Source organism: Nesoenas mayeri (genome assembly GCF_963082525.1).
Source record: "Nesoenas mayeri genome assembly, chromosome: 3".
In the NCBI taxonomy this organism is placed as follows: Eukaryota; Metazoa; Chordata; class Aves; order Columbiformes; family Columbidae; genus Nesoenas; species Nesoenas mayeri.
This window is the reverse complement of record NC_137544.1, coordinates 64,035,764-64,157,659: the sequence shown is the minus strand read 5'-3', so window position 1 is coordinate 64,157,659 and position 121,896 is coordinate 64,035,764. Positions and strand designations below refer to the sequence as shown.

The window sequence follows — 121,896 nt, the reverse complement described above, 5'->3', positions numbered from 1 at the left end:
CGGGGGTTAAGCGCGGCGGCGGCGCCGCCCGGGGCGCGGGGCGTGAGGCGGGGGAGCGGTTCGGCGGGGAGGGAGGATGAGGAGCTGCTGCCGGGGCGCTGGTGTCTGTCGGGGACCGGCCCAGCCCCGGACTGACTCCGGCTCGGGAAAATCTCCTTCGGTGGAGTCGTGACAAGGGGAGAAGGGCCCGCGGGGAGCCCTGCGCTGCAAGGTCTGCGCGGAGCGGCGGCCGCTTCCCGCTGAATTGCGGCTTCAGGAAGAAGAGATCTGGAAGTGTTTCTCGGAAGCTGGAGTTGCAGACTGGTTTCTTTCTTGCCTTTTTTTTTTTTTTTAATGGGTTGTAACGCATGTCTCTGGAGGGAACGTTTTAGGAATGGTCATTTTTAGCAGTGAAATCTGCAGCGCAAAGAAGGATTATAACAAATCTCTATGAATGGTAGACTCGATTGCTAAACTTTGCCTTGACCAACTTCTGACCCTCGGAGAGATCTCTCAGGGTGTGCGTGGGAAGGAGGAAAAAAACCCCACAACTCCCACTTGAAAATAAACTTGAAAAAAGAAAGACTAGTTTTTTTGGACAGCCTAACTGCTTTTTAATTTTTTTTTTTGTCTTGTTTTGTGGTAAGTTGTTTTAAAAAGGATTGTCCTACACAGTTGTTTTGTAACTGGTGGAGGAAGGAAGGATCCCTCTCAAGCATTTCTGATCTGACAGCTTTGGTTTCTGAAGAGTTAACTGGTGGTTGCATGATACACCTATTGCTAGTCTGGTAGTGGACTTTTCGTCTTTTTGCTGTTTTTATTAACTGGGGCTGGTGGAGAGGGTTATCTTGGTCAGAAGAATATCTGCACATACATATATTGTATATATTTTTGGTGGGGTTCTCCCCACATTTTACTTTCTCTTCATGACTCCTGGAGGTGGTAGTGGGCCCATGAAAGACTGTGAATACAGTCAGATCAGCACACACAGCTCTTCGTCTCCCATGGAGTCTCCCCATAAGAAAAAGAAATCAGTTCCCAAGAGAAAATGGGAGGTTTTTCCTGGAAGAAACAAATTCTTCTGCAATGGGAGGATCATGATGGCTCGACAGACTGGAGTCTTCTACCTGACTCTCGTTCTCATCTTGGTCACCAGTGGACTCTTCTTTGCATTTGAGTAAGTGACATTGAAGTCTTCATATCTTCCTTCTCTTCCTCTAGTTATTTATTTTCTGGCTGAAAGCAGGGTAAACATGTTTATCCAGATATCATCAGGAATTCTGACTGAATTCAGCTAATAATGGTTTATATAATTGAAAATATGATCTAATAAGATGCTGAGGGACATATGATCCTGTTTTGGTTATCGTACTGATGAAAAACCGATGTTCGAGAATTAAGGTTGTAATGCTTGTATACTGCAGGTTTTGAGCTCTTGCTGATGTTGGAAGAGGAGTGTAAAACAGCAGGTTTGGGATGGTCAGGAAATGATGTAGCTTCTTGTCTGTCAGTTACTCTGCTGAGAATCAAAACAGGCAGGTGCAAAAATACTGATCTTTTGTTGCAGAACTGAATGCAAGAAAAGCAGTGTCTTTCAGTAGTTCATTAATTGGGCCTATTTTTTTTTCTCTTGAGGTCATTTGATATCTCATAGATAAGAATTCCAAGTTAGTTTTAAAAAACAAAAAAACAACCCTCTACAATTTTGCATGTACCTAGCTTTCCACCACTAGGTAACAGCATGACTTTGTGATGGTAACTTGTATGTGAGTTTAGTCTTAGTTTAAGCTATGTTTGTTTTGGAGTTTGGAATTTTCTTTAAGCAAGCTTCTGATATCCTCCTAGGGCTTTTCTTCTCTGTTGCTCTGAATCTTCAGGAGTCCTTTTCATCTATATAAAATGAAAACAAAGAGACAGCAAATGAGATGTGCTGATTTTTGCACTTATGTTGGAGTGGTTACATTAGCTATGCGTGGCAATAAAGAATTAGGCACATGATATGAACAATACAGTTTGACTTTTGTTTCCTTATTTTCTTTAAAGCACTGAGTACAAAGGTGCTCACGCTGCCAAAACACTAGCTATAGTAATAACTGAATACTTTGAAAAGAGTTAATGCTAATTTACCTGTTTTAAACTATTGTAGCTTGATTTTGTGGTTAGTGTCAGGAAAAAATTCTTCAAAATACATATACAGCTCTGAGTATTTTCTTGAATGGGAACTATTACATATAAGTAAGCTTCAGCACTGCCTCCAGAAATTCTGTTCACTTTGAGTGACACAGTTGAACAACAGAGGTCATTCATTACTTGGCATCTTCAAGAAAGAAGATAGTGACATTAGCAAACCCCAAATTGTGACAGTGAAATGTAGACCATCTTAACATACTGGTAGCAGTAAAGAAGGTAAAAATGCTCACCAGGTAACCAGTGGCTAAATATATATGTGAGCTCAGCAGATACATTGTCTTTAGTGGGCTCCACATTACTTCAGGGGGATTTATTAGTTGTAAATCATATTCAGACACTGTGAAGCTGCTTGAACATCCTTTGAGTAGCTGAAATAGTAGTATTGCATCAGGACTGGGTGCTCATCTCTTTTATTTGCCATGATTTGGCCTGGTTTTGGAAGACTTTTCTGTGTGGGCTGACACTCGCATCTGTGTGCGGTCTCATCATCTTCAGCAGCACTTCTGAAGGCAAGTGCTGACTTCCCGCCAATACCAGAATGTAGATGTCGGATCGAAAAAGCAATGTTTTATAATCATGATTGTAAAACTTATTTAGAAAGCCACCACTTACAGTTTATTTATACGTTTTAATACTGTGATCCTTCAGAGATAAATATTCCCTGCAGCTGCATGATTCAGAACTGCTGAAGCAGGATGAGCTGCCCAAGCTGTTCATCACCTTCTGATTTCATTACTACTCTGAGTTATGTGCTCTACGAAAGTCGAAAGCTGCAACTTCTGTCGTGTTTTTGAGCTTATTTGCAGTGTAACTGCATGTGATGGACAACATTTTTAGTCAATCTACAGCACCTTGATATATAATTGGTGCCTATTCTAACCGGAAGTCTTGAAGCAGGGAAAAATCTTGGGCTTTATATAACTGTATAAATTCTGTGTGTGTGCGCACTGGTCTTGAGTCATTCTTGTATCACTTGCACTCTCCTTTTAAGGAAAATCAAAGTAGGGGGTGGCAATGACATTTCATTTTTATAATAATAAGGTAGATTTTGGTCTTTAAAAAGCACTTGCACTGGAAAATTATTACTCATCCTCTGAAGTCTAATTAAAAAACAAACCTGAAGACTACGGAAATGGTGTCTGTGATGTTTGAACTGCAGAAGGTTGTTATTGTTACAAAGAAAAGAGGAGAACCTCTGATTGAAAAGTGTTACTTTGAAGCAGTTTCTAATTGCATTTTTTCCTGGTAATCTGAAGTTAGTATTTATTGATCAGTTGATAACACCTTGAGTTGTTATAGTGTCACTTCCATTATTTGGCTGATTATGTTCCTCATTAACCAGCTCTTTACAGAATATGACAGAAACGTGTTTCAATCCTTTGAGTACAAATGGAGTAAAGTGATTTCTAAATGGGCATGTGCCTCTTGTGTCTGAACTGTAAGGTCAAACTGTTGTTGAAGAGGAAGATGCTCTGTTTTCTTGGAATTGTTTAGTCTTTTTGCTACAATTGAAATAAGTGATTTTGTTTCCTTTGGTTTTGAAATCTGGAAAATAGGTACTCATGCTCCAAGTCATTCCCTGGTTACAGGCAGTGGAGAGGAGGGTGAGTAGGAAAGAGATGACATTAACAGCTGATTCCTGGGAAAGCATCCTGCTAACACAAACGCTTGTCCTTTATCCTTTTGGCTTTATTCCTCTAATGTAATTTTCCCCCTGTCCCCACACCTCTTCATTTTATTTTACTCGACACCCACTCATCCAGAACTGTATCTCACATGCTTTGGTTTAGTCTCCAGGGGAGAAATACATTTCTCTGAATCAACAAATCCTAGCTCTCCAAAAGCGAACGTATGTCATATGCCTTGACCTGTGTAGCTTTTGACATTGAACCCTGCCTCTTTATATTTATGCTTCTGCACGTTTTCCTACCTACTTTTTCCGGCTCCTGCTTTAAGCTGGTTTTATTCCTTTCTCTCAGTTTACTTTTATCTCTCGCATATTCCAAGTACATCACCACTTCTTCCTTTTATCATTTTACTGTTCTTTTTCAAAGAGGTAAACCAGAATTTGCTTAAATGAAAAACAACAACAAACCGTAAGCTTCCAAGCAGGTGAAATATTTAAAATTCCTGCCTTCCACCCATTCTAAAGGAAGAGAATGCAGACAACAAGCAGTTTTATTTCTGTAACTTGCACATTAAATGTAACATGAGTTATCGCAAGCCCTTTTGGGTCCCAAGAGGGATGCTGTGCTTGAGGTATTCCTAAAAATTATGCCTATTTAAAAATGCTCAAGATGAGGCACCACAAATTACTTAAATTGTCTTTAAAATTTTGGTATGTTATTTTATATTGAAAATATATTTCCTAACTCTAACCTCATGATATTTAGCTGTTTTTCTTTTTTCTTGCAAATTTGGCTTTGTGTTGAACTTTTTTTTCTTTCTTTTTTTCTCTCTCTCCTTTGCCTTGCCCTATTACACAGGCATACATATTTTTTAAAACTATTCAGTGCTCATGTAGAAGTAGCTGCATGAAAAGCCTGGAAAACAAATTCCTTTTCCCAGAGCAAAGATAGCATCCATAATTGAAGGGCAGATCTCAGTGCTGTACCTAGCCAGTTCAACCACTGTATTTACATATGTGCAAAGTCTTTTATTGGTACAATAGAGGCAAAACTAGGGCACTGCTTTTATTTAGCTAGATACATGTACCCAAAAGAGAAAAGAACAGTTTATGCTTATGGTCAGGGAACATGTCTACACCTGATCTCCTTCAGTCTAGCCAGGCAAATTAAACGTCCTGTGAAAGGTGGGTTTAAGTGAAGATGCCAACTGAACTGAGTTGACTCAGGCACAGTCATGTTTTCTTCTGTCAACTCAGTTGCAGGGTGAGTAGCTCTGGAAGAAGGTTGGAGCAGATGGTAGGATGCCGGAAGGGCTGAAGCAGTACAGCTCTTTTCTCTGTAAATGTGAGTCAGAGCCCTGTCACTTCTGATACCATTTGACACTTGCACTGATTCAATGAACTAGAGATTTTTATTTTTTTTTTTTGAGCCAGTTAAATCTTGATTTTTGTGAGCATTTGTCTAACTGTGCTGTCTTTCCAAAAATGGATGTTGGAAAAGTATTTAAACTGAGACTGTTCATGTGCATATGCATGTACAAATCATTGCTTTCCATCGGCTCTTGCAGTTGCTGGCAACCTGCTCCATGCCTCCCACTTTGAAAACCAGTGTGACTGGAGGACATCCATGAGTCACGCTTCCTAGTGCAGTGTAGATTGTTCAATATTGAATTTCTGTAGCTCTGTGGCAAAGTGGTGTAACTTGCTGCTCACTGTGACAAACCTCTGTGTAAACACTGATGTTAGTAAGCTGAACGTTTTCATTGTGGTATTGACAACCATCTTCATCTTACAGCAAATATTTTCTGGTCTTGCAAGAGGTGTATTCTTAGTGCAAGGTCGTGTTCCAAGTACATAGAATTAATCTTAATTCATCTGCCAATCTCCTGTATCTTTCTTGCTCTGCTCTTAAGATGAGTAGGTTACTTGCATCTCTTGATGACCATGCCCTTAAACTACGAGTTCCTTAAAAGGAAGTGCCACCAATCTGACTTCAGCTGTTAAAGGCTGGTATAAATTTGTAGCGTATTTCCTGCTGAAGATGTCAAAATGGATTTTAATGCAAAAATCATGGCATATAAACTAAAATGATTGTTCAACAGATAACTGCATCTTTTTCTACATGGAAGGCAGTAGGTGCCTAATATTGCACACTGAATGCAGTGATGAGGAAGTGTTTTTTCCCCCAGTTTTCTTTGTTTTTTAAAAAAGCCCTGTCATTAAAACTAAATCGGAGCAATATTCCAGTTTCTCATTTTGCCATATTACACTTCTATGATAACTCAGTGAAAAAGACATGGAATACAGTCAGTCACATCTTTTGGGGTTACTTTTTGTACTGAGTTTATATATAAATATATACCAAATGATATGGCAAATTCTGGAGGGATGGTATGCATTCCAACTAGATGCTGTATATTCTTTGCAATTAAGTTACCCTGATAATGTTAACTGTCAGAATCAAATATCTTTCAGGTACAAAGTATATCTAATACTTTTTTTTTGTGACAAGGGATTTTTGTTTCCTTGGTCATTAAAAGGTTTACTTAATTCATCTCTTCTAAGTTTCCCAGTGATCCATGCAAGTATGTCTGCTGAAGTTTCTCACTGGTCAAAAGGGAATAGATTTTACTACCCTGTCTTGAATCACAGAATGTTAGGGATTGGAAGGGACCTCGAAAGATCGTCTAATCCAATCCCCCTGCTGGAGCAGGAACACCTAGATGAGGTTAAACAGGAATGTGTCCAGGTGGGTTTGGAATGTCTCCAGAGAAGGAGACTCCACAACCTTCCTGGGCAGCCTGTTCCAGTGCTCTGGCACCATCACTGTGAAGAACTTTCTTCTCATATTTAAGTGGAACCTCTTGTGTTCCAGTTTGTACCCATTACCCCTTGTCCTATCATTGGTTGTCACTGAGAAAAGCGTGGCTCCATCCTCGTGACACTCACCCTTTAGATGTTCATAAATATTAATGAGGTCACCCCTCAGTCTCCTTTTCTCCAAGCTAAAGAGACCCAGCTCCCTCAGCCTTTCCTCATAAGGGAGGTGCTCCACTCCCTTAATCATCTTTGTTGCCCTGCACTGGACTCTCCACCTCCCTTCTAATACACCCCAGGATGCCATTGGCCTTTCTGGCCACAAGAGCATGGTGCTGGCTCGTGGTCATCCTGCTGTCCACCAGGACCCGCAGGTCCCTTTCCCTTATGCTGCTCTCTAATAGGTTGTTCCCCAACTTATACTGGAACCTAGGGTTGTTGCTGCCCAGATATAAGACTCTGCACTTGTCCCTGTTATATTTAATTAAATTTTTCGCTGCTCAACTCTCCAGCCTGTCCAGATCTCACTGGATGGCAGCACAGCCTTCTGGCGTGTCAGCCACTCCTCCCAGTTTGGTGTCATCAGCAAACTCGCTGATGGTGCACTCTATTCCCTCATCTGAGTCGCTGATGAATATATTGAATAGTACTGGTCCCAGTACCGACCCTTGAGGGACTCCACTAGATACAGACCTCCAACTAGACTCTGCCCCGTTGACCACAACTCTCTGGCTTCCTTCCTTCAGCCAGTTCCCAGTCCACCTCACTACCTGCTCATCCAGACCACACTTCCCTAGTTTAGCAGCAAGGATGCTGTGGGAGACTGTGTCAAATGCTTTACTGAAATCAAGATAGGCCACATCCACTGCTTTGCCATCATCTGTCCACCTGGTTATTCCTCATAAAAGGCTATGAGGTTGGCAAAGCATGACTTCCCCTTGGTGAAGCCATGTTGACTGTCCCTAATGACCCTCTTATCCTTGATATGCCTTGAGATGGCACCCAGGATAAGTTGTTCCATCACCTTTCCAGGAATGGAGGTGAGGCTGATCAGTCTATAGTTATCCAGGTCTTCCTCCTTTCTCTTTTTGAAGACTGGAGTGACATTTGCTTTCCTCCAGCCCTCAGGCACCTCTCCCACAACTTTATTGAGCAGGTATATCAGTTTAAACTTTTAGACTTGATTTGAATGAATTATATGATATAAATTGAAATCCTTTTACCCAGAAACATACTAATAGCATTTGATAGTAGGTTGTGCATCTTGACTTTTCAAGGGTAGGCATATTTATTTGGAAATGGATAATGATTAAATGCTTCGTTTTTCAGAGTAAAATTCTGTGATGACAACAGAAGGGTTTTGGAAGTCATACCCTCTTTAGTTCCCCTGAAACTGCAGAGGCTTTTTATGGTTTTGTAATGCTAACCCCTTTTCCAAAATAACTGTTAAACAGCTTCTATTTGTATGAGTTGGGGTTTTTGGTTTGGAGGTGCAGGGTTTTTTTTTGTCTGTTTTCTATTCAGCTTAGTTGATGGTCTTTATCTACTGTTTCATGTAGAAAACAAGTTTTGAACATAATTTTTCATCTTTTAATTTACTCCTTTCTCACCTATAGTTCTACTTGTATTTCCACCTTTTCTTTTCGGAGGTGGAAGGAAATGAAAATAGGGAGTATAACAGTGTGAGAAGTGATGTTGGCTTCTCAGATACCACGTCCACTCAGGACCTGTAGGGAATCCCTGTGTAGCTGTGGACCGTCGGCACATGTGCCTGTTCAGAGTGAAATGTGAATGTTTGTGGTTGTCTTTGCCTGATGCCACCTCAGCCCCTTGGAGAAAGAGGGGAAATTTCATCACAGCCTGCTGAGAGAGTGATTTTCTGCTTTCACCATAGCTCAGCACGGTTGTTGCAGATAGGTGTAAATTCTCCCTTAGGATATTTGATATCCCTTCTAGAATGTGGGGGAAAAAAGGTAATTTCAAAAGTTTGGTTGAATAGACTAGGCTATTTTGGTTGGGACCTACAACGATCATCTAGTCCAACTGTCTCACCACTTCAGGGCTGACCAGAAGTTACAGCATGTTATTAAGGGCACTGTCCAAATGCCTCTTAAACACTGGCTGGCTTGGGGCATCCACCACCCCTCTAGGAAGCCTGTTCCAGTGTTTGACCACCATCTTGCTAAAGAAATGCTTCCTAAGGGATGGAAAAAATATTTGCTTACAAACATCTGGGCTTATTTGTAGATTCAGTAGAAGCTGAAATGCTGAAATTTGATCTGGACATTAAAAATATAAATTCCTTTTTAACAACAGTTATACCTTTTAGGCAGTTAAAAATAACAACACAAAGCCTTTTATATTGCCTTTTTAAATGGGAAGAGTATCTCCATTTAGTGCAGCATTAAACTGTTAGTTGTAACATTCAAGTGTGAACTAATTATTGGAAAGTGAAGATGACGGCAGAAGAGGAGAAAGCTGAGAATATTTTTAACTTTCTAAGCTGTGTGATTGTTTCAAAATAGCTCAGTCAAAAACCCCATTGGCTTAAAATACTGGGACACTTTGAAAAATTGCTTGAACTATTATAATAACTTTATCTAGGAAATTTTTGTCATCCTGACTGATGATCCTTTAAGTGAGGCTGCTGTAGCTGATGATCACTTAAGTTTCAGGCTGCCAGTAAACGCTTGTACATGTCAATGCTGCTTGTCTTTCCTTTGGCAAAGCTGATGGAAAAGGGGAAAAACCCCCTGAAGTTAGCTGGAGCTACTGGTGTTTGTTAAACTTTATGTAATTACAGACTATTTTTTTCAGAACTTAATATAAAACCTGTAAAGTGGTTAAACTTTTTCCAAAGTAAAGCAACATACTAAAATGAAGAAATCAAGATAAAGTCTATGTATAGTAACCAAAAATAAAATTCTGTTCATATTTCTCACATTGCAGAAGTATTAAATGTTACTGACATAAAATGTACTTAGGGAAGGAGGCTGAAGTCTTTTGGAGTTTGTTTTGTGTAACACACACCCTGTCCCTTAACCCTGTTGTACATATTCATAGTAGAACTCCTGTCAGTACTGCAGTTACCAGGCAAAGGGAGCTTTGTATTTGCAAAGCCCAACCATGGGATTTCTGCAGTGTGCATTAGTGGAGATCTTACTCAACTACATTCCAGAACATTAACTACGAAGCTGACAATGTGCTGTAGTGCTATATGATTATTCAGCTTCTATATCCCCCATCACTTCATTTTCATCAGTGTCCGTAGGGTTTATTCAAGTTACTGTAGCTAATGAGGTCTTACATAATGAGCTTGGCTAATGAGATCACAGCTGGTTTTGTTTTATGTTTTTCCACTCCTGCTGTCCCCTTAAGTTGCTTACTGTGATAAATACTGGCAGCGTGCATTTATTGTGGTGAATACGCAGTCAGGTCAGCTTCTTCTTTAAGTTTTACTCTTATTTAGAAAAAAAATTACAAGACAGAGATTAAATAGAATACTGAAAATTAAATTGATAACTGAGAACCTGAACTCAGAAGTTAAGATATACATAACATCAGCTGTTTGTGAAGTACATGTTATAGTTTAAGTGCAAGTTAACACTTACATGGTCTGTATTGAGAATATATGAAATAAATTTGTGGGTTTTAGTGTACGTTTCTTATACATATGATCGATATATATATATATTAGTTCTTAAGAGCAGGGAGCATACATACTAGAATTTATTATTATTTTAACATAAACCCTCAGTATATTACTAGAAGTCTTGAATGTAGATTAAAAAAACATTGGCAGAGATCAGAAGCTTTTTTTCCACTGCTAGGAAAAGGAGCACTAATGCAAAACTTATGTTTTTGATTGTGATAAATGTTGTGTACCCTCTTTTTTGAGCTGTCTGGAAATCAGGAAATTGCAGTCCTGGTCTTGTGTATTCAGTGCACTTGTTAGGTATCCCACTGGCCATGTTTCAGGGTAGAAACAAATGTCAGACTAGCCTGTACTGAAATTTTGCTGGCATGCTTTTTTGTGCTCATTGTATGGGTTTTCATGGCACAAATATCTATGCATGTTCCATAGTAAATACTGTTATATTGGCAAAAAAAGGACTTCATAGTGTTGAATTAGAATGTGGAAGAGTTATAATTTTGCCTAGTTTGGAACTCTGTAAAGCAGTTAAAAGCACTATGAAGAAAAGTAAAGGCTAGAATAGCGGTGACATATCTCTCATCAGTATTGCAACTCTGTAATAAACTTGCTTCTTGTGAATGTGTTTTCTTTAGAGCTGAAGATCATAATGCTCCTGTATAGTGAAAAAATACAATGTTTGAGATACTTTTATTGTTCAACATGATTTGAACTGCTTCCAGGGCTGGACAGGCATCAAGTAAGCAAACAGCCACGTAAACTTTGTCATTAGTCTGAGTAGACTGGTACATGAAATGTGTTGTATGCTGTGGTGTAAAAGACTGGAGTGCACTGTGTAAAGGCTATAATCACTTCTGGTTTGTGTCAGTGAATTAGCCTGGAGAAGGCTCAAGGGGCATTTTATTAAAGTAACTACTTGACTGGGGAGGCAAGACAAGGTGCAATGGACACTTTTCTCAGCTTTCTTTCACTTATCTGCTGTTCCTCACCAAGCTTTGCCCTATACTATCCATCTGGCTTTTGTTGAATTATATTTAGCATTTTCTTATCATGTTTAAATGAAGTCAATTTAATCCAGAAGAATGTTTCTGTATACAGTTGTCCCAGTAGTATGATGTGTTCATCAGTTTGTCTGTCTCTCACTTAAATTTTGTGAACTTTTCTTTCCTTCCATCTAATCTTCCTAGCCATTTGTTTACTTTCAATAGACTAAGAGCACTGTTCTTGTAGAAGGGATGGGGAAGCAATAATGAAGAAGTTGAAGGACTTAGTTTTCTTGTTTCCATAGTCATAAGGGATGAGAATACAGTTTTTTCCTGTGATCTGCATTTTATTTGCCTGTATCATTGTGCAGGTATGTAAAATCATGGGTTCTGTCTCCCAATACTTGATGCAGATCAAAATGTTGTTTGGATTCTGCAGGTTGAGCTTCCTCCTTGAGCCTCCTATGTGACAATATTAGCTTCAGACCAACTCTTGCAGCTTAGTAGATAGTCCAGCTTCTGGACTCCTAGACATAAAGGTTGAAATGGTTTGTCAGAAAAGCCCCTAAAGCTGGATTTTTTTATCTTTGAGGAAGAGAAATACCCTGGATATGTCAGATTAATCCAAACTTCATTTAACATTGATTTGCATAAGAAATAAAAGTGTAAATAATTCCAGTAGGACAGGTGTCCAGTTTTGGATTACAAATTGAAAATAGAAGAGGAAAAAGCTTAAATGAAATAGCATATTTTATCTAAGTGAAATATATCTGGATCTCTATGTTGCTATAGTATCTACCGCTGCTGAGTTCCTCTGAGGCTGGTGGAAGCCAAAGGGGCATTTCCCCATACCACATATTCAAAGCACTGTGAAAACAAATCTTATGGACTAGATGACTTTTAAAGATCCCTCCCAATCCAAACTATTCTATGAATCCCTTCTCCCAGTCCTCAGATGTTACCACTTTTGACTGGCTCTCTTGTTTTCCCTACCCAATGGTGAACCACTTGAGGGAGTTCCCTTCCTGCAGAAAGCTTATCCTTCCCTTCTGCCCACACAAGGGAAAACTTTCTGCTGTTTCAGATCCCTGAGCTGAATCCCTGAAAATTCAGAAAAATGTTATTACTGGTTCAAGGGAGGAAGTGGGGAAGCGAGAGGGAGGAGACTGTCAGATCATCTCAGCTATGATTTGAAATTGTACCTGAGCTTGAGGAAACTTGTTGATGTGTGGTCTTGGTTCATTGTTTGGCATCTGTGAGGGCACAAACAGAATATCATTGGGCTTACTGGATTACTCTTTAGTTGCTTAATGAGAAACTAAAGAGTTTTGACTTCTTAACCATATTTTATTTCTGAAGTAAATGGATTGTAGGTTACAGAACTTAAACTGCAGCATCTTTCAAATAACACATTACTAAGTGCTCTTTAGCTGTTTGTCTTTGTTTTTTTCTGTAGTTTTTTTAAGAAAGATACTATACGCAATTCTGTAACATAACACGGGTCAGTAACTGAAGCATCCATGCGTGTGTAGTCTCTGTTACCCATATCCAGACTGCAGAGCCAATGTGTTTTATTGTGTTTGATAGCAGAGCCCATGGAAAAGCTGCATGAACCTTCTTCACTGTAGCTGGTATAAAAACAGCAGAGTTAGCTCAAAATATGCTAAACTGAAGCAGGAAAGGAGTTTTCTTAATCCTTGTCATTTCTCCTGTGCTTCATCTGAGAGAGCAAACAACACAGGGAAATTGCCTGTTTCTTCACAGTCCCATTCAGGTACTTACTTGGGTGTTTTTTTGTTTTGTTGGTTTGTTTGGCATTGTAAATGTTTTATGTTTAAACTTAGGAGGATGAAGGAAGATTCATAAAGCAGTTAATGGAAAGCTGAACAGCCTGCATGCAAGAGGCAGTTGGAATGGATGTCTCTATTCACAGTGTGATAAAAGAATTGGCCTTTAAAATGATTTTGTGAAATAAGCCACCTAAAGCTAATCAGAGCAGAAGGAACTGTCTGTAGAGCCGAAGATGGGGAAGAAGTTGCGGACTGAATTCTGACAGAGATTAATCTAATTCAATATAAGACCTTGAAAGGATAATAATTCTTTTACATCACACTAAGCTCAGAAGGCTCTCTTCTCTTCACCTTGCGTTGCAGGGTCTTTGAGACTTCTCGTCACTGATGTGAGTCTTCATTGCCAGAGTAAAATATGTTTGTTTGTTTGTTTGTTTTTCTCTAATGTAATGAACCCCAGACATTTTTAGGATCAGGCTCCACTGTGCACTGTTTTTTAATGCTAGTCCTTGCAAGTCAGAATCTCATTTCCAGTACCTGAGTATATCAAAAGAAGGGTGTTGGGGACAGAAGGACATTTCAGAGGAGAGCTCATAAAGTTTGGATGGGATAACGTAATCTTGCTTTTTTGCTCAGCTCATACTCAAGAGGTGTTTTGGAAACAGGCAATTGGCTATGAATGTGAAAAGCAAAACAGATATGGGAAAAACAGCTGATATGCTTGGATCCCAGTACATGAGACTGTTGTAGGCTGACATCCAGCTCGATTGAAAGGTAAACATGCCCTTCCCAATGCACATACCTTTCTATTATTGCATCCTAGAAAACTTTAACCAACAGTTAAAGTTGGTAAATGGTAGTCTGGAGTTGCAGTGTTACCCAATGGTTGACTGTTCTTGGCAAAAGTAAGTTTATTTTCTGTTCAGAAACATTTTTTTTTAAGTAGTTGTTGGCACTAACCCTTGCTGTTGCAACAAAGGCATGGCCTTTGTGAAAGGAGCACATAGGTTTATAGGTTTTTAGTTCAATATAAAAGCAGCGACATTTGTTGCAAAGGTAATTCACTGTTATTGAAATAACACTGTCACTGAAATAAGATTTTAATTTGAGCTTTATTACAGGTGTTCTTTTTGACTGCAAACTAAAGGTCAAAGATTTAGGGAGCATGCAACTTGTCACTGAAGTTGATCCGTACAAATAGGAGAGTTGCATGTTATTCATTCAGAATGAGTGCAGCCCTAGGCCAGCCATGTTTGCCTTCATATTCTGAATGATGAAAAGACTGACAGTTTTGGAAGATTGTTCAATGTATGCAGAAGAGTTGGGGGCAAGGGACGAATGAGGCGTGGGGAGGAACTGAAGTATCTGCTGTAGTATTTGCTTCTGGAAATTAATTTCAGTTACTTGAGGGACAGCTGTTTTGCATCCATGTTTAGTTAGTACCTATAAGTAACCCTGTAATAACATCTGATATACCTACTGCATTTTTAAGTTATTATTGTATCCAGTACTGTAGGCAGAGTTGGACAGCACAGCAAGATACTTAGGTTACACTACACTCTACGTTACCTATGCATGTTGTGTCCTACCAATATTTCTTTCACTTCAGAGGCTGAAAGTGAAAAATAAACATATGAAAAAAATAGTTGTGAATAGGTGTGAGATGTTGAAATGGCTGGAAGTCCTAATTCATCAGCGCAGAATTAAGAACTCTGGGAATGACAGCATGGTGCATAAATCTTCATTATATGAGTCCTTTGGAGTTTGGTTATTTATATATTTTTTTTAAGAGCAGATCAGAACAGGGAGCTGTTAAGGACAGTAATACCAGTAGCTCTAAGGTTATAAAATCTTTGTGTGTGGTGTTTTCTGTTGGTTGGTTGGTTTGTTTTTTTTTCAGTCCAGAAGTAGCTATTTGCTTACTGTTTCTGATTTCTCTTGTGCTAATTTTTCATGACAGGGAGGCTCTGTGGCTCTGGCCAAACTTGTTCTTTTTTACTTCCAGTGCCACGATGATGCGGTAAAGACCCAGGAGACAGGCTTGCAGATTACATATAGAGGAGATAGTGGGTTGTTCTGAATTTTTGTTATAAATAGGCAGGAGTCTGCAAGTATGACAGTCTTTCAAAGATGTATGTTGTATTGTCTTCATAGAAGTCCAATATTGACATTTGCCCAAGCACAAGTCTTTTGTCTGTGCTAAGAACTTGACTTTTATCAAGTAAAATCTCTGAAACCTCTGCCTTTGCCAGGCATGCCTCTCTGAGGGCATAGCAGAACAGTTTCACTGAAATCACAATTTTGAGCAATACCAGCCTACCGAGGAGTTGAGTAACACAACTCCTCCTGGGAGCTAAGCTCTGCTCTGTGAGGCTGCATTCACCTGTGGCTACAGGCAGCAGAAATGAAGAAACAGTGTACCGGCCTCATTCACTGCACATCTTCCAGTTTCTACAGTCTCCAGTTCTGTGTATTATTATTTTTATTAGACAGAAGTCATTTTCACTTAAACCCTGATTTATCTCCAGAGCAGTTCCACCCACAGCTTTAAGTGAAGCAGGACTTCTCAGGGGCTATGTGGCTTGAAACCAAAAGCTCTGTCATAAGGCATATGATGGAGGAAGGAGAGCCTGACAGAAGGGTGTCAAATTTAATTTCTATAGGCATGCTGATATTTTATTTCATTTTGGCAGTCTTGAATGTAGCAATCTTGCAGTTTGTTTTAGCATAGTTTTTCTGTGTGTAATTATTAGACCAATAAGTTCCCAACCAGGCACTATTTCTATTCTTTTCCACACACTCCCTTCCAAATCAAGGTCATCCCTTTTTTCCTTTTTCCTTGTATGTGCTTACTCTTTACCATTATGTTCTGTGGACTGATGCTTCTTCCTTCAACACTTTTCAGAGAGCTATAAGGGGCAGCACTGCCTCTTTCTTCTGCTCAAGACAGCTTTTGAACTTGTTGCGGGGATGGGAGATGTAAAGGCAAAGCGCTTAATTCATTTTGTAGTAGTGGAGTAGTCTTGCCCTGTTCTTATTTTCCCAAGTCTTGCAGATAAGTCTCAAAGTTGTGCGGGAGAAGAATGGACTCCAACAACTCTATGAGAGTTAGAAACTGAAGCTGCTTAATGCAAAGTTTGATCAGGTTGTATAGTCTTTAACTGCTAATTTTGTAGTTACATTATTCATACTTGGATATTACGCGCTGCTTACATTTCTCTAGCTAATACATGATTGGTTGCTATCTTAGACACTCATCACCTCCTGTGTCTTGCCACAAACTACTTTAATTCCTCATTCTCCTCTTGCTACATCAACTTTCTTCCCCATTCTCTGTGGTCAAGGACTTTTCAATGACCCTTCACTTGTGCCTTAGATCAGCTCGATGCAGTCTTGCTCACTGCACGGATATCCTTTTGTTTCCAGAAACGATTCCACAAAGTTGATTTTGTTTTTCTATGCTACTCTAATTGAGGAGGGAAGCACTACAGATGTGAGGATACTACAAAAGAAGAGGTGCTGTGTGCTTTTTACAGAGGGAGGTATTTGTTTGCCACTATTGAGTTAACTTTCACAGTGCTCATGCTGTGGGTGACTGGCAGAAATAGGGGAAGGTTCAGAGATGCTCTTTGCAGGCAACAAAGTACAACTGAGAATGAGTTACCAGGCCTTGACAGAAATATTTCTGCATGGGGGGGTGCTACTGTTCTGCACAAGAGGGTCTTGACATAAAATCTGTCTTTAACATTGTATATAATACGCTGTATAGAATACTTGCTTAAGTATGTCTAAATGTTGCTTGCGTAGGAATTACTGTAAGAAGGAACAATTTATAACCCTAAATACTTGTTTTGCTTTTCAGTTAAGTTTCTAAGCAAGTTGTGTATGGGGAGCTACTTGATTTGAGTACATGTCAATAGTCAAACTTGTGGAGTAGCAAAGTAACTGGTGAAACTGCCTTGCTCCTGGTGAAACAGAAATTCACAGCAAATTTAGATTGGTGGAGTCCATGGTATAATAGTATTTAATGCAGACAGTTTTCATTTTGTGATCACTTTATCCATGCGCTTTCTTTACATTTGCAAAAGAACAATCTTTTAATGCTTAAGGCACTACTCTTTACAAGGTAATGTACCACAGGTACTTTGGTATTTAGGCATACCAGCCCTATATTGACTGTTTTTATTTTTGTACTGTAGAGCTTCAGAACCTACTTTATTATTTGTGATTACTTCTGACTTAATTTTTGTGTTCTAATTCTGACTGATGGCTTTCATTTTTGCTTTTTATATGTTAGCATTAAATATTAAATATTTTCTGGTTTGAAGGTGCAGAAAACTTACCGCTCCTTCAGCTTTGGTCAGACATTATAGCTCTAAATTTATTTTCAGTTTGTAAGATGACTCCACCTTCTGATAGCTGTATTGACTGAAGTGGAGTAAAGTTCATTTGCCTGTGGAGGAAACAGAAGAGATCAGATTGGTTTTCCAGTAACAGTGTTGGTCTAGTTTGTGTGAAATAAGGTATAAATAACTCAAACTAGTGTTTAACTATATGTGATAGTTATAAAAGACTTAGGTGTTGATCAGACTACAGGCAACTCAGGGGCCTGTGCATGTATGTGACAGATATGGTGAGTGATAATTTTTACTTCAGTACAGATTTTCCTCAGCTGTGTTGTTCAGCAGGCACAAAAACTAGTTAACACTAAGCAGCTGGCAGAAAAGAGAAGCAAAACTTTGTTATTTATTATTACACTATGGCTTGGGGTAAAATTTTTGCAATAAGATGGACACTGTCTGCTTCCTCAGCTAGTTATCAAGGCTCCCTGCCATCTCAAGTTTATTTTCCTTGCACAAAGCCTGGGAAAAAAGATGAACCTTGTTCTGAAGGTCAGTGTGTCCAGCTGTCTTTCTGAGCAACAGGAGTGAATGCATTTCAGAACTACTGACCCTTCATATATAATACTGTGCCACTGGCTGCCCTCATTTAAAGCAAGAACCCTCAGGACACTGGGTAGAATTCAGCAGTTGTGGAAATGAATGAGAAGGGTGTCTCCCTAAGGCAGCTGAATGTAATCTACTCCTGTTTTGGCAGGTTCTACTGGAATTTTATTTAACCAAAAAATCATCCACAAACCAACCTCCTTCTTTATTTGATGAAAACAGTTTTAAAGGGACTGTGTTATTCTTACGGAAAGTTATCAATTAAATTTTAGTACTATTTGTGACTTAGTTTGAGATGGGAGGCTGGCTTTTGGGAGAGCTTCAGTAGTCATCTGCATCTGTTTCTTTTGATCTCATGTTGTGTTTGTGAACACAGCTGTGTCATGTGAACACAGCTATGTCACCAGTTCAATAAAGGTGTGGCTATGGAGTAGAATTTGACACATGGTGGAATCTTTCCAAAGGAGAAGATGGTCAGTGACAGGTGCAGCCCTGGTAATATATTTGCTCTTTTTGGTTGAGGACAAATGTGCTAGGTTCTTTCCCAAGAACTACCTGAAATGTAGTTGTGTTTTAGAAATGTGGTTTGTAGCACAATTCATACTATGAATTGGAGGCCAACTCCAAGGTCTTGTTTATTATAGCCAAAAATATATTTAGGAATGCACTGTATTTTGAGATGGTCTCTTCCCAATTTTTTTCTTTAGACTTTTTTTTTTTTTTCACATGCTCATGCTTTACGTTATTCTTCAGAAACTCTGTTTTCAGTTTGTACTTCACTAGTAGGACTAACCTAGTCAAATTAAACTCTTTAGAATAGTATATTTCTCTTTGTAGCATTGCTTGCTTAGGTGCAGGATAAAAATTCAGCAAATTATCTGTGCTCTATGTTGTGCAAAACAACAATAAAAAACTTTAAAGGGAAGTCTGTTGGGGACAAGTGGACTTCTCTTTCAGTGGTATTGGCATTACGAATCTATGCAGAAACCAGGTTAGATCAGATTATTCTTTCCAGACCTGAATAATGATTTCAATGAAGTGAAATCTTAGCATGTTTGGAAGAGATCACATACAATGCTTATGATGTGTACAGAAAAAAAAAAAAAAAAATTAAATGCTGTTACTGTGTGCTTGTTTTGACTGGGATAGAGTTAATTTTTTCCATAGCAGCTAGTATGAGGCTGCACTTGTATTTGTGCTGAAAACAGTGTTGATAACACAGGGATGTTTTAATTGTTCCTGAGCAGGACTTGCACAGGTCAAGGCCTTTTCTGCTTCTCATACGACCCCACCAGCGAGGAAGCTTGGGGTGCACAGGAAGTTGGGAGGAGACACAGCTGGGACAGCTAACCCCAACTGGCCAAATGGATATTCCACATCGTATGGCGTCATGTTCGTTATATAAAGCTCGGGGAAGCACGAAGGAAGGGGGATATTCAGAGTGGTGGTGTTTGTCTTCCCAAGTAACAGTTACATGTGATGGAGCCCAGCTTTCCTGGAGATGCTGAACAGCTGCCTGCTCATGGGCAGGAGTGAATGAATCCCTTGTTTTGCTTTGCTTGCGTGCATGGCTTTTGCTTTACCTATTACGCTGCCCACAAGTTTTCTTACTCTTGTGATTCTCTCCTCCATCCTGCTGGGACTCAGTGAGTGGCTGTGTGGGGCTTAATAGCTGACTGCGGTTAAACGATGACATACTATAGGTGTAAACTATTGCTGTAGATCAGAACTGACATGTGTTTAATTACTTGCACATATGTTTTTTATTTCTGTTGTTTTTTGCTGGAGACCTCTGTCTGCTTATAGTCCTGATTGTGTTTAGGATGATGTATAAGGGCAATGTAATGAAAGATGCTGTCTTCCCTTGAGTATTGCTTTCCTCAGAATAGATAAGTATGGTTGTTAAATTGAGAAATGTCTTGACTTTTTTAATTTCCATTTTCTGAACTTTTTCCTTTTATTTCTCCCAAAATTAGAGAACCTGTCAGTAAAACTATCAGTTTCTTCATCACAAGAACTTTGTCCTTCTCTTCCCCTTTCCTCTCAGGATCCCTGGTACCTCAAAAAAGGTTGGGATTTTATCCAGAGAGGATGATGCTGAGAGAGTTATGGTGATTGCCTTTGGATATGTAGAAGGATGATAGTAAATGCTCCTCCACATTGTTTGGGATGTGACAGGAAGTTCTAACTTTAAGTAGCAGCAGAAAGTATTCACGTTAGAGGTTAGTAGAGATTAGAGGAAAATAATCCTTTCCAAGCGTAAGGATGGATAAAGAGTGAAATGTCCTAGGAAGCTGGTAGAATTGTCATCAATAGAAGTTTTTTGCAAAGCAGGTGAGACAGAACTTTGTCTGAAGTGGTTCATGTATAGCTGGTCTTTTCTTGGAGTAGGGTGACTGCCAAAGATGGTTCCACTACCATTATTCAGGAATATACCTATGAAATGCTAGAAGGATATTAGCTGAAACAGCTGGTTTTTTATTGTCTTTATTAACAATGTAACACTATTGGAGGTGGGGAAAGGAAGGAGTCTATATAGAGTAGAGCACAATTATGTCAGTTACTTAATGCCTAGAGGTCATATCTACCATATCAAAAGTGCTTTTGAACTTTCAAGAAGGAGAGGGCTATGGGTCACTCATATCAACTGCATGAAGTTCAATAAGGGCAAGTGCCAGATTTTGCACCTGGGACATGGCAACCTTGGCTGTATATACAGACTAGGGGACGAGATGCTGGAAAGCAACTCTGTGGAGAGGGATCTGGGGGTTGAACGTGAACCAAGAGTGTGTCGTGGCAGCCAACAGGGCCAACCGTGTCCTGGGTGCATCCAGCACAGCATCACCAGCCGGACGAGGGAGGTAATTGTCTCGCTCTGCTCTGCACTGGTGTGGCCTCACCTGGAGCACTGTGTGCAGTTCTGGGCAACACAAGATAAAAAAAGATATTAAGCTACTGAAGAGTGTCCAGAAGAGGCCCATGAAGTTCGTGAAGGGTTTGGAGGGGAAGCCATATGAGGAGCGGCCAAAGTCACTAGGTTTGTTCAGCTTGGAGGAGACTGAGGGGAGACATCATCATGGTCTACAGCTTCCTCATGAGGGGAGGAGGAAGGAGAGGCACCGAACTCTTATTTTTAGTGACCAAAAACAGAACCCAAGGGAATGGCAGGAAGATGTGCCAGGGAAAGTTTAGGTTGGACATTAGGAAAAGGTTCTTCACGCAGGGGGTGGTGGAGCACTGGAACAGGCTCCCCAGGGAGAGGTTACAGCCCCAAGCCTGACAGTGTTCAAGAGGAGACTGGACAACACCCTCAGACACATGGTGTGAGCTGTGGGGTTGACATATGCAGGGACAGGAGTTGGACTCGATCCTTATGGGCCCTGTCCAACTCAGGACATTATGTGATTCTATATACAAGAGTTTTAAAAAGAACTCCCAATCTAGAGTTTAGAGTTGCCACATTAGATTATGCGGGAAGAAAACAATTTAAATGTTCACTGATGTCTTAGGAAAGGTGATTAATGAGATATGACATGAAAGATTTAGTAGGTTACCAAACTGACCAGATGGTGTTTTCCAGTCCTACTGCATTAAAAAACAAAACAAAACAAAACTGATTTTATTATAAGGCATGTTCTTTTTCTGTGTTCTCATTAATCGGTTGGTGATCAGCTGATGCCCACATGTTCTTTAGAGGTAGACTGGACCAAGTAAACAGGAGTGGTGTTTAGCTCCTGCCTACCTGATTTCTTGGATAGTGTATATATATAGTTTCTATGAACCCCTGGAGCTGTAGCATGTATATGTACCAGCTCTCTTGGCTATTGCTTGTAGCCATCTTCTGCCACTGGAGAAGCTTATACAGTCACCTTATTAGAAATGATGTGGCCCTCAAATATATTAAACTAAAATCAAAGGTAGGACGTGAAACTTGTAAAACTGTCAAAGTACTTGCGTGCTTCCTGTAGATACACTGAGCTCTGAATATGCGACTTTCTAAATTATGGTGTGTATTGTAACTTTCCAGTGAGTTTCAGTAACTGTAGTGAGAGATATATTAAAAATTAATTGCATGTGAAAATATGAATGTTTGTTTTGACCTCCATAAAAGAAATACTCATGGAATCCATTCTTACTGTCTGCTTTACTAAACATCTTAATTTTAATGAACTAGTACTTAAAATGTTTTTAATGTGTCTGAGCAGGTTTACCTGTCCGGTATTAGCCTTGGAATCAGAACAAGTAATGAAAAAACTCAATTTAACAAGTGAACTGTGAGAGTCAAAGGCAATTGATGAAGGCATTAGCAAATGAATTGCCAGAATGGTCCTGAATTGACTGGAAGGACAGCAAACTGGTCCACAATGGCAGGCAGAGGGGACCTTGCTCATCTCAAACTGTTTAAGTGTATCTGGGACAAGTTGTCAGAGTTTTTATGTGAAATAACCTCTTAAATTGATGTGGGAGCAATTTGACAGCAAGAGAACACTTTTGGATTTTGTGGCATGGCTGTAATTACCAGGCTTAGTCTGAGTGTCCTAGTAAGTAATTTGAATAGTTAACCACCTCTGTACCTGTCATTTTGCAGATATTTGAGATCTCGTTTGTCTGCTGTAGCTGGGTGTTCTTGCTCACTGCTGTTGATAGTCTCTTCAGTGGTTAATAAGCAAACAGCTAACCTGCTCTATTTAATTAGAGTTAACTTGTAAGCTGTTTACCAGCGTGTGGAATCCTGCCCTCCTGCCACTCAGCCAGACTTTTTATTGCTCCCTTTGTTAGCAAAGGAGAAAGCTGTGCTTAGCTTCAGAATATATTGCAAATAAGCTAGTTGGTACAGGCCATACTTGGCCATGAATTTTAATCCTTTATGAAGAGCATTGTGTCAGCTGTAGTGGTGATGGAGTTTCAGCTTCTGCATCTCTGTCTCTGACCCCAGCTGTGGTGGTTCAGTACAAAGCAGAGAGAAGAGGTCTCTTCGGATGAGTGGAGAGCCAACTGCTATAGTCTGTATGTGCTTCTACTACTTTATGGCTGTAATGTAGAGTTTTATATTGTGCTAAAAGAATAATATTTAATGGTAAAGGAACTAAATGGGAATTGAGGGGAACAGAAGTTTCAAACTGTAAAGCTTTTATTGTTGAATATTAAAAACTTGTGGGATTGGAATGGATCGTAACTGCCTGGTATCATATTCCCACTCTTTGCTAATGCACTAATTGTGCTTCTGCTGGAGTAGGGAAAAGGCTACTTGTAGATCATGCATTCAAATATATATATTCCTCCTCCTCCCCCTTCCCCCCCGCCCCCAACTTTGTTATTGCTTATTAAACATTTTGAGGCATTTTCTTAACTGTATGAGAATTCTAAATGAGTTACTTGTTTGACATAACATGGCTCCTAACACTGGGACTTTGCAACTAATTTTAATTTCATTTTTTTCTGGGGTAGTGGGTTCTCTTTTTTCTTTTTTTGTTTAGAGTGACATACTGTGTTAAAGACAAATTTAAGAGAACTAATGTTACCTGCTTTCTGTTTTCAGATTTGGCAGTGTAATTAATTGTAGCCTTTACTGAGGTAATGTGTAGAAACAGGAACATACTGCTGGGTGATGCTAGACAAATCAATTAATGCTTGGTGTTACCATGACCACCTTCAGCTGGGCCTTCCCGAAAGTTTATAATTTTTTCCTGAAAATTGTAATTCAAATTGATACTGTAATGACCACTTTGATGTATTTGAGAATCGGCAAATGAAAGATATAGTGCCATAGTACTCCAGCCATGTTTTTCTGCTTCAGTTTGCTGATATACTTTTTCTGAACCTTTAATATTAACTGAAAAAGAATGATTCTTATCACAAAGATCAGAAAATAATGTAATATGCAGAAGAAAAAATATGAACCTTTTTTCTTTATAAATTACTCATGGTGATTTGTTTCATAGTTGTGCTTGCATTAAGTTTGTTTGTGCTTACCAAGAACACGATATTCAATTTTTTTCTGTTAACTATTTGAAAATGTGTTAAAGTTTTTGACAAAAAGCACTTTAATTTTCTGTGAATATAGGGATATTTACTCATAGATTAAAAAATGAAAATATTTGTAAATATTAAGTATACTTGAAAAAATACTTATGAAGTACTTATTTAAAAATATATTTATAATATTTCATTTTGATTAGCAAAAAAATATGTACTAGACTTTATTCTGGGTAGGTGTTTTAAGGTACATAACTTCAGACTAGATGAAAACTCCCTATGTTAAAGAGACCTAGGTATCTCAGTGCCTTTAAACCAGTAGGTGGTTGTTTGTAAAAAAAAAAACAAAAAAAAAACCTGTTTCTTCATGTCTTTTGCTTTTTTTGTAATGCAAGATTTAAATAACCATCATAGCTCTGACTGGTATGTGATTTAGAGCACATTCTTTAGGATATACTTGAAGTCTGCTTTATTTATTCTCCTTTGTTAACTGCATTTTCACACAGATTTATGTTAAATTTAGTCCCTGTTCTATTTGTGTATTGTATGATTGGTAAAATTAATTGGAAAATCTGCTTCTTCCATGTAGTTTCATAATGACAGAATTATGTCTTTACATTTTTGATCTAAAATAACAGTCACCGGAGTACTTGTATCTTCCTGGTTTGACAGCCCTTAGCATAGTTGGATTTTATGTGTGAGATTTACCAACAGCACATAGTTTGATTCTGGAGAGTAAGTAGAACTAGAGTGTTTTGTGTTTTTTAAAGCATTGATTTAAAAAAGGATCCTTGTAATTACAGTTACCGTGTTCCTGTGAAAGAGAAAGTATAGCATCACTTCAATAATAGCCACTTTCATTTCCATTGAAAGATTAAAAAATATATTTCCATGACTGTTATCAATTGTAGAATTGCAAAGAGAATGATTAACTCCTTTGATACAAGACAAAGGTTATGAAAACAACAATATGTGGTTGTTGCTTTTTTTATGAATAATCATTGCAACTTTTAAGTTGTTAATTAGGTTTACACTGAGAAATTACTGGTGTATTGAAGGCAGAAATATGGACTTTTTGATGAGGAAGATCATGAATTCATCCCATGCTACCTATTCTTGCCTTCTTTTGAAATACTGTGTGGATATTTTCTAACTTCATATGTTTTGCTTTATCCTAAACTTCCGTATGTTACCAAAGATAGTTCTCTCAGTATATGAAAAGTGCAAATTGAAACACTTCTGATAATTTTTCTAACTTAGTAAAAATGGTGCTGCAGAGTCAGTGGATTTTTCTCTCCCTGCTTTTTTCAAGTTAATTAATGCATGTATAAAGTAAAACTTTCTTCCAGGTTTTTCTTTGGGGTCTGTTTTCTACTAATTTGTTGTCAATTTCATGCAGCAAAATGCCAGACACTTCAATTCAAGGATTTCTCTTGTGTAACTCTGTTTTCTTGTATGCACTTAAGAGTGATCTGGAAGACTTTGAAATGAAACCGAATGGGTACCTGCAGAGTATTCTGGAAGTCTGAATCAAACTTTGCTTTGAGTATCTTTTGCTATATGAATTGTTGTCATGTCTTGTACGTGTTGTGTTTGGAGTTTGAGGAGATCTTGTGCTTTGGATCTTGGCTAGCTGACCAAGATTATGTTGTACGGATATTATTTAAATAGATTTGGGTCTTCCTTTCTAGCAGATAATGAGGATCAAATTAAATCAGCTGTACCTTTGCCAATGTCCTAGTGTCTAACTACTGTGCCAGCGGAAAAATAGGTTGATGTCTCTGATTTATTTTTTAGTGCAAACTATTTATGATATAAGCAGGATACATGGAATTATTCTTCCATTTCCACTATGCTTTTTAAAAAAGTTTCTAGGAGGAGGCTACTTAAAAAAAAAAAAAATAAGAAAAAAAAAATCTCAGAACTGTTTTGTCTGCCTTACCAGCAGCTTGTCATGTTGCTATCCACACTATTTTCAGTTTTCGTGTATGGATAACATCATCCAAAGATTGGGCGGGGGAATAGAGATGGGTACAGGAACAGTTTTCTAAGCCTGGACAGAACAACCAAGGTACATTAATGAGTCAGAGGCAACTAGAAATATATATACTCATAGAAGATACAGAATAACGTAAAAGCCCACTGTCATATTTGTGTTGGCAATTCAGATACATCTGCCTGTGCAAATCTTGGCCTCCGGTGCCTAAACTGATGTCTCAGCTTTTTCCTCTGACATTTTCTTATGAGTATCTGACCGTCAACTCAGGCGTAGCATGATGAAAAGAAAGCACTGTCTCCTTTTCCTGCTTCCTCTTTGACTAGCAGTAGCAGTAAATGTATTTCCTACAGGTTTTTGGCTTATTGACATTGAGTGATGGCCACTGGACATCCAGTGTCACAAATGCACTTCTCCAAATTGCCGTGGCAAGTTGCAGTAACAGCAGGAGGTTTTGGTCTTGTCAATATGCAGGGAGAAATCCTCAGTTGCTTGAGCGTTTTGTACACACAGCCCCTCGCTGTTGTGCTGTTTGTACAGTGGATTACTTTTGGTGGCCTGCCAGGAGCCTGTTGGGATTTAGACATTTGTGGAGGAAGAAGGGTTTGCAAAATGCCTTCTGTAAACTCATAGAAAGGTATACAGGAAATACCTATATGGAAGATATTCTATATATTTGTAGAAATGCTAATTGATGATGCAGTGGTTTTGAGAGTGTGACCATAAGGCTGAACATGAAAGAAAACTAAGTTTGGGCTATTTTGACTGCTGTCTGTAGATCCTGACATCTGGCTGAGGAGTCCTGTCCTGAGTTAATCAGTAGCGCATGGTCGGGAGACTGAAGGACGGTAAAGCAGATCTAGTTAAAGATCGAGAAGTGGGTAAAGCAATTTTGTGGAGCCGTTGTAATTTTTGTCAGGTTTTGTAAATAGAGCGAGTTTCAGTGCTGCTTTTCAGAGAGCAGGGCTTATTCTGAATACTGTAATTATTTAAAACTGCTACTGGATAGTTTACGTGGGAAAGCAAATATTTTTCATTGTTATAGTCAGCAGAGATGTGAACAACTCCTGTTAAAGTCAAAATTACTCCAAATTATTTTTTGGGTGTGTCAACAATTTCTACAGAGTAAGTGAAGAGTGGCCTGTTTTGGCACAGTTTATTTTGTTTCCTAAATTTAGCCTTTTTATCACAATTGTTTTCTTCCTTCCTGGTAGTGCAAGGAATTATGTTAAATCAGACTTAACAGAAATGCAGCAGCAACTACAATCTTATTTCTGAAGTTTTGCAATGAACAGAATTATTTTCTATATTTAATCAACTCTAATTTTTTTTTACGTGTCAACATGTGTTTTTGTTGCTCATAATACACATACTCTAAAGAAGCATTTATTCCAAGGAGTTTTCTTTGGTGTGTGTTTGGGTTTTTTTGCTTGTTTTCTTTTGCTGGGGATTTTTGGGGGGTAGTCTGTTGGGGTTTTGTTCTGTTTTTTAAGCAAAGATGATAACTTGTCTTTGGCCTATTGAGTAACAGTAATTACTGTATATTTATAATGGAATTATTTGTAGAAGAGATTTGACAAAGTCTTAATAGTTAAGGGATGGTCTAGATGGATTATAGTAGTTTTCAGAGTTCATTTAATATACATGCTGGAAATGCATTTTTTTTTTTCTGTATAAGCAGATGTTTGCCTGCATGAAAGTTTCCTTTTTCATTAAGATCCTGTCTGGGAATGGTAAAATGGAAACAAATGCAATGATAGCCTTCTAATGATTTGTAAGTATGCAATTTGAACAGGACGTATGATGTACTTTGTGATTTAAACTCAGACTTAAATATTCATACCATTTTGAGATAGGATTATTTGCTCTGCCTTCTTTATTGACAGCTGCCTGGAGATACAGTTTAACCTAATTTTTGAGAGCTGTGTTGATTGTTCAGAAAATAAGCTTTTCTCTAAGTTACATTTATTCTTCCAGTTTTGTTAACAAGAAAGGCCAGTTGCAGGGTATAACAAACATAATGTTTGAAAGATTTGCAGTAGCCAGAGGAAAAACACTTGTGATGATGCTAGTGATTTAAAAATCGAAGGCTTTCTTATAGGAATTGACAGCATTTCCTATTTTATGTTTTTCCCTTTTGAGTTCAAAGCATCTAGACAAATCAGGATCTATTTTTTTCCTCCTGCATAAACTGTACCCTTTGGCTGGCTGTTCAACTGAACAAAAGAAAAGAATGTGTTTTTGTAAATAGTACTTGTGACTTCCAGCTTAAGTGTGGAAACAATCTTTGCTGCTGACTGATGAGTGAATATAGATACTAGAACTGAATAATTCTCAAGGTAGTTTTTAAAGATATTTCTGCTTTTTTTAGTATTAAAATGTACAGGTGAAAACATAGTATGACTATTGAGAATTACAATACAGTTTTGACTTTGGTTCCACCTTCCTAATTGCTTATAGAAGATACAGCATGGTAAAATTTGTATTGACTGCTGAAGATGTTTAAAGAGGTTAAGTTTGTAACCTTTCAATGTCCTTTTGTTGTATGGGAAAGAAACTTGGAAAAACTAGGATTTGCATATGAGAAACAATTATGCTGTCAAGGCAGTGGAGCAAACCAGACGTAATTTTGTTACAGATCCCAAGATACATTTTTCTCTTGAGTCTAGGACCCAAGTATTTTCATGCATTTTTGTTCAACAAGTGGACCTTTATAAGGGGGAAAGTAATGAAGCTTTCCTGCCGCCCCCCCCTGCCCATTATCTGTAAAATCCTTTTAAAATAACTGTATCTCCTCTCTGTGAAAATGCCATACCCTGAGTTCTTTGGAGAACACCCAACATCCTGTTATCCTCTGTCATTCTATGATTCCCATTTCCGTAGTATCTTCAGTACAAATGATAACTATTAGCAACAACTGCTGCTTTAGTGGAGTACTAATTTATTTGTCATCTCTACCTTTTCATTCTGATTAGAACAAACAAGCTTTTAGATATCCTTCATTCCTTTATACTTTGTCAAAATCAGGTGGAAGGCTTGTCCTGGTCTTTTGGAAGTTATGGAAAAAAACTGGAGAAGAATGAATAGATGGACAGTGTGACCACGTGTGCTCTGGTCCTTAGAATGTCCAAGATGAAAATAAAATGGTTGACCTTTGTTTCAGTTCTTCACCTTCTTTCTGTGGTAGAATGGTCACCAGAGGATTTTGAGTGATTTTTTTTTGTATATATGTGCAAGCTATACCACATGTTACCAAGTGAGGTGAAAATACAGATGTGATATCGACTGCAAAATGTAACTAATGTGCGTTTCCAAGTGTTCTGTAATTTCTCTCTCTTTAATTCTTTTAAATGGAGGCAGATAACGAATTGAAACTTTTAAAAATTATTTTTGAAAACTAGGAGCCCAGATATCATGCTCCCTCAATCTAGGCCTGTCATCCCAGCCTGAGTGGAAAGAATATGTGAACCACAATGTAATGTAATCCAAGTGCAAGACTGATACTGTCTCAAAGAGATGTTTTTCTTTTCCCCTTATGAAAATGATATGCCAAATGCCATGGTTTTGGTTTTTCATCATGTCTTTGTTCAAAAAAGCATGTCTTTTATTTATTTATTTATTTCTTCACTAGCAAAATAATTACTGAGATCCTTTGAGGAAACTGGTTAAAATCTCAGCAGTAGTTCATACATAATAGTTAATATCTGCTTCTTTTTCAAGAGGATCTATATATGCCTTTGGATATTGTTTTGTATATACTTTAAATTATTAGAAAATGTAAGAGAGAACGTTGTAATTGCCCGTCCTGCTTGGCCAAGGAATTCTGTGGCAGTTGCAAAGACTGGATCCATGAGAGACAGTAACTATTGCAGCTGTCTGGCACAGAGTGTTTTCTTGGAATTTATATTGTTACCTGTTTTTTCATTTATTTTTCTTATATCGGAGTTGTGCAGACAGGCAATACTTTCTCTGCAGCCTGCGCTTTCATGTGCGTTGGACTGAGACGTGTGCCCTCCAACTGCCATGGTTTTGGTTTGAGAGAATGACAAGAGCTCTCTGAACGTGTATGCACAAAGTACAGTTAAAATTTGATTTAAATAATAATTAAGCGGTATCATACAGATTTCTGTTGTTGTTTTCCCCGCTGCTTGAATTTAATGGTATTGAGTTCTGCAGAGGACAGAGGAATCGGCGAGTTTATTTTCAGCAAATACATACAAGTCATCCACTTGGCCTAAACAGGATGCTTGTACATATTTTTAGCGTAATTGACTATCCTTCTGGTAACTTCAGATATGTAAGATACTGGTTGTGTTATATTAGTAAGATTTTTATCTGAAAGAAATACTCTTTTAAATCATACTACTGTTATTTGCTTTTATACAGCAATAAAAAAAACCTGTTACTTCTTTCTCATAATAAAAGTGATCTAGATGGGATTAGTGTACCAGTAAACTCTGGCCCTTGGAGATATTTAGATACCTAGCTTCCTGCTGGAATCAGTGGAATTTCAGAGAGAGCGCTTATACATTTCTGAACCTGGCCACAAGTACTTAAAAAACATTTTAGGGCTAATAATAACTTTCTTTAAAGTGATCACTTTATTCTTTAGAAGTGTAAGTTTCTTTTGTAAGAGATAGTGATATAATGCAATATACCACAGAGAATACCATAAAAAAATGTATTTCAAAATTATTATATAGATTTGAATTCAGTTTGCTTGCTGCAAATACACTGTACTGTTCTGTTCTTTAAGAGTAACTTGGCTTTGCTTTAGGAACTTTGAAAGACAGTTACCGTTTTGGTAAATATCCATGGTTTGCATATTAGATTAAACTGCCTACTAACAGAAAATATTTTAATTGTGAACATAATTTAAAAAAAAAAAAAAACAACAAATCTGCTGATCCTTAATTTATTTGGCATTTTGTTTTAAAGAAGAGCAGTGTGTGTAAGGGAGATTAAAATGAAGGGGTAAATATGTTCAAGTACCTAGCAAATTGTATCTGAATGTATGGAATAAAGAAGGAGGATGTGTAGGGGATTAATTTTGCTTTTCTACCTTGTCAATGACACCTCCAAAGGTGGTCTTTACCTCTGGCAAAGAGGATAGTGAGGGGCTTTCAGGTTAGTGAATGTGGGCCTGATTTAATTAATCATAATTATGTGTTTATTGCATTATTTCCTCTGGGACAGTTCTTAATAGTGTTTGTAGCTAGAAGGGCCCATTAAATCATCTAGTCTGCCATCCTATACATACTACAGGTCCCTGTATTTCATCCAGTTCTTCTGATAATGAACCTTTTGTCTTACCTGACCAAAATGTAGTTTGTACTTGGCTAAAGTGCATTTGCCAGAAGGATATCCATTCTTCATTTTAAGACATCAACGGACAGAGAAGACACTACTACTTGTGCTAGTTTTGTTCTTATGTTTACTCCACTTCCTTGTTTGAAGAGGAAAAAAAAGTATTTCTGTATTATGACATTGATTTAAAATTGATCCTGACTTTCTTGGTTGGTAACATTTTACAGCTGTATCTGTAGAATAGAAACGTATGTACACACATACATAGGTCCATACTCTCAGTCTTTAGTCCTTTTAATACGTTTGTATTTTCAGGAATTCTGCTATGGCCTTTGGCATTTACATAGCATGTGTGGATATGGTACAAAAATCACAAAATTTGAATTAACATAAAATATTTTATTGTAGTTTTATCTAGTACAAACATTTTATAAAATTGTATAAAATGATAAAATAATTACATGATTGTTTCACCTTTCCATTAATTACCTTTGTCTCTGAAACCATTTGCAGAACAGAGCTTCTGTTAAACACTATTAGGACTGGATTGCATGGACATCTAACATTACATTTTAATAACCGGCATTTGTCTTTTAGCATGCGCTAGTTACATATAGAACTCTCCTAGCTCAATTTTTTCACAAAGTTCTAAAAAATATTTGTGTCTCAGGTGTATGTGTCCATAGTACTCGTCATTTCCAACACTGTATCTGTACTAAGAAAGCATTGCACTGGCCAAAGTCACGGGTTGCTCTGAAGCTTCCAATGAGAGGGTTCTTTCCTGTAAGGTTTTGGGTGATTGGAATCTACTTCATGTAAAACAAATTGAGCTTTAAATATGATGTTATTTTCTGTTCTCCTTCATTAGGTTGCCCTTTGGTGTGCTATTGCATTGTGGTGCAAAATCACCTTTAGTTTGTATGTTTTGGTATACATTACTCTAGTTTTCCTTTTTGTGCGGTCTGTTTTTGGTAGTGGTGTGTGTCCCCCGCTCCTCCCTGTGTAACAACATTTCAATGCTTCATATGTAATCCTCTTTTAGTATGCTGACCTACATTTTTCATCCAAGTATATATTTGAGAAGATTGGGACCACCAGCCATGTCATTGACTTTTAGAATTGAATTATAGACTACAGCTCAGCGTTGTGTTGAGAGCTGGACTATGTTCCTACCTTTCCCAGGTTTCTTATGGTGATTCACTTAAAATCAGGATTTCTGTAGGTAGTCAGTACTTGTATTTTTCTTTTGGTTTAACTTAAGAACCTGGAATTTGACTTGTGAAAGTGCTGTGAGCTCTCAAGTGCAATTGATTTCATGGTAACTTTGTATTAAGTAAATATGAAATACAACTCTTATATATATTAAAAAATATGAGAGGCTACCTAGTTTGGAAAACATACTGCTAGGTGTTTCAGTTTGCCATCCACAAATCTTGACCATTTCTTCCCTTTCTGTGCCTGAATTCTTCCATCTCAAATCTTGGGATAATGCTTTATAGATTTTTAGGGATGTATTGTGAGGACAGTGTTTTGTAAGACACTCGGTTGAGATAATGATGAGCTTTATGGAAACTGAGGAATCCGCCTGGGTAGAAATACTTGAGTAGTTCTCAGTACAGGATCCCTCAAGCTACTTTTGAAGTGCTGAGAAGAAAACCAAAAGATTGAGTAGTTGCTCAGTAAATGTGTTGATTCTTCTTTTTAACCGAATTGGGGAGCAGTCTTGTGAGAGGAGGTAGGATGTGATCCTAGAACTGAAAACTTGGCAATAATGCATACACACAGGGCAAGGGTAAATCAAGGCTCCCAGGCATCTTGCCTGTTGTTTCTGGCAGTGTCTTTGACATTTGCTGACTTTGGAGTGCTTGATTTTGCAGCTTGATTTATTTTTCTCTGGCTTTAGTTTCTGTTCATAACTGTATAACTCTAGGAGTAGCCTCCAGAACCTATGACATGAGTGAGATATGGTACAGAACAGCTTTTAAAAATTTATTTTGATAAGATCCATTGTTGGGTTGAAAAGAAAAGGGTCATGCCAGAAAAAAGGTCAGGCTTTTTTGGAGAGCAAACAGCCGATATGCCATTATATTTGTAAACTGTGTTTAATCATTGCTCCAGACAATCCATAATTTATCTGCCACTAAGGAAAAGGAATATGAAATTTCCTTCTCAGAATGAGCAATCTAGTGTGGGAGCTATTCATCAAAGTTTGAGTGTCAGAAAGGTCATGGGAAGAGATTTGTAAAATTTTTGTAATTCCAGAAATAACCCCTTTGGCATTCAAAAAGAAGCCAGGGTGTTTAGGAAAGAACCCGTAGTATATCTGATACCATTCTGTGGCAGGGCAGGTCAGCTCTGTGTGATGGATGTTCTGTTCAGCAGAGCTGTTATATTTTCACATACCCCCTCCCACCCTGTGGGAAGAAAGGGGGAGGTAATAGGAATCTATTTCGTGTGTGACAGGCAGAGTTCATTCCCTTTGCTGCTTATGCCTGTCTTATTTTGCTTTTGCTACTCTGCGTGAAATCCAACAGTATACTTTAGAGACCCTATATTAAACTTGCTGTTAATTAAGTTCTTCAGATAAATTTTCCCCAGCAGGAGATTTTTGAGTCGGGAGGATTTAAAATGTAGCTGTCATACAGAGGCTTCTGCTGTAACATGCTGTGCTCTCTGTGAAGGCTCTACATATCTAAAATGTCAGAATAGCAAGGTATTCATCAGCCTGTTTGTTAATAGTTTTTCTGTTTAGCAGGCAGATATATGATAATAAAATAATTCCCTTTTGTACCTCCAAATATTTTCTACCTCTATTCGTTTTTCTTATGCCCCCTAATTGTCCTTATTTCTAAACACATGCTCTATGTCAAAATGGTTTTCCTAGTATATTTTTTTCAAGCTCTGAATCTTAAACTGTTAATGTCCCATCATTGCAGGTAAGAAAAGGAAGTAGATTTCAGAGATTTTATTTTTCCTGGATTAAGTATGTCCAGTTGCAAAATATTCAGTTGCTCATTGTAGACATGTGTGACATGCCCTTTGAAAATTCTACTTTCAGACATATTGGTATGAATAGTCAATATTACTCCCTTTTTGCCCAGTCTTTTCTCCACTTCCCTGAGAATTTAACTAATCTCTGTGATCACTGTTAATGCAGATAATAGCAGAGAATATGATTGTTCTTTCGAAATGAATAGTAACAGGAGTAACTTTAGTTTTATTTAAAAGCAAAGTATGCCACATTTTTATATAGAAAAAGATATGGCATAATTGGAGCAAACTGATTTCAAGTTGAAGTGTTTGTGAACAAGAGTCACTTCAAAGGAAAAAGCTGCTTGCAAAAATTCCATGTATTTTTTCCTCTTCCTTTTTTTAATGTTTGTGTTGTACACAGGTCCATAGAGTAATATGTGCGCAGTGTCAGATAAAGGAACACTTGCTACAGAAGTGGTAGACCAATGAAAATCTTGTAGGGAAGTATTTGATTGCAATAGGGTGACACTGCGAGAAAAAAATCCTGAACAAATTACAGATCACCACTGTGTAGGTCTCTTCCTGCCAGTTTTTTTAATTACCTTTTGGATAAGACCTTGTTGATGGCTGATGTAACACAGTAGGCAGAGAGTGGAGGCAGCTCAGGAACATCTTAGGGTCCATTCTTACTGTTTTCACTGTTGGAAAAGAACCAGCATGTAATGAGGTTTGTAAGAACTTCTTATCCATAGTTGGAGGCTGTTAATATAGTTCATAGAAGATGAAGCTTTCAGAAAAGACAGTGGTTTTAAGAGCTAAAATTTTAGTTTCAAGCATTTTGAGAATAAAGATCACAACATAGTTGTGTTTTGGCAACCATTTGATGTCTGCATCCAGTTTCCGCTTTATGTGATATTCTTCTCTTTTTTCCCTTTCTATTTTCATGATGTACAGTGCAGCCTGGTAATTTTGTTCTGTCTATATAGTGCTTTGTTTCTGATATCTGATACTTTGGCAAGAATTTAGCAAAGCCTTAGCTGGAAAATTGCTTTTTTAGGAGAGTTGTGAATTTACAGTCATATGTTAATGCTGTGTAAATATACATAGAGGACAGCTTTAATTATAATGATGTTTTGAAGTGCCTTGACTCTACTGAAAGTGGCTTCAGAAAGGATGAAAACTGCAGTTTTGGGGCTGAAAGGAATTAGCAGAGCCCAGGAAGTGCTGTGTAATGGTTTTCTTGATGATTCACAGCACATTTATTTTTAGCAAAGAAAAAAGAAATAGTCTTTCACAACCTAGTGGTGTTTGGAAAAACTATGAGAGAAATCAAAATGTTTGTTCTGGAATGCATCACTCCTATTTCAAGTAAAAGATGTTTAAATTCACTAATCAGAATTTATTTTTATACATTTGGTCTTTTTAATAATTCAGTTCTAAATTTCACTTGACTCTCTTTTTTAAGATGGACTTACTTTATGTTATGGTGGAACATTTTATTTTTAATGGATTCTTTCAGGCCAAAGAATAATGTGACTTTCATGACCTGTGGAGTTGCACTGTCAGTTTTAGTTCTTCTTCCTTGCAACAGTGCCCCTATGCAGCAAAGTTGCTGTTTTTAAACAAACTGCAGCTTTGGAATAGTTCTAGTGAGAGGAAACAATTTTGGAAAGGGTTCTGGTGAGCTTTCCTTATCAGATGTCCTGAGAGGGAGGAGAATTCCAGCTTTGCTATGCTCAGGCCCAGTATATTTTTTTAATTCCTCAGAATGCCCATTAGTATGGCCATAGGAGGAAGTTAGGGCTGCACAACCCTCTGCCAGAAGGACTCCCACTGATGTTCAGATTTATAGCTGATAAATATTAGAAGTCACAAGTTTTATTTATATTGACTTTTCGTATATATTATTGTGTTTAATGCTTTTTTGACAGATTCCCTCTTGTAGAGGGTTAGGTCAGCTTTATATAGTTGGCTTAAAAAAAACCATTGACTATGGCACTGCTAGCACCAAATCTTTGCTTTGATTATTTTTTTTTCCCTTCTTCTTCAGATTTCTCAAATTCTGCTTCAATAGCTAATGCCTATGTCATCTGTCTTTGTTCCTCAGAGATGAAACTTTGAATTAGCTTTTGGATGGCTCCATAGTTAGATATAGTTACCTTGGAAACACTTAAAAATGTCTTGGGACTATGAGGGTCAGAATACATATGTGTGTATGTGTGTGTACACTCATGTATATAAACATGTATGCGTATGAATAATTGTGTGTGTATATATATATACATCTATACACATGTAGGTATAAGATTTGATTCTGAAAAATATGGATTTTGTACAATATACATGAAGGCATAAAGAAGTCTCACATTCCTTGGAGCCTGTCAGATTTACATATACAACTATTTTAGAGAAGTTTAGAGATGTTTTTAATTCATGTTTTGCATGAGGGGATGGGTTTTAGTGCAAAACATCTGTTCCCATTCTGTATTTTGCCAAAGCAGCTGGCCTATTATGGTGAGCAATCAAGATGCTTATAATTTCTTATACACAATTCAGGTATCTAATCACAGCTGTAAGTGCTGTAATCCTGGCCATTACCTTGGAAGCTTTAATAGAAGACCAATCTTAATGCTTCTGTAGCTAAGATGTTCTTCAAGGTTGGATGATATTTCAGTTAATATACTGTGTTGTGCTTTATTTGGTGTGCACTGTTACTGTGTCTGGTATGTGATTGCTGGCTTTTCTGATCCTTTGGTTGTAGTGTGATGTCATATAGTGTTGTGAGTGAAATTAGTGTTATAATTAACATTTTATCTGGGATTCTAGTAGTTGTATCTAGCAATAACATGAGTAAAAATAACATTTTGAAGTGGTTTTGAGGAAGCAAAATGAAATATTGAGGAGAAATTATTACAGCTTTAGAATAGTGGCTGCTATTATAGCTGGATTTCTTCAAATAGCAGTGGGACAGCACCAAGCAAATGCAGTACTAGGGGAAAACAAACCAACCAACAAACCCCACATCAAAACCAAAATCTTAAGTCCTATTTGAGTTTTGTGTTGGTTGTCTGCTGGGGATGAATTTCATGCTCAGTGAGAGAATATCAAAATGAGTGGTCGTAAAACCCCTTGCAAAGTTTTGGCAAAGTTTGAATATGAAAATAGGTATCAAAAGAATAGTAAACCAGCTAGGCTTGGGGGAAATATAAGGTCTTTGTTTGAAAGAGAAGGGCAGCAGTTTCTTCAGCAGAGAGAGTCTGTTGTTAGAACAGAGATCTTATTTCTAATCCACTCCCACAGCTGTGGGTATGGTCCTCTTCTCTCCCGTGCTCCAGTTCTGGTGCTTCGTGGGCTCGTCCCTGATCTCTTCCGGTTTACTAAAGCAGGAGAAAGTGCCCCTTGGTGGGTGAGGGAGCTGCTGGGGCTCCTGGGCAGCGCTGGTCCTGGGTGACCCACGGGATCTACAGCTGCGGGTGTGCAGGGAGAGCAAGACTGACTGACTCCTGTCATCACATGGGCTCATCTTTGTCTGTCACTTCTCTGCTTTTTCATACTACAGAGCAGTCATCTTCCAAATACACTCTACATTCAAGTTTTGATTTTGACCATTTCAAAACCACATTGCTAGTCTCGCCTACCAAAGCCACTTTGCAAGAGATCAGATGCATCTCTCCTTGACCTCTGGTCCCGTGGGCTTTTTTTTTTTTTTTTTTTAAAGACTAGCAGATTTTAGACCTCACCTCTTAAACTTATATCTTCCCTATTCCACTTTTCAGTGACTTAAAATTCTTTTTACTGGAGTGGGACTTCATATTTTGCATAAAACCTTATCAATATGCTTATTGTAACTTCGAAATCCCCTGAATGAGTTTCTAACAAGCTTCAGAAATCCTTTCTTGTGAAGCTTTCCATACAAAATGTTAACATAATTTTCTGCCTCAACTCCTGTTTGATCTTTTTTTTTAATCATATGCTCCTGTTAGTCTAGGGATTAGTATTGGTTTCCTATAAATTAAACAATTTAGATAGGGAGTTCTTTTGGCTAAAAGTATGTAAATGTGCAGCTTTTACATTATTATTGAAATTTTTCTACAGATGAAATTCTATTTTTATACAAGTTAATCATTATTAAGAAGATTACTATTTAATATAAGTGGTTTTTTCTTTCCCCAGATTATCAGGAGTTCATCAAGAATACGTTTTTATTTCTTAGCCAAAGAGTGTGAATCTAAATAACTGTAATCGAGTCTAGACTTAGCCTGCCTCACTTTATTTACTACATGGCAGAGAAACTGACTTTTTAATTGTTGGTTTTGACATAATTGTACAGGATCCATCAGTTTCTGTAGTGTGTACGTTGGTTTATTATTGTGTGTGTCTTGGTTTACATTCTGTATGGCTCAGTTCATATTGTGCATATGTATTATGAATCACTTAGTAATCTGAGAAAATATTTTTCTGTCAATTTTTTTTCTTCTGCATAAAATTAGATTCAGATAGCTATTTCCATTGGTGCTAATTTATATGTCTATTTAAATCAACTTTGCTTCATAACAGTCCTTTTAATAAATTAGGGTTCTTTAGTGTAACAGTAATCTAGGATCAGTAATCTGCTTTTAAAAAGCGTACTAATTTGAGACAATCATTGAAGCAGCCTGTGAAATAGAGGGTCAGCACATTACATTGGCTTTTTGACTTATACATGGAAAATTTAAACTGCAAAAGCAACTATGCTCAAAATGTGGTTGCGTTGGCAAAAGTAATGGATTATGCTCTTTGAAAATTTCTTACTTTCATTGTATTCTCCTCTAAGAGGTAAACTTTGTCTTTTAATTTTAATGGGTCATTCTGCTATTTTGAGCTCCTGTTATGATTTCGGTGAGGTAGAGATTTTTGGCAAGCCTAAGCAGAATAAGCCTTGGGGATACTGTGCAGGTCTTTGCAAAGAGTGTGGAATCTTGAACTAGGCAACATGAACTGTAAATCCGGATAGGGCAAGGAGCAGGAATTTCTTTGGTAGTTTTTATGGTGAAGGAATCAAAGTTAATATATTTGTCACTTCATTGTAGTTGATTTTACACTTTTACGTAATTATCATTAGTTCACTTCAGTTGATGAGTAAATGTGGAAAGAATAATTGCGGGAGATGAGACTTTTGTTGTCTCATTACCCTTGTGTGTGCATTAGACGCTAGCCAGTACTGTTTTTAGTCATGAGCAGCCTTTGTTTCAGCTCTAAGTCCTTGTTCTCTGTCCAGTGCTGGGTTATTGAGCTTCTGAATATTAAAAATCTTGTGGACAGAAATAAAAACAAGAGCCTCTTTGCTTGTACCCTTGCATTTTGAATATCTGCAGTTTATAGGCCTGTCTTTGTATTCCATGAAGAATATTAAAATCAGCAGTTACTTTGATGGTATTGATGCTTACCCTCAATGTTTATGAAGTTCTTGTATTTGAGAGAACCTTTCAATTAAATACCTCATCTTTTGTTAGGTGTGTGCTGAGTGGTCTGACCATCTCTCAGCAAAGAAGGAAGGAAAACATGGTTTTTACTGATTGTGTTACTTGAAATAAGAGGGATGTGTTCCTTTTTCCTGCTTCCTCAAATACATCATTTGCATTTTGATATCTCTGTGGCTGAACTTTATGAACTCTCAATCTAAAGAATGAAAATAGCACTTTTCTGTTACCAAAAGAATGGCAATCACACCATTCTTTGCAGAGTAGAATATGACCACGGTATTATGCTAGCTTGCTTGCTCCAAGGTATAAATGATTAAACACACTGGCAAACACACACACCTGAGAACAAACACAGATGCAAGACATTAAGATACAGCAAAAGTAACTGCAACATTTGCTTTTATAAATTTATATCTACTTTTTAGTTCTGGTTCTGTTAAAATCAGTGTTACCTGAGTTATAACTTCAGAATCTTCTTTCTCCAGACTTTGGGAAATGGGCTGCGTTTCTGAAAATATATTTCTTATCTCCTGAGGCAAAAGATTCACTTTTTAGAAGCTATATATTAACCGTTCCAGGTACTAAAATTTGGTGAGGCCATGACTGAAATAATACTGTAGGTTTTCTCAATCAGATAGATAAAACTATCAAGTTAGTTTTCTTTTCCTGGTTTCAAAGTCGTACAAATACTGTTCTGAGGTTTAATTAATACTCAGACTCCGCCTGGTGCAAATCCCTTCCAACTATGTGAAATCTTGATGAGAAAATAGTGGTAAAAGAAGCATTTAATATGAAAAGTAAAAGGTGAAGTTCCATTTTCAAATTTTTTTACTGAAGTCCAGATAGACTAGATGCCTTTTTTTTTTTTTTCTCCTGATGTATTGTTTCTTGGAGACAGTGGCAAAGCATCTGTTTGGATGCTCACCTTATGTTATCTTTGATTTCTTTTTGGCATGAATGTACACTTCTAGTGTTTGTGGGGTTTTTTATTTGGGTTGTTGGGTTTTGTTTGTTGGGGTTTTTCTTTTTTTCAATTAAAAAGGAGTGAAAAAATTCTACACTTTTTTTTCCCAATTTCTTAATTCAAATGTTTATTTGAGCAGTTCTCATTTTAAGTAAACAATTCTTGGCTTGCACAATGTGAATGTCTTCTATATCTTCCCGCCGTGTTTCTGTTGACCTTCTATTCAGTCCCGGTAACTTTTTTGAAGTGTTTCTTTGAACAGCTAATTTTGAGCACCTTTTTCTCTCTGTGCTCCTAACCCCAGTCAGATAATGTTTGTGCTTTTTGACTTAAGAAATGACAAAGCCTCCTTCAGATCCAGGTTCTTGTGTTCTTCAGTTCTACTGTCTTTGCCCTTCTGAGTTGGGGTTCAGGGAGGTGAGGGGGGTTGGCGAGGGGTGGGGAAATACCTAATTGCTCGCTGTTTTATCCTTTAATCTAACTTCAATATTTAAAAAGCTGATTCACTTTAATACCAGTTTATTTTCTTTGACCTGTTTCTCTGTAAAGTTCTTCCTACTATCAAAAAACAGATTTTATAATAACATTACTTCCTTCTTCGAGCAGTGCTTTGTGACTGAAGAACTGTTTGTCTATCAGGAATGCTACTGTTGGGGGTTTTTTTAGTCTATTTCTGAAGAGTGCCTTTCCCACATGACAAAATTTTTGTTCCATTAACTTCTGTTCATCTCCCAGCCCAATTATTGCAAACCCCTAGTAGTACTGTAAATACAAAATTTTTAAACTATCATTTCCCGAAATGAGTCTGACCAAAGCTAATTCTGGTTTATCCAAGGAATCTGTATTTCTGATTGACAAGACATTACTAATGCACTTCAGTATCTAAAATAGCTTTACTGTTGTTTTACTTTCTTGAATACTATCTACCATTCAGCTTTGATGTGGATATTTCACTATCTTTTTCTGTAGCCTCTTTTAATGTGCTTAATTAAATGTCTTGAGCCAGTATTTGTATTCTTTCATGTTGTGTCTTCCAGGGTTCATGTATTCAAGTTCAAATGTTTGTTGTTGCTCTCTGACCTCTCCTTTAAGAGCCAATTCAGGTTCAGTTCCTTCATGAACTACTGCATTGAGTGCAGACATCCTTGTAGCTGTAGGATTCTTTAATCCTTTGCTTTGTCTGTGTACCCCCAACTTTTCTTGGGTGTGAAAACCAAAACTTCACTACGATTCTTTTGGAGTCCAAGAATCCAACATCTTCTGAGGTACTGGCTTCATGTGAAAACAGGTTTAAGTTTAAGCTTGTACATACAGGGAGTTTCCATACGTCCATATTTTCTAACGGCTCGCTTAGACATTTTTGCTTTGGTCTGCAGAATTACACATGAATTAGCTTAAAGTGGATTGGGTGATTTACCTATAGGGCATAAAGCTGTTCCAACTTGCCTTTAATTAAGGTGATGCAACACTGAGTATGGATGAGACCTGATTAAAAAGTGCAGTTGACAGTGTCTTTCCATTCTTTGTTGTTAGACCAAGCAAAAAAATGAGCACTGGAAAAATGGTTACTAAAGTCAAAATTTAAAAAGCTAGTCTGAGTGTTACCTGTATAACATATAGAATTCATAATCTGAATATCATTCTTTATATGAAACATATTTTTATATGCTTTATCAACAAGATGTCACTAGATGGTAATTTTCATTGTGTTGACCCAGTTTATTCAATATCATGTCACTTAATAAAATGGTCGAGGTAGTGTGCAGATAGTTGCCAGGGATACTTAAAAGAAAAAAAGAATCTTGGTAAAAAAATATTGTCTCTCTTGAATGTTTGCATTTCTTCAGGTATCTTACTGTCCTTGTTTTGAAGCTTGAGGCCATAAAAAGGCATGTATTTTAGTATGGCATTCATCATTCAATGCACTTTTTTTTTCTTTCCCTATTTCAGACTTTGCCATTGATTGCACAGTCAGAGAGTGAGCTGCAGGGCAGAGAGGGAAATGTACTTTTCTGTCGCTCAGAATTTGCTTTTGTTGGAGAACGAAGCAGTGCTGAAAGGAACAAAAATGAAGCATTCAGTGCTGCATTGAAAATGCCTTCCCTCCAAAATGATTGTTCTCTCTTCATTATAGGTTTATAACACTGTGGGATATAGTTCTTTCCTGACAGATTGAGATAGTTAAAACTGCTGAGTTACAATATCCTCCTGTATAAAGGGTCTCTCAGGTGCAGTAGTCTCTGTAGTTGTTTCTCTGAGGAGCAGAGGCAGTGGTCCCCAGGCTGGAGTCTGTAGGGTTGAAGCACAGAGGTATTTGTCAAATGCTGAGGTAGGCTTGTTGCCTAACTAGGAATAAAAGTTGTTTGCATGTTTATTTGTAAGAACTGATTATCAGGATGCTTCCCTGGACATCTGTGTTGTTGCTGTCTTCTAAAGGATCCATTTCCCGGTGAGCACCAGGCCCTGTTGTTAGGGCTGCTCTCCGTGTCTCATGGTGGGTGTGCTCGGTGGGTGGAAGGGCAGTGCTTGGGACCCTCCGGTGCTGGCCATGGGGATTGATCTGTTCACAGGGCAGGGCTGTGAACTAAGGAAAGCTGTTATCCAACACTTTGTTTTCGGGGAAGGCATTCTGGTGCTTCCCAGCTCAGATGGTCAGTAAGCTTCACTGCCAACTCCATTTGTGTTCCCCCTCCAGTGCTGCAGTGTTAAGCCTTTTCCAATTCAGAAGTGTTCGTGTCATCTTAAAGATGACACTGAGCATTTGGCTTTCGGATTAGGATCATGTGGTTCATTCTGTGTTTGCTGGAGTTGATTTACTCAACTGATAGAGGCATTGGGAACAAATACAGATTTGTCCAGTTTCTTAAGTAAAAATTTCTAATGGTAGATGCCAGAGAGGCTGACTTGGATGTACATTTCTTGCAAATAGAAGGTGAAAAATGCTTGATGTCTGTATTCAAGATCTAAAGCAAGAAAGGAAAAAATTAAGTAAGTTTGACAATGTAGGGAATTTTTTACCCCTGGAATCGTAGGATTATTTTAGAATTTACTTAGGCCTAGAAATCATCTAGTTATAGAAGGATTAGTGATAATAATGTACTGTAATGTGGAGAATATGTATCAATTCCAACAATTTAACTGTCATTCTGTCCCAAGAAGATTTCAGTTCTACTAAGTAAACTCATCTTGCAGCAGATATTTTTGCTCGACATAGGAGAAAATTGCAGAGAAAACAGATTTTATATTAAGTAGCGACAACTTCCATAGAACACCAACATTTTTTTTCATTATTTAGGAACCAGAGGACTACTGTATAACAAAATCAAGAACAAAAGAAAGTAAGGAGCAAAGTGAGACTTCCTGTGTTGTTATGAGTGGCGGCGGTAAAATTTGCTTTGTAAATGTAGTTCACATCTCTGCAGATGACCTGACCTATTTTAACTTAAATAATTATTTTTTAAGAGACTGGATGGAATTTGGCTTCTATTTGTAAAGTTTTGTCTGTAAAATTCTGTGGAGTTCAAGAGTAAAACTTTAAAAGGGCTAGGTATTTTTAGGTGCTTTGTATTGTTTCCTTAATCAGTTATTTCAATTATAACAGGTAGCAAGTATTTCTTAATAATGCCTATTCGTATTTACTATAAATGGCTGTTGCTTTTCTTTAAAACTTTTCATTAAATTATTTAATGTTTTTGCAGGTTCAATGTTTATGTAGAATACTCCAGGGATTACAGATGTAATTTATAATTTTACTGCATACTACTTACATTGTTAGGTTGGAGTCAGTCTTATGGTGTGCCTCAAGTTTAATGGCGGGGTCTGGTTTTCCTTAAAAAGCTTTCAGTGTTTTGTAGCTGTTGTAGCTATGTTTATGGTTTAAGGGTAAGATGACTTCAGATCTTTGAAGGCTGGTGATCAACTATTTATCAACAATCTAAAATAAGAGACAGACAAATCTAAACAATGACAACCAACAGTTTTAAGAACAACCAACCATCTCACTTCTCACTCTAGCACATTTTCCACTTTTCATGCTTTTTTCCTGGGGAGGGTGTCACCCTGGTCTCATTCCTTGTTCCCTGGGGGCTGCAGGAACGTTTGTGTCAGTGCTGAGTAGGGCTGGAAATGACCTGGCTGGCTGAGAGGAAGATGAGCTTCAATTGGCACCATCAACAAGAAGTTACTCACTCTCAGCATGTTGGGGGAGGAGATCACTTTGGTCTTGGTCTGGCTGGACCGCTACTGCTCACAGTGGCAAATAGTTAATATCTGCTTGCTGCAAGGCTCAGTTACTGTAATTCAGAAACTCTAGGGCTTTTTAAAAAGTATGATACTTCCATGTAACATGCACTTTTCTCAATGTCATTCACTTTACAGAAAAAAAGATAATTCAGGTATCTCAAGAAGCTTTTTTCCCCACAGAACTTTGAAGTGATTTCCTCAGAGTTATTATCTAAAGTTTGCTGACTGTATCTGGGAAGAAACTATTGCTCACATATCTGTCAATATCATGTTCCTGCTAAATGTTTTTGTAAACCAAACCTGAATGACATCATTTTATATAACAAGTTTTAAATTTAAAAAGGACAACACCCTGTCTCTTTATACATTTCTGTATATTTTCTTAATTTTTTGCAACCACAGTATTTTTAAAGAGATGACTAGTAATCAGCATAGTAACATATGGAGTTACTATTTTAAGCCCTCCTTTTTGTCCTATTGTATTGTGTAAGCCAAGCTGTGTATCCTGTTAGCAATTATTTGTATCTCAGTACTGCCTGGAGATTCCAGCTGATTTGTTTGCTGCTTAGACAGTGTTTTTGTACAGTAGAGTCCAAGACCATCATCAGTGTTCACTGGCAGCAAAGAACACCAATAAAAATAAATAACTGGAGGGGATTTTTATAATCATACAAAGTTTGGCACACCGCTACTGCTCACAGTGGCAAATAGTTAATATCTGCTTATTCTGACTTGATTGTGTCCTGGGTAGATGTATGCTCCAGAAAAAGGAGAGGGATAATAGAGAGGTGAATCGCCTTTGCTCAAAGTCACACAAAAGATTCCTGGCTGATCCAGGAAGACAACTTTACCAGCTCCTGGTCTCCCATCCTATCCACTGACCTGTTTCTGACCTCTGTTGTAATGGGCTTCTCTTGCATTGGTCTGTCTCCTTTTTGAGAGGAAAGAAAATATTATTTCATCGACCAAAAATGAAGTCCGAAGCACAGGTTCACTGTCCTTCAAGAGAGACAGAAGAAGCAAAGAAGGATTTTGTATTTAGTAACAGCTGGAGGACACAGTATTGTTTGTGCAATTCTCTTCAGGTCTCCAGAGATTCTTTCCTAAGCACAGAAAGGCTGAGGAAGTGGAGGCATTGGCATGGTGTCGAACCAGCTGCAAAGGGCTGGCTAACCTACAAGCATCTGAGTGCAGACTAGGTAAAAAAAAAAAAGGAACGTTGATTAATTGTTTTGAAAGAATATGTAGTTTTAGCTAATCTTAGCATTAATATTGTAATATCATATATAAAATAGAGATGGTTGCAATGTAGCACAGTAACATCTGGCGGTTTCATGACATATTTTCAAAATATTTTCAGTACTTCTTGCTGTAATCTTGACAGTTTCTTGTACCAGTTTGACTGTAATAGGCCACCTCTGGCCAGTCATGCTGTTGGGGCCTGCCTTTATACATCACTTAAACTTGTTGTCTTCATTAGCACAGGGGTTTTTGTTTTGTTTTGTTGGGTTTTTTTAACTTTAGTCTTTAGTGAAGGAGAAATACTCCTTCAAATTATGAATTTTTAAATTATGTTTATAGATTTACAGTTTAATTTAGCTCTTCAGTACTGTATGAGAAGCACCTTGGGAGGTTTTTGAGAAGAACAGTGTGCTACCTTTTCAAGCAGAACTGTAAGGAAAAACAAAGAAAAAAAAGTCCTGTGCTTTGGATATCTAATAGTCAGTGAAGAAATATTAATAGTAAAAATAAAATTATGAAGGATTTGCTGCTGTTCAGCTTTCTAAAAACCTCAATAATTTTTGTTACTTTTGACTCTTCTATTTTAAAATTGTTTCATTTATTGCTCTATTGTAGTTTTTAGTATAGTTGTCATTACCATGCTCTTCTGTGAATATTATTCTTTATGCACTGATGCTTTGGACTGTGACAATGGGGACTGGGCTTCAAGGAAACTCCTGTGTAAAAGCTAACAGTAAGAACACATATAATTCCATTTATAGATCTCCATTGTGTAAGGTGCTACCTTTTGTTTATCTTAATATCAAGGTAGGTGTTACAAGTTTTGGAACACCAAATTGTGGACTCATTCCTATGTCTGTTTTAATTATTTTTGTCATGTGTATGTATGCATATTTCCATAAAAGGGAGAGAACGAGCTAATAGAGTATCAATTAATAAAACTCTCTCAAAGATTAGATTTATATTGGCAGCAGGGTCCCATTATAATTGGTACTAATCATGTTCCTAAATGCTGATTTTTTTTCTGGGACCTTATCCTAGTGTAGGACAGGCTTGCAGAGCAAGTGTTTACTGGTTGGTTTTTTTTTAGGTTACAGATCAAAATGCAGCTTAAGAGGCTAGGAATAATTATCAGTGCTGTTGAGAAAGAGCAGAGTGTGTTCATATTCAAGGAGGGAGATTTGTGCTATCCTGAGGATGTTCACAGTGAGTCGATCATGCCTTCTGCGCAGTACATGAGCCTGAAATACAAACCTGGAACTTGTGGTTGGCAGGTGTGGACTATTACTTTTTAATGGCTTTTCACTGTTCTGACAGACTGAGAAATTGCAGAGAGCTCATATCTTAGTATTTCTTATTGTCTGTGAGGAGTTGGACACAAATAACAGGGCTCGTATGCATTCATGGCTATTAATTTTATTCAAATATAGTTGCGTTAAAAATCTTTTGGGGGAACGGATGCAGTTATACTAGCAACTGGGTATTTGCAGTTTGTAGCTTTTCCGAATAGAAAAACTGCACTCCCTACTCTTGCATATTTACTTCTATTCCCCGCCAGCCCCAGAATTTTCTGTGTTTCTTTTGAACAAGTTAATACGTGCTTAGTATGTATTTGGGGCATAGAGGATATTAATGTTGTTTTGAAATACAGGACAAAATGCAATGTTTAGAATTTTAATTAACATACATTTGAAATGTGAATTTCTCTCTAGAGTGTGTGTTAGGATCATGTCTGTTATTTATAAGCTGTGTAGTCTTCAGTCCTTTTTTTCATCCTTTCAGCAAAATCTTATTAGAATCTTCTGTCTGCTAATAAGCAGCTTTGACTTTATGAATGGAATGGAGTTGCATCTGACAAAGTGTCAAATATGAGAAAAGAATGGAAGTGGTCCAGCAGTGAGAATAATTTGGTTTATTACTTTAAGAAAGACTTTTAAAAATAAACAAGCATGAGTTGAGTACTCAGTTAATAAAGAAGTTCAGTCACCTGGCAGTGCTTCTGGACTTCAATTTGTGAACTTATTCACAGTGATATGATGAATTATTTTATGTATTATTCAGTCCAGTGAACCTTTGAGGGTTTGATCTTCTTCAAGCTAATGAAACAGTAGGTAATATGTTATGGTTTAATGAATGTGAAGAATTAAGCTTTGTTTTAGAGTGTAAGAGGGCAAAATAATTGGTCCTGGAGGAGTAAGTGCATATGATCTTATTTAAGCTTGTAATGTAAAGTTCAATGGACCTGAAATGAGATTGAAGATTGCTGTATTTAGATAGAAGATTGCTTGCATGATTGTTCATTCTTCTTTGCTTTTATTTCTTTCTTTTATTTCTTCAGACAAAGCAGAGTATTAAAATAAAGATATATGGACTTCAGTTGTAAAGTAGAGTAGTTTCTTATGCACTGAAAAGGATTTTTCTATACCTGCGAAGAAACAGAATCCTGTACTCCTGGACTGTCTTTTATTTGTCAATAGAAATCACTCTGCTGCAGTGTTGCATGTGTCTTCCTTTTGCTTTGCTTTATCACTTATTCACTGTGAGCATTAGTTTGTTTATAACTTGGAGCAAGGTGGACCAAGGTCTCTCCTTTCTGAACACATATAGACAGAAAATACTATAAATCTCCATTGCGGTGCAGCTTTACTTGGGAAAGCTATTGAAAAGTGAAGGACATACTTGACATCTGAACTTTGTCAGGTTTGTAAGAGCACGGAGGGGAAGGAGGAACACCACACTGGGCATTTGTCCTTTAGTGCAACTATTTGAAGTAACGCAACCAGCATGCTTCTTATAGTTATATGTAGCTCATGTCTTTGAATGTAGTATGTTCTGCAAACCTGAAAGGCAAGCTTCTCCATGGATAATGGACTTAATCAGAGGACAGGCTACAAGAAAAGAATAAAGACTGCAGAAATTTACCAGACTCTGAACTTCCTCCTGGTTAGAGTCTGTTCCTGTTGCCATGTGTGAAGCCACTGATTATTACAGGGTAGCAGCTTCTCTTCAGATTCCATTGCCAGTATCTTTAGACAAATCGGGACACTGTTGGGAGGTTGTGAAGGCTGCAGCTCCCCTCTGGTTCTGTAGCACAAGGACTGTGTGTGTGTTTGGTGCTGACTGAAGGGCCCAGGCAGCCTCTGTTCTCTGGTGGTCACAGTTGGGCCAGGACAGAACCTAGGGAACTTGGTAGGGGCTGGCCAAAGGCAGCAGCAAACCTGGTCAAAGACCAAACAGCAGAGCAAAAAGTGGGGCTTGTGATATCAGTGCTCGAAGTACTCAATGACATAGGTTACACATCACCAGTTTACATTTAGACATGGTACACTACAGAGGTATAGGGTGTAGCATGTTATGTTGTCTTACCCAGACAGCTGGTTTTTTTGTTTTGCTTTGTTTTTTTAATGGGGCTGTGGTCTTACAGCAGTGTCTCATTTGTTGCTGAAATCCTGGTTTTATTTTTGCTTCTGTGCAATTGTTTTATGTATTTATGTATTCAAAAGGTTTCAGTTTCTGTTTAACTTTGTGTTCCTAGTTTCCTATTTGTGCAAAAATGCCAAAAAGCGCAGACCAAGGGTTGGTGCAGTGTTTGCATGGTTGAGTGTGTCTGGGAGAACTGTTTACATATCAGCATCTGAAACTGGGAGGAGAACAGCAGAACATGTTTGACAATGGAAAGATGGAGAGCGAATCTTGTGTTGCAATTCCTCAGAGTATATTCTGGGAACAATGAAGTAACTGAACTTTGCTCTGGTTTTGAAGGCTGGCTTGCCATAGGGAGAGAGATCACGTTATTCCACTTGCAATATCGTTTACTAGATGTCGGTATAAATAGTGGCAAAAGAAATGCTCTTTCAGTGGGGCTTGAGATTATATCATGTAGGCGATAACAGGGTGCATAATTAAGAAGTTTGAAATTTGCAGTTGCAATGCATGTAATAAAGACCTTCCTTGCTTTGCTTCACCTTGTTGTGATGCTTTTTTAAAGAAGTTTTGAAAGTCTCACAAAAATAGACAAATGTTAAATTGAAGATGTAAATTATACTCTCAAAGAAAGGTAGCAGTAATACCCTGCATTTTTTATTTTTCCCACCTGGAATCCCAGTTCAATTTACATTAAAATTTGGGGTTTGTGGTAATTATTGAACAAAATTGTCGTAACAACTCAACTGGAAAAAGTCTTGAAAATTTTAATGAAATAGTGGAAAGTATTTGCAAAATAACACTTCTCTTATAACCTCGTTTAAGTGTATTTTTTTTAATACATATTTCCTGATGTAGCTGGCTTAAGAGAAAACATGCTGGAAGATGTTTCCCTTATTTAACAGGTGATTTAAATAATAGAATTGATGTATGGTAGAAATAACTTTTGGTGAATTATAGAAGTGTTTATGAAGGGAATATGGAATGAGTAATTTCAGTCAGTGGCCTTTCTCAAAAGGAAAGTACCTGTGTGTGATGTATTTGTGGAATAACAGAAAAGCATCATATTGTAAAGCTACTGATTTTCAATTTGAACATGCTTGTCTAGGTTTGATAAGTATTTAACATAAAAGTGTATACAGAGCAATTTGGATGTCTTCTGGAAAAAAAAAAAGGGAAGGAGCAATTTAGACAAAGGTATTTCAATATTCAATATTCAAACAGTACAATCTTTTCTGCACAAATCCTTGGATATAATTAAATGCCAGGACATTGCTTCTGAATCACCAGAGCTAGCAATCTTTCAATGTAGAGTATTTCTTATAATGCCTAGACTTCCGTGACTTGCACCCAAATCTCAGATCTACTGCAAAACAGTAAAAGGCTATTCCTAGTTGTTTAAATTATATTGCTAACCAAAATATGGGTAGTGGTAATGCTTTGTGTGTAGTTGAAGCACAGTGCACTTTATTTTTTTTTCCATTAAATAAGATTTGCCTCAAGCCTGTCTTGCAAATTTGTTTCTGTTTAAACTGACTCATTTTTAGATACAGAGAGCTGGCACTGCTTTGTCATGATGCGTGCCAATTATTTGTTGAGGTTTTTTTAATCTTAAGTAGCCTGCAGTATGCCGTTCTGTTTGTCCAGTGAATGCTTAGTCTAGGGTAAGAGAATTCCTGTGATACTGTGAGGAGGCACTAGGAAAAAAACAGAAGATGCCATTTCAGGTAAAATTCTCCCAGTGCTTGTGGAGACTCAGGCCTGTGAAGGTGCTACAAACAGACCACTCCAGTCTTTGAGAAGAATGAGCAAGTCCCTGAATTGCTACTGCTTAACTCTCTAGGGAAGAGTAGTTTAAACTCTCTTGTTTTTATGCTCCTCTTTGCTTTATGTTCCCAGTTGCTTCATTTATAACCATGTGATGTACACTTTTGATATGTAGTGTGGGCTGGATCATCAATTCTCTACTTATTAATAAAAGTAAAGGGGTCCTGGGAAGTGCTGTACCTGTGAAGCTTGCTCTGCTTTCCAGTGAAAGGCTTGTATTGTACTAGATTCCACTAAGGGGTTTTCATGTTCTTCCCCTGTATTTTGGATCAAAGTTCATTTGTGTGTTTTATGCAAATGCCTTGCAATATGGAGAATTGCAGAGTGAAAAAGACCCAGGGGAAGAAAAGAAACCCCTCCATATAAGACAGTGGATCTACAATTCCTAAGCTCTTATGACTGTGGGTAGGATTTCATGTTATGGCTAAGTCCACACAGGAGTTGATGCCTCTGGAAATGAGAGTTCAGCTTCATCCTGCCCTCTGTGTGTTCCTGCATGTTTACTGGCACTCATTGCATCACACAGTGAGTGAAGTTCTTCAGGAAACTGATCTAACAGAAAATGATTTTTTTTTTTTCTTTCAGAAGAAGTGACAGATTTAGAAGAATTCCTCCCTTTTAGCTCAGTGTTAACCAGTCCACTTGTGCTTATACAACGGAGGAGACCACGGAGTGTGGCCAGGAGTAGGGAGTGCATTGACAGGCCTTCGCTCGTCAGCAAGAGCTGGACTTTACATCCAGCTTCTAGACCTTATAAATTGTGCAAGACAAACACAAAATGCTGTTTCTTGAAAGCTCAGAGTCCACTGACAGAAGCTTAGTATGCTTACATTTAGATTTCCACAGAATCCTGTGGAAAAACATCTAGAAGCTCATATTCCTTCAGGGACTTGTTTGTGGCATAAGGCACTTCCGCTTGTTTTGTCCCAGTTTTCATTTCTGTTCATAAGTACTTGGGATTAACCTGATGGTTTAGTTATAAAAATCATGTAGCAGGAAATAATAAGAAATAATAAGGAAGTAATATGAAGTATAACAGGAAAAGAGAAGTGTTCTATATGAGCTGTTAATAAGAAATTTTGAGTTCATGCATCTGTTGGAATTCATTAATTGGTAGTCCTTTGCTATGGAAACCAGACCTTGAACAAACAAAACCAAGAATTTCAATTACAAATATATTTTTAGCTTTTCAAGTAAGTAACTAGTCAGTGAACGGAAATTGCAATAAAACAAGCCTCTTATTTACTGTATGGTTGGAAGCCATGCCTTTTCTGAGTTTGTCTTTTGAGGATATGTCACGTGTGCATTGGCCATTCATAAAGAAACTGATTATTTGGTAAGTCTTAGGCTATGGATGTATACTTTGTTAGATATTCACCCTTTTTTTTTACTACCGTGCTTGGAAATTTCTGGCCAACATTTGATGCAATCAAAATTTTAGAAATAGTGTTTTGTAAAGCTAAGAAGTTCCTTCTCTGTATAACAAAGCAAAATTTAGTTGCTCTTGTAGGAGCTTCAGTTACCAGATCTGTTTTGCAGGCCGGTTCTTTTTTCAGTGTGCACTTTATCTATTCCAGCTTTGAAGTTTGACAGTGCATCATTAGAGTTAATTCATGTAGCAATAAAAATTGAGAGGTCACACAAGGCTATTACTCTGATTGTAGCATATTTGCTGCATTAAACCCTTAAGATCTTTACTTGTAGGAGGGATTTTGTGGTTAGTTTATACAGTGTCATAATCAACACTGCTTGCTTACCTTCATCTAAGCTCCTACATCCAAAGCCAGCTAGTGTGAATTTGATTTCAGGGGTCACACACTACAATTTAATGAAGTCAGCACTGCAAGGAGTTCCATTGAGCACTTTCTGATTTGAGCAGAGGAGAGAGAGGTCCCTGCAGTTTGTCATTCTTGGAAATCGCTCATGTGTTTTGACATCAGCTTTAAAGACAAACTGTGTCCTGTTTTCACATGAAACTTTGAAGACCAGTTGTTGAGCTGTTGCTGTTTAACATTAAGCTAATTTTACTTTGTACTAGGTTTGAGATAACTTCTTAAGTACTTAATTTATTAGTTTTAAGGATCATGCTGTTCTGTAACCTGTGTGATTTCATCATATTAATCATCTTTGTTTTAAGTAATAATTTCTAAGTGCTGGTAGAGGCCGGTACACTTATGTACACAATATAATTACTATTATTCTGTATGTGTTCCCACTTCAAAATTATTTCTAATTAGAATGGAGTTACCCCTAAACAGTATAACAAATACAGGAAAAAGTAGGTTGCATCTATTACTATAAAATATAGAATAAACTAGTTAAGCATTCAAGCAAGGTTAAATGCTTCTTTTCTGAAATAATTCAATAAATCTGCATTTATCATTAAGGTATAATGCTTTAGATTATTAAGCTGAGGAGGAGGTATTGTTCTGCCTATTTCTTCCCTTCCTGCTGTCATCCTGCCTTTTGTTAGTTGTTATTTTCCATAGTCTTCACGTGTTTGCAGCATTCCACATCTCCTGGATTTGAAATGAAGCACGTATTAGAAAACTGCTTTTTGTCTTCTGTTTTATGAAATAAGTTTTTGAAATGGATTGACCATTCTGATATGAGGGAGTGTATGATGTTAAAAAGTACTTCAAAACACAAAAAATAATAAGGAAATATTTTTTTAAGCAAATTTCAAAACCCATTTAAATTAGACTATGGTTTCCTTAACATCTCTTGAAAATTCTAATGGGAATTTTAAAGGTACAAAAGAATCAGGCAGATGTAGGAAACTAATTCAGAACTTCCCCAGCTGATCTTGTTAGGCATTTCATGTAACATTACTCGGACTAATCTCTACTCAAATTACACCACGCTTTCTGTGTGCCAATAGCATGGTTGTGAAGACATAACCGTTAACTGTTTGATGCACTGTGAGTTGTTTCCTATTGTAACTTTTTTCTTGTGTCAATCCTTTCTTAACAGTTTCTTCACTTAACTTTTAAAAGAAGATCCTCTCTAAGAGGTAGTTGGAGGATGCTGGGATTTGGGGGTGGAAACATATGAGCATCTCAAAAAATACTGACTGAAGAACTGATAGATTCAAACATTCTTGGATCTTATTTTTCTTCTAGTCTTTAAATTAGTTAGGTATTCTTTTCTGTGGTATTGTTATTTGCTAGAGTTATGGCTATACAATGGAAAATTTTATACCATGCTTCTTACAATTCTGACGGTATTAAAACTGTGTTTTAATATGTACCTTTGAAGTCATCTGTAGCAGGTTGAAGCCTGTATTATATATGAGAATCCACAGTGCAGTCTTTAAAAGTGTTTCTGTGATTCATCTTATGCCTCCTTATACCTTGACAACACTTTTCCTAGTAGCAATACAAAATGTAGTGTTCTTTAGTTGAGATTCTGCTGGAAAACAAGAAAGAAGAGGCAACCCTCCAAACCCTGCAACAGTCAAATTACCACTCCAATCATTCTCTTTGTCTCATTTATCTTCTACATCCTTTGTCAGGCAGCAGCCTTCAAGGTTCTTGCTGTGCCCTCTTGTTTCACCCCTCCGTGCATCTTCCACTGCCTGTGTTGTCATCTACGTGCACATCTTTGGCTGCCTTCTTTAAACTGGTAACTTGTCATTAGAAAAGTAAATTACAAGCTCATTTTTGTTCTAGCCCAGAGTCTTGATTTGTCTTTATCTATATGGGCATTCTGTTGCCATTTCTAAATTGAAAGAGGTCAAGGTTAGAATGTGGTTTCACAAGAGGCAGTGGTCTCAATGAAAACCTGACTGGCAGCTGCTGAAATGGAGAATTCCTCCCTCTGTCCCAGTTTCCCTCTCTCTCTCTAGTTTTTCTCTGTGCTTTCCTTGTGCTAATATACAATGCTCCTTTCCAACTGCATATTTGATTTGTTAAAGAAGCCGATTTGTTAAATATTTGTTTGATTTTGATTTAAAGATTAATTTGATTTGTTAATGAAGCTTCCTTTCTTTCCTTGTGCTAATATCAGTACTCCTTTCCAACTGCATCCTTGATTTGTTAAAGAAACAGAAAGAGAAGCCAACAAAACGGTGTCATTTTCGTACATTTTATTAAACTAACTAGGCTTACAACAGAGCCTGATGAAGATTTGTGTTGGCATAAGGTCAGAAGCTTGGGAGCGAATGGCTTGGAGCAATGATGCAGTGGAGTTAAAGGAAAGGGGAAGCTGAGAGGAGCCATAAATTAGAGTGGAAGGACAAAAACCAAACCCTTTGGGTTAGTTTAAGGAAAGCAGCACAGTCTCATTCAAATGTTGTAACATGTGGAAGCGAACTCAGTGTTCACTCTTAGCACTGAACACCACCTGCACACCAATAGTTACTGGTATATTAAATAGACAATAACTGCAGGAACATAAATTGATGTAGGAAAATGCACAATGATTTTTTCCTTCTGTTTCCTTATGTTGCTTTGTTCTACTATACTTCTGTAATGCTTTTTCTAGAATACATTTTTTTATATCTGCTGCATAGAGATGTATGTTGGTGAAAAGCTTGACATACAGTATTCTATTATCAGTCTTTCGGGCAAAGCTTGTAAGGGTCTTTTTAAAATTATTTTTTAATTAGTTTAATTAAGTGTGATGGCTACTACATCTTTGCATAAAGTCTCTACTTTCATTGTTTCCTGACTGCCAGCTTAGTAAGTGAGATCTCCAGTTTCTCACAGGTTTAGAACCCTGTCTGTTTTGTGCTCTTTAGTAAGTGGCTGTATTTGTTATTAATGTGTTTTTGTAACTACAGGGTTAGCCTCTCTCCAAATGTTCATTATCCCTCCTGAACAGGTTTGTCATTTACTCTATCTCCCCATCAGCAAATAAGAACTGTGAATGAACTCTTCAGGAAAACCTTCATCTTTCCAGGAAAGGCCTTAAGGAGGCTTCTTTTTCTTTCTTCCTCCTTTCTAATGAAAAAGAGCTTGAAGGTTGTAGGTTTCTCACTGTGTGTGCTCTTTAGTACAGTTACTGTGTGTGTTTTTCTGCTCATCTCTGTAGCCACAGAGAGCATGGTTACACCATTAAGAGAGCTGCTGTGTGGTAAGAATTATTGTTGGTCTCTTGCATTCTTTGTTCACAGAGATGATACTTGATAATTATCTCTTAAATGCCAGTATGTTTTTATTTTTATCTAGCTGTGACAGACTAATCTTCCAGCAGATTTTATTTCCCTCCTACACTCATGCAAACTTGCACATGATGCTCCAAAAAAAACGGCTGAGAAGCCAAGCAAAAAGCAGGACTGATTTGTATAAAGCCCTTCTATTAATTAAATCAAAACTTGAGGTTATATTGTTGCTGTGTGCAAATCCAAACATTGCTTTCTTAAGAAACTGTTTCCACAATAACAATTTCTAGTAGGTTCCATGGTCAAGTAATACTTGCTAAAAATGAGATGAATGTGGTCAGTACTTGCTATCATTACAGATACTGATTAGGAACAGTTTCACTCTGTCTAAGGTGTAAACTGAGGATGTGAGTCCACGTCTAGTAGTCACCAAGTGCTGATTTTAAAAAGGTTTGTCACTACTTGCTCTGCAGTAGGACAGAGATTTGTTCTGGAGCTCTGTGCTGGTTTATCAGAAGTGGTGCTGTAGCAGGACGGTCCTCAGCATGGAGAGGCCCTCTGTGTGAAAGTTCTGAAACTTGTTGTCGGGAAATACCTGCTAACATTTATATTAAAAACTCTCTGAAAATACCATCAAGAAAAGAGATATTTCTTGTAATATCTGAGGAAAGCTGATGCCTGAAGGGATACAAATTCAATTGAAGCAAGTTAATTAAGGCAATTAAGCAAATACTAGGAGTAATCTTTTTTAGTGTACAATATTTGACAATTCTGAAAGTAGTAACACTAAAACACATTGTTGAAAATAATAATGACAACATAGCAGTACAAATATATTTGTTATATGAGCCACATTTAGTGATTTTTTTCTTAATAACCAAGGAGATTATTTTTTTTCTGCAGACATGAAGAAAGAAAAAATGGTCTATACAGTATCTTTTTTAAAAAAATGGACAGGAATTTGAATATTTAATTGGGCCTTTCTAAACGACAGATATTGCCGAGCTCTCTGCAGGCCCATGTGACATTGTATGTTGGTATGCAAGTCAGACTGGATTAAATGGTCTTGCCCAGGCTTACTATCTGAATCTCAGTAAGGACTGTTTTCTCAGTTTGAGGTGATTTCTGAATTGTTGGAGCATTAATTGGTTACTGTTGCCAAAGATGTTGATCTTTTCTACATTATTGCTGAAGTAATGCCAAGTCAGAGTTGATAAAATACAAGGTGCTACACCCCAAAAACAGGTTTAGGCAAAGCAGATTACCTTATACTTGCCTGTGGTAAAGAGTGTGCAGAGCTTTGAGTGTTTGTTTGTTTGGTTTGTTGTTGTTTGTGTTTATTTGGGGTTTGTTCATTTGTTTGTTTTTCGCCATTGCAGATGGACTTGGTTCAGCAAGGAAGAACTGGACATTTTCATGCTATTTTACTGTAACGAAATAATCACTTTTTGGCAATGCAAAGCTTTCTTAGTTTTTCAGCACAGGAATTTGTTCTTTCTACCAATTCCCTATGAAATTATTGTTAAAAGAAAACATGTCACTGTCATGATGGCCCTTCAGTTTCTGTTCTCTGAATATCACTGAGAATTTGAGATTCAAGTTGTGTAGGTAGATGACATTGCTGTTCTTGCATTGGCATCTGTTGAAATTGTCTTGTGGCTACTGTCCTGCCCTGAGACTATCTCATAGTACCTTCTGCACACTTACAGCTCTTGTTTGGTCAACAGACTTCATCACAGTTGCAATTTCTTTGGTATGTGTAATGAATAATGCAATAGAAAAATAATAGCACTGTGCTATGTTTAGTGTTCATTAATGTACATTTTCCCTCTAATCCTTTTAAAAATACATTCCTGCAGCCTATTTGTACTCTTGTCTGAGCATATTACAGTAGTTCTGATTTCAGTAATTCTTTGTGGCAAGAAATAAATTGAGCAGTAGGACATTTATGTGGTATGAAAGCTTCCCTTTGCTTGTTCGTTCTGACTGACTTCTCTGACACGAAGGGAGCAAGGCTTATATATAACTACCAGTTGTCTTGCTGCTGCCTCCTTTAGTTAGCGCTGATTTAATAAATCTGTCTTTGATGCAGATTTTCCAAAAGTGTGCATTTGAAGTATGTTTCCTACTATTTGAACTGTCTGTTCATTATATGAAATGACAGTATCTCTTACCCCTTGCCTTTTTTTTAATACCCAATTGTCTTTTTAATCTTTCGTAACTTGTTACACCAGTAATATTACATTCATGGTGATGGTATGGTGTGCTGTGTAATGCATTTGGACTCACTGCATCCGTGAAACCTGTGGTGTGCAAAGAAACAGTTAAGAACATTTAACAGGATTATGCAGGGAGATAAATGCTTGGTACATAGATCTGGTATGAAAAGTGTTTCCATTCTCTCCCCGTCCTGTCGGCTTGAATGATGGACAGTGAAGCTGACATTGTCATCACTTGCTCAGAGTTAACATTCCAGTGAGGTTGACTGACTTGCAGTGCAAAAGTTCACACACCTGAACCATCATTTAAGGCAGTCAGCAGGAACAGGGAAGACAATGTTAATTAAACTTGATTGATACCTGGAAGCTTTAGATGAACCCTTAAGGCTTAGAACTTGTTGGCTTTTGGCTTATGTTGGTTTTAGGCTTATTTTATGACTTCTCACGCAGACATCAGAAATGCATGAAGCCATCTCTGTGTTTTACCCACGTCTACTTAATATAAGAGCTATGAAGAGAGTCTCAGCCTGTGTGTTTTCTGAGAAGATCCTGCAGTGCTTATTGTATTACTCCGATTAACAGGAGTGTGGTATTCAATGTAATGTCTCATATCCCTTCTTTTTGCACAAGTGTAAAGAGATACTTATATTTGAGTGTTGTTTAGATTTCAATCCTTGTGTCCATTTGGATTTTGTTACATGTGAAGCAGAGGAAAATTTGCTAAAACTGTGATCCAGTCTTAAGCTCTGCAAGTATATTGTAAATCTGGTAACCACAGAGCCTTTTGTGCTGGTAAAGGGCTGTTAATGTTCCCCTAGACCCCCCTGGATTATTTGTATCCAGGTGTGTTGCACTGTCACTTGCACCTGTCTTTGTAAATGAGTAAAAAAAGCTCACAAAGTTATTAGAAATGGATTAAGAAAGAGAATCTGTAGTGGTGTTATAACATTGATATATACTGAGGCTGTTAAAGGGATGTGTCACAAGTGTAAGTTCTTGAGCACAGTCTTTTTGATGGATGATAAATTCATTTTATAGACTTAATTACATTTTTCATTGTGACTTATTTCATCATGTTATGTGCTTTGCCTTTTATTACTGAATATCTTCAGGTTATTTCCCCTTCCGTCTTCCCCTCCAATTTACTTTATGGAATTTGGCAGTAGTTGAACAAATATATAAGCATATAATATCCTGTAATAAAAATATTTTCTTCTGTAAATGAGTATTGCACGTTAGCAAGGTGATTGTTAAAGTATTTGAACCTTTACTGTATTAAACAGATTATGAGAAATTTCAGAAATGTCATTAACACATAAACAGAAATGTCAGCTTCAATAAACCTTCCAAGAGAAGTGACATATCAGTAGAAGAAAGTGAATTCTTCATGTGCATTTATAATGGTAAACAGTTTTTGAGAGCAAGTTGCACTGTGTGTTATTGATGATGTTTAATCTTTCTTCTTTTTCCAGTTGTCCGTATTTGTCAGAGAAGATTACACCTGCCATACCTGCAATTGGTGGGATTCTTTTCTTTTTCGTGATGGGGACCCTGCTGCGCACTAGTTTCAGTGATCCTGGTGTCCTCCCCCGCGCAACACCAGATGAAGCAGCAGATCTAGAGAGACAAATAGGTAACACCGAAGGTCTGTTGTCTCTTCACTTTCCTCCCAAGGGTGTATGTACGGTGTGAAGGCAGCGTGCTGCGCTGCTCTGCTAGCGAGAGGAGTTACTGCTACCTTCCCACAGCAGTTGTGCTGGAGATGTAGTGTCTGATGACGTTGCAGGGATTCCTGTGGAAAGATCAGTTCTTCGCCAAGACAGACAGTAAACAAAATCCTGGCCCTGGAGAGTGATAGTTATTGCTGAAAATACTTTTCAGTAAGTCTGCTAGGGAAGTCTCTCCATGGTGCACAAGAGAATACTTTCTGAAGTGTTTTTGGCAAGAAAGCTGATAATGCAAAGGTTCTGCAATTGTGTATCTTTTAAAGTAATGTACCCTCAGAGTTTGACTGAATTTAATTATGCTGTTATTTATACTGTGAAAGATAAGTCTCTGTGTTAATATACAATCTCTTAAGTTGATGCAGACTTGGGAAGGCTTTTCTTCAGTAACAGTAATAAAATGTTATTGTTTTTCATCTGTGTAAAGCTAGCATAATTAAAGGAGAGTGAAGCAGATTTTAAACAGCATCATTTATCAAGAGAATTGTTAACTCAATTCTAACTGTGGAATTTCTGCATCTACAAATATGCTGAATAGCTAAAATGTGCTACCTGGTTAAGAAAATACAATGAGTTTTCAGAGCTGCTTTATAAACAGTGGGTTTGTTTGCTTATTTTTAGTAAGCTACTGAAGTTTACTGATTTCTGTGCTTTTTACTATACATACTATATATCTGCTTTTATGTGATAGTCAATGGAAATCCTGTTTTCTGAAGCAATTTTAGAGGAACACACCTATAACTGAAAAAGACGGATAACAGGTTTATGCAAGCACAGTAGAAATGTTATACCTGCGAGGTCCTTGATTTTTAATACTACAGTACAGTTTCAGGCCTTGTTTACTGTGACAAATAATTTAATGCAATAGAAGCAAATGAGTGCACTAAAGCTGCTGTTGCAGATGCTTCTGCATCTGTAGAGTGTGAATTTGAGGGTTTTACTTCAGACTAGGTTTTGTCGGGTTCTCTGCACTATATGTCCTCCACAAAGCACTGGTGAAAATGTCTGAGAAGCTAAGTCATTGGTTTAGTCTCTAACACCATGTTATGGGGTAGAGTCTGTTTGGTGTACACATGGGGCAGAAGTGAAGTACTGGTTTAGTTGCCTCAGAAAGCAAATATAGTTTATATGCACCAAAATCACTCTGTGAATCCTGCCCATATAAGTGGGAATCGTAGGAGAGTTCATGTCAAAATAGCAAAATGTTAACAACAGTATGGTATTAGTTTCCTCTTACTTCTTACCTTCTAAGAGACAGAAAGCACATCATGTGGCTGTATCTTCCTCTTAAAAGACCTGTTGGACAAAGAAATATTGTTAAGGTAAAACAAAAGTAATGACTTGAATTCACTATTTTAGGCCTTTATGAGCCTTTAGCAGAGGAAAGGTAACAAATTTGTTTTTCAATACATACATACTTCAGTGGTTGTTTGAATCAAATGGTTTCATTTTGATTAAAAAAATCTCTTCTGAAGGCCTCAGTTTCGGAACACTGCTGTTGGAGGAGGGAGAATGGTTTTATTTTCTGGAAACATGTACATTATCTTTGTTATGAATTATTTTAAGAAGCAGAACTTTGAAATGTAGTGATAAGTGCACTGATCATCACTACAGTGAGATCATTTTCTTTCACCAGATTTGGAAGGTCCTGACCACAGCTGTTACCTTTTTATCTTACCACATAACACAGTGTATCTGTGTAATAAACAGCATTATGGGTATTTCAAAGTGTTTGGATATGAGTTTTGAAGTGGGATGCACACATTAGCAGTGTGCTACATGCAGCAGCAAATTGTACTTAACTCTGTGTGTGCTTTGAGTAGGTAGGTTTGAGGCTTTGGAATGGTATGATCATGTAACATGGTCGTTGAACTTTGTGGGAAGAAAATATTTTCTTATGGGTGTGGGAAGGCTGAGATGTGTACCAAATTTTATAGACCTAGTATAGCTTTCCAAAACCAGTGTATTCTGCTGGCATTCATGTGTCAGGAAGAAAACCCACATTGCTTTTATACATTGTTTGGTCTAATTGTGCAGAGCCAGGATCCAGCTGTCATTGGCATGACAGGAAAAGGTTACATTGAACCAGGCAGGACTTTGCTTTGGGCAAGGACTATGCTGTACATAATATACAGGGAAGAAAACTGTTAGCTCCTAGATGACCCAGATAGCTTCATTGCAGATGGATTAATTTAAATTCATATGAATTTCTTCTGTTTGCTTACATTCAAATATAGCACTCTGGATTATTTAAAAAGAAAGTCTTCAGTTAACCTGCCCTTATCTGCCATAAAGAAATTGTCAGAAATGAAGGAGCATTGTGAAACCATATTTTCACTACACTCTAAAGAAAAATATTGAAAATTGATACGGAATCTGTTTATACTGAGGAACTGGAATTCTCTTCAAATACAGTAATTTCAGTCCTTGGTTGTATACTAGAAGTATTCCTAATAGCCACAGAATCCAGATATGTGGAAAACAGATGCCAAAGTTCCAATTTGTTTTCTTGCAAAAGCTAACAGATTTCTTAAGAAGACTGAGTTTGGAGCTTATGTTGTAGCTTTTACCAGCGCTGTCACTGCAAACGTTTTTCAGAATCGAATACTGAGCATGTAATGTGCTGCATATAAGTGTGTAAGTTGCTATGGTGGGTAATGAGATCATTTTTATAGATGGGGAAAAAAAGGGGGGGGGAAAAAGCATCTCAGAACTATTTGGAGAAATGTGGGAAAAGTTATAATTTCCCCCTCCTTTCTCTTTTTTGCTCCCACTTCTTCTCCAAAAATGGTATTCTTGCTGAAGGAATAATGTGTGGGAGGAAGATGAAATTCAGGCAGGTATATTCCTTAGTGTTGCCGAAAAGGAATGCACCTTTGTATCATAAAATTGTGTACTAATTTATAGATAAACAATTGTTCAAAATTTAGAGTTTTCCAGTTTTTCCAGAAAGAAAGCTTTTGAAATAGAGCTTCCCATGTAACGGTTTTATTACTGCTCTAATTACTGTGATAGCTCACGAGTATTCTGTGCTTTTTAAAATGGAATTTTTTTCTCAGTTTTATTAATGCAATATTTAGGGAGCAGTGCACATTCTTTGCTTGTTTTACTACTGGAGTTCCCAGTAAAATGTCTTCTGATTGGAAAGTAAAAACAAATAAATATGTGTATATATATGTGTGTATATATATATACATAAGATATTTGAAATTGTAGTAATATCTTTCTAATTGAATAACGTTCCATGAGACTTACTTGAAGAACTTGGATTTCTGTTAAACCTTTACGCTTCTTAAGTCTGCTACCATGACCTCTCCCAGCTGTTTCACTCCAGCAACCCCAGCACTCCTATTTTTTTACCGCTTCTTGTGGTGAAGCACAAGTAGTCTTAATTTGCCTGGTGTCTGCTGTCCCAATGATAAATAACAGAATCTAAGCCATTTCCAAAGAATAAAAGTGGTCATTTATCATCTCATGTCTGATACTAGTTACTCAAGACAGTTAATAATGTTTTTAATAATAAGCTTTCTAAATAAAGCAAAACAAAACTGATACTTTTAAAAATTCAAATTAAGAAAAAAAAGTATGTTTTAGTTAAATTTTGCCTTAAGAAATTTGGCATTTGAATGTAGTTTAAAAATGAAAGCTGAACAATTTGTAGGTGAATGCTAAACTTGTTTTTAAATTATCACCTGTTTCTACTGAACTACACACAAGCCATCTTACTTATATGCATACAACCAACCCATTTGTGTTAGCTGACCTGCTCAGAAAACCAGTGTTGTATGGGACACGGCTGCACCTAGTCAGAAGAGCTTTGCATTAGGAAAAGCCTGGACCCCACCATAGGAGGACACTGTATGGGAGTTTGCACTCGTGAAGCATATTTAAACAGGATTAGGAGAACAGAAGACATTTGTGTCCAAGCCTGTTGACCCACCATCTTTCTTTCACTTATTATATTAACAGATTTCTTTAAACCCATTTTTTACTAATGATAGGATTTCAAAGTTGATTAGAAGCCAAATTTGCAGACAAACCATTTGGCTTCTTACTGATGCTCTGGTTTGTTTTATTTCTTTTTCTCTGTAATGAGACATGTATTGATGATTGAGAGAATAATTTATTCCTACTATAATGTGAGATCATTATAAGGAAAAGCTGAAGCATAACTGTATGTGAAGAAAAATTTATATGAGGGAAGTTATCTTAACTCTGGTCAAAGTAAGGATATACTTGTTGCTTTCCTTGCTGAGAACAGTTTGAGTGAAAACAAATGGTCGTCAGTTTAGAAGAGAAAGACAGGTATGGTGTTTTAAATTGTGCTGCTGGTAGCTGATAGTTGAGCTATAGAAAAAGCATAGTCCTAGTTGCTTAAAATGTTTGAAAATTAATGAACTAGGATCTTCCTAAATAGTGGGAGGCTTTCGTACCTGCATTTGAGAAAGGAACAGAGAGGAGGGTAAGATACTACTGAAAAGAATAGTAGTATCCATCTAGGTACTGTCCTGTGTTCCTCATCATCTCGGTAGGTACTTCTCCACTTGTGTGTCTCTTTCTTTTAATTTCTTGAGTCCATTAGGCAGGAAATTAAATTAAAATCCATTAATGAAGCTGCTACTGAAATTTACCTGCTGATGATCTACTAGTAATCATGATGGTGCAGTTGAGAAAAAATTTTCAGAACAGAAACTTGTATAACCTATTATTTTATTTTTATGTAAAACAGAAGGGCTTACTAAGATAAATTTACCTTTTTAGTAATTACATATAAAGATGATGATGGTCTGCTAAATGAGACTGCGAGTTGTTGAAGTTATAATATCTTGCTATGGCAGATATTTTTCACTATATCCAGCAACTTGGTGAAATCTTTAGTGTTTTGTAAATAATGTTTTAAATATGCGTTTATTAAAGGATTTCCCCCAATTTAACCACAGCAAATTAATTCCTCAGGTTTTAAATCCAATACCCATATGAGCAATATTTAGTTGTAGCTATGGTTTTGAAATGGATGTGATATAATAGTCACGTTAGAGTTTTTATGATGTGCAGTTTAATTCTTTATTCTTACTCTTTATTCTTATAAAGTGAAGAATGCAGTTAGCAGCTGCTGATTTCAGTCTAAGCCAGGTTCCCAATATTGTTTGTCCTTGAGATAACTGTCTGGAAACAAGAAAGTTTTGCTTGATTAAGTTATTTCTGGGGAAAAAAAAAAGTATTTTTTTTCATCTTGTAGCTCACTATTGTTAATCATGTAGCTTAGATATAAGTGGTTAAATACAGAGAAAGACATTTCTTAAAGGTCTGCATTTTTTCAGGGTGCTTTTTTTGTTTTGCTCTTCAGATCTTATAGGTCATACATAAATCTTTTTTTCATTGCATTGTATGTTTTTCTTAGCAGAAACCATTGCAACCACTTCAGGTAACTAGCTTTTCTAATGTTAATGTTTGAAGATTGGAATTGTGTCCCTTTAAGGTTGATGGCAAACCTTACATGATATTATTGTTAAGTTGTAGAGAGACAATGTGGAGAGACTTTCTAGAGACTTTTTGTCCTAGAATCTTAGGAAAATGGACCCAAAAAGCAAATGCTTGATTGAGTGGGAGAATCCCCATGATATGTATACAAAATTCCAGCCTATGTGTCCTATCTAAACAGCACCTCTCGTCTGTTTTCAGTGTAATAATTTAAAAGATCTAAGTGAATGTTGTCACATTAGGAGGTTGCTAGACTGTGCTGTATGTCCATTAAAGACTTGGAGTGACTTTCTTGAAGCAGTTCGGGTACCTTGGTCCTTCAAGGACATGGATTGTATGTCTGGGGGTTTTGTAATAGAGTAGTAAAAATGCTGGAGCCCCATCTAGTGCATGAACATTTAACACTGTTAGAGAAGTTGTAAAATGTGTCAGAGCAGAGAGGATGGAAGGCAATCCCATTGGTGGGAAAATTTTACCTTTTTTATAAAATAACTTGCATTACTACATCAGTAATGAATTGGAAGAGAAAAATGTAAGAAGTAGCGATCAAACACAGGTTTATTTGGGGAAGGTGATTACATAAAGGTTAATCTTATTGTGCCTCAAAGGGATCACATATTAAAAGATGTAACTGTGTTAGAACCCCAGTAAGAACAGTGCAATTGAAGGATAATTACAGTCTGAAAAATCACAGTGGGACCAGGACATGTTTAGCACACTTAGATTAGATAAATCTGGTTAAATTCAAGCATGTGTGATGTTGCCCTGTTTCCAAAAAAAAAAAAAAAATTGTTGATAAAACAGAAAGGCTGGGACTTTCATGTTTGATTATGCAATATAGGATTGTGGGTAAAATCCTGACTCCATGGTAAGTCTGCAAGACTGTTTTCATTTATTTCATTTGCAACAGCTTTCGCCCTTGAATTTTGAGATTAATTTTCTTTAGAGAACTAGGATTTGGTGGCCCTGTGAACTTGAACTTCCTTGCAAAGGTTTGGAAGGAAATCCTCTTAGAAAACCAGCATTGTAAGTATAATGGGCTGGCCAGTTTTCTCCCTTCTCGACCAGAGAAGTTGCCTTTGAGATTCTGCCAGAGCCCTTTTTAAAATAAAATACATACAGTGCACTTTTTCAACTTCTTTAAAGGGTTAGGAGATACATACCGGTTTCAGTCGATGTGCATTTTTTATGCATAAATGTTTCGTTAGAAAAAAGAGCATTTTTCTTCTAAACAATTCACCTTGACTAGTTTAAATCATTCACTTTCAATTATTATGTACATATTCAGGAATAATAAGATTTTATAAAGGAAGAAAATCTGAAATGTTAGTATCATTTTAGGAAATGCAATGCATCAGCATTTCTAGCAGTATAGAAGGCTACAGCTATATAAAAATTCAGGCTTCATTAGTATATTTGACACTTATACACCTAAATATGAGTATGAGTGTCAAATGGAAATAATTATTTTATTTATGAACATGTTATGTATGCATGTGTTAAATGCTTTATCGGATAAAAGTTAATAAGGGCTAGTGACCTACATTTTTGTTCACAGTTTAAGTCTATTTGAGCAGACTGGTCAGAAATGGACATAACACTATTTTATAAAGCCCATGGATTTATAGAAGAACTAAGAATATTACAAGCCTCATGGTGATGATGTCACCAGAAGTACACTGTATTAAAATATTTTTATCTTTTTCAGTGGTAGTAACTAAGATCGGCTATAGGGTATTTTTAATAAGAAAAACTTTGTTTTTTTCCCTTAAAAAGTATTGTCTTATGCAGATCTGTACTAGTACTGCATGTTATTTCATCATTTCATGCACCCTATGATAATCTGTTCTACAGAAAATAAGTTTTCAGTGTAAATATGAAGGCTTTTTTAATGTAATCTCTGAATTACAAGAAATTCCTCCCTGTTTTCTGGATTTAGGAATCATCCATGCCTCTAAAGCTTTAAACAGTATAAGCACCATTGTGTTCCACCCTCAAAAGAACATCTTTTCAGCTTAGTTCTAAGTTAGAAAGCAATAATAAAAAATTACTTGAACTGATTTGTCATGAGGACATATAGACTGTTATGCAAGCAAATAGAAAAATGGTTTTTACTATAACCTGAATAAATTACATTATTTCAATTGACCTCATCAGATTCTTGTGTCTGCTTAGAGTGCTTTGAAATCACAACCATTTAATTAAGAGTTCCTTTTAAACAACCTGTTAAAAACAACAAAAAAGGAAACTTAAGATGATGTCCATATTGCTCATTAAACAACTTTAATTGTCTAGTTATATTTCAGCATGTAAACACACTAGCAGCTTGTAATGCAACAATTGTTTAATCAAAAATATTGTGTCAAGCAGTATTGGCCTTCAGGTCAAAATCAGTATATTGATTGTTATGAGAGCCACGCAGTAATCTGTGCTTCCACGTGTGGATCATGGGACCTGGCCCAGCATCGCAGGGTCTGGTTTATGTCCAGCACAAGCAGACATCCGTACCTCATCAGGGTCTATTAGCCGGTGTCTCAGCTGCTATTTCTTCAGGATTCAACACTTAATTCTCATAAGGGATGCTTAGGATCTTCATACCCTGATTCCATCGTTCTGAGCTATTGCTGCCCTTGTTCCGCCATCTTCTCCAAGAAAGTGTTCTGAAGTCCAGCTATTTCAGTGGTCACGTTTGTGGTGGTGTCCCACAAATACTTTTCTTGGTGCATATTTATGGAGTGGGTGAGCACGTTGCAGCTGGGAACTTGTTTAGCTAGATTTGCTACCAAATCTGGCATATTGTATAATTATACTCTTGCTAGCACAGCTATGCTGTTGCTAATTTGAATACCTTCCTAGGCAGGAGGCTTTCTACTTGCCCCTGTGGAAAACATGTAGTTTGTAGGCTGTGTAAATATGGCTTCAGACCTGGCAGACCTGGCAATTGAGTGATATTTCTAACAATTTGAGCTCAAGTACAGTCATGGATCTTTTAGTAACCTGTCATACAGTCCCATGCTTGTCCAACATGAAAACATAGGGGACAACTTGAAACATGGTTGTACAGGTGACTGTGACTTTGAAATGTGGTTTCATTCATATATTGGGAAATAATTTATTTTACTTTCTTGTTGTTTTGGCTGTTCTGCCTGTGCAGGAGTAATAGTGTAGGGTTTTTTTCACTTCTGTGGTTTGATTTGTGATTACACCAGAACACATAAACTGAGAAAAATGTGCCACTTTTACAAGTTCAACTTTGAGAGTATAGCTCAGCTTGGACGCTTTTAAAGGACAGAATTGAACTTCAGTGATTTAGCCTAATTGGTCCTTTAGTTGCTGGAAAAATGAATGCTGATGTCCTAAAATAAAACAAAACCAAGCAAACAAAACCCCAAACCTCACCACTTGTACCAAATGCGGTAGTTGGAAACTATTTTCATTCAACAAACAAACTTCAAGATGTGCAAAAGTAGCACTGGGAGTTAGATTTTCAAACTTTGAAGCAGCAAGAGCTGTGAGATACTATTCTGAATGAGCTCCATTGTATCACAGCATTTAAGAGATCTTAAAGTGATGATTTATCTTATTTCTACCATATGCCAAGCACTAATGACAGAGCTGCTGTTGCTTAAGTAAATGTGAAGATTCTATATTAGGTTTAGAATTTCTACAGCACCTGTTATTACAGAAATTCTAACAAATTCAGGAAAATCCTAAAGATATCTTGTCCAAGTTTTACCATCTTGCACCAATAGTCCTAGTTGTCTTTAATGTGTTCTCTATGAACTGTTAGAGGGTATGAGAGTGTAAGAGTTTTGGGATCAAGGTAGCTGTCAGCATTTGAGTATTTGGTTTGGGTGATTTCTTTAATTCAAATTGATTGGCTATGTATGCTATTTGTAATTCACTTTCTTTTTGCTACATATCATTTTAGGAGAATGCGAAGGGGAAAAAGTTGTTTATTTTAAGTGTGCTAACAAAAATTTGAAACTTGCCATAGGTGGCCATCAAGGACAGTTCTGTGCATACATCATAGCTCATGTGGAAAATCTAATCCCTTGTATTTCCATGTTTAGATATTGCCAATGGCTCCAGTTCAGGAGGATACCGCCCCCCTCCCAGAACAAAAGAAGTGATCATCAATGGACAGACAGTGAAACTAAAATACTGTTTTACTTGCAAGATTTTCCGCCCACCTCGTGCCTCACATTGCAGCCTTTGTGATAACTGCGTAGGTGAGTAAAAAAAGATACGGCATTTGTTCAGTTTAGTAGCTTATATATTGTGATACTTCTGATAGAAGAGAGAAAAGAATCAGAGTTAGTGATAAGATTACTCATGAGGTCACTTGCTGTGTTCATCCTTCTTTCCCACCAGCTCTGTTAAATGTTGAGAATTTTAGAGGAGGCCGAAGAGGAGGTTTGGCTTAACAGATAGTTGTTGATAATCTAAGAAGGAAAAACATCTTCTGATGCATACATCTTTCCCAACCTGCTCTGCAAGATGAAGAAGATACCCAATTTAAATAGGGGTGCATAGTATGTCCGATGAGCTTCCCAGTGCAGACACACAAACTTTCCTGGAGCTTCGGATTTGTTTCCTTCACCAAACCACATTGAGGGCAAGGAGCTGCTTCTCCAGGTTGTTACAGACTGACTGTGAGGCACAGTTCCAACGGTTAGGGCTTGCACTGAGACCAGAATATATACTGTAGATGATTCTTAGCTTTGAACAATTTTAAGACTACAAATTTTCAAGTCAGCATCCATAAGAAATTACTGGGCAAGCACAGTATTTTGAGAGTAAGTAGATGTTGTCAGGACCTAAGGATATTTTGTAACTATAGGACTTCTTTTTTCTTTCTTTGAACATGTCATCTTTTTTTCCTGACTGTTTTCTCTGGAGGGCAAAGAAGGTGTTTAAGATATGCCTGAATTTAAAAGCCAACCAAAAATAAAAAATAAAACAAAACACACCAATCAAATCTGAGTAGTTTCTAGTTAATTAGATCGCATTTAGAGTTTAGTGCAGCTGATTAGCACACTGTTGAGCCTGGATCTTACACATTCAAGAAAATAACGTAGAAAGATCTATCCAGCTGAGAAATGTAATTGCAGCATTCAGCAGTGATATTTTTAGACATATAGCAGTTACTGGAAGCATTACAGTTTCATGTTTAGATGATACTCCTTTAGGGAGTACACTTAGATCAGAGTGCAAAGATTAGCCTTTCGGCCCTATACAATTGATTGGTAACTGTAGATGGTTCCTTCAGTAAATAAGTTTTTCTGATGTGTTAGAATTTCCTAAGTGTTGTAAAAGCTGCTGAGCTTGGCAAGTAGTGATATTTATGAATTGAGCTTGACACATTTTCAGAAAAATATGTCAAATGTGTAGCCTGGACATCACTGTTGTGATATTATTGCTCAGCAAACCTGATAATGTGAAAATGCAGTTGTTGACCAGTACAGTAAATAAAAGGTAAAGTCTGTTGTCTTTATGAGAGTGCATAAATAAGAGCACCTCCCACGCATACATCTTGAATATTATTTTTAAATAATATTTCGGGATTTTTTAATACACTGGTACAAAGGTTTTTTTCTACAGGTAATCTATAATCTGACTGTGTTCTTTTCATACTAAATTTGGAAAACCTACTCTGTGAGACATACAATTAGTGATGGCAGGGAAAACAATTTAAACAATCTTTGTCATCTAATTATGTCTGTGATGAAGCAACATATGTGAATTATTATGAGTATATATCAGAAAAGTCTGTGAGGAAATGACAGACAGAAGTGGTGATTGTATCCAAGAAGGTTAGTCTTTTCCACTCATAAAATAGGTAGGATCATTGTAATTTCCTCTTGCACTTTTTAAAATTTGAAGTTATTTATTTTAAAATAATTGCATCCATTTATTGGAATTAATTTGCTGTGGTTTTACTCCTCAGCATTTATAATGGCGATTACAGAAAACTATGACTTTTTCTGGGCATATTGTGTAGTACTTTTGTTTCCCGATTAGCTACAGGTATTTGTCATGTAAATATTCAGAAGTATTGAATGCAAAAACTGAAACCTATAAATACCTGCAACTAATTTTCTGTAAGAACTAGGTGTTAAGAAAATTGAATTGCTCATGAACTTGTGGAAAACTAACAGTCTGAGATCTCATACCTTATCAGAATGTGTTATGCAGTTTACCACTGCTCTTAGGTTAGGATTGTTTATATGATGATGCTTTTATTTAATTTTAGTTTGTGAATAAATCTTATAATAGCAATGAGTGTGCCACTATCATTTGCTAGTTCCTTACTGATGTAACTAAACCAGTGCAAAAATACTTCTACTTCACCTGCATATGGATACATAAGTAACTTACGGTTGCAACTCACTACCAATATGGTTGTGTTCCTTTTTACCACATAGTTCCTGAAGCTTTTGCTGTGTAAACTAACTACAGAGACTATGTGCTACAGGAATGCAGTCTGTCTTTGAACCAGCACTCACTGCTCAGAAAAAAAACCAGTATAATACTTTTAGCTAGAGGTGTTTTATGACACTGGGAAAATTAATGCAGTGTGAGAGAGAGGTTCTTTCATCCTGTATTTTCTATTGATGCTTTTTATTCGGTAAGGAATCCTTAGTAGCATTTTAAATATGTGAGTACATATAAAAAAATTAGTAATTGTTATTTGAATTATTTCTAACTTTCTAGTTGTCTAGTAAGCATATCTGTTACTTAATCTTGTTTTTTATTTTCATTTCATCACTATTTTTTTAAAATAAATGGCTATGTAGTATATTTAGAGAAAAATATGAAAAAATAGCTTTAAAAAAAACCCAAAACACTAACTAATTTGAGTTCTACCCATAGCAATTCTTCAAACTCCTTTAGCTTTACAATATTTTCACAGTAGTAGCCAGAAAAATCTGCATTTTCATGCGAATGTTGTTTGTTGCATTTATTTAATACCTTGAAAAATTCGGTTGAATAAGTGTCCCCGCAGGCAGATACCTTGGGTGTGTTCTTGACTTGTTTCCTCAACTGCCTTTGATAATGGGAGTTGGTAGTTAGCCCCTCAAGGGTTTGCTATGTACTGTTATGTTGCTTAAAAACTATACATGAATTTAAAATAACGTACGCGTAAACACAAGACATAAAGACTTGAAAAAAGAAAAGAATAACCACACCAGACACAAATTCTGAGCTCAAGCTAGCTATTGCTGGGTTTTGGCAAGAGGTTTAGATTGCACTATGTGATGCTAGTGAGAAGCCAGTGCTTAGGCTTGCTTCTGAAATGACCAAATGACTTTTTAAAATTTATTTTTTGGTCATTTCAACATCAACTGTGTAACTTTTTTGTTTGGTTTTAATAAATAGTTTTTGTCTTGTTTAATTTGATTTCTGTAATAAAAGCTGAACAAGAAGCAGCCAACTATTTCCAAACAATATATGTAAATATGGTACCAAGTGACTAATGAGAAACACTGATGATTAGCAAGCAGTAAATCACCTTAGTCCAATAATCTAAACGTCTAAAGCCTTCTTTGCATTGGCATTGGTTTTGCTTACCAAGCGAAGTAACTAATTTAGATTAAGTCAAAAACCCAGTATGGAGGAAGAGATCCGCCATTTATATTAATCCAAGAGAATATGACCTTTTTATTTGTTTCAAAATCTGTACATCGTACATTTGTGTGTGACTGATGGATGACGATATATTCTCTCCTCCAGTTCCACTGTGTTTCTTTCAACATGATTTTAATTTTTTTTACAGAAGATTCAAAGCTCAGATTTTTGAAACTGATGCCACAACTTAACTTTGAAAGGTTTAGTATGATTTTTGAGAGATCGCCCATGCACGTGGCACACTGAGTTAGACCCAAGCTTTGGTTTGTGCAGTAGCCCCTTTCCCGCCATGGCCAGAGTGGGTCCCTAGGGAAGAATGGGAAAGAGGGCGAGTGCACGGGGATGCTTCCTGCTGAATATTCTCACGCTCTTGGAAATTTTCAGCATAGACCTTCTTCAGCCCTGGGAAGTTACCTTGTTTTTTTTTTTAAACAGCTCTTGATGGATGCTAGTTGGACTTCTTGGTACCTCATAAAACTTTTGAGATGGGGAACCAGGATGCCAGTGGCTGAAGGCACATGTACCGTACTGGCATTTTCTGTCAACGTTTCTGTTTTGTGTAGGAGACAGGATTCCTCTCACTTTTAAGTCTGATTGATTTTTTTTTTTTTTTTTTTTTTTTTTTTTAATGTAGACTCTAAACATGAGAACAAGTGTCAAGATTTTGACAGAAATTTTGACAGAAAATATGCTATATTAGAAGCCAATAGACACCTCCTTTCTGGTTAAATCATTGCTTCTGTAAAGCACTTCTGCCAGGCAATTGTTGGCATTGTCTTTTGATCTTGACTGGACTACTTTATTATTTTGAAAATACAATGTGTTATGTACCTGGCAGTGTGCCAAACAGCAGAATTTGGATAAAATAATTTATTTAAAAAGTAGCTTCCCAAATTAGGCAACAGTGTTTTGAATTTTTTTTGTTAAAGTGGGGAATTAATTATTAAAACACATGTGACATACAACAAGTACAATGTAAGACAAGGAGTGAGAATTACAAGTGTCTTCTGGGAGAAGCTCTTCTGTAGAGTCACTCCAGATACCAGCATCTTCCAGCCGGGAGAACACAAATTACTTGAAAAACAGGCTGGGAGGTGACATAGTAACTGTTTGGTTTTAGTAACACTGACACTCTCTGAGAGTTATTTTCCCAGGACTTCGTGGTCCTTTATAATCAGTGTGTATTTACTTTATGTCAGGACTTTGCTTTACTTGGATTTCATTCCATTCTGTAGCATCTCCCTTTATTACCTTATTGCCTCCCTTTTTGCTGTTGATTCCTTTTCATGACCTTTGCCTATTTCTTTCCTTACATTTCCTGCAGTGGAATATCATTTTCACTTCATTTCAGGGCCTGATTTTGAACCTGTTACACCTCAGCTTCATGTCTCTTGAGTGACTCTTTAGCTGAACAGTTAAACTACAAAGTTAGCTGCTATGTCCTTTTTTTTTCCTTGTGTTTTTTTTCCCAGTTTTTACATGTGAGAAATAGCATTGGCTCTGTTTGTTGGTGCTACCTTTTTGGGGCACCCAAAGAAACTGTCAAGCAGAATACACACCAGCACTTACAGATATATTATTTGTTTATGATTGTGCCATCTATATACTAGGTGTAGTTTAGAAATTCAGGAAGTATAGCATGTGGGTCAAAGAGGTTTTAAAGTCTAAGGGATATATGGCAGAAAATGTCTTTAAAAAATATAATCGTATTATAAGTTACTTCAGAAAGAGGTTGCAGCTTATGTATTGCTCTGCATATAAAAAAAGCGGAGATTATCAGAGTACCTGTTAGGGTAGTTCTATTCCTCAGATGTCAGAGTAAAAACTGAAGAGATGAATTACTAGGGAAAAATTTAAAAAAAAAAATAAAATATATATATATATGTATATATATATATATATAAAGTAGAAACCTAAGAAAATAAACTAATATTTACATTAGGTGCAATAACAATTTTAAAGATAGTCAAGGAATTCAAAGGCAGATACAAGGCAGCAACAGTGTGTAAAAACAAAATAAAAACAACCAAAAAACAACCAAAAACCCTGAGCTTTTATGTAGAAAATGGAGGAATAAAGCCATGAACTTTGTGGGTGCTGATACCTGGTAGGGACAGCATATTTCCCCTAGGGACGAGTTGGATTTTTTAACTCTCTTCCTCCATTGTTTGGCGTGTCTGGTGGTTTTTTGCTTCCTGGTGTGTGAATGTACTGAATTGACAAGAACAGATATTGTAGGAGAGAGATATTTTTAAGCAGCAAGGTCCTTTGCTTGTACACTCTTTGTGCCTATCAAAGAACAGTCGTTCTAAACTGCTGCTGCTGCCTTTGCAAATGTCACCATTACCGTGCATACAAAGGGATTTGTTGTTAACTCATCAACATTTATAATTGGAGGTAGCAGAGAAGTGAGGTATGTGATAATATAGCTTAATTACTGTGAACTATCCTAGGGCAATGTCTGGATGTTTTCTAATAAATCAGTTGCTATTTTTATTAACAAAATTAAGCATGTTTCTTTTCTTTTTGTGAATAATATTAGTCTGTCACTATTGAAGATACAACTGATTTTCTTAAATAAAAAAAACAAAACAAAAACAGAAAACACGTGAATAGCTTAGCTGCCTGGGACAGTATTTAGACAATCATGAGTGAAATATTTATTTGTTGAGTAGCCCTTGTGTTATTGTTTCTTATTGACTCTTTGTTGTAAATATCCATGCACTGGTTTAATTTATTTCATTAGTGGAGGCCCATCTTTCCCCATATTACTTTGCTTTTTCAGTTTGCATCATCTTGTAGAGATTAGCATAGTGTCCAGAATGCAGTGTGGAGCAAACATTTGGTGAGTGTCTCCGGAATATAAACTTGAGGCTGGAAGGCTGGTTCTGTGCCATTTGGTTTTACTGGGGTGTTCTGATTTGGAATCAGGGTACAAAAGAAGCGAAGCGTGGCAATTTAAAGGATCCATTGTGCATTGTCCATAACAGATGTTCTAAAATAACATCAGCATGCATATAAATGTAACTTCAAATCAGTCTTTTGTTGTTCACCATTTTTTTTCATATACATTTCTACTCTGATATCATACCACAAAAGCAACAGCAAAGGCATTGTCAGGGAAATGACTGTCACATGGGTGAGTGTTACGTAAGTTAAACTGATCCATATATTTGATTGCTGTTGTCAATTTATGGCAAGTCCCATCAATGCTTTTCAAAATATGGTTAAATAAACAATTTTCTTAGGAGTGATGACTTAAGTCAGTGGAACTGAACATCTGAGCTAAGACAGTTTTTATGAATATGCTATGAATATCAGATACAAGATTTTTACTAATTATATTAAATTATCAGTCATTCTGAACAGACAGTAAAGGATTTAATGCCATGGTTATATTGGCTTTTGTGCATGCGTACATGAGACTATTGGGATTGAACTGTCGTATCTTAGAAGAAAATAAATGCTTTTTGTAATAAAAAGTATTCCTTTCATGGACTTTCAAAAACCTTATCTGTTTTCCTAAATATTTCAAGAGCAACCAAATTCTGAAAGTACCATTTGTCATAAAAAAATATCAAGTCAAGAAGCCTGAATAGATGTGATCATATCATGACATCATAGTCCTACAAAAAGCTGTAATTGTCATCATTACAAATATGTGCAGATGTGTCCTTATCTCTGCATAATTGTCCAGTTGTGCATCCAGGACAATGGGCCTTGTAGTCCTATGTTGTACTGCTACTATCAAAAGTAATTTTGAGTAATGCTGGCCCAGTCGGTTGAGTTGTAATGTGACTTTTTGATTGGCACAAGATTTGAATAGCGAACTGTTGTGACTCTTCCCAGTCCTGGGATACATGGTAAAATAAATATGGAAATATTTGGTGAATGCTTTAAGTTTGTGTCTTTGCCCTGCAACACTTTGCAAGAATTGGAGAGAAGAATTAGCAAGTGAATTCCAATTTGTGCTCTTCGGAATCTGCTAGAATGTGACCTAGATATTTCTGAGACCTGCCTTCACATTAAGCTTTAAAAAATGTACGTTGGCATAGAGTGACTCAGTCAAGCAAAGGAAAAAGGATACAGTTCATAAATAATAATAGAGATCACCAAGCGAACAGATGAGAAAATCTGGAAACTGAAGGGCCAAGCTGGCCTACCAATGTTCCATGTTAAAATGCTTTTTTGTTCCTTGTAAGTTATAAAGCTTTCATTAAATGTTTTGAAAGAGGAAGGAAAGCATTGAGGTCATTTTGTATGCTGTTTCCTGGAGTGTAGTGATTGAAAAATGGAAGCCGGACATTTAGGATGTAAAGAGTCTACATGCTGTGCTGTGGAAAAGTAGAGGTTTGACTGGTTGGTCCTGAGCAGCAAGGAGCATGCTTCACTGTGGCTTCTGAAGGAAACATTCTCCATCTGTAAGACCATTGCTAGTTAAAAAGGCAAATGTTCCCTGTTTTGTTTTGATCTGAGATATCCAGCAATTAATGTTTCTTAAACAAGTTTTGAAATGTAAATTTTTCAGGAAAGGTAAAAAGAAAAAAAAAAAAAGATGTAACTTGTATGTTCTTCTGTCATCCAGTCAGCATATATTATTAGGTGAGTGTTAATGAGACCACTGAGTCATGCCGATAACTTGCTGCTTCCAGGAAGACAGTATCTGAATTTCATCCTCTTTTTTTTTTTCTCCCACTTGTGTGATTCTCTCCTTTGTGCCTGTTCACACAGCCCTTAGTAACACACAGCCATTGGCATGTCAGTTTTTCTCACTAAGCAACGAATGAAAGAATTCCATTTTTTCATTCCCATCAGTTCAGGGAACTGACCTGACCCACCAGCAGCTTAGATAATGACAGGAGGAAGCAGGAGGAAGGGGCAGGAAAGGCCGCGCATGACCAGCTCTCTCACTGCTCCTGAGCTTTTAGATTGGCTCAGGTTGTCTTGCAAAACCTCACCCTTTTGGATTTGGTTGTGGGGGTGCTAGCTATTCTCAGAAGTTATTATCCAAATCCAAAGTTGCTGATGTCTTGGGAAAGACTAGTAAAATAAAGTCGCTGTTGCAGGTTTACTCACAGCTCTTGAGGTTTCTTACCTCAGTGAAAATTAAGGTCTTCATAACATGAAATACACTTTTCTAAAATTTCTTCTGTTAAAGATGTGGGAGTCTCTCATTTTACAATTTATTGTTAAATGATACTTTTTAAAGGTAACAATAGTGGATAGAAAGTTTTATCCACATTTTCCTGAGTAGCACTGTAGCAATGGTTTGGTTTTCTGTGGTCTTCACAGCAGCATTTTCAGTCTCAATTTACCCATCTCCTCTTTGCATTGGTACTTCACCTTATAAAACATTCACATATTTTCTCAGTCTTGTTTGTTTGCTCCATCTTTTGTTCTCAGACCCTGGAAAAAAATAGTCAAAACTGGATTTCTCCTGCTTCTGAAAGGTTGTTTCATCGCTTCCCTGGCTGTGTGTTATCACTGCTTCACTTAGGCTGGCTTTGCTGTTTGTCTGTTCGTGTGATGGAGCTGGTCTGGGGAGTTCAGTGACAGAAAATTAACCATAGTTTTAAGTTCATCTGTCTTTGTCAACCAGCTCCCCACAGGGTAAAATGTACACCAGGCTTGGCCTAAGAATGGAGAGCTGTAAACACACAGGCAAGAGGTTGTCACAGGACTGCAAAGAGGGGAGAAGCTGGAACTGGTTTAGCAGTAGTTCTCAGTTAGGCAGATATGGCTGCAATCTCATACCTTCCTGCTTTTGCTTAAAACTGAGTGCGTGCAGATGGTCTGTCACAACTTTCCTATCCATGTGGTGCTTTCGTAGACAAACTTTTCAGCCCTTGCAGCTTTCTTCCTCCCTCATTAGGAGTTCCAATACACTTTTTATTAACAAGAGCTTGTATTAGTAAAGTTTTGATTCTATTCATTTGCCTCAAATGTTAACCTTGACACAAATGTGCGATCAAATACAGCAGCATGCTAACTCTATAATTTTAAACCGTAACTGCAGTCATCACCTCTAAACAGTCTATTATTCACAACAATCAGTTGTATGTGTATGTGCTCTGCGTTTTAAGCTTACGAGGTCTAGAATTCCCAGTTTTTCTCAGTATCCATAGTTTTTCGGTTCTCAGTGAAGGCAGATCTTAATTTTGCTGCCGACATTGTCCAAGCCACATAGAGATGTCAGGCAGAGCTTCCTTTTCCAAATCGTTGGTTGTTCAGTTTGCAGGCATCTGGAATACCAGAGGTGCACCTTGAAATAATGTGTTATTTCCTCACTAATACTTATTAAGCCATGTCTTTTTAAAAGGAAGAAGAAACAGCTCTAGATTTAAGAACAGTTTATATTTCTTAACAGCATTAGAAGTTTGTGCTTAGTATGTGTGTGTTCATTTTGTCTGGGTTGGCTGTTTTCTCTTGCATTAAAAGCAGAGCAGTTTACAAGCTGTAAGGCTTTTATCTTTTTTTACATATTTGTGTTCTGCTGAGTAAAATAATCCCTTGCTTTTTAAGATACTGTTTTGTGGCATATACCATAAATGTCACATCCCTTTATATTTTGACTGAGTAAAATGAAGCCCAGTTTATTCATTTGTAACACTTAGGTAAACCCTTTAATACTTACCCTTTTTCATTAGAGTTGATTCATATTTAACACTGTAGCAGTGTTTTTCAAATCTAGCCTTTTCTGTCTGTTTCTGCTTTACAGGCATCTTAGGTAGTTACCTTCACAATGATTGGTAAGGTAGTGTGAGAAAGCAGAGCCTTTCAGCTTACCAACAGAGTTTGAAGACAGACATTGGAGACGAGTAACAAGTAGGCTGAAAATATCAAGTTGGTCTTCAGTAAGGAATATATATGTGTGTGTATGCGTGTTTATAGGTAGGGATGTGTGTGTTTTTGTTTGCATTTATCTGAATCGATCAAATAGATGTTTGCATATGTCTAAACATTGTTTCTTGGCTAGAAACTGAGCTTTATGTCAGTATAATCTGTTGTTTCAGCATAGAAGAGAATGAACGTGTATATGTGGAATTCATCTTCCAAAGACATGTCATAATTTTTTTTTTCCTGAGTCAGTAGGGTAAAAAAGTACCCTATGATCATGCTCTTTTAAAGGTATTTTTCTTTGTGTTATTTGCTTGTGTGTTGTATTAGGTACCCATTAAATGAAGTAAATGAAGTGTTTTTCAGAATGTAAGGACTCATTTACAAGTACAAATATTAAAATAAGCACTGTTCAAATGCAATGTCAGCTTATTTGGGGCATACAGCTGTATTGCACTGAATGAAGGTAATACTGCCTACCCTTTTAGATACCAGAGTGGTTAGTTCTTGGTGTTCTTAGCGGTACTCATTAAATCAAAGTATTTCTGAAGCCTTATCCTAACAAAGTTCAGCAGCTTCACCTTGAATAGCCCCATTGGAATTTGAAACAGATTTATGGCAGAAACATGTGATCTGAGCAGCTGTCACACAAAACCATTTTAAAAAGCCCTGAAAGTCTGGTGAACTCAGAAATCCCTTGTGTATGTTGTTTCGACTTTTTTTTTTTTTTTTTTTTTTTTTTTAGATGAAGATAATACTAAATAAATCCTTCAAGGAAAACCTCTACTGTAGGTCTTTAACATAAAGCCATAGCTAAAATAAACTGGTGTGCTTGGACAGATGTGCTTTTTCAACATAGGGCATAAGGACTTCAACTTTATAGCTCGCCTTTCGTGTGGAGTTACAAATAGTCTGATATTGTGCGTCAATGGAGGCACAAAAGTCACAGAAAACAAAACAGGATTTGGACAAGGATCAGAGAGTAGGAGAGTCAGCATGAGAGCATGTGTCTTACGTTATGATCTTGGATTTGATTTTAAAAAATGTTAAATTCTGTCATTTTGTCAGCATAATCTCTCTAAAGGAAAGTTAGGAAATGCTGGTTTGTTGTCTGACAATCACTCTGTTTCTGTTGCCCAGAGTACTGAGATGGGGAGGGGGTTCCAGGCTGCCCAGGGAGAAGCAGAGAGAACTGTACCCTCTGCTGCTTCCCAGCGCTGGGGCATTTTCCCCATGTTGGGGACACTTGTGTCTGACCCGCCCTGGCCTGTTTCTGTCTCACAAACGAGCTCATTTCTCAGGGAAATAATGGAAAAGGTTTGGTTTAGGAAAAAGAAGAGGGAGCATATAGTGCAAAGGGTAACAGAGCATTCAGATGACATCCACCTATTTTTAAACCATATGGTTTTCAGAAAATTTCTGCAAGATTGAATAGATTATTTAAAAAAAAAAAAATCTTAATTTTAACATTTGAAAAATGATGTATGTGAATGATTTTGCTATTTTTAATGGGTTTATATGGCAGTGTCAACTCTAAGTAGAAAAATAGATGGTCTGGAATGGAGAGTATTTTGAGTGAAGTAATAAATGGAAGTGGGAGGCCGTAAATATTTCATATACCATGATGCATGAGATGATAGTAGACAGAAGTCAGAGGTGCGATCATGACAGATATAAATAAAACAACATCAAAAACTACAGTTTTGAGTAGAAGAGTCACTGGAAGAAAAAACCCTTATTCTGAAAAAAATAGAATACAATTGAGTTGGTACTGCTCTACGTGACTGTGTAAATACATGCTTATTAGTCTGATTATGCAATTTATCACAATGATGCTGTTAGTTCAACAGGAGCCAACCTCAGCCATGCTTTGATTTCTTTAAAAGTTTCAAGGTTTCATTAAAATACTTCTTTTCTTTTTTCTTTTCTATTTTTTCCTTTCTAAATAAGAATTTCTCTGCGGCTAATTTGCAAATGCCAGTTAAATCAGGAGTTTTAATATGGAATTCAGAGAGCTTTTTTCCAAATAAACAGCATTTTATTAATTGTTTTCCATTTTTTTTTCTTCTGCCTCTCATTTCAGAACGGTTTGATCACCACTGTCCCTGGGTAGGCAACTGTGTGGGGAAAAGAAACTACAGATTTTTTTATATGTTTATTTTATCTCTGTCCTTTCTGACAGTCTTTATATTTGCATTCGTTATCACCCACGTCATCCTTCGTAAGTATGCTGGTGAAATCAGATTACGTATGTAGCCATTTGCTTAAGTTTTTTATTTTTAAGTTAATCTTTTGATCATTCAGGGTTTATTTATTTATTTATTTATTTGCCTTTTCTCTGAAGCTTCACAAACTCTAGTGAGTCCCATTCTAGTCTATAGTAGACCCTGCTCATGTTAGTCATTGATCTAGTGCTGGCTTTATCTTAACGCAGTGTTGATTTTCTTAATTTTTTTGTCCTTTTATGGATGATTTATTGGAAAAGCAGCACACGTTCTGTATGTTTAAGAATACAGATAGTATCCTTTTCCCAAAGGACTCCTGTGTGCTTTTTTAACTGTAAGCATGGCTCACTTGCCATCCAAATGGGTAAATTACTAGGAGATGCAATAGAGCTATTTTTACACTTTCTGTTGTCTGCTGTTTAGTTTTACATCTTTCTCAACCCTATTTTTAACACAAGTTACTTTCATTTGCATACACTTTCTGAGAATGACCAATTCATAATGGAGTGAAACAGATAAGCTATATGAAGATGAATATTCAGGAGTTTGATTTTTATTTGTTCTCTGAATTGGGTTTGAGGAGGGTATTATCAAGACTCTTTTGGGTACTGTCTTTTTTTTTCCACACACTGGACAAATTTTGTTAGATCCTATATGATGATGATGTTCCAGTTTATGGTGATAGGTTGTATGTCTTTAAAGACCTTTTGCATGTTGTGGGATTTTTTTTTTAACCCATTATCACTAGGAAGCTTAAGAGTGTTCTATCTTTTCACTAATTATATAGGATATTGCCTTGAACAGTATTTCTTTAGTAATATTGAAAAAATGATCTTTTTATTTCTTTGTATTCCGTGTTACAATGGAAACCTGATAGAAGTAATAATTTCCGTTTATTACACATTTATAAAGCTAGCTTGATAATGGCGATAGTTAGAGACTGTTTTACTGAAAAATATGCCACTTTGTGCTCAGTTTCCTAAATTGCTTACACTGTGCAGGGAAAATCTGTATTTTAAAAAGCAGAATTCCTGCTCTTATTTGTGCTTCACAAAAGAATGATAAGAGCACTGAACAGCTCTCCTGTAGCTCAGAAATCCATCACATGGGCAACAACTAGAGGCACTTAATTTTGAAGGAGTCTGGATCATCAGGTTGTTCTCACTGCCAGATGCAGTATTCGTAATACCAGTTGAAAGATGCACATATTGTTTGAAAAGGGGAAAGTAATTATTGGAAAGAGAACACTTTTCATAAGTACTTAAATCATTGACATTTATTTGGGCATACATGAGTATATACATACACACCTCTTAGAATTAAGAAGGAAGCATGTTTGGTTTTTTTTTTTTCCTGTCATCTTATTTTGCTCGAATTCAGTAGTTAAAAACATTACTAGTCTGACAACGTAAGGCTACTTTTGAAGCTAGCTTACCTTTATTTCACAAATACTACAGTGCACTTTTTTCTTTAGTTTTCAGCATATAAATTACAAATATTATGCATATATTTCATGTTTTGTACATCAAGTAGATTTATCCAGAGGATTTTGACTTTACAGTGTCCATACCTGATTCTAAGTATGAACTAGACAAAGATCGGATAAATGAATTGTGACTCTATGTGGTTGAGAAGCACTTTGGCATTGTATAGGTGTTACAAATACTGCATAGTAAATGTTAAATGATGAATTATCTAAGTATATCAGCTGTAAAATATTCTTGCTATGAAGGTTTGTTTGCCTTGGATGAGACAGGAAAAACCTCCTTAGTTCTAAAGATTGGTCCTCAAAGGCAATGGGAGCAGGTATGAATTGTGATTAGTTCCTTGATGTTTGAGCTTCAAGCCCAGCTTTCAAATTTATCTACCATAATCTTGACCGTGTCCAAAAAGAGTTATTTACAAGTAAGGTTTTTAATCATATCCATCACCCTACTCTTTTTGTGCCTACCATGCTTCTAGAAGTCCTCATATCTACTTTTCTTATATTTACCACTCAGGCATTTTTGTTCTGTTTTGCAGCCCTGCAGTTCTTCAGCTGATACTAAGCAGTAAGCAGGATTCTCAGTCACTTAGTATGAACCTTTGCACTTGGCATAGATTGCTTTGTGTTGGTGTGTCTAAATAAAGTCTCCGTTTTTCAGTCTGCAACTATGATTTTCCTGGAGTTTTTCCCGGCAAAATTCTTGATTCTAGAGGAAGTCTTGCTGATTTAGTCACGTTCTGTTCGTAGCTTACCCAAAGAAGATCCTACCAGGATTACCTTTATTCTAGATAACCTGTGTTAGACTGATAGTTGTCTGACAATATTCTTTTAGGAAGGGACTAAGAGATATTTATAGCAACTTGTAGGCATTGACATTCAAAAAATTTTATAAAATCCTTTATGGTTCATGCTAATTGAGAAGTTCCTTCTCTGACCTTGTTGATTACATGGGGAACCTGTTTTGTTTATTTGTTTTTTCAAATCTATTTAGACACCTTTTTTAATATATCTTGCAAGCTGGCATTTTTATAATTTTTGGTGGGCCTAATTGGTGAAAAGATATGAGATGCATCTTAACTTTTTGGTTTTTTATGGTCTGAGGCATTCATTGGAAATTTGCCCTTTTCAGGATTAAGAATATGTGCACATAATATTATTGACGATGATATAATTAATTTGTAAATAAGATACTTTCGAGGAATTGCCTTGCAATTGATTTTCTTCAATTTCCCGAAGCTCAACACATTTTCAGTACTAGTGTCTATGTTGAGATTCACAATGTTACTCAGCACTTTTTGAGGCATCAGTATTTCAACTGTGTGTTGCAGTGAGGAACCTTCCCCTTCTGATATTTTGGGAACTGCTTGGAAGAGTATGACCAGCAGTAGGGAATAGAGATCACACCTACCTGCTGTCATTGCCCTTAAGGATCCTAAAAATAGTAAGAAGGTAGGGGAAGCTCCATTAGTCTTGTGCCTGGAGGCTAAAAACCAGTTATGAGAGTCTGAAAAGGCTCAGAAATAAAAGGTAAGTAAATTTCACTTTTTGGCAAACTGTAAAATTGATGAGGCAGGTCTAGGGAATACATATGTGTATACAAACATGTATACCTTTTTTATTTTTTGTTTTCAAGACAAGATTCATTTCTGTTCATACAAATCTTCAGAAGAATTCAGTTAAGGGGAAATTTTTGTTGTGGGATGCATTTAAATAATTTAAATTATACAGTAAAATGGAAACAATGTGCCTATAGCTATGTGATATTGAGTCCATTTCTACAAAATAATTGTTGCAATCAGCAAATTGTCAAATTACCGTTTTTGAATAATATCTCTTGGTTGTGGAACTCCAGTGGATGCTTCTGCATCTCGAATTCATTGAATCATGTTGCTCTTGAGCTCTTTTCAGGTAGTAGATATTCCCTTATTTGTCCAGATGTGACAAGGACCTATTAGAAAAGCCTTCTGTACAGGTGCAGTAGGAGCAGCATTAGAGCCTAGAGAACTTTGACTGCTTCCAGAAGAAAGGAGAATCTGAGATGAGCTGAGAATCTGGGTTTATAGAATAAGTTTTCCAAATCAAAAAGTAGCTTTGAAAAATAGTATTTCAAAATAAAAAAGTAGCTTATAATTTTGGTTTTGTATGACGTCTGAAAAGAACAAGAATAATCAGAAATCTTGTTCATGGGAAAGTATGCGTATATCAGTTTGGTATGAGTGGGAAAATATCCTGCAGATGTTAGACCTGATAACTTACCCAAGGTTTTTTTCTGATGTTGCTGCTGAGCAACATATTCTCAGATTCATGTTAGTAAATCTATTCTATGATTATTCTGTTGATCTTCAAATATTAATTGTGTTAACTATGGTAAAAACAGCCTGCAATCCAGTTTCCTACTCAGCTGGTATTTTTGGGTTCTGTTTCTACAGGTTCTCAACAAACAGGGTTCCTCAATGCCCTGAAGGACAGTCCGGCAAGATATCCTTTCACTGAAACAAATTGTAGATCTTGTTGCAAAATAACATCTGAGATCTGGTTTTGCTTGTTTTCTTGCTGTTGTTGGCTATGTGCATTTGGGATTTCATCAGTTAATTATTTCATCACTTCCTGCACAGTAGGATTTATCAACACATGTTGGAGGTAGACAAGAGACTATAGCCTGCGGTGGTTTTTTCTTCTTCTTTTGCAGAGTAGTATTTTTGACAAAAGTGTCGTTTCCCTGTGTAGTGGAAATATACTCCATACATTTGTGGTGGAATTCATAAATATATATCATACTATACCCACGCTGTGGTTTTGTTTAAAATATTCAATAATTCTTCTGCTTTTACAACAGATAGTATCCAAAATGGCTGATCTTGTCAGGATAGAAAAAGTAGATTGTGGAGCACCATAACCTTATGGAGAAACCATAAACTGCCCCTGCAGAATTCAATTCCTGAAAGTATTCTTATGTTGATTTCCTAATTTTAAAGAACTAATTTTCAAACATCAACTTCTGTTTAGTTACATTAAAGTATACACATGCATACACAGAGACTACTGTTGTTCAGCCTGGAGAAGAGAAGACTCTGGGGAGACCTCGTGGTCTTTCAATATATAAAGGGGTTTCATAAGAAAGATAGAGACACTTTTTACCAGGACCTGTAGTGACAGGGCAACAGTTTTAAACTGAAAGGGTAGATTTAGGTTGGCTATAGCAAAGAAAGTTTTTACAATGAGCGTGGTGAGGCACAGGAACAAGCTGCCCAGAGAAGCTGTGGGTGCCCCATCCCTGCAGTGTTCAAGGCCAGGCTGGACGGGGCTTTGAGCAGCCTGGTCCAGTGGAAGGTGTCCCTGCCCATGGCAGTAGGTATTGGAACTAGGTGATCTTTAAAGGCTTCTTCTGTCTGAAAGTAGCTAACATAATTGAAAAAACAGGAAGCTGACATAACTTCTGTTTAGCTGCTTCTTTATATTTCTGCACAGACTTTAAGCTTCCCTCTCCTTGTGTGTGTGTTTTGAATGGCTTGTGTCTTAACAAGCAGTTTACAACTCTCACAAAGATACTATAAAATAATTCTTTCCTGTACTTATGCCAAGGAAAAGTCTTTTGTCCATTGTGCCTCACACGGTTTGCTCTTTTCCAGAGAAGAATAGGAAGAACAAACTCTTACTCTGTCATTCAGAGTTGTACGTAAAGACAGACCTCTCTTTCCAGGTAGTTTTTCTAAGTGTCAAATTCTCCAAATTCTGCAGATACCTTTTTGTGTGTGTGTGCTTCTCAGGTAATGTCACTGAGCTGTAAACTCCCTTTCTAAACAAACCCACTCTTCAGAATTTTTTGGTACAAATAATTTTACAAAGCTCAAACAAACTGTTCTAAATAGCACAATAGCTTCCGATTAAAGTAATTACAATCACTTGTTACAAAAGATGATTATTTCAAACTGTTTTCAAACTGATAACAGCTTTCAATTGTCCTTAAATCAAAGGTAATAGATTATGCATCTGAACAATGGATTGCTTATTCATAACTTGTATTTAGTGATGTGCTGCTTTAAAAGGCTCAGTTGTGCATGTTGTAGAAATGGGTGGTTTGGTAGTGATATGTTGGACAATGTAATAGCTTGGTTACAATTCCTAACAGTAAAAAATGAAATTGTCCAAATGGTGTTGGGCATGCTGCTTTAGAGCAAGCCAGTCAATTCAGGCACAGAGAACATTGCCATTTCTATCTTGCTAATAATGCTGTGTAAGATACCAAGGGTGTGTTATACCATATGCTAGTAAGCTATGCTTTATGTTGAGAATATATTGGTTTTTAATTAAGGGACTCAAGTTTAATTAATGGTGTCATGTTAATCTAACATAAACCACCCTTGCTGTTCTAGAGATCTTTTTGGATTTTGGACTGGGGAACTGAAAGAAGTCTCTTTCTTGGGGAAATAAGTCCATTTCAGTGGGGAACTGAAACAGGCTTTGAACTCAAGGGAATTCCTTTTTTTTTTTTTTTTTTTTCCCCAGTAGGAATTACCATGTGGAGGGGAAAACTCACATTTCAGGACCCATTTGAGTATGACAAGGAACATCCTGTCAGTGGTCTGCTGAGGTTGCAGGAAGCCCTTATCCCTCTCAGGTTCCCCTTGTCTGACCTGGTGATTCTTCCCATTATTCTTGGTGTGTAGATTCTACCCAACAGTACTCATCCACTGCCTCCCTTACGATTTCTACCCTCTCAAAGCCCAGTTAGGTGGACTTGCATTGTGTGTTATATTTTGGGGCTGTTTCCTTCTTTACACCTTTCTGAACCCTCTGCTAACATCAGTTGCTTCCTCATCCATCCTCCTTCATTCTCTTTGCTTTAGCTGTGGTTGTTGCACAGTCAACTGAGACTGAGTTCCTGTCTTGTGTTGGTTTGACTCCACATCGTCTGAGGAGGGGAAGAGAGGGAAAGAGTAGTGAACACGCTGCTCAGCAGGGCACTTTGGTCATCCTGCTGCTTTTGGAGCAGATTTGCCCAGAAAGCAAATGTCTCTTTTTTGGCTTTGTTAACCACTCTGAGTGAAGGACATTCTAGGGGAAGTTATAGAGATAATACAGATATTTCCCAATTCATTAGGTGAGAGCAGACCTGCAGTACAAGACTCTGCTGTTAACTAATATTAGGATTATTTATCGCAAATACTTTTGTCCATCCATGCATTTTCCAGTCTGTGTCTCTGTATAATGGTGAAGAGCTGTCGTATTTCTCTTCTATTGATAGGTTCAGTGATAAGGATGTTTTCATATGTTTTAAGGCCGCATCCTTGTTCTGCAAGATATTGAGTTGATATTGTCTTGGAAACTGACTTCACTAAAGGCTGGCATACAGTTAATACACATTATTTTTAGCTATTCTTTTTGCATTGTCTTTTTCCTACTGATTTCTTATATCTATTTTTCTAGGAACCAAAGCCTTTTCTGCTGTTGATTCGTGTTTTGTAAAAAGAATTTACTATTGAAGTGTTGTAGGAAATAAGTCTCAAAGCAGATGTATTCTGAGTTCATGGCTATTGTGTGTAAATATAAATAAGTATAAAGAAAGGACTATGTCAGGAAGCCTTCTGTAGAAAGTTGCTCTTTATGCTTGATTATATAAAGTTTAGAGGCAACTTTGTCTTATTGCTGAGATGATGACTCCTTTAGAGCTAAAGGAATGATATAAACTGTAGTCATTATGCAACACTGAGGGCTGACTGACTTCCCTAGTATATAATCTAACTTTCTAAAGTCTAGTTCCTTTTTTATGGCATTTGGGTTATGCAGTTTATAAGGAGTGAAAACATAGGTATTTTGAAAGTGAAAAAAGGAGTGAAAGATGCAAGCTTAAAAGTAACAGTAAACCTAATAGTGCAGTCTGGTTTTTAAATTTTGTACTACCCCAAGGAATGTAGGTCTGTGCTTTTAATCTACATTATTGCAGCTGGGGGAAATTAGAATAAAGGTTGGTCTTGCAGTGCAAAACCACTCAGCTGATGTAGTTCAAACCAAATCAGGACATTCATTAAGATCTAATCATTATATCATTATATAAAATATAATCATTAATATATAGATCACTGCTGGATAATTGTATACTCAGGGTCAATATCAGTAATAGAAAAGATAAATGGCTATATTAGACACTGAAGGAATGTTAATAAACACACACAAATGTCTAAAAACTGTTCTGTACCTGAACCCCCAGAAGTTGTAGTGTGCACACACGTGTACATGTACCCGCCTTTGCTGCTCTCTAGGAGATGTGGGTGCTCTTGCTATACATGTCCCTGTGCTGCTCCCTACAACACGCAGGTGAGAAAGCACTCCCGGTGCTCACATATGTGAACCACAGGTGTGAGGCCCTATATGCTGCAGCCCATACCAGCAGTCTGCTGTCTGGGTGCAGACTGCTAACAGTGTTGGAGAAGGGAGGGTGCTCTGGGCCAGGCAGATGCCAGCAGAGTGACTTGTGACTGTACCAAACCAAATTTTGACTGCTGCTGTTCCCACTTCAAGTTCTCATCTGCTACTTTTTGTCATTTTTCTTACACTTCGGGCTGTCGTCTCATTCAAAAAGTCGTCTTGTAGTTGCTCGGCTACTCTTAATAGCAGCACAGTGAGTTGGGAGTTAACAGTCTTTCTCTTTAACATAATAAGTTTTGGCAAATGCTGCTCAGTGTTGAGTATTCAACCTCACTCCAGCTATTTACTCGCAGTTTTAACAGTTGTTATCTGGGCCATTTGCAAAATCTGGGCCATTCAGGCACCCCCACAGTTGTAATGTAGACTATACCCAGTTATTAGAGGGACTTGAGAGAGCAATTTGACTTTGTATTTTACTCAGACTAGTGCACTTTGCTGCTAGTGTTAGGATCCCTATCAGAATCTTGACTTCAGTAACAACAGAAAGACAGGAGAGACAGTTAGAACATATGACTGAGATGCAGTTTACTCAGTTGTTGTCACTATATTTATAAGCACAGATCTAGAACCTTTAGTCCTCATGCAAGACTCTCATTGTGCACTAAATATTTGTACAAAGATACCTGTTCAGTCTTTGCCATTCAGCTGGCCTTGGGTTACCTTTCTTGTGTCTGATCTTCCCCTCACCCCACCAGAAGTGTTATTTACTGTTACTTATCAACAAGTGTGATGACTTTTATAGGGTGAACATGAAAATTTGAATTTCAGCAATTAAGAGCAGAACCACTCACCAGTAGTTTATGGCCTTTTTCTGTTTGCAGAGACTTCAATATTTGCTGGTATAGATTCTATTCAGTGGCCTGTACACTAAAGCCTCCTGACAATAGGCTTGCTTTTCTGAGTTTAATTTTTGCTGACCCCTTTGAAGTACCCCAGAGATCTCAAGGGACTTGTGGACTATAAGCTGGCTACCCTGAGTTTTATGATTGTAACTACATGTTATTGGATGTATATTTCTTTTTGCCATTTGCATATATTTCCTTGACTTTCAATCACTGTGCTGGAAGCTGTGGTGTGTTTTTTCTCAGTATGGTCCATTGTGGGCCTCTCAGGTTTTCACACATATTTGATCAGCTCCAATCAAACAACAAATGAAGATGTAAGTTCATAGTGTATGTCTACATGTATGTTTCTAAACAGTAATAAGGAGGAAATTATTCATTCTAATTGTATGCAGTTTTTCTCTGTTATTCTTGGAGAAGTTATATCTCTCTGCATAATTTTGTGAATGCCTCAGTAGGAAAAAAGGAAGTAACATGGTCATGCTTGATTCAAAATACCAGAGGAGATCTTCTGGACACTAATTTTTGTGGTTTGAAGATGTGCTTGTTACGTTAGTGTGTCCATCATGATTTACACCCACAGCATCTGTATCTTAAAAAAGGAAAATATAAAAGAGAGAAGACAAACAAGTATATTTTATACAGTAGGAAATTACTAAATATTTTTCAGTATCTCTTTTTTACTGGAAGTCCTAAATATTCTTTGACTCAATAACAGCTTAATATAAAAATTGCAAAGTATGTTGAATTCTCAAAACAAAAATGACATCCTTTATTTTTTCCTTTGAAATTTTGTTGCCAGTCTGAGGTCTAAAACTTCTGGCAAAGAGTATATGATTAATTTAAAGGTCAACTTCCTCATTTCTACAATTGCCCTATTTTGCATGTAGGTTTCCCTTATTTTGATGTGAAACTATGTTTAACTGTGTGTGGAAGCTTGATGTGTCCTCCCGTAACTAAAAGGAGAAATAAAAAATTAATGAAAGGAGAGAATAAAAATAGCTAGGCAGCTAATGATATAAAAAGCTTGCTGGAATTTGGCAAGTCTTGACAAATTACTGTAAGTTTAAAATTATTGTGATTTTTTTGTTGTACCTTTTTCATAGGTATCTGGCAAATGTAAAAGTAGCATCTTTGGGACTGTCAAACTCATGTTTTGTAATTGTTTAAGGTTATGGTTAAAATTAAGTTTTACAATAAACAGCAATTAACCACAAAAAACTTAGCAAGAAGGCTCAGAGTGAATTGTGCCTCAGCATCAAGTATCCAAGCAACTAGCCTGACTTTGAAGAAATCTACCTCATTAATAAGACAGACGAGATACTCTGGTATTCCTCAGTTATTAGGTTTAAGCCAACATCATCTCTCTAGATGGACCCAGTGTGCTTCCAGCTTCCCCCCCTTCCCTCAAATTTAAGTGTCTGTTTTGGATTGGTGAAAGGCAGAGAGCAGGGGACTGCAGCAGTGTAACACGTCTGAATTGCAAATAGACTCTTCAGTAATGTCATGTAAAGCATGTATTTCCAATTCAATACAGTAAGGCATTTTAGTCACCCTCTGAAGTATTCCACAAACAGAAAAGCAAGACTGGCTAAAAATAACCCCACATAATATGGGCTAAAAGCTAGTAATGACTGCAGTTGCTTTATAATATTTTAGAACCATTTGTCGGCATTAGGAAAGATAATGTGTGGTATTGTGCAGCTTGAGAACTTACCCAAGAGTATGGAAAAGAAATCCTCTATGGCTGACTTTAATGGTTTGTTGCAATTGAACCTCTTCTGTAAAGCACACCATAATACTTGTAAAATTCAGCTCAGACCATTATGTTTAGATGCTGAAATTCCTACTATGATTATATTGGTCCTTTGAGATTTTGGGTTGTCTAAATCTATGGAGGTAAAGCATGTGCTTGCTTGTAAGATTTTAGGGCCCAGCCTTTCATAAGAGCCCAAAGCCCTAAGCTATTTGGAAAGTGTGATCATGGGTATTCTCTGGTCTGCATCTGATGTAAGTAGCATGTTGCTGCTTTGGAAATCCTTAATTTGTCTCAGCCATATTCTGTATTGTATTATATGTGATGCATCTTGTTCATATCGCTTCAGATTAAAGGATCATGGTCAAATAAAAGAGGTAAAGAGAACTATAATCCGTACAGTTATGGCAACATCTTTACTAATTGCTGTGCTGCACTCTGTGGGCCCCTCTCTCCAAGGTAAGAGTATGAAAAGTATGAAAATGAAACCATATGATTATTGATGAAAAAAAAATATTCTTTCTGATTGCTTGGATTTACTCCACAGAAGTAATATTGTGTTTCACTGCCCATTAGAAGCTTTAATTAAGTTTTTCTTTAGTAATAAAGAGATAATTTGGTAAATTGTGGTTACCCTAAGTTAGTGATGAGATCCCATAAAATATATTTAAGCTCAACATCTAAAATTGAAGTAGATTTGTTTATCTGCTCTTTAAACCTTTTCCACTGCAGTTAATGACTTCTAGCAAGAAAAATTTTCTAGTAGCTAGCTTTTGCATGTTGGGCGATTTGAAAGTTTATTGAATTCTTGCATATCTAACAGATATTACATGAATTTAGGAGAATTTAGGAACTTTAACTCTGTTACTAGTTTGATAATTGTTCATTTTTGTCTTTTCACTCTGAACTGTTTTATTTAAATTAACAGTGATTTTCCTTTATTTATACAACTGTTAACATATATACATTAAGCTGAATTTGGTTGTCTTACACCAAAGCAGTTCCAGAGAAAGCTTAATGGATTAATATTTGCTAAAGTTTTGCTATTAATAGTTGTTAATTTTCACTTTTTAAATCCAAAATATTTTTATATTCAAAGCTGCAGATGGCTTTTCAGCTCAAACAAAATATAAGACAGAACTGAGACTAGAGAAATAAAACTGGTCGCAGGAAAGACATACTTCTCATCTTATTCCAGTGCTCAGTGTTTAGATAGTTCATGTACTCCATGTACAATAGAGGCCCAGTTCCTCTCTAGAGAGCGGCTGTCATCTTGTATTATAGATTATATTTGTGGCATGCTCATCGGTTGAAGCTGTTTTGCTTTATCTCGAATAATGTAGTTATGAATCTGAACTATCAAGAAGAAAGACAGTAAATTACTTTATAGACCAGTAGCCAAGGTGTTTTGCTGGAAGTGGGGATTTCTGTCTTTGCTATTGTGAGTATCAGAGATTTCTCTTCCATGAGCAGTCAAAGGTCAACAGGAGAGGCTGGTGTACTTTCCTGAGGAGGAGACAACCATTAAGATGTCCACGTAATGAGTTAATACTGTAGTCCCTGTGGTGAGAAAGAGTAACCCTGTCTCTGCTTCCTGCCTATGTGGATGGTACCTGAAGCCAGCCCTTTAATTCTGCCATTTTGCTTTTCATAAAAGAATGTGACATAAAAACTCAGTACCATGCTGCAAGTTCTTTTGACTCCAAATTGAAATCTTTATTAAAACTACGTAAAGTTCTCAGTATTTGAAATAGCTGCTTAAGCTGATATAAGTAGTAGCACACAACAGATCAGACTGGCATTGGCTCCTGTGTTTTAACAGAGTTTTTACATTTTTTCCCAAATTCCATATAGTAATGCAACTTATTTAGATGCTGAAGTATATGTAGAGTTTCTGCAGGGAGGCGTTTTGTGACCAACAGTAAAAATTTACTGACTGCAAAATGTAAATTATAACCTTGTTTTCTTTGACTTTTAACCTCAGCTGTGTCCCAAGTCACTAGATATTACTTTTTTCCTTAAATTCTGGTAAAGTGGTTTAGCAGTGATCAAACCCTAAAATTCAAAATGTTCAGGTGCCTCTGAGAATGGAATGCAGATTAAGGGAGGGTCTGTAAATAATCCAGACTTTTCTCACTTCGGTTAAAGATCATATTTTTAATTTTCAAACCTATGCTACCAAATTCAGAATGCATTTTACATGTCCTCAACAGCAACTTCCAAATCTTAATTTGATCCATATCTGTCAGCATAGGCCTGAATTGGTGTTCAGATACAATACATCATACACCTATTTTTAAGCATCTGATTTTTTGAAGGAGTGCTTTCCACAGGGCGGATTGTCATCTCAGGTGAATTTCTAAGTGTTTCAAATGTACATAAACCCCTGTTCTGCAGACCCTTCCGGAGGAGAGCTGGAACTGGTCTCCAAGTGGTGGAAAACTCATTGACTATTGAGAGGGGAAATGCCTTTTTTTTTTTTTTCTATGCATCCTGTTCTTATATTTTAAAATTGATGCCATCTTGGCCCTTAGTATATTTAAAAGTCCCATAAATAAGCAAATAAAACCAGCTCTGTGCTGACTTTAGCTCTCAGGTATTTTAAGACATTCCTGTCATTTTGTCATAGTAAAAAGGAACTATAAACCCTCCAGTCAACATTTGATTTTCTTTTTATTGTTATTATTTTGCTGCTGGTGGTTTGGTGTGGTTGGTGTTTTTTTTGTATGGAGGTGATATGAGCTAATACACCTGTAGAATATAGTACTTTGGTCTGCATATTCAGCTTTTTATGAGTGTAAACTACCATAAACTAAGTGCAGTTTATAATTCTCAAATTGAGAGTAAAAATGTATGTGGAATTTTAGGAAAATCTATAGCTAGGTCAGATGATTCCATTCTATTTATTTTCAAAATAATCTTATGTATGCTTTTACTTATTTTTATTAATTTCTCCATGAAACATTTTCTTATTTCCACTTATGAGTGCCTCACTTTGGTAAGAATAGTGGAGCACTATGAGCAGTGTTAGCTTGCTCTCATGAAACACCTGGCAAAAGTTTTCTAAAAAAAACCCTCTCTCTCTCCTTCCCCCTCCCTCTCTCTCTCCCTCCTTCCCCCTGCCTCTCCCTCCTTCCCCCTGCCTCTCCCTCCTTCCCCCTCCCTCTCCCTCCTTCCCCCTCCCTCTCCCTCCTTCCCCCTCCCCCCCCTCTTTCCCCCCCTCCCCCCTTCCCCCCCTCCCTCCTCCCCCCCTCTCCCTCCTTCCCCCCCCTCCCTCTCCCCGTCTCCCTCCCTCTCCCCGTCTCCCTCCCTCTCCCCGTCTCCCTCCCTCTCCCCGTCTCCCTCCCTCTCCCCGTCTCCCTCCCTCTCCCCGTCTCCCTCCCTCTCCCCGTCTCCCTCCCTCTCCCCGTCTCCCTCCCTCTCCCCGTCTCCCTCCCTCCCTCTCCTCGTCTCCCTCCTTCCCCCCCGTCTCCCTCCTTCCCCCCGTCTCCCTCCTTCCCCCCCGTCTCCCCCCCTCTCCCCGTCTCCCTCCCTCCCTCTCCTCGTCTCCCTCCTTCCCCCCCGTCTCCCTCCTTCCCCCCGTCTCCCTCCTTCCCCCCGTCTCCCTCCTTCCCCCCGTCTCCCTCCTTCCCCCCGTCTCCCTCCTTCCCCCCGTCTCCCTCCTTCCCCCCGTCTCCCTCCTTCCCCCCGTCTCCCTCCTTCCCCCCCCCCGTCTCCCTCCTTCCCCCCCCCCGTCTCCCTCCTTCCCCCCCCCCGTCTCCCTCCTTCCCCCCCCCCGTCTCCCTCCTTCCCCCCCCCCCGTCTCCCTCCTTCCCCCCCCCCCGTCTCCCTCCTTCCCCCCCCCCGTCTCCCTCCTTCCCCCCCCCCCGTCTCCCTCCTTCCCCCCCCCGTCTCCCTCCTTCCCCCCCCGTCTCCCTCCTTCCCCCCCCCGTCTCCCTCCTTCCCCCCCCCGTCTCCCTCCTTCCCCCCCCCGTCTCCCTCCTTCCCCCCCCCGTCTCCCTCCTTCCCCCCCCCCGTCTCCCTCCTTCCCCCCCCCGTCTCCCTCCTTCCCCCCCCCCGTCTCCCTCCTTCCCCCCCCCCGTCTCCCTCCTTCCCCCCCCCCGTCTCCCTCCTTCCCCCCCCCCGTCTCCCTCCTTCCCCCCCCCCGTCTCCCTCCTTCCCCCCCCCCGTCTCCCTCCTTCCCCCCCCCCGTCTCCCTCCTTCCCCCCCCCCGTCTCCCTCCTTCCCCCCCCCCGTCTCCCTCCTTCCCCCCCCCTCGTCTCCCTCCTTCCCCCCCCCCGTCTCCCTCCTTCTGAACAGATACTGATTCAAAGTGCAGTAGTGAGTTTTCTAATTTGTTTTCTCAACTCTGGTTTAAAATTGGTTGGTCAGCTTCTAAATCTTTTGTCTATGATAAAAATCAAGAAAAGTAGCAGTACATCTGACTGTATGACAGATAGTATTGCAAGGAACCAATTGCCTTGCTAATTAATAGAAATGAAGTCTTGTACTCAGCTGAATAAAAGGAGACATGTGAAGGTATTGGTGAGGTATGAAGGTCTGTTGTATGACTTTTTTTCTCTTTTTGTTGAGAGGGGGTAGTTTTTGATCAAAAATGTCTCTATTTTTTATTTATTTTTATTATTCTACAGCTTAATTGACAGAAGAGGATTTATACAACCAGATACACCACAATTAGCAGGACCATCAAATGGCATTACTATGTATGGGGCCACACAATCTCAGAGCAACATGGTAGGAACCATCCCATAGTGTTGTTCATCAAGATTCCTGTGAATGTTTTCCTTCTCCACTTTCATGTGAACTAATCAAGTAATAACTAACTGGATACAGCTGACACTCTGGGTGGAATTACTTGCTTATTAACAGCAAAGAAAAAAAAGTCAAAGCCCTTTTTAATGTGTGTTTCACGCAGTGTAATAGTTATTGCTTATGGATTCTAAAAAAAGAGAGAGGTTTTCTACACTTGATTTGTTGAATATACTGGCATTTTGACTTGTACTGTTGACATCTGCTGTGTTTTGAACTGGAATATCCAAGTAACATGGACTTGCTCTGGTTTGTCATTTTCCAGCTGTTATTTTGTATGGCACTTTCTTCATACTCTGTTTCCTTCTTTGCTTGTACACTGCAGTTCTGCATAGACTAATGTGTTTTAAAAAGTAAAGATGAACAAAGGGGAGTTTCTAGGGTAGAAGTGTGTTGAAGAAAGAGCAGGAGGATACTGAACTTCTGATGAACAAAAAATGGCAACTGGATTGTTATAACCAACAGTTTTTACTTTGTGGTTGTTTTTTTTTTTTTGCTGGTAGCATTGGCTATCATAATGGAAAATAGGATTTCCAATGCCAAGAACAAGAGAATAACTGGAAAGCGATCTTTTTCCAAAGGCAAGCATCTTACAAATGTGCCTATTTCTGAATTGTTATCCACATATCTTCACATTATGTGGATTCTAAGACTTTGTCAAAAAAGCCATTTGTTATGGACATCCTCCCTTTGCCAAAAAAGAGGAGGCCACAAGGCCTTCTGACATAATTCAGCCTTTCTTTTGAACAAAGGAAGAAGAGTCACTCTTCCCAGACAGATTAGTTTTAGTGTCAATGATAAACTGGTATAAAAATTTTGCTGTAGTTCCTAAGCTGTTTTTACTCTTTTTTATGTGGATTAAATAAAAGATTTGTTAGTCTTCTTAATGAGAAAATGTATAGGAAACACAGTATTAACTCTGAATCTTCTGTGAGGTGTAGTTGTGCAGAACAAGGTGATGCTCCGTACAAATTTTACTCAAAAAAAAAAAAATAAAAAAAAATCTAAATCTGAAAAGAGAAAAGGAGGTTAAAAAAAGGAGCAAGCAAACCTTAAAAATAGCTTGAAGTCTTTCAGGGATTACCCAAGCTTTCTGACTCTGTCAAGGCTTCTGTTTTTTGAGGATCATTAACACACAATAATTAAATTCTCTTAACATTATAAGAATTATGCTTGCATTATAAGAAGACACTGTGATTATTACTGGATAGTAAGGAGAAAATCTTCTGCCAGTTTGATAGCAAATTGACTAAATTTGTCTCTAGAAGTGGAGAAATCTGTTATGGTACTAGTTTAGGTCAAACAAGTAGCTGTTATGATTTTAGAGTGTAATACCTGTAAATATGCAAGTTCTTCAAGGATTTGAACTTCTTATATCCTAGAACATCACACTACTAAAGCTGGGAAAAGCTTGGGTTCTCTAACAGTTGTCAGAATCACTTGGAAATGTGCAGCTTTCATTCCTGAAAATGATCTCTCAGAAAAGGCTTGAAAAATGGAGGAATATCTTTAGACTGTGAGCTGTTTTTCTCAGGGCATTATTCCTGGTCTATATCCAAGACCAATTGGCTTCTAGTGGCAGCTGGCTATCAGCATTAAAATTTCTCCCTTGAGTTCTGCTGCAAACTGTTAAAGGCCTGCTTAGTTTCCCAGTCTCTCTAGTACTGTTTTCTCTTTCCTATTTAAGATCTTGCATTCTTTGCTGAGTTGTTTGAATCATAAGAAATTATAACTTTTCTTTTCCTGCTGGCAGCAATGCAGTGACATGTAATTTTGCCCCCGATTTGTTCTTGTTTCACATTTCCTTTTTTCTGTGTTCTAAGGTCAGCATTTTTCCTCTTCTCAGTAGATTCTCTACCTACTTTCAGGTTCCCTCTCTCCTGTCTTATAAAGCAGCAAACAATAAAGCTGATTTCCCTATTTCACAGTTAAAATATCAGTCTCATCCATGTAACAGACTTTTTTTTCCAATCCACCTTATTGCTAGCAAGTTTGTTTCAGCCATTTCTGTTCAGTTACTGGATTTCCTGTTCTGATTTAAATTTAGACAGAAATAATCAAGTAAAACTTTGACATTCTATTTAAACCTTTTTCCCATGAAGAAGTACTTTTCCAGGCTTTACAGTATCTGTTTCTCTCAGCTTTCTTCCCAGTACATGCTCTTAGATTCTTCTGAAGAAGTTTGGGAACGGGAGCACTGGGAGCACTAGCTATCTACTTGTTCTCCCCTGAAAAAGACTGCTGCAGTTTCTTGAGTGAAAGTCAGTGGAGTACACTTTATGAAAGAAGTATAAAAAGGCATGGAGCAGCATCCTGTTGGGTTTATTATTATTATTAATTTATTATTATTTTCTGTTCAGTTGGTTTTTGTTTGGTTTTTTAGAGGAGGAATCTCTGCAAGATTTTCTAGAACACCTCTTGTTAGAAGTTCAGATTCAAACATGAAAATTTCCTTTGGTGGTTGATGTTTTAAATAATAGACTAGCTCTATCCCAAGACACCAGTGGAAGCAAAAGAGTAGAGAGAAAGTCTTTGTGGAATAAAAGGTTTCCTTTTTCTTTTGTGTCCTCCCTGACAAAGTTCAGGCAGAATCTGAAATATGATTCAGTCTTCCTTTTTGGAAGATTGCATACCTCTCGGAAAAGAAGGCAGAGGCATAAAATGAAAAACGCCTTCTTGGAGCCAAAGCAGGTGGGCCACAAAGAACTGGCTAGTCTGATGGGAATGTATCTGGTACTGCAGCTTGTATTATTATGGTTTCAGATAAGGACAGGCAAAGTGAAGTTCCTTGACTTAAGAGCATGTGTAGATCATGATCTTAGTCCTTAAATACTTTTTAAATGGCAGAGGTTTAGCCATTTATACGTCATCAAAGATAATTACACTCGATTAGCAAGTTTAACTCTTTTGAGTACAGAAAACAAGGTATTGGAAATCTGAAGTGTGTTCCAGTACACCATTGTGGTGTGTCTCCCTGGATTTTATTCCAGAATACATTACATCTTCTTATCTCTGCTTTGAATATTATTTTCTAGATTATATACCACCTCATCCATATATTATGCTAGAATGACGCTCCTGAGCATTGATATTAAATGAAGATTTTAATAAGCATCTTCTCTCACACTTGGCTTCTCCTATTCCTTCCCTTCCCTCTTTTGTCTCTCCCCTTCCTTCAGTCTTTTTACTTGGTGACTTGTGTCTTTCTAAATAGACTTCTTGAGCCTCTGCTCATTCTTCAAATCTCTCTGTAGGTTGCTTAGTATTATATTCTGCTTTCATTTAGTTTAATATATCTTTTAGCTTGGCATCCTTTTTGCATTTAACCTCGAAAAACCAAAACAAAACAATCAGGCTGAGTTTAAACTTGCCAGACAGTTGTTTTAAGTGCAATACATTATCTCTTCTTCAGGATACCATTTCTGTGGCACTGTTTTTGTACTTAACAGCTTTTGTGGTAATTTTACCTTTGAGACTTTGAATATTTCATATAGGAACTACCCTACTCGTGATAGTGACTCAGTTTGTCACAATCTCAAAGTCAGGGTCATTGCTATAATCAGTTTTTCATAGACCCATACTATGACCATTTTTTTCTAGATATTTATAAAAGAACTCCTTCTGCTGTTCTCTCCTTAGTATCTACCTTATTTTGCTTATTTTTCCTCGTACATCCCCGGTGTTTTTAATGTCTTTGCCAATACCATTTGAAATTAATCTGGTAAATTTGTTAGCCAGCTTCTTAATTATTCTTATCCAAGTGACAAGCATGGTCACTTGGAGCTAATGATTTCATATTTCTGAATTATTTCCCTATTGCATTTTATTGCTGATTATTTTTAGAAGCTTTTCATTAATTCGCCCAAGTATCTCTGTTCTCATTCTTAAGAACTTTTTTGCTTGAGACACAGTATTTGACCCATAATTAAATAATAATTTTCTTTGTATTTTATTCTTTCATTTTAAGGTTTATTTTCTTTGTATTCTGAAAAAAGTTCTCATTTCACCATAAACCTATCAGCTACCATTTACTAGATCTGCACTTCTGTAGTACTTAGCTTTCTCTAAAAAGCCTGAGTTGATTCTTGGGTTTTGATACAGGGTGTTTTATTCTTTAGAAATGCATTATGAAGGAATACAGAATCCATCTCGCTCCATGCACTTTTTAAAGAGGAATTAGTTTGCTTTATTTTTACTTTGATAACTCTCTAATGCCTTATAAAGTTATAGATTTTACTTCTATTTTGCCTCTGTTTCAGGATAGGTTTATTTGTTTTTAAGAAATTTGCTTGTACTCCTGCATTCTAGGCATTTCTTCCTCAGCACTTAGGTAGTTCCTTATGTGCCAAATTCCCTTATTTCCAGTTCTCCCTTTCCTGGATACCAATTATCAACTTAGTGTTTGTTTTCTTAATTAATATGTACCACTGAAAATTGTAGGAACCTTAACAGTGCATGCACAATGTTTATTACCAGTGAGACATGCAGCAAAGTCCTCTCCCAAATGTTCACATCAGTATTTCTAGCACCAACCGGAAAGCAGGAATCCAGGTGATCCAGGGGATATCAACTCTCACCATCCTAGATTTCTTTCTCCTTTGCTTTTCTTATTCTCATCATGAGGATTAAACATTTCTACCATACAAGGATAATACAGTCAAGGTTGATAGAGGATTTTCATTAAAGCGTCTTGCTTCACAGTTAAAATGGATTAAGGGCACAGGCAGTAAATCAACTTTAGCATTTTCCTTTGGATTGAGGTATGTTTTAGAAGCAATTATTTGAGTTGTGCCTAGTTACTGCATGTTGTTCACATTGCAGAGCAGATGAACTAGATATTTTTTCAGAATTTGTGCTCCCAGAATGTGCCCAACATGCTCTAACCATTCACAGACGTTCAGTCTATAAGAACAAACAGCAGCTAGTGTGTAGTAAAATTCCTGGAACAAGTATAGTTTACACTTTGGCTTCAGAAGCGTTTCTCTTGCTACATCTGCTCCTGGTGCACTGAACTACTTGCTAGTGGAGCCATTAACTTGGTGGGGCTTGTGGCTTAGTTGTTGCACAGTATCTGCAACACCATTATTTTGACTGTGAAATCCTACAGCTGTTGGGAACAGTTATACACCTTCATCCCTCCACTTTTTACCCCCATATCGTATCCATCTAATATGGTATTTCAGCATTCTTTCTGTTACTTCATAGCACTATCATTCAGTGCTGTCAGGCTCCTCCGAAATTTTTGTTGTTTCTAATTTATTCAGAGATGCTGAGTTCATTCAACCTTCTTTACCCACCTTCTGAGAACTACCAATTCCTTAATGTTACTAGTGTTTAGAAAATCTTTAACAAGGTTAATTTTAAATTCAAAGTATATAATCTCTGGCTTTGGTATTAGAAATGTGAAAAATATATTGCCCTGTACAACTATGTTAATATGCATGTTTTGTGTAGCTTAGAAAAAAACAGATTTTCTTCAGAAAAAAAATCTAAGATATTGTTTCCTTAGTTGTTTGTATTTATTATTTCTGAAATAAACACAGAATTTTAGGTCTTGTCTAATTTTCTTTAATTTATGCCTTTTGATGTGAAAATAAACAGAGTTGGCTAAAAATTTCCGTGCATATCTATAATTGACCTTCTGTACTTGTAGAACTTATTAAACTTATCTTACCTTCAGAATCTGCTGTTCCTCTGAAACAGTGGGCAGTGTAAGTGGAAGATAAAAGTAGTAAATCTGAAATAAGATGATACTGGTGGAATAATTTCTACAGGAGATTTTTAAGTACTTAGATTTCAGTACTTGGCTTCCTTTTTGTTACAATCATAGACTTCTTTATTTCATTTGAAATACTGGTGTTTAATAATTAATGTGATTAATAGCTGTTAAGGCTTTTGGCCCTAAATTTAATTTAGTTAAGAGTGAGATATGGAATCAAGGAAAAACCACCCTGCCAGCCTTATAAACAAATCTAATTTCCTTTTAGTTTTCTGTTTGCTGTTTAGACTCAAGAATAATCTACCTGGATAGTATGTGTTGTTTTTATCAGATGTTTTTGAGAGCTTCATTGAACACATCTACCTTTACTGGTATAAAATTCACTCTAGTCACTCTTGAAAGCCGTTTATAGCCTGCATTTTCCTAAGTTATTTATAGTTGATCACTGTTAAATAGAACAAAAAACCCCTGAAATATTAATGAATAAGAGGAAACGCTTTAGGGAAGTGACAAGTGTATGGGAAATGAAGAAGAGACATACAGCACCTGAAAAAATTTCATGGTGCTCTGTTTAATGGAGCTTTATGAGGCTACTTTATATTTTTCAATATTGATTCAGCTGAGAGGCACTAGAGCTCAGTAAGAAGAAAATGCATTCAGACTATACGATGTGTTCAAGTAATTTGCCTTTAGCTAATTTAAAGCAGCGTATTTGTGTTGCCTGGAACAGGTTAACGATTTCTTTTGTTATTTGTTTTCAATGTACCACAGGGGTTATAGGCATCCCTTGGTTATTTAACATATTCTTTGGCTACTGCTTTTCAGAGATGTATTTTGTGGGTCTTTTTAAAGTTCGAAAATTCAGTTAACAGGTTTTTAATGTCTGCATAGTAAGGTGGGTCGAAGGGCTATAGTTTAATTGAAATAAGTGGGTGTGAATAACAGTATCTTAATCAAGAATGAGTTATTCACACTGAACTACTAATTGAAAGCTTGACTGTGGAAGATGCTGACAGTTTTCTTCTTAGTAGGGTACTTACACAAGGTTTTGGCTTTAAACCAGTGAGTAATCCCTCTGAAATGATACGAGACCACTTCCATTGTTTGGGGAAAAAGGCTTGCAACATATATGAACTCAATTTACGTAAGAGGAAGTCAGTGCATTTATCTTCCTGAAAGCATAAGTGTTGGAAAATTGAGTTAGGATTGGACTTCGGCATGTCAAAAAGTAGTTTGTCTGAGAGTCCTAAATGACTTTTTTTGTTTAAAATACCACCTGTCTACTGTGACTAAATAGCCTCCTTGTACACTTGCTGGATGTAATGTGTGTGCCTTCATCATTGAGCTATTCAGTGGTGGAATTGGAGGACCTGAAAATTATCAGAGGAAGCATTCATAGTCACACTTTTCATCATACAATAAAGGAAGCAAAATTCTTTCTGTGAGTTTTCATAGAGTAAATCACAGTGGCTTGAAGGGGCATTTTAGGGAATTGCTGTGATATTAGTAGGAATGATTATGACTGGGAATATCTTGAACAGAAGTTGGATTTGTAATGTCTTTCAATAATTTGGTGTAGAACATATTGCTTTAACAGAATCCTTGAAATAACAGCAGTGAACAGACATGTCTTGCCTCTGGATGTATTTTTTTATTCTGCTTGCTTGCTTCCAAATTTTCTTTGCTGCATTGGATTTATAGTTGTATTCATTGACTGAAGTGTTTGTCTTGCACAGCAGAACAATAGTATGTCAACTGTGACTATAACCGGATTTTTAAAATCTGCAGGTGACTGATAACTGATCAGGCTGTGAATTAAATATATATTGTCATTGGAAGCTTTCAAAACTCATACCAGTTCATATTAAAGAAACTTAATTTGGCAGTAGATATACTACCCACTTAGTTATCTGGACATTATTGAAACACCTACCTGTCTTGTCGTTTCAAGGAATGAGTGATAATTTTGCATGAACCATTCTTAGGAATGATGTAGAGCCAGAAGTGTTCCTGTTAATACTCAATGAGCTTAACTGGATTTATACAATGCTGAATTTGGCTTGTTATTGTGAAAGTGCTTGCCAGAAAACTTGTGCTTGGTACCTTGATTCTTCACATTGTTGAGATTAACTTAATCAAGAAAAAGCCTAAAAATAATTAAATTTTGATATCAAATTAATGCATCTGCAGTGCTGCCTAATTTCTATACATCCTCTAGAGTACTGAGTGTAGTGTAGTATATTCTCTGGGAGAAGGGAAATTTTTGCTCATAGAGGCTGTATTGCCAACTATATCTGTATAAAACCACCTGCATTAAAGGAGTTCTTGTTCTGGAAAACTTCTGTAGCTCTTTAATTCCTACATATGAGGACCAATTAAAAAAGACACTTGCTTAGCATTTTTCAACTTGGAAAGATGCTCAAGTTATGCCTCTGGGCCTCTCTCTGAACTCTCAGGTAAAAGGAGCGTGGCAGTGATTCACCTCATTTGGAATCAGGGAGGTTTTCAGGTGTCTGATGCAGTTCGTTTTCCATGGATTGTGCAGCTAGGCTTTTCAAATGGCTTCAAACAAGAATAAGCGAAGTATTTGAATTACAATAGTCACAAAATACTATTTTAGGCATTACCAAAACCCTTAAGTGAACACTCTAGATGTTTATCATTATTTACTTGACAGTAATCCAAAGCACTGGCTCAGTTATGCATGCTGCTTTTTTTCTTTTTTTTTTTTTTTTTGCCTGGGCAGCATGCATTGGGATTTTTGGGTGGCTAACCATGGAATGATACTAATGGCTTTCTTTTTTCTCTTCACATCCCATTATTTTCCATACCTTTTTGTCCATATTCTCCCCTTTTTTCCTCTGTTTTGTTTGCCTTATATGATTTTGACACCCTTCCATTCTACAGTGCGACCAAGATCAGTGCATTCAGAGCACTAAATTCGTTTTGCAGGCTGCTGCCACCCCCCTACTACAGAGCGAGCCAAGCATAACTAGTGAGGAGCTACCTTTACCAGGAAAGACTTCTATCAGTGGGCCTTGTGCAACTCTAACGCTAGGGCAACCAACACCACCATCTTCTATGCCAAATCTTACATCAGATACAGGTTTGACAGACATGATACCACTGAAAGAGGAACACGAAGGCCATCAGTTTCTCACCCCTGAAGAAGCTCCATCACCCCCTGGGATGCTGCCAAGTGGAAGCCCTATTGCACACAGCCATACAATGCACGTCCTGAGTCTAGCCAGCCAGGATTCATTGCATGAAGACTCAGTACGTGGTCTTGTGAAGCTTAGCTCAGTTTGAACAGCTTTTTTTGAACATTGCACCATTTCTTGGTGTCTATACAAATCTCTTAACAGGAATGACACTGCAGTACCACTGTAAGACTTCATAACATGCCTATAATGGAAACTTTATCGCGTAATGGAGTCTACTAAAAAGACAAGTTATTTTTTCAATGGAGCTATGGCATTTTTTGACCAAGTTATTAATGGTTGTGCTTTGATGGTGACTGCATTTTGTTTTTAAGCAAAACCAGAAATGGTCAATAATCTTGTTTCGTGAAGCTTGGGTACAGCAAGTTGGAAGTCAGCCTGTAACAAACACCATGTACAATACAAAAGAGAGAGATTCTTGGATGTAAGTGTCATGCTCTGTGTTCTATGCTCTTGTAATACACACTTGTTAAGGCTTACCACACTTGTGGCCAGAATGATCTGCACTTACATGTTATGCTACTAATATTTGAGATAGAAAATTATCATTCCATTTGTTAATATTAAAAAAAAGACTGCAGATATGGATTTGCATGCCACGCTACAGTATGTGTTACAGTGGTGTTGGTATTAAGAGAAAGTGCTGCTTTTTTATTTGTGACTTTCAAAGTGCTGTTTCATTTAAAGACAGTGCAACAAACAAATTAATGGACTATATTATTTTTTCAACTTATAAAAGTTTATTTTAAATTAATCAGTGGTGCCTAGAAGATGGAGATTTACTGATTTGATCATGTTGCATATCATTTAACCTTCTGTTTAAGTGTTTAGAGTGAGGTATTGTGTTGTGCCATACCATGAGATTCTTCCACTCCCTAATGTGATACAATTACCTGTGGACTTCCAATAAAATGACATCCTCTATTTCTTGGACATGTGTACACTTATCCTTGCACAGTTTCCTGGGGAAAGAGGGGGAAATCATGACATGACATAGTTTGTAAAGCTTTGACTGGAATATGTTTACATAATGAAACCAGAGCTATGCAGGAAGAGCTGGTTACAATTAGGATTGCTTCAGCATCTCTTTTATGGTTTTGTTTGAGATGGTATTTGTTCCCATAAGAAGTCTTTATTTGGAAATAGAAGAAGTCTTTATTTGGAAACAGCAGAGTTAGCCTCTGCTGGACTGTAATTCTGTGTTCCTTATCATATGGCTAAAGGGCGAGGGGCTTGAAATTCAAGACAAAGACAGCTTAGCGGAGTAGTCTTAAATGGTTAACAATATACTGTAACTGTTCCCAGCCATCATCCTTTCTTTGTATTTGTCCCTTGATATTTTAAATGAAAATGTCAATTTTGTAGAATTCTTCTAAATGTTTTTTGTTTGTTTTTTAAGTAAAGGACAATGAAAAGGGTAAGGAGATTTTTATAATTGTTCTTTGTGATAGCTGAATAGAACCTTAGTTAAGCTAAGGCATTTTAATAGCTTTAATACTGTATTTACCATGCTTTTCAGGATGTGGAACCTGGATTCTTTTTTTCTCAGGACAAACTAAATGCAGAATGTACTTTATCTGATGCGTCTGTGGCAAGAAAGTGTTCACCACTTAAGAAATGTGATGACAGTTCTGTATTGTTCACCACGGCCATTCACTGACACCAAGCTAAAAATCATCTGGTTTTTAGTTCTGTTGTTGAAATCGAGGACAATCAGCCTGCAGAAAATCAGTTGCCCATGCTGCTGAAGCATCAGACAAGATGCTGACAAAAACCCTACTCCTCTAAGGTTTCATAAGCCATCTGTTTCTATAATAGATGATGCTAGCTTTGACCTAATTCAGCCTGTAGAACACAGCATCATTTTCTGTCTGTAACTGCCATAACGGGTCCGCCAAAGGACCTCTGGCAGCCAAGTCTGTCCCAGCTATTGGAGCCACCCTCCCAGCGTTTTCCTGAAGCTGGGACCATCTCAAATACTTTTCCACCAGCCAAACTGCAGTACTAGTTTGCTGACATGTTCCAGGTTGCTGGTCTCTCAGTAAACCCCAAGTATCAGTACTTATTTCTCTGTCTGCTCTTGAAGAAGAGTCCGTGATGCGCATCTTCTTGATTTCATCTCTCCCTGATGTGGCCATGGCGTTAAAGCTGGTGACGGATTGAGGGCTGGAGATATTGGTCTTGTAGGCCTGAGTAGAGAATCCCAGCTTTGAGTTTGTAGCCCAGTAACTGATTGAATCGTTATCTCATTGGTGTCTGGGGTTAGTTAACTGTGGATGCATCACTCACTACATAGAAGGAGAAGTCAAATACTTTTAATGTGGTATCAAAACTTGTAGCAGTAATGCTGAGGATTGCTATTGTAAGGAAGTTGTTCAAGTCTCCTTGAAATACCTGAGGGATTTTATGTTTCCAAGAATACCAACTTCGTGACAACATTTGGATGTCGTTGCCACTAGGGAGTAGTGCAAAAAGCTGCACTTCAGCTCCGTACACACAATAAAATCAGTGTCAGTTTTAACACGAAATGGAAGGGGGAAGGACAGGATTAGTCTTTATACAGTTTTCCTTGTGCTTGTGCTTTTCAGTATCATTTTTTTAACCTTCTGTTTTGTTTCTAAGTGAGGTGTAAGAATTACCTAACAAACCGGAAACAGATGTGTTACTTCAAACAGATGTGCTGGTTGTTATGTACTAATTTGGGTGACTTTTTAATTTCGTTTTTAAGATGACAGACTTATTTTTTTAACATGCTGCTTGTGTTTATAAGTTGGGCGTTTGAGAAGAAATGAAATACTTTGAATTTGTTTATCTGTTTGTTTATACCACCTGTCTTAAATGGGGACATCTCTCACCTCCCTGACACGACTGCCCTGGGAGGACATCTGCTGGAAGATTTCAGAACTAAGTCTCTTAACCCACATGGTGTGGTAATTGCAGTCTTTGATTGACAGCAGGCAGTGATTTAGCATCAGGTCGAGTGAAGAGATGCCTCTAAAAGGGTTTGGGGTCTGTTCCTCTCACCTCCACCACAGCTGTCTTCAGTCACGGACACTCCCTTCGGTGGAACTTGTATCTACATCTGGAATGAGTTAGCAAAGTAACTATTCATCACCTACTCTACAAATTTGTTGTTTGTTTTTTTCATGATAATTTTTTAATTTCACTGTTCGAAATATGATTTCAGAGCATGCACACTACGGATCTAAAATAATAATCCTAGTGAATACAGCACAAGGACTTTTCTATGTTTTTTCTTTGACAATTAGCATACTAATATTAAATAGTTATTTCCATGATTGTCTGATTTATAAATGTAGAATCAAAGTGAAAGTTGATATTTCCAGAAAAGTAAATATTTATTAAAAATCTAAAATCTTTGAATGCCTAAAAACTGGTTAGTTTACCTGATTAATAAATACTACTTATGCTTTGGTGGTTTTTTTTAGATAACATTTTTTCCTTCTAGGTGTCTGTGTAGTATTCTATGTAGAATGAAATACAGTGCTTCATAAAATGTTTTTAAAGGCTTTTTATTCTTATGATTTCTCAAAGACATTTCTATTTTAAAAGGGAGTTTTATATTCGTATCAGTTAAACAGTCATGTAATAAATGTCAAAATATTATTGTATTTTTGTGTTATAGTGCATCCTTATTGACTTTTCATCTATTCATGTTAACTAATGAGACAGGTAGATATATTTCTGCATAAAGTAGTTAATACATTCATTAAAAGTAATCTCATAGATGGAAGATTGGCTATTTTGCAGTTGATTCCAGCGAATGATCCTAGAAGCAGCAAACTGACCTCATAAAGCCAAAGATCTATGGGTTAGCAGCATATGGAGATGGAGAGGATGACCAACTTGTGATATTGCAGATTTCGTAATTTTTTAAAATCTGTATGGTGAGTATAATAGTTCATGGTAAGTAAATGGTTGTCTGATGTTCAAAATACTAAATGAAGGAGCCTCTCTGCAGGACTAACGAAATTGAGCTGGTTTTTAGTTCCTAATTTGAGTACAGCTCGAAGAACAACTCGGCGATGTTACAGAGGGATCCAGTCCTTCCTTTACTACTCTATTATATGTGGGAACTGTCATCATGTATTTGATTATTTTTTCCTCTTCCCCTTCTTATCAACAATGGTCTCCTGAAGAGAAGCACAGTGTGTTGGGCTTCAGACCAGCCTGGCTCTGTTCTAAAAATCAGTTGCTGCCCAGGTGGTTTTGTTTTAGGGGCTGAAGTGAAATGAGGTAGCATACTTCAACACACTTTAAAAGATTCTTAGGCCAAAAATACGAATGGAATGTGTTTTAGACACTTGCATATAGATTTAGTTCATTTAAACTAGAACTGTCCTAGTTTCCGGGATCCATCTGGGCCAAGGCTTCCTGGTTGTGATTGCCTGCAAAGACATTGCAGTTTGACATCTGGCTGAGTGCACTGCCTGGACTTCCAAAAGACTGGTGGAATTAAATGAGCTATTTAAACCTGTGCACATCTAGATTAATCCTGAGCTGATGCAGCAATTCAGTTCCATCACCGGAAGGCAACTATGTGTTAATCTTCAACTATAGAATTGGAAAGTTTGCCACAAACAATGCAGGGTGGATAGGAGAACAACTTTTGGATAAACTGAAGAGGGAAAACAGGAGTTGGTTTCCAAGATAGGTCAGAGAGGACAGAAATAAGAAGATGAAAGGGAGAAGACTGAGTGAATGCAGAACAGAGAAGACTGGCAGGTGACATGGAGGAAAAGGGGAATTATCTGTAAGCTGTGGAAGGAGAGGGAAGGGGAATAAACAAAAAAGCCACTTGGGAAAGAAGACAGCTGTCCACATCAATCAAACAAACTTTTAAAAAAATCAAGATTCAGATTTTGTGAGAAATTTCTTAAAAATCATTCTGGGGCTAAAAAAAGAAATAAGGTCAGACTTTTGAGAGAATGTAACAGTAGGAAGATTATGGGAAAAATGTGAGAAGTTGATCTGCTCTCGAGCTCCTCTCCCCTAGTATCTTTTCCTACTTCTGTGTTGAAAGTACATCTGTAAATATCAAAACAGGTGAGATCTTGGTCCCTTTGAAGTTGATAGGAAACTTAAGACATCAACCACGTCTAAAGCCAGTAATTGCTTTTTAGCATTTTGCATTTCCATACTGATAATTGTTTTAGCCTTTCCATACCAGAAATGCCACTGCACTGGGAAAATTAAGGGTGTCTTATGGTTCTGGGTTTCTTGGTGATGCCTTTGTTAAAGTTACTCACCTTTATGTAGAAGCGTTTTCTTGAGCAGTAGTCTCACCAATTGGGCATGAAACCTGAAAGTCAGAATTTCTGCGACTAGTGTGCAAATAAGAATTAAGACGACAGGCTAGATAAACTTTGTGTTTGATAAACCAAAAAGATCTGTCCCTCAGAGACAGATTTACTTTGAAGTTTATACTGAAGTCAGTTCCACTGGCAACAAATCCTTGATGTGCCTTATGCCCTTCCTGAGTTCATCTACACGGCCTCTTCTGAAAACTAGGAAAAACAAGTTTAACCCCAGGATTATTTAAATCTCCCCAAACCCGAGGCTGCTGGGATGTCCCTGTGTGCATTTAGGTGTCAGTACATAAAGGATACAAAGTGGCCATCTTAAAGCAAGGTGGCTGAGTGATCTGTGGTGTGAGGGGAACTCTGGAGCACTTCTTGAGCTCCTCTCAAAAGCACCATGTACAATTGGGACAAGGATGTGAATTTAGCAGGCTCGGAAGTATCTCACTTTGGTGTTATGGTCTATATCTGTCCATAGCACCTGCGCAGATCCAAGTGTGCTGGGGATGGCCAGTTGTGAGGTGGACTATTTAGGTCTCATACTTGTTAGGGAATGAACCTCCAAGAAGGGTGGGAAGTTCAGTCAGGGTGGTGGCAATGCAGTTAAAGCAGTGTTCCTGTGAACAGTACAAGTCAGCAATTCCTGTTATGTCTGTGTTTCTTAAGCACAAGGTTTTGGGTAGCAAAGGTGTTGAAGTCCTGTGACCTGTTTCCTGAGCCTCCTGCGCTGTCAGGAGAGAGAGTGGGTTCCCAGAGTTTGTCACCAGGAAAGTGCATTTCTATGTTTAGGAGGGGAAAACCGAAAAACAACAACAAAAAAGCCACTTATGGGTGAGAATATTAACTAAATTCAGTGTAAGCAAGTGTAGTTATTGCGTGGCTTTGCAGGCGAACCATAGCTTTGTTGTAATAAACAGAAAATTGGTTATAGGATTTCTAATTTGTCTGCCCTGCTATGTGCCTTGTCGCAGTGCAGCAGTTAGTTGTGGTTATTGGCTGGAATAGGAAGGGAGGAGCCCTTCGCAGAAACCACAGCTAGAGGAGCTTTTTCTTTTATTTTTGTTTTAAGCAAAGTGTTAAGTTTCCTTCTAGGTAGGTCACAGAAATTAAAAGCATGCTCAGTAGTGCTGACTAACCAGCTAAGTTTCTGACATGCAGAAAAAACCTAATACTTTTGTTTACTTGGTTTTCTTCCTAAATTGAAAGGAAAAACAAGGTTCTGAACAGTTTCCACAGATTCTGATAACTTCACTTGAAAAACCTTTTGGAACACAAATGGTGTTTAATCTTTAAATAAATAGTAGATTTATGTATTTAGTTTTATTACCTATATGACTTTTCATCTCTATTGAAATATTAGAACATCTCAAAGTCCTACTGTTTTCATATTCACAATGGTGGTCTTTTATTATAGTTACATTTGAAAAAGAAAACAAGGTTAAATGCTTGATACCGTAATTACATGAGTAGCAACTGTTTCTAATATTCTTGTCTTACTCTTGAATATTTTTTTCTCTCATGTCAAAGGTTAAAATGCTCTTCCATCCCTAAATCCAATATTCTGTAACACATTTTTTGGTACCTTATTATTTTAATTAATAATCAGACTTCTGATAGGATGTCAGGAATACTAAAAAAAAAAAAATTACACACCAAAAAACCACTATTTTTTAGTACTTGTATCACAAGACCTCACTGCACAATAGTAATAGAATTAGCACAGCTGACATGAGATGACTTGGTCTAGATTCCAGATTCTGATATCAGAGGGGCTTAGAAAACGCGTATCTTCCAGTTTAAGATATCTTTTCCATCATCCTGTTTCCCCACCTCCTCAGAAAATCCTGGGTCAGATGAGCTCAGGATCCTCCAGCCTGGCAGACAGATGCATGTAAGTCGGTCTGTAGTCACACCAGCCCTCTCAGTGCTTACCCAGCACCCTGGTGCGCAGCTTCCCTCAATTCTGGGGCTGCCCAGAAACCCTTGGTCTGCCACGCAAGCAGCCCATCTCCCTGCTGCGCTTTCATGTGAGGATGCTCTTGAAACTCATATTGTCACTGAGCTCACGGAGCAGCTTTTCTCAGAAGTCACAGGCAGCTACAGGAACAGGAGGAGCTTCTCAGTTGCTTGTTTTCATGAAAAGCACAAGATTTTTGTGTCTTCAAGACACCCACCCTTTTATATAATTTGATTGAAATATATTCTTATTTAGGGGCATGGAGATAGAGCCACACACTGCCCATACACTTGAAGAGGAAAACAAGTTAAAAAATTATTAAAAATCTGCATTGACATGCTAAAATATGTTGGGGAAAACATATATATGGGTAAGGAGGAAGTGAGAAGACTTATAGACAGAACTCTGTGACCTGGGACTGAATTTCTTCTGACCTTTGCTTCTGTATGTATCCACATTTGTATTTTAAACCACTTTTAAAATGAATTTTCCTGTTATCTCTGCTTAAATCTTCAGCTCATATTAAGGAGCAGTCTTGTAATATGAACTAGATTTCTTTTAAATAAAAAATAAACCCAAACATAGATTCCAGCAGCATACCTAATGCAATCCAAATGCTAACAGGACCAGACTGCAGCTAGTCCAGAGTTTCTATCCGTAAAACACAGTGTGGACATCAGGTCATCAGCATCAAATATCTTGCTTCATAAATCTATGCATATTAAGCTCACTACTTATGAAAGCAGATAGAACCATAAAGAGATTCTTGAAAATACAAAAAATTATTTCTACACGAGGAAGTCATTAACAATGTGCCCAGAAAATGCGCCTGCTATTTTGCCAGATACAAGACTAAGAGGCAATCCAGGGATGCCCTTTCAGTAGTGTCACATACCTTCACAAGCTACCTGCTCACTCCAGTGTGTTGTCTAGAAATCTTAGGGCCTGATTTCTTTTTCTTATCAGTATCATTAGTTCATGAGCTTTACCGTTAGTTATTGTAAAGAGATGTTTTCTGCTGATAAGGCTTTTCAAATCTATTTGAAGAGATTAAAGCATGTATTATTTTAACTATTTATGTTGTTTATGAGCTATGGCAATTTTTGTTCCTCTTCTATCCGCTCAACAGTCAGTTGCTCAGATCTTACATTCTTGACATAGTAATTAGTGATCCTGCTGCCTGAGGAAAGGATTAATGTTTTGAGACTGCTAGTTGCATTTCTTCTTCCCACATGATTCCACTGGCTGTAATGACAGTAGCATCCTACAGAAATTTACTGACACGCACTTCAAATTTAATTAAGGAGCACAGCGCTAATTAAAGTACATACATAAAATGTCTTAAAGATATGCATTTCTCTCACTGACTGTAAGGAAAGAGCATTAGATTACTTATGAGAAAACAGAAACATGGCATAGTGTGTTGGATTTTATCTAGTCTCATATGAGCAGTATCCCATTCATAGAATCTGATGCTTCTCTGTGGTCATTAGTGTTAGTGGGAATGTAAAACAATGCAAGTTTAAAGAGGTTGCCTTGAAGTCTTTAATTTAGTGTCTTTCCACTGAGATACACAGCAACAAGTTGTTAATAGCACCAGTGCAGTGACGGATGCATGACATATATGTTAATGAGGAAAATAAGAGTAGGGACGTGTCCTGGTTTTGACCGGGACAGAGTTAATTTTCTTCTTAGTAGGGGGTATAGTGCTGTGTTTTGTATTTAGGATGAGAAGAATGTTGATAGTGCACTAGTGTTTTGATTGTTGCCAATCAATGGTTATACCAAGTCAAGGACTTTCAGCTAGGAGGCTGCAGGTGCACAAGAATCTGGGAGGGAACACAGCTGGAACAGCTGACCCAAATGAACAAGGGGGATATTCCACACCAGATGACATTGTGCTCAGTATAAAAGCTGAGGAAAGAAGGGGGGATGTTCTGAGTGATGGCATCTGTCTTCCCAAGTAACAGTAATGCTTGATGGAGCCTGTCTTTTCTGGAGATGCTGAACACCTGCCTGCCTATGGGCAGGAGTGAATTAATCCCTTGTTTTGCTTTGCTTGTGTGCACAGCTTCTGTGTTACCTGTTAAACTATCTTTCAACCCATGGGTTTTCTCACTCTTACTCTTCTGATTCTCTTCCCCCATCCCACAGTGGGGAGCGAGTGGCTGAGTGGGGCTTGGTTGCTGGCTGGGGTTAAATCATGATAAGATGCTGTGTGGAGCCTGTTGTATGATTCATGATGACCACGTGCAAACTAAGCACACATACAGGCCTAAAAATTACATCTTGTTAGTTCTTTATCGTATTCTAGATATTAGCTATTCCTAGTGTGCTATTCATATTATCAGTACTTAAACATCTGCGTTATAAACATTCATTCATACTGAGAATTTAACCCGCAGGTTCCCCCTGCCCAGCTGCAGTCCTGCACGCTGCCCATCCCCACGGGTCACGCTCCCCTGGGATGGGTCTGGTCGGTGCCCTGAAGTGGACTGCTAAGTATGAGGCAGATACTGGTTCTCGCTTGCTGACCTCTTTCCTTCTACTCAATCCATATGATTTAAAGGACAGTAGCACTCAAAGGAAAAAGAGCTTAACAAAGCATTCTCCAGTGTCATAATTAGGCAATTTTATATAACTAAAATGTTTGGGCGCTAACATGCACTAAAGAACATGCAGTGTAAAATGATTAGTTATTAAAATTAATTTTACAATTTGCAAGTAATTTAGAAACAAAACCATATGTGTATGTGTGTGTGAAATGAGAATTTTGGATATTTGTCTTTAGACTGCTGGTAAGTTTAGATAGGACATGGAATTTCCAACAGAAAAATACAGCTCAGAGGACAGAATCTCTGGCCATGTGCAGGCAGCCCCATTTAATTAAGGGATTTATATTTATTTTGGTTTTACCTTTTCAGGGGTACATATTCTCGACAGATGTAGACTTTTGTAATTAAATGAGACATGTTTTCTGAACAAGATAAGAGATTAAAAGAACAGTGTACTATTAAGTGTTGAAAGACACTTTGAGATATATATATATATATGTATATACATTTTTTATTTCTTTTTTTTACACAGCTTTTCAACACTGTGTATGTTATATCGGATAATGTAAAACCCACATCAACAATAAAACAAATACTCAATTTTGCTGTCTCACCAAAGTGCTTTGCTGACTTTGCAGAGCCAGGTGCTGCCCCAAGACCATGTCATGGTATAGATCTGAGGTGTTTCATCCGTCTGTTTTCACAGATTTAGGCAGTGTTTTGCCTCATTCTGTTCAATGGTAAATCTCTTTCTAATGGACAATGCAATCAGTCACAGTTTTGCCCCAAACAAGGAACAGGAAATATTTTCAGATTTCATTTCTGTTACCTGAGTTGCATAAATACCTCTACAATTTGTCCTGCAGTTTCTTCTTCTAGGTGGCAATGACTGATTCTGGATGTTGCTGTATCCTCCTTAGTTTTTCTGATTTTGCTGTGAGGAGAGTGTTCTGCTAGGAAGTTTCTTCTAAAGGAACATTTAGCGGTATTCCTCTTTAGATTTCTAGTTGCATCTCTCTGGAAGGGGGATCAACTATAAACAGACTTTCAGTATAAACAGTGTTTCAGATGTTCAGTTCTTAAGTGAGAAGATGGCGAGGTCTGTAGCCTTCCATTGGCCTCAAATGTCATGTCTTCCCTTTGAGACAGGGCTTTATATGTTTGTTGTTCTTTTTTTTTCCCCTGCATGTGTAGGTCCTTATTAGTTTCCTCAGTGAATGTAGGAATTTACCAGTATAACAAATATGTGGTTATATTTATGATCAAGTGAGCAGATAAATTTTAACTTTTTCTGGTGATGCATGAACTGACAAAAGTTTTCCCTACAGTTCCATAGGTTTCAGAGAATAGGAGAAAAACAATATGGTGTTGGTTTTTGTCAGTGTTTCAAAAACAAGCAAAAAGCTCATTCAGTTCACATGGGAAAAGAGCTGCTCTACATTTCTGGGCTTTTTTAAAAAGTCCTTTTTTCTGGCCACACCTTTTTTACTTGCACTTAAATGTCACCATTACTCTGGTCAGTGTTTGTACTTGTTTCCTAAATTGGAAACACACTGATTTTGAGCCTGAGCTAGGTGGTAGAAGAATATATCGCCTCACCCTCTTCACTTGAAGGCCTTGGGCTCGCAGTTTCCTGTCCAAGATCATATTTTCTGTGATTCTCTTGCCACGGCAGCCTGAGCGTGTCCCAGAGCTGGGCGATGCTGCTCCCGCTGTGGCCGCAGGGGGTTGTTGGGGTCCAGCTGCTGGGCCCCGCCTTGGTCCTGGCAAACTTGCCAGGGATCCTGTCAGTGCCTCAGCCTGCTGGGGCTCCCTGGTCAGCCGCCCTGCCCTCGGCACGCTGACTGAACCCACACCTCCAGCCCCCCACAACAGTTCCTTGTCAGCGTTCGCTGGCAGCTCGCGGGTCACTAGGAGGACACACACTCATGTGCACACACACGAGCTCTGGATGACTGCCTAGAGCAATTTTTCCTTAGAAAACCCTTCTACACAATCCATATGAGTTTGCTTTATGCTTTGATTTTCTTTAAAGGTAAGTCCGCTGGAGCATGGACTTTCAGCCAAATACATTTGGTCCTGACTAGCAACTGACTTTATTTTCCTATTCGAAGAAAATATGCCTTGGAACAGAGCTTCATTCTATGTACTTCTGCAGCTCCCCAGTGTGTCAGAGTTTTAACTAAAGTAATTCCTTGAGCTCATCTGAAAGTCTACTAAAAGCTTCAACATAGCAGATTACCTTTTCTAAGTGGCTTGGTGGACGACTCAAGCTATAAATGATTTAGTACCTCTCTTTCCAGAAGGGATGAAGCTAGGTTATGTGTTCCATAATTCAGAAAATACTTAACACTTGAGTGAACAGGCATATATAAAAAGAAACACGATGCACCCAGTATTAGAGCATATCTGTTACTTGTGAGTCTTTCTTTCATCATTCAATGTTCATCATTCTACATTCAGTGATTTCAGGGTTGTAGGATTATGCACCCATGTCTAGAAGGCAGTGGGAACAGTAGCAACCCGTGTAATTGTACTGTTACACTGGAGCATTTAAAATTTACTGGATTATGAAAACAAATGTTGTTTTTCTTTTCAGAATAACTGCTTATTTTAGTGCAGTTGTGGTCAATGATGTTCTAGTTCAGTCCTACAGCAAATTTACTGGTTCTTTTCCTGTGAAAATGTGTCTCTGCAGAAGGTATCTGTGCTGTAAACAAATGTATTGTTTATCAGATCATCTTAAACAAATGGAAGAACATGCATCTTAAGTAAATGTTTATTTACTGAAGTATAATTCATAGCTGCCGTCTTCTTAAAAATGTAAGTTTCCAGGCAATAATTGTTCCCACTTGCAACAACATGGGAAGTTTCCACTGCAACTTTTAGTTAAACTGGTGAAAAGAACACTGAAGTGGACCCACATGACACTTGTGCACAACTGTACTCTCTATGTCTCCATGCTGTGAAGACTTTGTTCTCGAAATGCGAGTTTCACTGGGAACTAATATCTTTATCAATGAAAGAGGAATATATTTTTTCCCAAGATCTGATTAATACAGCTATGTGGAAGACATTCTACATAACGAAGAATTTTTATAACAGGAGGATATTGCAACAGGACTGCAATTCCTCCCAGAGCAGCATTCTTTTCTTTTGGAAAATAGTGTCCTGTATTGGCAAGCATTACATCTATAAAACAAAGTTTTGAGTAAACTGCGATAACTGAAGAATTCATGTTCTAGGGAGGAAAGAGTAATTGTTCCTATAAGGGGGGAAAAAAGGGCCCCACTTCCAAGAGAGAAAATTTTGTCTGCTGTCAGGATCTTCTGAAAGCATTTTCCTACCCACCTGTAACACTGCAAAACTGGCTAAGCAATTGAAAGTTTTACCCGTTACATGTAACAGATACTGGAAGCTGGCACACAGGTATTACAGAGAACCCAGTCATCCAGTGATTTGATCAACTAAGCTTTAACAATTAACAATTAGAAATCTATCCCTTTTCATATGATCTCTCTGTTGCTGTATCTGCCATGGTTTGAATCACCTCTGCCTCAGGTTAATGTTTTACAAGAACAGTTAAGTAAATAGGCCTACATCAATGCCAAGTTCAATTCTTAAAATGTAGAATTAGTACTGTGTGGTGATGAGAATTAGATGCATGTGTGACCTAGTAAACAGATTTTGTTTTGCTGTCCTCTTGTTTGCTGTTTTAATGTTGCCCTCACTAAATTCTGGGATTTGGGGGTTTTTTATTTGTCTCTCTAATTTCCAGGAAAGTGAGAAGTTTTTGTGTCTTTCAGGAAATTATCTGGGTTTTTTTCCTGCATGAAGCCTCCCAGACTCAAAATTGGGGTCATTTGTTCTAATTTAACCCACGTCCTAGGCTCTGGGAAGAGAAAGTTTAGCTCTACAAAGAAGTAAAATATGTTTTGTAGGGATGGTTTCTTTGTTCCCACCCCAGTTTTCACTGTGAGGAAACTAAGTTAGAGCTGTGTGGCCCAGTAAAGTCATTAAACTGGTATTAGTACTGTAGTAGGTTGTATTTCACAGAAAGCAAAAGATACAAGTTGAAAGTGTTAAACCCCAGGTTAAATTCAGGAAATAGTCACTAAGAAATACTGCTGGAAGGGATCCTGAAAGCATCTAACCCATCCTTGTGTCCCAAAACATATGAATACCTGTCTCTCTAATACCTGAAAAATTTTTGCTTATACTATGTGTAATTAGGAACACTTTACAACTTCTCCAGGCTCACACCTGCTTCAGTAGCCTCACTGTTAGACACATTTTCTAAGTGTCTAAATTAAATCTCCCCCAAGGTGATTCACTCCCATTATTCTGTGTCGTGGCTGTTCGTGTGCCCTGTTGGGCAGACAGCGCCTTTCTCAGCACTGGTGGCTGTGTTCTCCTCCTTGGGCTGATACTCTGCTGGTTCTCTCAGGTGGAACCCCAGCTCTCTGGCCATGATTATTCCCCTTCTCCCAGCTCTTGCTTTGCCAGCAGCATCCCATAAAATGAGGGGCCTGGAGCACAAGTCTGATGAGGAGCGGCTGAGGGAACTGGGGCTGTTCAGCCTGGAGAAAAGGAGGCTGAGGGGAGACCTGATCGCTGTCTACAGCTACCTGACAGGAGGTTGTAGCAGGAGGGTGTTGGTCTCTTCTCCTGAGTAGCAAGTGATAGGACAAGAGGAAATGGCCTTAAGTTGTGCCAGGGGAGGTTTAGATTGGATATTAGGAAAAAATTCTTCATGGAAAGGGTTGTGAAGCAGTGGAACAGGCTGCCCAGGGAAGTGGTGGAGTCACCATCCCTGGAGGTGTTTAAAAGGTGTTTAGATGAGGTTCTTAGGGACGTGGTTTAGTGCTAGAGTTAAGTTAGGTTATGTTTGGACTTGGTAATCCTGAAAGTCTCTTCCAACTGAAATGATTCTATGCTTCTAAGGTGCAAGGCCTGTGGAAAGCCAAATCTGAGACTTTAACTGAGCCCTAAATCCTTCACTGAAGAATGGCTACTCAGCCAAGTCTACTTGCTTGAGCCATGTTCTTTGCCATTTCCATGAGACACTCAGGGCTATTCTGTGAAAAAAAAAAAAAAAAGGAAAAAAACGTAGTTGTTTAGGGAGGCTTGTGAGGCTTGATTAATTCTGTTTGGAAAGGTCTTAAATGGAATATCTTACAGATAAC

At 37.5% G+C, this 121,896-nt stretch overlaps 1 protein-coding gene across 2 annotated transcripts; it reads left to right on the top strand.

The window, feature by feature from the left end:
- Nucleotides 1–361: 361 nt before the first annotated feature.
- On the top strand, nucleotides 362–106,965 carry ZDHHC14 (zDHHC palmitoyltransferase 14; the record flags this gene model as incomplete). 2 transcript variants are annotated; one of them, XM_080341780.1, is made up of 9 exons in its annotated part: nucleotides 362–1,156; nucleotides 60,192–60,352; nucleotides 69,998–70,156; nucleotides 82,477–82,614; nucleotides 86,534–86,582; nucleotides 91,587–91,689; nucleotides 93,478–93,587; nucleotides 97,760–97,862; nucleotides 106,609–106,965. In XM_080341780.1, exons 1-9 carry the CDS (start codon nucleotides 906–908, stop codon nucleotides 106,963–106,965), a joined length of 1,431 nt encoding a protein of 476 aa, XP_080197906.1. In that variant the 5' UTR covers nucleotides 362–905. The 2 variants fall into 2 exon arrangements, with proteins under 2 accessions (XP_080197906.1, XP_080197905.1); XM_080341779.1 differs by having other exon boundaries at nucleotides 106,564–106,965.
- Nucleotides 106,966–121,896: the final 14,931 nt, after the last annotated feature.